General features: G+C 36.0%; 4 protein-coding genes across 4 annotated transcripts; 3 read left to right on the forward strand and 1 right to left on the reverse strand.

Annotated features, from left to right (window-relative positions):
• Positions 1-33,695: 33,695 nt before the first annotated feature.
• LOC100372263 (ATPase family AAA domain-containing protein 3-like) lies at positions 33,696-51,303 on the forward strand. Its single transcript, XM_085490806.1, has 13 exons — positions 33,696-34,046; positions 35,561-35,637; positions 35,829-35,990; positions 36,531-36,766; positions 37,160-37,229; positions 37,487-37,699; positions 38,094-38,219; positions 45,105-45,229; positions 46,034-46,085; positions 46,641-46,711; positions 49,290-49,457; positions 49,630-49,738; positions 50,743-51,303. Exons 1-13 carry the CDS (start codon positions 33,827-33,829, stop codon positions 50,920-50,922), a joined length of 1,809 nt encoding a protein of 602 aa, XP_085346932.1. The 5' UTR covers positions 33,696-33,826; the 3' UTR covers positions 50,923-51,303.
• Positions 51,304-54,846: 3,543 nt separating this feature from the next.
• LOC100375167 (condensin complex subunit 1-like) lies at positions 54,847-101,678 on the forward strand. The gene is made up of 33 exons (XM_085490787.1): positions 54,847-54,936; positions 55,266-55,409; positions 57,918-57,993; positions 58,170-58,228; positions 63,493-63,668; positions 64,404-64,549; positions 65,163-65,284; positions 65,571-65,694; positions 67,395-67,542; positions 67,971-68,093; positions 68,286-68,495; positions 69,412-69,502; positions 74,425-74,545; positions 74,824-74,961; positions 77,451-77,618; positions 78,065-78,144; positions 78,376-78,509; positions 79,470-79,723; positions 80,408-80,629; positions 80,823-80,955; positions 82,945-83,029; positions 84,014-84,160; positions 84,479-84,678; positions 86,162-86,270; positions 86,498-86,673; positions 88,724-88,827; positions 89,483-89,660; positions 90,651-90,745; positions 91,131-91,211; positions 94,574-94,757; positions 97,967-98,075; positions 99,284-99,532; positions 100,067-101,678. Exons 2-33 carry the CDS (start codon positions 55,292-55,294, stop codon positions 100,201-100,203), a joined length of 4,497 nt encoding a protein of 1,498 aa, XP_085346913.1. The 5' UTR covers positions 54,847-54,936; positions 55,266-55,291; the 3' UTR covers positions 100,204-101,678.
• Positions 101,679-103,421: 1,743 nt separating this feature from the next.
• Positions 103,422-106,984, forward strand: LOC144349557 (transmembrane protein 74-like). Its single transcript, XM_078008095.2, has 2 exons — positions 103,422-103,546; positions 106,073-106,984. Exon 2 carries the CDS (start codon positions 106,188-106,190, stop codon positions 106,731-106,733), a length of 546 nt encoding a protein of 181 aa, XP_077864221.1. The 5' UTR covers positions 103,422-103,546; positions 106,073-106,187; the 3' UTR covers positions 106,734-106,984.
• Positions 106,985-122,649: 15,665 nt separating this feature from the next.
• Positions 122,650-123,345, reverse strand: LOC100375866 (paired box protein Pax-9-like). Its single transcript, XM_006816200.2, has one exon. The coding sequence runs from the start codon at positions 123,343-123,345 to the stop codon at positions 122,650-122,652; it is 696 nt and encodes a 231-aa protein (XP_006816263.2).
• Between the last annotated feature and the right edge of the window lie 20,834 nt (positions 123,346-144,179).

Below are 144,179 nucleotides of genomic sequence, written 5' to 3' on the forward strand. Positions count from 1 at the left end.
GGGAGGGTGGGAGAGGCTGTACTGAGAGGTCGGGTGTGGCGGTACATAGAGGTCGGGAGTGGCGGTGCAGGGAGTTCGAGAGAGGCGGTGGAGGGAGGTCGGGAGAGGCAGTGTGCACCATGGAGATAAGAGAGTGGGTGTGGTGGTATAGGGAGGTCGGGAGAGATGGTGCACAGTGTTCTGGAGAGACGGTGCAGTGAGGTCGAGAGAGGTGGCGCAGGGAGGTCGGGAGTTGCGGTGCACGGAGGTTAGGAGAGGCGGTGCAGGGAGGTCAGGAGAGGTGGTGCAGGTAGGTCGGGAGAGGTCGTGCAGGGAGGTCAGGAGAGGCCATGCAGAAAGTTCTGGTGTGGCGGTACAGGGAGGTCTGGAGATGCGGTACAAAGAAGTCGGGAGGGGAGGTACTAAGAGGTCTGTGTGGCGGTGCAGGGAGATCGAGAGAGGTGGTACTGAGAGGTCTGGCGGTGCTGGGAGGGCAGGAGAGGTGGTACCGAGAGGTCGGGTGTGGAGGTGCAGGAAGGGCGGGAGAAGCTGCACTGAGAGGTCGGGTGTGGCGGTACATAGAGGTCGGGAGCAGCGGTGCAGGGAGATCGAGAGAGGCGGTGGAGGGAGATTGGGAGAGGCGGTGTGCACCATGGAGATACAGAGAGTGGGTGTGGTGGTGGAGGGAGGTCGGGAGAGATGGTGCATGGTGATCTGGAGAGACGGTGCAGAGAGGTTGGGAGAGGTGATGCAGGGAGGTCGGGAGAAGCGATGCAGGGAGGTCGGGTGTGGCGGTACAGGAAGGTCGAGAGAGGTGGTACATAGAGGTCGGGAGAGGCGTTGGAGGGAGGTCGGGGGAGGCCGTGCAGGAGGGTCTGGTGTGGCGGTACAGGATGGTTGGGAGATGCGGTACAAAGAAGTCGGGAGAGGAAGTTCTGAGAGGTCGTGTGTGGCTATGCAGGGAGATGGAGAGAGGTGGTACTGAGAGGTCTGGTGGTGCTGGGAGGGCAGGAGAGACGGTGCAGGGAGGTTGGGTGTGGCGGTGCTGGGAAGTCGGGAGAGGCGATGCATGGAGGTCAGGTGTGGCGGTGCAGTGAGGTCGAGAGAGGTGGTGCAGGGAGGTCAGGAGTTGCGGTGCTGGGAGGTTAAGAGAGGCGGTGCAGGGAGGTCGGGAGAGGTGGTGCAGGGAGGTCAGGAGTTGCGGTGCTGGGAGGTTAAGAGAGGCGGTGCAGGGAGGTCGGGAGAGGTGGTGCAGGGAGGTTGGATCAGGCCGTGCAGGAAGGTCTGGTGTGGCGGTACAGGGAGGTCGCGAGATGTGAAACAAAGAAGTCGGTAGAGGAGGTACCAAGAGGTCGTGTGTGGCGGTGCAGGGAGATTGAGAGAGGTGGTACTGAGAGGTCTGGCGGTGCTGGGAGGGCAGGAGAGGTGGTACCGAGAGGTGGGGTGTGGAGGTGCAGGGAGGGTGGGAGAGGCTGTACTGAGAGGTCGGGTGTGGCGGTACATAGAGGTTGGGAGCAGCGATGCAGGGAGGTCGAGAGAGGCAGTGGAGGGAGATCAGGAGAGGCGGTGTGCACCATGGAGATACAGAGAGTGGGTGTGGTGGTGCAGGGAGGTCGGGAGAGATGGTGCACAGTGTTCTGGAGAGACGGTGCAGTGAGGTCAGGAGAGGTGGTGCAGGGAGGTCGGGAGAGGTCGTGCAGGGAGGTCGGGAGAGGCCATGCAGAAAGGTCTGGTGTGGCGGTACAGGGAGGTCTGGAGATGCGGTACAAAGAAGTCGGGAGGGGAGGTACCAAGAGTTCGTGTGTGGCGGTGCAGGGAGATCGAGAGAGGTGGTACTGAGAGGTCTGGCGGTGCTGGGAGGGCAGGAGAGGTGGTACCGAGAGGTCGGGTGTGGAGGTGCAGGAAGGGCGGGAGAAGCTGCACTGAGAGGTCGGGTGTGGCGGTACATAGAGGTCGGGAGCAGCGGTGCAGGGAGATCGAGAGAGGTGGTACACTGAGGTCGGGAAAGGCGTTGGAGGGAGGTCGGGAGAGGCCGTGCAGGAGGGTCTGGTGTGGCGGTACAGGGAGGTTGGGAGATGAGGTACAAAGAAGTCGGGAGAGGAGGTACCGAGAGGTCGGGTGTGGCGATGCAGGGAGATGGAGAGAGGTGTACTGAGAGGTCTGGCGGTGCTGGGAGGGCAGGAGAGGCAGTGCAGGGAGGTCCGGTGTGGCGGTGCCGGGAGGTCGGGTGTGGCGAAGCAAAGAGGTCGTGGGAGGTGGTGCAGGGAGGTCGGGAGAGACGGTGCAAGGTGTTCTTGAGAGACGGTGCAGAGAGGTTGGGAGAGGTGGTGCAGGGAGGTCGGGAGAGGTGGTGCAGAGAGGTCGGGAGAGGTCGTGCAGGGAGGTCGGGAGAGGCCGTGCAGAAAGGTCTGGTTTGGCGGTACAGGGAGGTCGGGAGATGCGGTACAAAGAAGTCGGGATGGGAGGTACCGAGAGGTTAGTGTGGCATTGCAGGGAAATCGAGAGAGGTGGTATTGAGAGGTCTGGCGGTGCTGGGAGGGCAAGAGATGCGGTAAAGGGAGGCCGGGAGAGGCGGTGCACGGATGTCGGGAGAGGCGATGCACGGAGGTCAGGTGTGGCGGTGCAGTGAGGTCGAGAGAGGCAACGCAGGGAGGTCGGGTGTTGCGGTGCACGGAGGTTAGGAGAGGCGGTGCAGGGAGGTCGGGAGAGGTGGTGCTGGGAGGTCGGGAGAGGTCGTGCAGGGAGGTCGGGAGAGGCCATGCAGAAAGGTCTTGTGTGGTGGTACAGGGAAGTCGGGAGATGCGGTACAAAGAAGTCGGGAGGGGAGGTACCGAGAGGTCGTGTGTGGCGGTGCAAGGAGATCGAGATAGGTGGTACTGAGAGGTCTGGCGGTGCTGGGAGGGCAGGAGTGGTGGTACCGAGAGGTTGGGTGTGGAGGTGCAGGGAGGGCGGGAGAGGCTGTACTGAGAGGTCGGGTGTGGCGGTACAGAGAGGTCGGGAGCGGTGGTGCAGGGAGGTCGAGAGAGGCGGTGGAGGAAGGTCGGAAGAGGCAGTGTGCACCATGGAGATACAGAGAGTGGGTGTGGTGGTGCAGGGAGAATGGAAGAGACGGTGCACGGACATCTGGAGAGACGGTGCAGAGAGGTTGGGAGAGGGAGGTGCACAGAGGTCGGGAGTGGCGGTGCAGGAAGGTCGAAAGTGGCGGTGCAGTGAGGTCGGGAGAGGCATTGGAGGGAGGTTGGGGAGGCGGTACAGGGAGGTCTTGTGTGGCGGTACAGGGAGGTTGGGAGATGCCATAAAGGGAGGTCGGGAGAGGTGGTGCACGGAGCTCTGGAGAGGCGATGCACGGAGGTCAGGTGTGGCGGTGCAGTGAGGTCGAGAGAGGAGGTGCAGGGAGGTCGGGAGTTGCGGTGCTGAGGGGTTAAGAGAGGCGGTGCAGGGAGGTCGGGAGAGGTGGTGCGAAGGTCGGGAGAGGCCGTGCAGGGAGGTCGGGTCAGGCCGTGCAGGAAGGTCTGGTGTGGCGGTACAGGGAGGTCGCGAGATGCGGTACAAAGAAGTCGGGAGGGGAGGTACCAAGAGGTCGTGTGTGGCAGTGCAGGGAGATCGAGAGAGGTGGTACTGAGAGGTCTGGCGGTGCTGGGAGGGCAGGAGAGGTGGTACCGAGAGGTCGGGTGTGGAGGTGCAGGGAGGGCGGGAGAGGCTGTACTGAGAGGTCGGGTGTGGCAGTACATAGAGGTCGGGAGCGTTGGTGCAGGGAGTTCGAGAGAGGCGGTGGAGGGAGGTCGGGAGAGGCGGTGTGCACCATGGAGATACAGAGAGTGGGTGTGGTGGTGCAGGGAGGTCGGGAGTGACGGTGCACGGTGTTCTGGAGAGACGGTGCAGAGAGGTTGGGAGAGGTGTTGCAGGGAGGTCGGGAGAAGCGATGCAGGGAGGTCGGGTGTGGCGGTACAGGAAGGTCGAGAGAGGTGGTACACTGAGGTCGGGAGAGGCGTTGGAGGGAGGTCGGGAGAGGCCGTGCAGGAGGGTCTGGTGTGGCGGTACAGGGAGGTTGGGCGATGAGGTACAAAGAAGTCGGGAGAGGAAGTACCGAGAGGTCGGGTGTGGCGATGCAGGGAGATGAACAGAGGTGGTACTGAGAGGTCTGGCGGTGCTGGGATGGCAGGAGAGGCAGTGCAGGGAGGTCGGGTGTGGCGGTGCCGGGAAGTCAGGTGTGGCGGAGCAAAGAGGTCGTGGGAGGTGGTGCAGGGAGGTCGGGAGAGACGGTGCATGGTGTTCTGGAGAGACGGTGCAGAGAGGTTGGGAGAGGTGGTGCAGGGAGGTCAGGAGAGGTGGTGCAGGGAGGTCGGGAGAGGTCGTGCAGGTAGGTCGGGAGAGGCCGTGCTGAAAGGTCTGGTTTGGCGGTACAGGGAGGTCGGGAGATGCAGTACAAAGAAGTCGGGATGGGAGGTACCGAGAGGTCGGGTGTGGCGGTGCAGGGAGATCGAGGGAGGTGGTATTGAGAGGTCTGGCAGTGCTGGGAGGGCAGGAGATGCGGTAAAGGGAGGCCGGGAGAGGCGGTGCACGGATGTCGGGAGAGGCGATGCACGGAGGTCAGGTGTGGCGGTGCAGTGAGGTCGAGAGAGGCGACGCAGGGAGGTCGGGTGTTGCGGTGCACGGAGGTAAGGAGAGGTGGTGCAGGGAGGTCGGGAGAGGTGGTGCAGGGAGGTCGGGAGAGGTCGTGCTGGGTGGTCGGGAGAGGCCATGCAGAAAGGTCTTGTGTGGTGGTACAGGGAAGTCGGGAGATATGCGGTACAAAGAAGTCGGGAGGGGAGGTACCGAGAGGTCATGTGTGGCGGTGCAGGGAGATCGAGAGAGGTGATACTGAGAGGTCTGGCGGTGCTGGGAGGGCAGGAGAGGTGGTACCGAGAGGTCGGGTGTGGAGGTGCAGGGAGGGCGGGAGAGACTGTACTGAGAGGTCCGGTGTGGCGGTACATAGAGGTCGGGAGAGGCGGTGCAGGGAGGTTGGGAGAGGCTGTACAGGGAGGTCTGGTGTGGCGGTACAGGTAGGTCGGGATATGCGGTACAGGAAAGTCGGGAGAGGCGGTACCGAGAGGTCGGGTGTGGCGGTGCAGGGAGGTCGGGTGTGGCGATGCAGGGAGGTCGAGAGAGGCGGTGCAGGGTGGTCGGAAATTTACAAAATATTCATTCACATTTTCGAACTTTTAACTATGGGACTAGTTAATATGATATCACAGGTCACAATCCCGAATGAAAATACCAACTTTGCAATCGCTTTTCACAACTCTGTAAGCAGTGTGTTGTCGATTTTGTGATTGGCTGTTGTCATAGTCGGGACATTTTCTCAATGTTTCCGAAATTTAACAGTGGGATTGTCATGACAATGATTTAGGTTAAATATACAAGCAAGTCCGCCAAAATTTCGTTCGCTTTTTCCAACTTTGCACGCTGTTTTCTAACATTTTACAGTCAGCTCCTATGAATATCTATAGGCTGCTTTCAACTGGCTTTTATAAAATTGTTCGACTTTACAACTGCCGTTTCTATATGCCAACAACATAGGTCATATATGCAAATACATCTATCAACTTTGCAATAACTTTGCATAACTTTGCAATCACTTTGAACAACTTTTCACGGTGTGTTAACAGCTTGAAATCAACTACCTTTCGACAGAATCATCAACTTGTTCTTAAAATTAGATGGAATGTGAGAACTTTTTATTAATTAAAAAAGTTACAAAAATTACACGATTTTCAACTATAAATGATTGACACAGAGTCAGAAAGAATGCAGGAACGTTGCCTTATATCTTTTCCATGTGTGTGATGAAACAAAAAAATAAAATCTACACCTCGTTTTCTCAGGGAATCTCCCATGCAAGTACAAACCACGACAGATTGTGCTTTACTTCAAACTTTTGACGGTCACCTATCCACACAGATGCATGGATTATATAAAATTAAACCGAATAGGCGGCTATTTCATGATTTTGCATGTTTTAAAATCAGTATCGCTTGCCCAAGTACGTTCTAAAATCGACCTATGACTCCACATACTTTGAGAAACACTACGCTGATTTAAAGGCAATTTACGAAATATTTATTCACATTTTCGAACTTTTAACTATGGGACTAGTTAATATGATATCACAGGTAACAATCCCGAATGAAAATACCACCTTTGCAATCGCTTTTCACAACTTTGTAACCAGTGTGTTGTCGATTTTGTGATTGGCTGTTGTCATAGTCGGGACATTTTCTCAATGTTTCCGAAATTTAACAGTGGGATTGTCATGACAATGATTTAGGTTAAATATACAAGCAAGTCCGCCAAAATTTCCTTCGCTTTTTCCAACTTTGCACGCTGTTTTCTAACATTTTACATTCAGCTCATATAAATATCTATAGGCTGCTTTCAACTGGATTTATTAAATTTGTCGACATTACAACTGCGCGTTTCTATATGCCAACAACATAGGTCACATATACAAATACATCTACTAACTTTGCAATCACTTTGAACAACTTTGCACGGTGTGTTAACCGCTTAAAACTCACTACGTGCCGACAGCATCAACAACTTGTTCTTGAAATTAGACGGAATGTGAAAACTTTTTATTAATTAAAAAGTTACAAAAATTACTCGATTTTCCACTATAAATGATTGACATCACAGTAAGAAAGAATGTAGGAACGTTGCCTTATATCTTTTCCATGTGTGTGATGAAACAAAAAAATAATTTTACACCTCGTTTTCTAAGGGAGTCTCCCATGCAAGTACTAACCACGACAGATTGTGCTTTACTTCAAACTTTTGACGGTCATCTAACCACACAGATGCAAGGATTATATAAAATTAAAGCGAATTGGCGGCTATTTCATCATTTTGTATGTTTTAAAATCGATATCGCTTGCACAAGTACGTTCTAAAATTGACTTATGACCTCTACATACTTTGAGTTACACTACGCTGATTTAACGGCATTTACGAAATATTCATTAACATTTTTGAACTTTTAACTACGGGACTTGTTAATATGATATCACAGATAACAATCCTGAAAGAAAATACCAATATCCATGTGTGTGATGAAACAAAAAAATAAAATCTACACCTCGTTTTCTCAGGGAGTCTCCCATGCAAGTACAAACAACGACCAATTGTGCTATACTTCAAACTTTTGTCGGTCATCTAACCACACAGATGCAAGGATTATATAAAATTAAAGCAAATTGGCGGCTATTTCATGATTTTGTATGTTTTAAAATCGATATCGCTTGCACAAGTACGTTCTAAAATTGACCTATGACCTCTACATACTTTGAGTTACACTACGCTGATTTAACGGCATTTACGAAATATTCATTCACATTTTCGAACTTTTAACTATGGGACTAGTTAATATGATATCACAGGTCACAATCCCGAATGAAAATACCAACTTTGCAATCGCTTTTCACAACTCTGTAAGCAGTGTGTTGTCGATTTTGTGATTGGCTGTTGTCATAGTCGGGACATTTTCTCAATGTTTCCGAAATTTAACAGTGGGATTGTCATGACAATGATTTAGGTTAAATATACAAGCAAGTCCGCCAAAATTTCGTTCGCTTTTTCCAACTTTGCACGCTGTTTTCTAACATTTTACAGTCAGCTCCTATGAATATCTATAGGCTGCTTTCAACTGGCTTTTATAAAATTGTTCGACTTTACAACTGCCGTTTCTATATGCCAACAACATAGGTCATATATGCAAATACATCTATCAACTTTGCAATAACTTTGCATAACTTTGCAATCACTTTGAACAACTTTTCACGGTGTGTTAACAGCTTGAAATCAACTACCTTTCGACAGAATCATCAACTTGTTCTTAAAATTAGATGGAATGTGAGAACTTTTTATTAATTAAAAAAGTTACAAAAATTACACGATTTTCAACTATAAATGATTGACACAGAGTCAGAAAGAATGCAGGAACGTTGCCTTATATCTTTTCCATGTGTGTGATGAAACAAAAAAATATATTCTACACCTCGTTTTCGCAGGGAGTCTCCCATGCAAGTACTAATCACGACCGATTGTGCTTTACTTCAAACTTTTGACGGTCATCTAACCACACAGATGCAAGGATTATAAATTAAAGCGAATTGGCGGCTATTTCATCATTTTATATGTTTTAAAATCGATATCGCTTGCACAAGTACGTTCTAAAATTGACCTATGACCTCTACATACTTTGAGTAACACTACGCTGATGTAACGGCAATTTACGAAATTTTCATTCACATTTTCGAACTTTTAACTATGGGACTAGTTAATATGATATCACAGGTAACAATCCCGAATGAAAATACCAACTTTGCAATCGCCTTTCACAACTTTGTAAGCAGTTTGTTGTCGATTTTGTGGTTGGCTGTTGTCATACTCGGAACGTTAAGTCAATGTTTTAGAAATATAATTGCGGGGTTGTCATAACAATGTCTAAGGTTAAATATACAAGCAAGTCCGCCAAAATTTCTTTCGCTTTTTCCAACTTTGCACGCTGTTTTCTAACATTTTACAGTTAGCTCATATAAATATCTATAGGCTGCTTTCAACTGGCTTCTATTAAATTTGTCGACTTTACAACTGCGCGTTTCTATATGCCAACAACATAGGTCATATATACAAATACATCTACTAACTTTGCAATAACTTTGCACAATTTTGCAATCACTTTGAACACGGTGTGTTAACAGCTTAAAACCCACTACGTTCCGGCAGCATCAATAACTTGTTCTTGAAATTAGACGGAATGTGAAAACTTTTTATTAATTAAAAAAGTTACAACAATTACACAATTTTCAACTATAAATGATTGACACAGAGTCAGAAAGTATGCAGGAACGTTGCCTTATATCTTTTCCATGTGTGTGATGAAACAAAAAAATAAAATCTACACCTCGTTTTCTCAGGGAATCTCCCATGCAAGTACAAACCACGACAGATTGTGCTTTACTTCAAACTTTTGACGGTCACCTATCCACACAGATGCATGGATTATATAAAATTAAACCGAATAGGCGGCTATTTCATGATTTTGCATGTTTTAAAATCAGTATCGCTTGCCCAAGTACGTTCTAAAATCGACCTATGACTCCACATACTTTGAGAAACACTACGCTGATTTAAAGGCAATTTACGAAATATTTATTCACATTTTCGAACTTTTAACTATGGGACTAGTTAATATGATATCACAGGTAACAATCCCGAATGAAAATACCACCTTTGCAATCGCTTTTCACAACTTTGTAAGCAGTTTGTTGTCGATTTTGTGGTTGGCTGTTGTCATACTCGGGACGTTTAGTCAATGTTTTCGAAATTTAACTGCGGGGTTGTCATGACAATGACTAAGGTTAAATATACAAGCAAGTCCGCCAAAATTTCCTTCGCTTTTTCCAACTTTGCACGCTGTTTTCTAACATTTTACATTCAGCTCATATAAATATCTATAGGCTGCTTTCAACTGGATTTATTAAATTTGTCGACATTACAACTGCGCGTTTCTATATGCCAACAACATAGGTCATATATACAAATACATCTACTAACTTTGCAATCACTTTGAACAACTTTGCACGGTGTGTTAACCGCTTAAAACTCACTACGTGCCGACAGCATCAACAACTTGTTCTTGAAATTAGACGGAATGTGAAAACTTTTTATTAATTAAAAAGTTACAAAAATTACTCGATTTTCCACTATAAATGATTGACATCACAGTAAGAAAGAATGTAGGAACGTTGCCTTATATCTTTTCCATGTGTGTGATGAAACAAAAAAAATAAATTCTACACCTCGTTTTCTCAGACAGTCTCCCATGCAAGTACTAACCACGGCTGATTGTGCTTTACATTACACATTTGACGGTCACCTAACCACACAGATGCATGGATTATATAAAATTAAACTGAATTGGTGGCTATTTCATGATTTTGTATGTTTTAAAATCGATATCGCTTGCACAAGTACGTTCTAAAATTGACCTATGACCTCTACATACCTTGAGTAACACAACGCTGATTTAAAGGCAATTTACGAAATATTCATTCACATTTTCGAACTTTTAACTATGGGACCTGTTAATATGATATCACAGATAACAATCCGGAATGAAAATACCACCTTTGCAATCGCTTTCACTACTTTGTAAGCAGTTTGTTGTCGATTTTGTGGTTGGCTGTTGTCATACTCGGGACATTTTCTCAATGTTTCCGAAATTTAACAGTGGAATTGTCATGACAATGATTTAGGTTAAATACACAAGCAAGTCCGCCAAAATTTCCTTCGCTTTTTCCAACTTGCACACTGTTTTCTAACATTTTACAGTCAGCTTATATGAATATCTATAGGCTGCTTTCAACTGGCTTTTATTAAATTTGTGGACATTACAACTGCGAGTTTCTATATGCCAACATAGGTCATATATACAAATACATCTACTAACTTTGCAATCACTTTGAACAACTTTATACGGTGTGTTAACAGTTTAAAACCCACTACGTGCCGACAGCATCAACAACTTGTTATTGAAATTAGACGGAATGTGAAAACTTTCCATTAATTAAAAAAAGTTACAAACATTTCACGATTTTCCACTATAAATGATTGACATTACATTAAGAAAGGTAGCACAGAAACTTCCACATATCTTTTTCATGTGTGTGATGAAACGAAAAAAAATCCCCAAGCTGTTTTACTCTGACAGTATCCCATGCCAGTACTAACCATGACAGATTTAGCTTAACTTTAGCCATCGGTCGTTCACCTTACCAAACTGCTTACCGAATTGGCGGCTATTTGATATTTAGAAATGTTTTAAAATCGATATGATATAATTTGTTTATAAATGGGCATTTTCTATACATTCAGATAGTGTTTTCGCATATTAACTGCGGGGTTGGCTTGACAATGACTTAGGTCATACATACAAGCAACTTCGCCAACTTTGCAATCGCATTTTCCAACTTTTCTCACTGTATTATAACATGTTACACACAGCTCATGTGACAACGTGCTAATATATGCTGCTTTCATCTGTTTTGTATTCATTTTTTCGACTTTATAACTTTTCATAACTTTGCAAACTTTTCATAACTTTGCGGAACTTTGCACCATGTGTTAACGGCCAAAAGCCACGATGTACCGACAACATCAACAACTTTTTCATTTAAAATTAGAGTGAATTTGAAAATTGTCTATGAATTTAAATAATACAAAAATGTCCAAGACTAATTATTATAAATGATTGACATCATGGTAAGAAAGAATGCACGGACATTTCCACATATCTTTTCCATGTGTGTGATGAAACGAAAACAAAATCCACAAGCTGATTTACACAGGCAGTATCCCATGCAAGTACTAACCACAACCGATTTAGCCTTACTTTAGCCATCGGTCGTTCACCTTACCACACTCCTGTATGAATAATTTTATTTTATTTTTCGAATTGGCGGCTATTTCGTGTTTAGAAATGTTTTAAAATTGATATGGTGTAATTTGCTTACAAAAGGGCATTTTCTGTACATTCACGTAATGTTTTCGCATATTAACTGCGGGGTTGGCTTGACAATGACTTATGTCAAACATACAAGAAACTTTGCCATCTTTACAATCGCTTTTGCCAACTTTGCACACTGTATTTTTACATTTTACAGACAGCTCATGTGACAACGTGCTAATATAGCCTACTTTCATCTGGTTTTTATTCGTTTTTTATTTCGACTTTGTAACTGTGGGGTTCTGTATGCCAACAACTTAGGACAAATATACAAATACATCTACCAACTTTGCAATCACTTTGTACAAACTTTGCGCAACTTTGCACCGTGTGTTAACGGCCTAAAGCCACGATGTGCCGACAGCATCACCACCTTTTTAATTGAGAATAAGAGGGAATTTAAAAATTGTATATGAATTTAAATAATACAAAAAATCTCCACGACTAATTACTATAAATGATAGACATCGTGGTACGAAAGAATGCACGGACATTTCCACATATCTTTTCCATGTGTGTGATGAAAGGAAACAAAAAATCAACCAGGTGGTTTACTCAGACAGTATCCTATGCAAGTACTAACAATGACCGATTTAGCTTTACTTTAGCCATCTGTCGGTCAACTTACCACACTCCTGTATGAATAATTTTAATTTTTTTCCGAATTGGCTCTTTCATGTTTAGAATTCTTTTAAAATCTATATGGTATAATTTGCTTATATATGGGCATTTTCTATACATTCACGTAATGTTTTCGCATATTAACTGCGGGGTTGGAATGACAATGGCTTAGGTTAAACATACAAGCAACTTCGCCAACTTTACAATCGCTTTTCCAACTTTGCACACTGTATTTTAACATTTTACAGACAGCGTGTGACAACGTGCAAATATAGGCTACTTTCATCTGGTTTTTATTCGTTTTTTCAACTTTGTAACTCCGGGGTTCTGTATGCCAACAACTTAGGACAAATATACAAATACATCTACCAACTTTGCAATCACTTTGCACAACTTTGCACCGTCTGTTAACGGCCGAAAGCCACGACATGACGACAGCATCGACAACTTTTTCATTTGAAATTAGAGGGAATTTGAAAATTGACTATAAATTTAAATAATACGGAAATCTCTACGACTAATTACTATAAATGATTGACATCATGGTACGAAAGAATGCACGTACATTTCCACATATCTTTTTCATGTGTGTGATGAATCCACCACGTGGTACTAGTACTAACCACGACCGATTCAGCTTAACTTTAGCCATGGGTAGGTCACTTTACTACGGTGCTGTATGAATAATTTGAATTTTATCCGAATTGGCGGCTATTTCATGTTTAGAACTGTTTTAAAATCGATATGTAAATCGATAATGTAAAGGTACTACGTCCACGGCTGGATACCAGGATGTTTTCTTGAAATATTGGAATCGATTGTTGTCACACAAAAGCATCATTTGCTTGCATGGTCTTGTTTGACGAGAATTTTTATGAGCTGGTTTCACGGTGTCTACACGTGTTGAGCTCGGTTGAGTATATTGTTGGGATATGGCCGGGGGCTGATGGGAATACGTGACGTCACGCGATGTGTTGTATTGCGATTTAGTGTCGTACACGTCTGTTTAAGCCAGGTAATTATTTGGAACATTACAAATTTAAATTCAAAACAGAAAATGATTTAGAAGATGGAAACAGAAACATTTTTAACAACAATCATGTATCATATCAACAAAATAGTTATACTGCGTAATTTGAAAAAAAAATAGTACAAGTGTTAAAAACTAAAAAATTAAAAACAACACCTGAAAATCTGATAATTCATAAATAATAAAACAAACTTATTTCAATGAAAAATTTTAATCATAAAATAACAGCATTTGAAATTAGTACAATAAATATAGTAACAGAAAGTGAAAACAATAACAATATATCAATTTAAAAACTATTACTGGTTATGAATTAAAGTAATACATAAGGTAAAATAAAACAAATCAATACAAAAATTTGTAAATAAAAAATCCAATTGCGAATGCCTAATGTCGATTTAAATGAATACATAATTGAAGATAGAAATAAAATAAAATTCATGATATTGAAGTCACGTCAAATTAAATGAATAAAACCAGAAACTAATTCCAAATCAAACCAACGTTAATTAATGTCTTTAATATTATATCAAATCAGAGTTAGTTAATGTATTATTATTATCATCACACCGGTTTTAATTCACGCATTTATTATTATCATGAAATCAACGTTAGTTCAATATTGTTATATCGAATCAGCGTTAATTTGTTAGCGTATTAATTGTTTTATAAAATTAGCGTCAGTTCGTGAAGTTAACGTATTGGTTATTATATCAAATCAGCGTTAGTTAACGTATTTATTGTTATATCAAATCAGCGTTTGTTAACGTATTTAGTATTATATCAAATCAGCGTTGTTTCGCATATTATTATAATATCAAATCAGTGTTATTTCACGTATTCATTTATTATTATCAAATAAACATTGATTAACGTATTGACTATTATATTATATCGGTGTTAATACACGTATTTATTATTATATCAAATCAGCGTTGGTTCGCATATTATTATAATATCAATTCAGCGTTAGCTCACGTATTCATTATTATATCAAATCAGCGTTACTTAATGTATTTATTATTATATCAATTCAGCGTTAGTTAACATATGTATTATTACATCATATCAGCGTTAGTTTACGTAAACCTTGTTATATAAAATCAGCGTTAGTTCACGTATTTAAAATTATTATTATCAAATCAGAGTCAGTTAACGTATTTATTATTATATCAAATCAGCGTTAGTTAACGTATTGACTTTTATATCAAATCACCGTCAATACACGTATTTATTATTATCAAATCAGCTTAAGTTTACGTATTATTATATCAATTCAGTGTTAATATACGTATTATTTTTTATATCAAATCAGCGTTAGTTTACGTATTTATTATTATATCAAATCAGTGATAGTTAACGTATTTATTATCATATCAATTCAGCGTTAGTATACATATTTATTATTTTATCAAATCACTGTGAGTTCTCGTATTATTATTATATCAATTCAGTGTTAATACAAATATTTATTTTCATATCAAATCAGCGCGAGTTAACGTATTTATTATTATATCAAATCAGCGTTAGTTAACGTATTGACTATTATATCAAATCAGCGTTAGTTTACGTATTTATTATTATATAAAATCAGCGCGAGTTAACGTATTTATTATTATATCAAATCAGCGTTAGTTAATGTATTTATTATTATACCAAATCAGCGTTGGTTTACGTATTTATTATTATATCAAATCAGCGATTGTTAACGTATTTATTATCATATCAATTCAGCGTTAGTATACATATTTATTATTTTATCAAATCACCGTTAATTCTCGTATTATTATATCAATTCAGTGTTAATACAAATATTTATTTTCATATCAAATCAGCGCGAGTTAACGTATTTATTATTATATCAAATCAGCGTTAGTTAACGTATTGACTAATATATCAAATCAGCGTTAGTTTACGTATTTATTATTATATAAAATCAGCACGAGTTAACGTATTTATTATTATATCAAATCAGCGTTAGTTAATGTATTTATTATTATATCAAATCAGCGTTAATTTACGTATTTATTATTATATCAAATCAGCGATAGTTAACGTATTTATTATCATATCAAATCAGCGTTAGTTAATGTATTTATTATTATATCAAATCAGCGTTAATTTACGTATTTATTATTACATCAAATCAGCGTTAGTTCAAGTATTTATTATTATATCAAATCAGCGTTAGTTAACGTATTATTATTATATCAAATCAGCGATAGTTAACGTATTTATTATCATATCAATTCAGCGTTAGGATACATATTTATTATTTTATCAAATCACCGTTAGTTCTTGTATTATTATTATATCAATTCAGTGTTAATACAAATATTTATTTTCATATCAAATCAGCGCGAGTTCACGCATTTATTATTATATCAAATCAGCGTTAGTTAGCGTATTTATTATTACATCAAATAAACGTTAGTTCACGTATTTATTATTATGTCAAATCAGCGTTAGTTCACGTATTTTTTAGTATGTCAAATCAGCGTTAGTTCACGTATTTATTATTATACCAAATCAGCTTTAGTTAACGTATTTATTGTTATACCAAATCAGCGTTAGTTAACGTATTTATTGTTATATCAAATCAGCGTTAGTTAACGTATTTATTGTTATATCAAATCAGTGTTATTTCACGTGTTCATTTATTATTATCAAATAAGCATTAATTAACGTATTGACTATTATATCAAATCAGCGTTAGTTCGCATATTATTATAATATCAATTCAATTATTATATCAAATCAGCTTTAATTAACGTGTTTATTATTATATCAAATCAGCTTTAATTAAAGTATTTATTATTATATCAAATCAGCGTTAGTTCAAGTATTTATTATTATGTCAAATCAGCGTTAGTTCACGTACTTTTTATTATGTCAAATCAGCGTTAGTTCACGTATTTATTATTATACCAAATCAGCTTTAGTTAACGTATTTATTGTTATACCAAATCAGCGTTAGTTGACGTATTTATTGTTATATCAAATCAGCGTTAGTTAACGTATTTATTGTTATATCAAATCAGTGTTATTTCACGTATTCATTTATTATTATTAAATAAGCATTAATTACCGTATTGACTATTATATCAAATCAGCGTATTTATTAAGTCAAATCAGCGTTAGTTCACGTATTTGTTATTATGTCAAATCAGCGTTAGTTCACGTATTTATTATTATACCAAATCAGTGTTAGTTAACGTATTTATTGTTATATCAAATCAGCGTTAGTTAACGTATTGACTATTATATCAAATCAGCGTTAGTTTACGTATTTATTATTATATAAAATCAGCGCGAGTTAACGTATTCATTATTATATCAAATCAGCGTTCTTAAACTGATTTATTATGATGTTAAATCGTACATAACAAAGGACAGCCAAAAAAAACTTTAAAACTTCTATTTCATCAATTCTATCAATTATATTAATTTCTGTGACGCTTTTATGAACGAAAAATATGTCGGGTAATACCGCATCCCCGTAGTGTGTTATATCAAATCAGCGTTAGTGGTTGTGGGTGTCCCACTCGCACGCCCCACCTCAACACGTACGTCACATTTCAACCAAACGAAAATAGTTCCGACCACTTGTGGTTTAAATAAATATCCGAAATCAATAAAATAATACATAAGTATCAAGATTATGCTGCTCTTAGACTCAATTGACCCACCAACTAATTTTCCTATATTTTTTATTAACTTAACGTGGACAATGAATGGTAAGTTAAAGATACAAGATGGGCCTATTTGCAACTATTTGCATTCATGAAATGTTAATTTATGTTAAAGTATTTTTTCATAAAATTATTTGTCACAATTTCCAAATAAGTCGGAACAACCACAATCATCCATCATATAAATACATACACATTTACCGGAAAGACATTTTAAAACATGACGAATTGATTTATAATTAGGACCCGGGCACGATTAAGTATATTACAATTTAGCAATTTTGAAGATCAAAATAGCCTCCACGTCAGACTGTTATATTTCAGCAAGCATGTCTGTGAAATGACTAAGGGTGTATACACGGATGTACGCAAATCGAAAATTACATATTTCGAATGGTTTTTCATATTTCTGTTAACTTAAATGCAACATAATTATTAAAATTTGAGTTTCCAGAATTAATTATTTAAATTGTCCATATAATGATCATAATGGATATTTTAATTTTGTTCTTCTTTTTCAATTTCAGGAATTGTCGAAAAAGAATAGTTTACGTATGCAATTTGTTTGTTGTATTGATGTCTATTGTTCTTATACTCGTCTGATTTGCGATAAATTTCCAGAGCACGTGCGAATTCGGCTCCTGCGTCGAAACTCATATCCATTGATCTACATTCCCATGGTGGATCGCGGCTTTCGGTTACGAGGATTCCTGACTTTGAAGGAGAGGGAATTTGATGTACGATTTCATCTTCGACATCTTCTAATACGAGTTCTGTACTACAATCCGGTACATTGGTTATCGTAGGGTTTATCTGTTCTATATCGTCACTCGGTCCGTTCAATGAATGGTCACTTGGTGTTTTGATGACCATTCCTTGCGGTGATAACGACATTTCTGACTGCACCTTGCTACTACTTGTCGATCTACCGATACTTACCTCCGGACTTTGACTACCAATACTTCCGTTATCATCTTCTGTAAACGGATGTACATCCGTAGTGCTGGTTCTGATTTTCCTGGATTTTCTTCTAAAACTCTTCCCAAAAGTGGGGAGAGAGAATTTAACTTTACTGTTGCACATTCCCATATTGAAGTGTGGTGAAACCGATTATCAACAGGCAGCAGAGATAGATATTATCGGCACGAATTGAGAGCTCGTAAAATAACGATGTGTATAGCTTTGTTGCTCAGAGCGAAAAGCACTGGAGAGAACGTGTACGTTTGGAACTTCTAGCAGCTATGACACAAACGTTCCATTTCGGTTGTTGTGATCGATTGAGGGCGCACTGTCGGAATTTTCATTCGTCTGTGACTGGGGATATTTTGAAACAGGAAAAAGTGGAAATCTACACATATTGAGTTGAGTATATTTTTGGGGTATGGCCGGGGGGTGATGGGAAGACATGACGTCACGCGATATGTAGTATAGCGATTAAGTGTCGTACACGTCTGTTTAAGCCAGGTAATTATCTGGAACATTACACCTTGAATATTCAAAACAGAAAATGATTTAGAAGCTGGAAACAGAAACATTTTTTTATTCAACGAAAAACAACAATCATATATCATATCAACAAAATAGTGATACTGCGTGATTTGAAACAAATAGTACCAGTCTTAAAAACTAAAAAAAAATTAAAACAACACCAGAATATCTGAAATTCCAATTATGTGATGGAAAATAAAACAAACTTATTTCAATGAAAAACGGTAATCATATCGAATTAAATAACAGCATTGAAATTAGTACAATATATTATAGTATCAAAAAGTGAAAGTAATAACAATATATCAATTTAAAAACTATCACTGGTTAATAAATTAAATTAATACATAAGGTAAAATAAAAAAAATCAATACAATAAGAATATAAATAAAAATCCAATTGCGAATGTCAAATGTCGATTTAAATTAATACATAATTGAAGATAGAAATAAAATGAAATCAAAGATATTAAAGTCATGTTAAATTAAATGAATACAACCAGAAACTAATTCCAAATCAAACCACCGTTAATTCATTTTTGTAATAATATATCAAACCAGAGTTAGTTAATGTATTATTATTATCATCACATTGACTTTAGTTCACACATTTATTATTATCATGATATCAGCGTTTGTTCAAATATTGTTATATCGAATCAGCGTTAATTTGCGAATTAACGAATCGGAGTTAGTTCACGCATTTATTTTTAACGTATTAATTGTTTTATAAAATTAGCGTTAGTTCGTGAATTTATTATTATATCAAATCAGCGTTAGTTAACGAATTTATTGTTATATCAAATCAGTACTATTTCACGTATATATTTATTAATATCAAATAAGCATTAATTAACGCATTGATTATTATATTAGTTAGTTCACGTATTTATTGTTATATTAAATCAGTGCTAGATCACGTATTTATTATTATATCAAATCAGTGGTAGTTTACGTATGCATTTCTTAGTGTCAAATAAGCGTCGATTAACGGAATTATTGTTATATTAAATCAGCGTTAGTTCGCGTATTTATAATTACTCGAATCAGTGTTAGTTCACCTATGCATTTATTAATATCAAATGAGCGTAGGTTAACGTATTTATTGGTATATCAATTCAGCGTTAGTTAACGTATTTATTATTATATTATTATTATTATTATTATAATGTAATTTTTAGTAGCCGGTGATTTGCCCAACCTAATTTGAGATTACCTCCCACAGTGCAGCAAAATGTAATTGAGTGATCACTGGTTCATTGCCCAAGTTGCAGAAATATGCAGTCTTGAACATGTGGGGTCTGGCAGCACCCCTGGGTCAGGGATATCATATATCCTGCAGCCAACCATGTTAGCATATAGAGGTGACTCAAGGGAATATTTTTCACTAATCCTGTTTATTTGGTGCATTCCTGAGGATAAAACAGGACGTGTTTTTGTCAGCTCTCCCGTTGAATTTCGTCTACATTGAATTGCAAGAAACCCGTACACAGCTCATGCTGAGAACTGGTAAGTACAGTTCAGCCAAGGCTAACTACATAAAATACTGTAATGGATACACGAGCCTACAGTTTCATACCACAGAGCATAGCCTAAGTGCTGATCGGTCAAGGCTAACTCCATAAAATACCGTAATGGATACAGGAGGCTACTGTTTCATACCGCTGAGCATAGCCTGAGTGCTGATCAGTCAAGGCTAACTACATAAAATACCGTAATGGATATATGAGGCTACTGTTTCATACCGCTGAGCACAGCCTGAGTGCTGATCAGTCAAAGCTAACTACATAAAATACCGTAATGGATACACGAGGCTACTGTTTCATACCGCTGAGCATAGCCTGAGTGCTGATCAGTCAAAGCTAACTACATAAAATACCGTAATGGATACACGAGGCTACTGTTTCATACCACTGAGCATGGCCTGAGTGCATGCCAGTTCAACTCTGCTGGTAGCAAGTACACATATAAAAGCCTTGGTTCATCCACACTATAAAATATCCATACTGGGGCGGTATGAAAAATTGATAACTACATGTTGGCTCTGCTAGAATGCAAATATTTTTGATATGCACTACTGTCATTTCTGTGTGATTCCTTTGCATGGCGTTTATTTTATGGTGTCCAGGAGAGTTGCAGGAGGACACGCTGATTTCTCTATCCAAGTGCCCTTCCTTCTGCACCCTCCCTTATATGCATGGAAACCTGTTTCCTGTCAGTAACAGTGGGTTCTCATTCATTGTTATTACAGGAATTGGTCCAACTGTGAGCCACTTGCATGAAGCATGTCCTCCTTGCAGCTTACTGATGCAGAAAAGCTTCTCCTTACAGAGCCTTCAACAACCAGGTCTGGGAAAGTGCGACAAAAACAGCAGAAAAAAGGGGATAATGAAAAAGATGCAATTGTTAGTGACATTGAAAATGAGGAAAAGATGGATACAAGCAATGACACATCTGCAGAAAGTGTAGACCCACCGCCACCAGAAAATATAGACCCACCACCATCAGAAAGTAGGGAGCAACCACTACCAGAAATGCAGGGGATAATTGTAAGCCATGCCCTGGTACATGGCAGTACTTCTGACGATGATGATGGTTCATACATGTCCTCACCATCCCCACCACCTCCAGTAGATTCCTCATCAGGGAGTGAAATAGGTGGTTTTTCATCTGAAGATGAAGAGATGGCACGGTTAAGATTACGTAACCACAATGCCAAATTTATAGAAAACACCTGGAAAACAGTATATACTGAACCAGCACACTACTCTGAGTCTGAAGACGACAGTAGTAGGATAGATGATGATGGGTGGAGTACAATGCTAAAAAAACGCCATACACAGCCCTTCACTGGTAACACACCTGGACCAAGCATTGATTTGGGTGAGGGTGCAAAACCCATTGATGCTTTCTATTCCATTTTTCCAAGATCCCTGGTGAAAAGATTATGGAAAGAAACCAACAGTTATGCAACCTGGTGCATCACTAAGAATGGAGGGAATAGATTCTGGTCTCCAGCTAGCAGTGAAGAAATAAGTGCACTGATTGGAATAATTGCCATCATGGGTGTTGATTCAAAACCAGAGATAGCAGACTACTGGTCCACCTACCAAGCTATAAGAAATGACTACATTGCCAATGTTATGAGCCGCAACAGGTACCAAAAACTGATGCAGTATTTTCACTGTAACAACCCAGAAACTGATCCAATGAATATAGTCAATGATGAAGAACGCAGAGAAAGGAGAAAAGAAGCGCCTCTGTATAAAGTACAGCCAGTACTGGATGCTGTCTTCACCAATTCCCGGGAATGTTACAACATGCATCGCCAGGTTAGCATAGATGAATCTATTGTTGGCTACAAGGGTCGTTATGGAGGAGTACCTACAGTTTTTATCCAGGGAAAACCCCATGCTAAGGGATTCAAAATATATGCCTTGGCTGATAGCAAATCAGGCTACAACTACAGGATTGAGATCATGTCAATTACTGGTAGTCATGAGAAGTATAGAAGGGATGTGTCCAGAACAAGAGATCTGTGTGAAAGGCTTATCGTTGACATTAGGGGATGCCATCATGTCCTGTACACAGACAGTTATTATACCAGTGTAGACATGGTGAGTTACCTGCTAGAAAATCATGAAATATATGTGGTTGGCAGCGTTAGGCAAGATAGAGTGGGATTTCCAAATGCCCTCCGTACCAACCCCAAGAAAAATTCAAATCACAAGGCAATAACAAATTTAGAGAGGGGACAGTTTGTATCCAGACAAAAGGATACAGTGGTGGCTATATCATGGAAGGACTCCAACCTCCTGAATATACTGACAACATACTATGAGGGCTATAGAACCGAGAATCAAAGAGTTACCCGTTTTGTGCGCTCACCAGATACTGGCAGGAAAGTAGCATACTCTTTACCTTCCCCAGAAGCAATTTATGACTACAATCTGTACATGGGTGGAGTTGACAAGTCAAACCAACTCAGGTCCTATTATACAGCCCAGCGTCAGTCAAAGAAATGGTGGAAGTATATTTTTTTCTACCTTCTGGATACTGCTATATGCAACAGCTGGATCCTGTACAAAGAATCAGTGGATCCAAAGAAAATGCACAAAGCCTTCCAAATTGAAGTTGGCATGGCACTGGTTGGTGGTTTTTCATCCCGAAAACAGCATACCAGAAATTCTGAACCTGTGATCAGCTCATTCAAAAACCACCATTTAGTACATAGTCAGCGCTCCCGTGGCTCATCCTGCAGATGGTGCATTCAGTTAGGGAGAAAAACAAGGAAAGGTTGCCCTGTATCGACTGTGTTCAGATGTCAGGAGTGTAGCATCAACCTATGCAAGGGCTGTTTTCTGCCCTACCACCATGTGGCCACAGGTTGCCCAGACAGACCCAAGACAACACAGACCAGTGAAAATGATCTTCAAGAGTCCAGAAAAAGATGGGATCATGGCAGGAGTGATGGTACAGCAGTCAGAGGTGGCAGAGGAGGCGGCAGAGTTGGAACAAGGGGAAGAAGAAGAGGAGGAATCAGAAAAGTCTGAAGAACAGATTATTGGGCCCCAGGGTGGAGGGTCTTGATAGGAGACTGAGAAGACATGTACATGACATGTAAGCTTACCATGTTTTTTTTTATTATTGCAGCATAGAAGATAAAGCCTCAGAATACAAGATATATATCACTACTATACACAATTATACGTTTGTAGAGCCCCTGCAGTACTGTGTTTTGCAGGTAATTAGATGTCATAATGTAGAGCCTAACCAAAAATATATGCATTCTGTCAGAGCCATTGCGAAGCTACTTGAACATGGGGCAGGCAAATATGATATATTTGTAGTATCAGTTATCTGAAAGTTGTCCCATGGTAGTTACTGCCAGCCAAACAGCATATTTTAGTAGTTGGTGAAAACCCCTCATGCATCCTATGGTATTCACGGTCAGCCAAGTAGTTTATTTAAGTAGTTGTCAAACACTCACAGCTATCCAAGCTGTAATTTATGGTAGTACAGGCTATCCAGATGGAGCACTACAGTAGTTAGGGCCAACCAAGTGTAATGTTCCTGCAGTATCAGTTTACCACAGGTCATTAAAAAGCAATTGACCTTGTAACCCAATACGCATTTTTTATGTCGGGCAGGAGCCTCAAAACCACTCGGGCATATCACGGATTACATAAAATTACGCTTTGGGAGACCTACGGAGATACCCCTTGGGAGAAAGAGGATTATTATACCAAATCAGCGTTAGTTAATGTATTTATTATTATATCAATTCAGCGTCAGTTATCGTACTAATTATTATATCAAATCAGCGTCAGTTAACGTATTTATTATTATATCAAATCAGCGTTAGATAGCATATTTATTATTATATCAAATCAGCGTTAGTTAACGTATTATTATCATATCAATTCAGCGTTAGGATACATATTTATTATTTTATCAAATCACCGTTAGTTCTTGTATTATTATTATATCAATTCAGTGTTAATACAAATATTTATTTTCATATCAAATCAGCGCGAGTTCACGCATTTATTATTATATCAAATCAGTACTATTTCACGGATATATTTATTAATATCAAATAAGCATTAATTAACGCATTGATTATTATATTAGTTAGTTCACGTATTTATTGTTATATTAAATCAGTGCTAGATCACGTATTTATTATTATATCAAATCAGTGGTAGTTTACGTATGCATTTCTTAGTGTCAAATACGCGTCGATTAACGGAATTATTGTTATATTAAATCAGCGTTAGTTCGCGTATTTATAATTACTCGAATCAGTGTTAGTTCACCTATGCATTTATTAATATCAAATGAGCGTAGGTTAACGTATTTATTGGTATACCAATTCAGCGTTAGTTAACGTATTTATTATTATATCAAATCAGCGTTAGTTAATGTATTTATTATTATATCAATTCAGCGTCAGTTATCGTACTAATTATTATATCAAATCAGCGTCAGTTAACGTATTTATTATTATATCAAATCAGCGTTAGATAGCATATTTATTATTATATCAAATCAGCGTTAGTTAACGTATTATTATTATATCAAATCAGCGATAGTTAACGTATTTATTATCATATCAATTCAGCGTTAGGATACATATTTATTATTTTATCAAATCACCGTTAGTTAGCGTATTTATTATTACATCAAATCAGCGTTAGTTCAAGTATTTATTATTATGTCAAATCAGCGTTAGTGAGCGTATTTATTATTACATCAAATAAGCGTTAGTTCACGTATTTATTATTATACCAAATCAGCTTTAGTTAATGTATTTATTGTTATACCAAATCAGCGTTAGTTAACGTATTCATTGGTATATCAAATCAGCGTTAGTTAACGTATTTATTGTTATATCAAATCAGTGTTATTTCACGTATTCATTTATTATTATCAAATAAGCATTAATTAACGTATTGACTATTATATCAAATCAGCGTTAGTTCGCATATTATTATAATATCAATTCAATTATTATATCAAATCAGCTTTAATTAACGTGTTTATTATTATATCAAATCAGCGTTAGTTCACGTATTTATTATTAAGTCAAATCAGCGTTAGTTCACGTATTTATTATTATACCAAATCAGTGTTAGTTAACGTATTTATTGTTATATCAAATCAGCGTTAGTTAACGTATTCATTATTATATCAAATCAGCGTTAGTTAACGTATTCATTATTATATCAAATCAGCGTTCTTAAACTGATTTATTATGATGTTAAATTGTACATAACAAAGGACAGCCAAAAAAAACTTTAAAACTTCTATTTCATCAATTCTATCAATTATATTAATTTCTGTGACGCTTTTATGAACGAAAAATATGTCGGGTAATACCGCATCCCTGTAGTGTGTTATATCAAATCAGCGTTAGTGGTTGTGCGTGTCCCACTCGCACGCCCCACCTCAACACGTACGTCACATTTCAACCAAACGAAAATAGTTCCGACCACTTGTGGTTTAAATAAATATCCGAAATCAATAAAATAATACATAAGTATCAAGATTATGCTGCTCTTAGACTCAATTGACCCACCAACTAATTTTCCTATATTTTTTATTAACTTAACGTGGACAATGAATGGTAAGTTAAAGATACAAGATGGGCCTATTTGCAACTATTTGCATTCATGAAATGTTAATTTATGTTAAAGTATTTTTTCATAAAATTATTTGTCACAATTTCCAAATAAGTCGGAACAACCACAATCATCCATCATATAAATACATACACATTTACCGGAAAGACATTTTAAAACATGACGAATTGATTTATAATTAGGACCCGGGCACGATTAAGTATATTACAATTTAGCAATTTTGAAGATCAAAATAGCCTCCACGTCAGACTGTTATATTTCAGCAAGCATGTCTATGAAATGACTAAGGGTGTATACACGGATGTACGCAAATCGAAAATTACATATTTCGAATGGTTTTTCATATTTCTGTTAACTTAAATACAACATAATTATTAAAATTTGAGTTTCCAGAATTAATTATTTAAATTGTCCATATAATGATCATAATGGATATTTTAATTTTGTTCTTCTTTTTCAATTTCAGGAATTGTCGAAAAAGAATAGTTTACGTATGCAATTTGTTTGTTGTATTGCTGTCTATTGTTCTTATACTCGTCTGATTTGCGATAAATTTCCAGAGCACGTGCGAATTCGGCTCCTGCGTCGAAACTCATATCCATTGATCTACATTCCCATGGTGGATCGCGGCTTTCGGTTCCGAGGATTCCTGACTTTGAAGGAGAAGGAATTTGATGTACGATTTCATCTTCGACATCTTCTAATACGAGTTCTGTACTACAACCCGGTACGTTGGTTATCGTAGGGTTTATCTGTTCTATATCGTCACTCGGTCCGTTCAATGAATGGTCACTTGGTGTTTTGATGACCATTCCTTGCGGTGATAACGACATTTCTGACTGCACCTTGCTACTACTTGTCGATCTACCGATACTTACCTCCGGACTTTGACTACCAATACTTCCGTTATCATCTTCTGTAAACGGATGTACATCCGTAGTGCTGGTTCCGATTTTCCTGGATTTTCTTCTAAAACTCTTCCCAAAAGTGGGGAGAGAGAATTTAACTTTACTGTTGCACATTCCCATATTGAAGTGTGGTGAAACCGATTATCAACAGGCAGCAGAGATAGATATTATCGGCACGAATTGAGAGCTCGTAAAATAACGATGTGTATAGCTTTGTTGCTCAGAGCGAAAAGCACTGGAGAGAACGTGTACGTTTGGAACTTCTAGCAGCTATGACACAAACGTTCCATTTCGGTTGTTGTGATCGATTGAGGGCGCACTGTCGGAATTTTCATTCGTCTGTGACTGGGGATATTTTGAAACAGGAAAAAGTGGAAATCTACACATATTGAGTTGAGTATATTTTTGGGGTATGGCCGGGGGATGATGGGAAGACATGACGTCACGCGATATGTAGTATAGCGATTAAGTGTCGTACACGTCTGTTTAAGCCAGGTAATTATCTGGAACATTACACCTTGAATATTCAAAACAGAAAATGATTTAGAAGCTGGAAACAGAAACATTTTTTTATTCAACGAAAAACAACAATCATATATCATATCAACAAAATAGTGATACTGCGTGATTTGAAACAAATAGTACCAGTCTTAAAAACTAAAAAAAAATTAAAACAACACCAGAATATCTGAAATTCCAATTATGTGATGGAAAATAAAACAAACTTATTTCAATGAAAAACGGTAATCATATCGAATTAAATAACAGCATTGAAATTAGTACAATATATTATAGTATCAAAAAGTGAAAGTAATAACAATATATCAATTTAAAAACTATCACTGGTTAATAAATTAAATTAATACATAAGGTAAAATAAAAAAAATCAATACAATAAGAATATAAATAAAAATCCAATTGCGAATGTCAAATGTCGATTTAAATTAATACATAATTGAAGATAGAAATAAAATGAAATCAAAGATATTAAAGTCATGTTAAATTAAATGAATACAACCAGAAACTAATTCCAAATCAAACCACCGTTAATTCATTTTTGTAATAATATATCAAACCAGAGTTAGTTAATGTATTATTATTATCATCACATTGACTTTAGTTCACACATTTATTATTATCATGATATCAGCGTTTGTTCAAATATTGTTATATCGAATCAGCGTTAATTTGCGAATTAACGAATCGGAGTTAGTTCACGCATTTATTTTTAACGTATTAATTGTTTTATAAAATTAGCGTTAGTTCGTGAATTTATTATTATATCAAATCAGCGTTAGTTAACGAATTTATTGTTATATCAAATCAGTACTATTTCACGTATATATTTATTAATATCAAATAAGCATTAATTAACGCATTGATTATTATATTAGTTAGTTCACGTATTTATTGTTATATTAAATCAGTGCTAGATCACGTATTTATTATTATATCAAATCAGTGGTAGTTTACGTATGCATTTCTTAGTGTCAAATAAGCGTCGATTAACGGAATTATTGTTATATTAAATCAGCGTTAGTTCGCGTATTTATAATTACTCGAATCAGTGTTAGTTCACCTATGCATTTATTAATATCAAATGAGCGTAGGTTAACGTATTTATTGGTATATCAATTCAGCGTTAGTTAACGTATTTATTATTATACCAAATCAGCGTTAGTTAATGTATTTATTATTATATCAATTCAGCGTCAGTTATCGTACTAATTATTATATCAAATCAGCGTCAGTTAACGTATTTATTATTATATCAAATCAGCGTTAGATAGCATATTTATTATTATATCAAATCAGCGTTAGTTAACGTATTATTATTATATCAAATCAGCGATAGTTAACGTATTTATTATCATATCAATTCAGCGTTAGGATACATATTTATTATTTTATCAAATCACCGTTAGTTCTTGTATTATTATTATATCAATTCAGTGTTAATACAAATATTTATTTTCATATCAAATCAGCGCGAGTTCACGCATTTATTATTATATCAAATCAGTACTATTTCACGGATATATTTATTAATATCAAATAAGCATTAATTAACGCATTGATTATTATATTAGTTAGTTTACGTATTTATTGTTATATTAAATCAGTGCTAGATCACGTATTTATTATTATATCAAATCAGTGGTAGTTTACGTATGCATTTCTTAGTGTCAAATAAGCGTCGATTAACGGAATTATTGTTATATTAAATCAGCGTTAGTTCGCGTATTTATAATTACTCGAATCAGTGTTAGTTCACCTATGCATTTATTAATATCAAATGAGCGTAGGTTAACGTATTTATTGGTATATCAATTCAGCGTTAGTTAACGTATTTATTATTATATCAAATCAGCGTTAGTTAATGTATTTATTATTATATCAATTCAGCGTCAGTTATCGTACTAATTATTATATCAAATCAGCGTCAGTTAACGTATTTATTATTATATCAAATCAGCGTTAGATAGCATATTTATTATTATATCAAATCAGCGTTAGTTAACGTATTATTATTATATCAAATCAGCGATAGTTAACGTATTTATTATCATATCAATTCAGCGTTAGGATACATATTTATTATTTTATCAAATCACCGTTAGTTAGCGTATTTATTATTACATCAAATCAGCGTTAGTTCAAGTATTTATTATTATGTCAAATCAGCGTTAGTGAGCGTATTTATTATTACATCAAATAAGCGTTAGTTCACGTATTTATTATTATACCAAATCAGCTTTAGTTAATGTATTTATTGTTATACCAAATCAGCGTTAGTTAACGTATTTATTGTTACATCAAATCAACGTTAGTTAACGTATTTATTGTTATATCAAATCAGTGTTATTTCACGTATTCATTTATTATTATCAAATAAGCATTAATTAACGTATTGACTATTATATCAAATCAGCGTTAGTTCGCATATTATTATAATATCAATTCAATTATTATATCAAATCAGCTTTAATTAACGTGTTTATTATTATATCAAATCAGCGTTAGTTCACGTATTTATTATTAAGTCAAATCAGCGTTAGTTCACGTATTTATTATTATACTAAATCAGTGTTAGTTAACGTATTTATTGTTATATCAAATCAGCGTTAGTTAACGTATTCATTATTATATCAAATCAGCGTTAGTTAACGTATTCATTATTATATCAAATCAGCGTTCTTAAACTGATTTATTATGATGTTAAATTGTACATAACAAAGGACAGCCAAAAAAAACTTTAAAACTTCTATTTCATCAATTCTATCAATTATATTAATTTCTGTGACGCTTTTATGAACGAAAAATATGTCGGGTAATACCGCATCCCTGTAGTGTGTTATATCAAATCAGCGTTAGTGGTTGTGCGTGTCCCACTCGCACGCCCCACCTCAACACGTACGTCACATTTCAACCAAACGAAAATAGTTCCGACCACTTGTGGTTTAAATAAATATCCGAAATCAATAAAATAATACATAAGTATCAAGATTATGCTGCTCTTAGACTCAATTGACCCACCAACTAATTTTCCTATATTTTTTATTAACTTAACGTGGACAATGAATGGTAAGTTAAAGATACAAGATGGGCCTATTTGCAACTATTTGCATTCATGAAATGTTAATTTATGTTAAAGTATTTTTTCATAAAATTATTTGTCACAATTTCCAAATAAGTCGGAACAACCACAATCATCCATCATATAAATACATACACATTTACCGGAAAGACATTTTAAAACATGACGAATTGATTTATAATTAGGACCCGGGCACGATTAAGTATATTACAATTTAGCAATTTTGAAGATCAAAATAGCCTCCACGTCAGACTGTTATATTTCAGCAAGCATGTCTATGAAATGACTAAGGGTGTATACACGGATGTACGCAAATCGAAAATTACATATTTCGAATGGTTTTTCATATTTCTGTTAACTTAAATACAACATAATTATTAAAATTTGAGTTTCCAGAATTAATTATTTAAATTGTCCATATAATGATCATAATGGATATTTTAATTTTGTTCTTCTTTTTCAATTTCAGGAATTGTCGAAAAAGAATAGTTTACGTATGCAATTTGTTTGTTGTATTGCTGTCTATTGTTCTTATACTCGTCTGATTTGCGATAAATTTCCAGAGCACGTGCGAATTCGGCTCCTGCGTCGAAACTCATATCCATTGATCTACATTCCCATGGTGGATCGCGGCTTTCGGTTCCGAGGATTCCTGACTTTGAAGGAGAGGGAATTTGATGTACGATTTCATCTTCGACATCTTCTAATACGAGTTCTGTACTACAATCCGGTACATTGGTTATCGTAGGGTTTATCTGTTCTATATCGTCACTCGGTCCGTTCAATGAATGGTCACTTGGTGTTTTGATGACCATTCCTTGCGGTGATAACGACATTTCTGACTGCACCTTGCTACTACTTGTCGATCTACCGATACTTACCTCCGGACTTTGACGACCAATACTTCCGTTATCATCTTCTGTAAACGGATGTACATCCGTAGTGCTGGTTCTGATTTTCCTGGATTTTCTTCTAAAACTCTTCCCAAAAGTGGGGAGAGAGAATTTAACTTTACTGTTGCACATTCCCATATTGAAGTGTGGTGAAACCGATTATCAACAGGCAGCAGAGATAGATATTATCGGCACGAATTGAGAGCTCGTAAAATAACGATGTGTATAGCTTTGTTGCTCAGAGCGAAAAGCACTGGAGAGAACGTGTACGTTTGGAACTTCTAGCAGCTATGACACAAACGTTCCATTTCGGTTGTTGTGATCGATTGAGGGCGCACTGCCAAAATTTTCATTCGTCTGTGACTGTGGGGATATTTTGAAACAGGAAAAGGTGGAAATCTACACATTAAGTTCACCATTAAGTTCACACATTAAGTTCACCATTGCCATATTCATAAAGAAATATCATTTCTCAAATTTGCAGATGTATTATATATGTTATAAACTGATAATTGTACTCACTGATTCGTTGTAGTGTACTCACTGTCAGTTTACGCACGGACATTTATTAATAAAGTTCACAAACGATCATGATAACTTGAAACATAGCAGGGATGAATCTGATACATCTTTTGCAACTCGCCGGTTTAATCATCGTGCAATACTATTTATTTAGTACCTACTCAAATGTAAAGTTCTTTGTTTCATGTAATTGATAGTTCATAATACAGAAATGAAATCGTGGGAAGAAGGGGTTATCGAACTCAGTTGGGAGAACATTGATGAATGGAGTGGAAATATTATGTATAGTCAGTTTTAGCACAGTTTAGCATTGTTCCTAATTGCATTGCAAAGATACATCTCAATGTCAAGACAATATTCTAAACTCAAATCTTAGATGGTTTCAGTCACGGTAGTGTACTAATTTATTATTATTATTTAGATGGATGGTAACGCATGACATTGATCTGCTGAAAGAGGTTTCGGCAAACAGGCCTGGGACCTCAGCAAAATAGATGGATATAGCGAGAGCTCTGTCAAATGTGTGGGAAATTTAGATTCCGGATGTGAAATGACATAACAAATTTCATGGGATAGTTATATTATGGTTGCCCAATGAGAGACGAGTTTACATGGTTCTGATTCAGTTACGTTCCCGTTGTGGCTGGTTGTACTTAATCGTTTTCTGACACCCGAGAACGTAACGCAAACGAAATTAGAACAACACGTTACGTTCCCGCTACGTACGCAAATCTTAAACTCTCTTATTTGAGATATGGTACATTATCTCTGCCATATAGTAGTAATGTATGCACTATAGTATTGCCAAAATGTACACTATCCGTCAAGTTAAAATACAACCATTATGTTTTTGAAAAGTGGTGACCCCCAGTCAATATCCTTGTATTGCCCAGAAGTACAATTTATTGGAAAATGAATAAATTCTGGGTATTTGAAATCATGAGTAGGCTTCTACCTTAATTACTTTGTTTTTGTAAACAGTTTTATAGTGCCTAAACGCTGTTTATAATTTTTTGAAGGCATCCTGTTTTGAAATACATGTAGTAATATATCTGATATATTTATCACGGTTTCCAAAAATGTTATGAATGAAAAAATTTACCAACATAGACTTTAAGTTGTTTCGAAAGCATTTTCTAAATGGCCTATAAAATCCCTAAGATAGCCAACATAACTATTTAACCTAATTTACGTTTTTTTATATAAAAATCAAGTTTAGCAACATTATATATGATCAAGTATAATTTTAACGCAATTTCACAGATTCCGGAACTCTGCCGTTTAGGGTTTGACGCCATTTCATCAGCACGGCAGAATATGTGATACGATAGAATACAAAACTACCCATATGCAGCATGATAACAACAGAATATAGAACGATTTAGCGATCGATCCACGCCGATGAGATCAAACCGACGTTTTGTTTCAGTGGTCTAAAGTTTTACGTTTGTTCACACGGGTCTTCAGATAGCATTCTAGAAATTATCCTGGTTATACATGATCATATATAAAAGATGTTTGATCAAAAATTATTTTGGCCAAATAAAATACTTTTATTTCCGGGTAGTACAAAGGTAAAGTTTAAACCCATGTAAAGATGCTGCGTCGGTTAAAATCACGAAAACCTAAAAATACAGAAAATGCAATTATATTGTTATTAAGGTTAATTTGCATATCATTATCATGAAATGATTATTATTATTATTATATCAAATCAGCGTTAGTTCACGTATTATTATTATTAAATTGCATATCATTATGACATGTTCATCTTTTAAACACATTCATTGGCTGCAACCTCAATGATAGGAGTGATGGTCACGTGCATGAACAATCCATCTTCATTCAATCTATATCTGAATCTGTATCTTCTTTTAGCAAGATATCTATAGAATAATTTATGTGGGTTATTTTTTTGTTTCACTATTTGTGTCTGTGCTATGTTTTTGTAATTTTCTAAACTAAAATCTTATATGGTTTCAGTAGCGTACTAAAGTTATTATTATTATTAATTAGGTGTGTTTTCTGTTGTTTGAATTATATTATCATGTAGACTTGCTTACCAGTCTTATTCTTTTCGAAGGAAATACAAATATTAAATATTGTATTGTTCACGAAATGGAGGAGTGATCAGGATTTTTTTTTTTATTTTCATTACCATTTTATGATAAAAATAAAAAAAATAACCACTTTAAATTTCACCCGTATTCAGAATGTTCTCGTAGTGATACGTGCAATGCGGAGCGGGACAAGGTGGGAGGAATGAGTCTAAACTAATGTGCGCATGCGTGACAGCCTATAACCTTTGACGCTGAGAGAAACTCACGTGTAGCGTTTCGTCAGTTTGTACACCGAGTACAGTGATACTGTGATTGAAAATTCCAACGAAACCCAAATCAGACCATCATGTCGTGGTTATTTGGTGTTAACAAGGAACCATCGTGGTCCAATATTGCCCAGTTACCGATGGATCCTTCGCAGAGTGGAGCTGCTGCCGGGGGAGCGGGCGGTGGAGGCGGCGACAAGGGTACCGGCGACTCTGGTGGCAAGAAACAAGTATGGCAAGGGTTTGACCCCACCGGTCTAGAACGTGCAGCTACTGCAGCAAGAGATCTTGATAAATCACGTAAGTCTTAACGAGTTGACAATTATTAGCGTAGGAAAATCATGCACAAGGCCTTGACCTCTGATTCATTGAAAAGGATATTTAAATTATTCGCCATGGCTATTGATGCGGGTCGCTATAGAAATTAACCCTCACCCTATCCCATCCCATATACTTTTACATTGACTAGATAAGGGTTAAATAGAATGATAACTAGATTAGTCAATGTGTGCGATTATTTATTATACTTATCTGCATATAGATTATTTTCTGTCATTTATAATTATTATAAAATATATGCATATTAATTTCATAATCTATGGGTGGTAGAATGCTCCTATATAAAAAAAAAAAAAGTATGTAACTTCTGGGAGAATATGAAACACAGATTGTAGTAAAAGAAAATACTAAAATTAATCCTCATAACTGTTATTTTGAAATGGTTAGGTGTGAGTAATTATCCTTTGCATGCCCTTCCCTCCCTCCCAAGCCAAGATATTTGAGATATTATACAAAATTAACAGAATATCTCTGTTCTCCAGGGCTTTAAAACGTGTACAGAGATGTAACAGTTATAGTGGTCTTGTTGTACATGTGCATTGTAGCAAGATGATGGCCATCACTTTTACTTTCGTGTTAGTGATTTACCCCCATGCCTAGCCTCTTCCCATTCTGTTCTATGTAGGATCTAACTAAATTATAATATCCCCACTATCCTCAGAACAGCTGAACACTCACACTTGCCAGGTGACACTAAACCTAAAAACAAATAAAAAAAACACAATTATGTTATGTGGTTATTTCCTCAATAAATATTGTAAAAAATTGAATATATTTGAAACTCAAATTGCTGTTCAGAGTCATTCCAAAGATAAACACAGTTATGAAAAATTGTCAAAAAATACTAAGAACCTCTCCGAGAAGTATATTTGTTTTCTATAAAATTACATACATTGTAGCAATATATTTCAGGAGAATGTACATCATATCAAATGTGATCTGATTTTAAATTTGTTGTTTCTTATTAAAAAATATTGTAGTGTAAAAATATTGTAGATATCAGTGAGTAAAAAAAAGTTAATGTTTACATTTTTGTGGCTGTGTTACAGTGTGTTGTCATGTTGATTTGCATGATACAAAGTCACTAGTGAAATTCTGTTGGCTTATCATATGATAAAAAATCCATTAGTTCTTAGAAATTATCTTTTTATAAGTAATAGTATTACTATTAGCACATTTAGAATTTTTCTGAGAAATTCCTAATACTATTTCAAATAATAATATTTGATTATTTTTCCATTAAAATAATAACCCTTTGAGTCCCCCCCCCCAAAAAAAAAAAATTGCGTATTTTCATGTGTTTGATAACTTTGGACCAAAATCATTTTATATTGGCTACATTTTGTGAAATGTGTCACAAGTTGACTTTAGTACTCATTTTGAATTTCTCTCCTATAATGCATCTGATACTTTGCAATTGAGTTAAATATGTGTGTATGGTGAGGATTGTAATGTACGTTGTCGTCTTTTCTCAGCCAATGCAAAAGAAGCACTAGCGCTTGCTATGAAACAGGAAGAATCCAAACAATTGGAAGAGAAGAAACAAATTCGAGTAAGTATTATACTGTTTATTGGTAATGCACATTGTTTTATTTAGGATAAAATAATGTACAAGTGTTAAACTCAGATACATTCCATCTAGCACTAAAGGCAATCTGGAAATTTATTTTCTCTCAAATCTGTCAAGCCTTTCCCCATCATTTAAAATGGTTCATCCCTTAATTGATAACGCTGTATCTGTAGGAATTTGAAGCGCATGTGGAACAAATGAAAGTAGAACAGATACGTACTCAGGGTGATGAGAAAAGAAAAACATTGAGTCAAGAAACAAGACAACACCAAGACAGAGCGCAGTATCAGGATCAGTTGGCACGGAAACGATACGAGGATCAGCTGATTCAACAGGTATGCTTTATTGCACAATACTATAGCAATCGGCCAAATTTTGTCTATATTTATGTGTTTTTTATAATTTTTTGAATAACTTAATTTCATATTACCGGTAGCTACAAGTCTTGATCAAAATCTGAAAACAAATTTTGTAGTTTTTATTTTCTGAAAGATGAAAAAAGTTGATTTCTCTATTTGTTATATGATTGTATTAACTAAGTTTTAAATTCTCAGATTTTTAATGAAATATGAGTTTTATGTAAATTTACATATTCACATAAATTCAATTTAGCAGATTACGTTTTATTTATCAGTGAAAATAGCAAAATTAAAATACAGTGAATAACTAATGCATTTATAGTAATTAATTTTGCATGACTACATACTTATGAAATCCATATCAGTACAAGTTGACAATTCAGAGGTTTTTGGTATGTGTGTTATTGTTGTTTATTGCGTCAGTGATATGTATGTCTATTTGAAGTCAACCATACTGCCAGATGAATACTTTACAATATTCATGAAATAATCTTGTAATATTACTCTACATTGCAGCAACGTATGAATGAAGAGAATTTGAGACGCCAGGAAGAGTCTGTTGAGAAACAAGAATCAATGAGACGAAGCACAATTGAATACGAAGCACAACTCAGACATGACAATGAAATGAAGAAGTTGGAAGCCGAACTTCGAGGCAAAGCCAGCATCGAAAGAGAAAATCGGGACATACGAGCAGATCAATTACGATTACAAGCAAAAGAATACAGAGAAACTGTATTGCAATCAATTACGTATGCAAATTAGCTTTTTAGTGACACTTTCTTTATTATCAATAATTAAGAGGGTACACTTTTAATGATTTTCTCCAAGTTTAAATAACTAATGCACCATAATCATTTAATATCACAATATATAAATGCATACTGATGCTTTAATGTCTAAAACTTCTCAATCTTCATATTTAAAATATAAACATCCAGTGTTAAAATAGTGCAAAAAAACATCATTTTTCACTATATTAAATTTGTGGACACTGTGATTTACAACAGATTCACATAATGTATATTCAATAATCCTCACAATGGAATCGAGAAACAATGATTTTCTTGGCACTGAGGATGCAAGTACATTAATGATAATTCAAATCAGAAACAAACTAACTTTCAGATTTGTTTTTTCTACAGAGCTGCCGGAACTGTCATTGGGGAGGGATTCAAAGCATTCATCAGTGACTGGGACAAAGTATCCGCTACAGTAAGTAATATGTGTTCACATGTAGAACCACTAAGAGTCACATAAATATAGTTATAGTTTCAATTGTAAGAATCCACAATATATTGGGGAATATATAACTGTGGTTTCCATAGAAACATACTTTGTTGTCTCATCTACATATAAGTGTGGCACATTGATGGCTATTTTATTTTCTGCCACCTCTCACAAAATCATTTGCAACATTGTCCATAATTCTTGATAATAACGATATTACTAATATTCTATAATCTTTTTAGGCAGCAGGGCTAACACTACTAGCAGTAGGTGTCTATTCAGCCAAGATGGCTACTGGAGTAGGCGCTAGGTATATCGAAGCAAGGCTTGGTAAACCATCGCTGGTTAGAGAAACATCCAGACTTAATCTACTTGAAGGTTTGAGGCATCCAATCAAGACAACTAAAAGGTTGTTTGTGAAACCGGAAGACGCATTAAAAGGAATCATTCTACAGGTATGTAGATGTAGTGAAGTAAAGTAGTCGGGGTGTCATTCAGATCCACAACTCTTTTCAGATAGTCAACATGATAAAATGTATACCTCTTGTATAAATTTGTATCAACAATTTGCTGTGTTAGATTTATCAAAAATTGTGCGCTTAAAAAATATTATTTGGTGAAATTAATTGACTAGTAATTAAGCAATACGATGACTGTAGCAAAGAGTTTGGCAAGGATTTGGTTTAACATGGAATAATATGTACAATTGTTTATTAAATATGAGTAGGAGGGTGGGGGGGACGGTTCAGAGTGCATTTGGATTTTCTGTTGTATCCTCAAAAGTTATCTTCTAAAATATTCTCTAGAGCGTCAGTAAAAATTGATTACATGATTGTTTTTTTCTATCAGCCATCTTTAGAAGAGCGACTACGAGAAGTTGCTATAGCAACCAGGAACACAAAGAGAAACAAAGGTTTATATAGAAATTTATTATTCCACGGACCACCTGGTACTGGAAAAACACTTTTTGCTAAGGTAAATTTAACATTTGTATTTTTTTAGTTTCATTTCACTTTTACTCCTAGTTATATCATAATTCTCAGCCTTCTGTGTGAGGCACACTTATGTTGTTATTGTCTGTGTGTCATACCGTTAAAGTCCTATTATAAACCGCGGTTTATATTACAATGTATCAATTTACAAATTGGGATCGAAAGCTCAAGTTCGGGGTGCGGTTTCTATTACGTACATATTGCAATCACTAAATGGGAGTGGTCATGTTTTGTCCACAACACATGCACAAAACAAACAATACACCGTACAATCTCTTGAATAGGCGTCGGGGAAGAGTGAAAGGCCTTATTTTAGTTCTAAAATAGGCGTTACGAAATGTTGAAAAATTACTGTCAATCAAAAAAAAATTCAACATGATACAAAAAATACTCAGTATTTTTAATGTAATATGCATTTATTTTTTTTAATTTTCTTGGTAACGAAAAGTATATTCTAACAGAAGTTTCAAATAAAAACACGAATGCACTGCTTAGTAGCAAATGATCACAGAACGGTAGCTCGATCCGGCCATGCTGCTGGTCACAAGTGAATAACTTACTTGTTTTCGAAGTGTTGATATTGGTGATTATTATTATCTAGTAGTGATTACAATAACGCACAAAAAATAAATCCGTTGAATTGTTATAAAATGCAAGTAAAATTCAACTTAGTTTCCCCGTAAGCGAATGATTTCAGTCACATGTAAACAGCCAATACGATATCCGCCATGTTTTTGAATGCTCAAGTGACGTATTATTGACCGGATAGGTCAAGTCACTAATTAACCAATCAAAATGCTGGATGCTGCCCAAATGTCTAAATTACATAGCTCATTTAAATATGTTAATGACAGTTCAGTGACCTCATGGTGAACGCAACACGGAAGAGATTTTAATACCAATAATGTAATGCGATCTTTTGTCTTTGATTTCCATGGGAAAACGGCAGGATTTTTTTTTTAAATCAAGAAATTATTTGTTTTCGAAAGATAAATTATTCTTCAATGCTCAGTTTAACACTTTTACGGTGATAAAAGCTCATTGTCTAAAACTTACGAAACACAGACGTATTCAGAAAAAGTATTGACAGAGGTCGCCGCCAGAACAAAAGCAGTTTCATTGCCTGTCTGACATCTTATCACCGCTGAACAATAAATAGGTGTGAATATTTTTAGGCATGTTGTCGAAACAAATGAATAGGATTAGGAACAATGCCGTTTTGGAACAGCTGGTTGAAACAATGAAGTCAGTCACGGTCTTGTTGAATTGGGGGTGCGGTTAGTAATAGGTACTTTTCAAGTTTTCAATTTTTGTTAAAAACTCTTTAACCCCGAAGCTGGAATTGGGGGTGCGGTTACTATTACGTATGCGGTTTATATTAGAATTTTAATGGTATATAGTATGCACATTTTTATAATCCATGTTGGTATTATGAATCTCTACAACAATTTATTGATTGTATTGTTAATCATTTAAAATTGTATGATTTTATACTTACTGGAATATTAATGTGTTGACACCATACTGTTACATGTAGGAAGAAATGTCAAGTTATGTCATTTTACCATATTTTACTATATTTCTATTTTTCCACAAATATTAGTTTTGTGCAAAACTAATGCCAAATGAAAAGTTTTTAAGGTAGCGAGAAGGGTTTTGTGACATTTTTGAATAAAACATTCTCTGTCTGTTGTGTTGTTCAGAAGAGTAATTTAGCTTATATATTTCAAAAGACTAAGTATAGAGGTACAAGTTCGCACAAACTGGACAGTCATTGTTTACATAATTATCACGTGATATCAAAAATGGCGAATCTTGCAAAAATGACTAAGTCCTCGATTGCGAGAGCACACTGCGGAATTTCCTGGTGAAATTTACGTCATGCATTGTCCGTAATCAAGTCCATTGAAATGCGTCTCGGATAATCAAAAGACCTATTATTCCGATTTCTATGCAGGTTTGTTTTTTTGTCCTCAAATTATTTCATACTTGACACCTTTAACAGACTATTATTCTGTGACAAAGCATTTTCTTTAAAAACCCAGACATATTTTGCACCATCATTATCTATTGAAAGATAACTGCGAGTTTGAATGTCCTAGTCCGAACGCACTTGATTTGGCGGCGGTCCCAATGAGTCGTACTTAATCGAAACTTCAATTCGAGAAAAACGCGAAAAACAGTTTTGGTTAATAAAACACTGTAGATTTGCAGCATTATTATAAATATTCACTAAAAATGGCCAAACATATTAACCACTGATATCATAGAGCTCATAAAGAGTGTCTGATAATGAATAATTTCATGCTCGAGCGTGAAAAAAGAAGAAAACTGCTGGCATTTGAGTCCCCAATCCAGGAACGTTCGGGTTTCCATTGTTATGCAAACGAATAACGAGGGATAATCCTCTGACAAACATTACTGTCCCACTGTACATGCTGACAGTTTACAAACAAGCTAATCCTTCAAGTGTCTCTGATAAGTGATCTAATAAAACGGTTTTCATGGTGAAACAAAATGGCCGATGTTTGAAAACAAAATTGCTGTGTCAGAGTGTGACACTGAGTGGCAGATTTTTCTTTGCCTCATCTGTCAATGCTTTTTTTCTTTTTTTTCGCCACTGCGTTAGAAAACATGGTATTAGTAAAATAGATTTAAAGGAAAGTTGCGCAAATTTACAGTACTCATTTTGCACTACCTCCCGCCCGCTCCCGCTTTCCAAACACCTTTTTTCTCGCTTTTTTGACCGCTTGTTGATTGGACAATTATTTAGTTTTATTTTCGACCGCGCAAACCCCGAAATATCACCGCTCGCTCGCACGCATTTAAAATTCGGACTAACAGAAAAATTTCCGAGGTTCACATTGTCTTATAATTGTCTTTATGGTTTTTATAGATGTTGAACAGCTGACAAAAGTTATAAGCACGCAACCTGATCCTTTGGCCTCGATTTGGCTTGGACTGAATATTTTATTTTAAACAATATTCTGACGTGAAATACAAAATGTATTTCAACACAAGTACGACATGGTTGTCTGGGTTTTCTTTCCTGATTATTGAGTCTTCGCAATGTGTTTTGTATAATTATTGTTGTTTTCCTCCGAGGCGAAGACAAGCTGAAGGACCATGAAGCTAAATGGCAGTTCCATGCATGGGCTGACTGAAAGAATATATTTCTAAGCCTAAAATAAACCTAGTCTTTCGTTGATAATTTTGATTGTTTGGAATGTCTGTCGACCGTGTAATAAAGACATTATTCTCTATCAATAATCCGCCCAAAATAGAAAGATTTCTACTAATTCTTGTGTTTTTTCGACGTTTTTCGAAAAATCTGCGATTAGGCTGCGAAAGTAGAACATTCCAGGGGGGGGGGTGAAGAGCATCGCCAGGCGATGGACGCGGAGTTCTTTGGCAACGACCGCAAACGTAATTGTGATCAGCCATTGGTTGGCCACAGAGGTCAAAATGCGCGTTCTATTTTTATGCGTTAAGTTTGGCTCTTCCGTTTCACCGCCTCCGGAATGTTCTACTTTCGTAGCCGTGTGAATCTTGAGTTTCGAAATTGTTCATCGACTGGCCACCAAATATCTATGGCTATAACTAAATTTTTAAGCCCAATAAATTATTCATACATGTCAAGCTCTGTTCGATTTTATAAGGGCCTGTGGCCGTTTTTAGTCGAAAATATTTTTTGTGGGAACAATTTTACGTATACGTATACGGTTTAGACCGAAGTCATTCAATGAACGTGACCTAATTTTAAAAATTGAATGTCAAATTTTACCAGACATGGACCGACATGGATTCGGTATCGTTATTTTTGGAATTAATCATTAACATTTCCTCGTTTCTCTGCTCTGTCAAAATGAGTTACCTATGTTTTTTTTCACGTGATTGTCTCATTAAAATAAAATGACATATTACATTTAGAACAAGCACCCAAAACACGTAACAAGAGGTCCCAGTTCAGTTGCTTTCACGATACAAGTGTCATACAACTATTAGATTTGAAGTGCCGTTCAGAATTTAATAATAGTTAATACTAGTTGTATGTTCACACTTTACTATCAAAACCACCATTTCGACCACCCATGTGCCAGTTTTCAGTGTTTGGGCGAGCGGTCAGATTTTTCTTTGCCTCGTCTGTCAACGCTTTCTTTCTTTTCTTCGCCATTGCGTTAGAAAAAAAATGTATTAATAAAATAGAATATTGACTTGGAAAATAAAACGATTTAAAAGAAAGTTGTGCAAAGTTACAGTACTCCTTTCGCACAACCTCCCGCCCGCTTCCGCTTTCCAATCACCTTTTTCTCTCGCTTTTGCGACCGCTTGTTGAATTCGACCGGACAATTTCCGTTTTATTTTCGACCGCGCACACCCAGAAATATCACCGCCCACCTGCTCGCTCGCGCGCATTTAAAATTCGGACTAACAGAATAATTTCCGAGGTTCACATTGTCTTATAATTGTCTTTCTGGTTTTTATAGATGTTGAACAGCTGACAAAAGTTCAAATACTTTTTGTTTTAACTATATATAATTATATGCACGCAACCTGACCCTTTGACCTCGATTTGGCTTGGACTGAATATTTTATTTTAAACAATATTCTGACGTGAAATACAAAATGTATTTCAACACAAGTACGACAGGGTTGTCTGGGGTTTCTTTCCTGATTGTTGAGTCTTCGCAATGTGTTTTGTATAATTATTGTTGTTTTCCCCCGATGCTGAAGGACCGTAAAGCTAAATGGCAGTTACATGCATGGGCTGAGTGAAAGAAAATATTTCTAAGCCTAAAATAAAACCTAATATTACACCTCTTTGTGTATTTGTTAATTTTACATATGTTTGTCATGACAGTATGTTTGTAAATATCTAGAAAAATCTCGTCTTTCGTTGATAATTTCGATTGTTTGGAATGTCGATCCCCGTTGGTTTCTCCATACTGAGTTTAGGAAGGGCGTCGATCAACACCGTTGACAATCAGCCGAGAGAAGACAAACATTGACCCTAATTCATGGAGATCATGTCCGTAATTTGTGGGCTGAAACCCCAAATAATTAATCAACTTCAGCTAGCCATTTCTTACCTTGAAATAAAAAAATAAAAATTCGAAGAGCATCGGGGAAAATATTAATAATCATCCTTATCAATCGCTTGCTTTATTTTATTCGAATCCATGAAGTTCACGATTTTTTTTACATTTGTTGGCAACTTCCGCGCTAAAAATGATTGAAAATGTGGATGTGGTTATTTTGCAAAGTCCTGTTGATAATACGGACAAATATGGTTCTGTGACCCAGTTCGTGCTCCGATCAGGTGATTCTCAGCCAATCAATGATGTTGTAACAAAGCATATTTGACGCTAATTGAAGGGACGTCGTACAATCCAATCACCGGCGTCGATTTACATAGTTGTTTGTGCTGTGACAGGCTTCAAAATTATTCGCTGAAAAACATATATTTTGACGAACTGATGGAATTTGACCTTAGTTCAAAAAGAAAATACTAGGCTAAGATACATTAGAGCTCACGCGAATCAGTTTTCTCTGCAAGTTGTGAAATAAAGTAAACCAGAGTAGCGTCGATGATTTTCAGCCCTGAAGGACTTTGAATTGTTCATCGACTGGCCATCAAATAGTTATGGCTATAACTAAATTTGACACGTTTTTCATATAAGCCCAATAAATTATTCATACATGTCAAGCTCTGTTCGATTTTTTCAGGGCATGTGGCCGTTTTTAGTCGAAAATATTTTTTGTGGGAACACTTTTGCCGTACGTATACGGTATAGACCGAGCTCATTCAATGATTGTGACTTAATTTTAAAAATTGAATGTCAAATTTTACCAGACGTGGACCCATGTGGATTCGATATAGTTATTTTTGGAATTAATCACTAACATTTCCTCGTTTCTCTGCTCTGTCAAAAGGAGTTACCTAGGCTTTTTTTCACGTAACTGTCTCATTAAAATAAAAATAAAAATATTACATCTAGAACAAGCACCCAAAACACGTAACAAGAAGTTCCAGTTCAGTTGCTTTCACGATACAAGTGTAATACAGCTATTAGATTTGAAGTGTCGTTCAGAATGTAATAATAGTTAATACTAGTTGTATGTTCACACTTTACTATCAAAACCACCATTTCGACCACCCATGTGCCAGTTTTCAGTGTTTGGGCGAGCGGTCAATGTTTTCAATGAGCGAGCGAGCGAAAAAAAAAACGGGATTAAAATGCGGTCGGTTTCCGGTCGGACAAGACCGCGTGGTCGAAAATTAAGCGATAAGCGGTCGATGTAAAAGCGGAAGGTTGGACGAAATGAGTACTGTATGACCATGTTTCTCCGACGAAGTCTCGACTGACAATAATGCTGACAATGGACGTTAGATAAACACGCATTGTTTGCAACTGGAAGCTTATCACCCGTTATATCAGAATCGTCAACAACGGAGTATACAGATAAGATGTTATCATTTAAACCCTTTCAAAGATAAACAATATGCAAACGGCAGTTGTAGTCTTTTCTGCTAGCGTTTTAAAACACTGATTTGAGCGACGTTATTTCGCAATTTCGATCTTTTGTAAACCTGGGATGATGTATCAAGGTCTAAAGTGAACGTTTTATCAATTTTTGAAAAATCAAGAAAAAAGTGAAAATTTACCTTCTCGCTACCTTAAGCAAGAAAATTGCAATTTTAATTCTCGTCTATCAATGTGTAGCCAAGACATTTGATTTGTCACACTATTATACACAAACTCCAAACTCCGATATCTGTCTGTGATCTATGGTTTTTAACTTCATGTGAATGTATGGCACATTAGCAGAACTCGGAAAGCACTACAGTAATTCTCTTTCTTTGCAGAGTTTAGCAATGCATTCTGGGATGGACTATGCCATTATGACTGGAGGTGATGTAGCGCCTATGGGGAAGGAGGGTGTCACAGCTATGCATAAAGTTTTTGATTGGGCTTCGTCAAGCCGGAGGGGGTAAGATTACGTACTTGACTTGAAATTGATATGTGATAAAGATCTAATTACGAGTTTTCATAATGTTCCATGGACCTGACAAAGATTACATGTTCTGAATTGAGTGATATAATCACTATTTTCAAAAAGACAAAGCACATGTGATACACACTTTGCGAATAAGCAAGGAGACTGGTTTTACTGAGTCACTCATTTGCATGAGTAATTCTAGAAATATACGTTACGATTTTGTGATCATCTTTCAGGTCGTATGACTTTTTATTGAAATCTACATTGCATATCACACTACTTACTTCCACTTATTGAATAGATCTGTGCTTTTATCTAATATTTATTTTTTTAATGTGTTAAGCAAATTATTAATACTTTTACTGTATTTTTTTTGTACTACATCAGAATATTTTTTATGTTTTTTAAAGTAGACTTATTACTGAGAAAAAAATGTTTTGCTTTTCTTGTTAAGAAAATTTAAAAATTATGTTGTGATTTGGTTTCAGTTTTTTTGACCTAATCCTAGCATTCAGTGGCAGTAACATTAGATACTTGTCACATGATTACTGCTTGCTGTGATATCGTTTGTTACAATCATGTGAATTAATTATTTTAGAAATAAGATAATAGAATGTTGAACAATGTGTCAACTGGATTGTAAACCATATTCAGACATGCACATTTTTTGTTATCTCACAGTGCAACTATGAGTTCACATTATGACTAAATCTACACTATATGTAAATGTTGTGTGCTCAGTCCTTGAACAGTTATAATGTACTTTTTTTATCTTTTTTATTTTATTTTCTACAGTGTTCTTTTATTTGTTGATGAGGCTGATGCATTTCTCAGAAGACGGAGTTCAGTAAGTCCCTCATTAATTATTCATAATTACAGACATCATTAAGATATCACTCCCATTGTGATATAGAAATAAAATCACATGTACATGTATTTGCAAAATAAGGATTTATCACATACCTAATTATGCATGGTGGTATGGAATGAATATTGTAATTACTAATATCGTTTGAATTGTTGGCACGTTTACTACTAACTGTTTCCATCAGTGTGTTGGACGTACAACATTACCTGTACTGTTACTGTAGACACTCTAAGATTAAACAAGAACTCTGCTGACACTATGTAGCGCTATCATTATAGATGTGTATATTTATTGGTACTTTAACTATATTCAAGAAAAAAGAAAGAGGTTTTTGGTCAATTTGTTTTGTTTGTTTTTTTGTTTTGAAAAAAATCCTAAACAACATGTGTGACTCGCATGTTTTCAACCAAAATCACATCCACAAAAATTCCCTTAAATAATGAACATTTATAGTTTTAAAATTAACGATATTTGCATCACTAATAATCTGATATGCAATATTATTGATAAAAGCTGAATTTATTTTCTCAACAGGAAGTGATTAGTGAAGACATGAGAGCGACGCTAAATGCTTTCTTGTACAGAACAGGAGAACAATCCAAAAAGTAAGATTTGTTAATTATTCAAGACGTTCATTTCAGTACTAATCATAACAAATTATCGACTGCATGTTAATAGGTATAGTCTGCATAAAAATGTGTGTTTGTGAGAGGGGGAGGGGGAAGGGAGGGGTTCTCCAGATAAAATATAGGGATTATTTGAATTTTGTTTTTATTCCTTGCAAATGTCATCTTTGTTGACCTTCGATGTATGAAACATATCAAAGTATATCAGAGCATATCAAAGTCACACATGTTCGTATTTGAGTTAACGTAAACTAAATCTTGCTATTCACAACGAGTAAACCTGTATATTACAGTACAGATCTGACATCTACCGGTAATAAAGCTGGATAAACCCAGTCCCTAAAATTACATGTTAACACATATTTTTATTTTTGACTCCCATGTGCGAAGCACATAATGGGAGTCTTTGCAGTTAGTGTGTCTGTGTGAGTGTATGTGTGTATGTGTGTCCGACTGTTCCACTGCTATCTCAAGAACCATACATCGGTTTTTGATGAAACTTGGTGTATAGATGCTCTGGGCCAATGCGCAGATTTGATTAGGTTTTGGTAAAAATCCATGCTCGTTAATTACCTAATTTGCATGATAATTAGCTAATTTTTAGCTGTTCTATGACTGTTCCACTGATATCTAAAGAACCACTCATTGGATTTTGATGAAACTTGGTACATAGATGCTCTGAACATATGCGCAGATTTGATTAGTTTTTGGTAAAAATCCGTGCATATTAATTACCTAATTTGCATGTTAATTAGCTGATTTTTAGCTGTTCCATGATTGTTCCACTGATATCTAAACAACCACTCATTGGATTTTGATGAAACTTGGTACATAGATGCTCTGAACATATGCGCAGATTTGATTAGTTTTTGGTAAAAATCCGTGCATATTAATTACCTAATTTGCATGATAATTAGCTGATTTTTAGCTGTTCCATGATTGTTCCACTGATATCTAAACAACCACTCATTGGATTTTGATGAAACTTTTTACATACATGCTCTGAACTAATGCTAGGTTTTGATTAGTTTTTGGTAATAATCCGTGTATACTAATTACCTAATTTGCATAATGATTAGTCAATTTTCGTTTTTTCCACTGATATCTCAAGTACTAATTATCACATTTCAATGAAACTTGGTACATAGATGTCATATGACACTGCACAGACCTGATAGTTTTTATGGTAATATCAGTTCATATTAATTACCTAATTTGCATAATTAATTAATTTTCAGCATTTGATATAAGTACTAATCATCACATTTCAATGAAACTTGGTACATAAATGTCATATGACACTGCACAGACCTGATAGTTTTTATGGTAATATCAGTTCATATTAATTACCTAATTTGCATAATTAATTTTCAGCATTTGATATAAGTACTAATCATCACATTTCAATGAAACTTGGTACATAGATGTCATATGACACTGCACAGACCTGATAGTTTTTATGGTAATATCAGTACATATTAATTACCTAATTTGCATATTTAATTAATTTTCAGCATTTGATATAAGTACTGATCATGACATTTCAATGAAACTTAATACATAGATGTCATATGACACTGCACAGACCTGATAGTTTTTATGGTAATATCAGTACATATTAATTACCTAATTTGCATAATTAATTAATTTTCAGCATTTGATATAAGTAGTGAGCATTACATTTCAATGAAACTTGGTACTTACATACTCAAGGACTATGCAGAGATTGATTGTTTTCGATAAATATTTGTGCATATTAATCACCTAATTTGCATAATTAGTTAATTTACAGCTATTCCACGGGTATCTCAAGTACTAATCATCGCATTTCAATGAAACTTGGTACATAGATCCTTTAGGACTATGCAGAGACCTGATTAGTTTTAGGGTAAATAATTGTGCATATTAATTACCTAATTTGCATAATTATTTTTTAGCTTTTCTACTGATATCTAAAGTACTAATCATCACATTTCAATGAATCTAGAATTATGCAGACCCAATTAGTTTCCGGTAAATATTTGTGCATATTAATCACCTAATTTGCATAATTAATCAACTTTCACACTGATATCTCAGGTACTATACATCACATATCAATGAATGTACATGGATGCTGTAGGACAATAGACAGACCTGAATAATTGTGGGTTAAAATCTGTACATAATAATTACCTAATTTGCATAATTAATCAATCTTAAGCTTTCACACCGATATCTCAAGTACTAATTATTCCATTTCAATGAAACTTAGTACAAAGATGCTCTAGGACAATGTACAAACCTAATTAGTTTGGGGTAAAAATCAGTTCATATTAATTTCCTAATAAGCATAATAATTCATAATTTTTTGGTTCTAATCACATTTCAATTAAACTTGGAAACATAGATTTTCTGTTACATTGCGCAGACCTCATTAGTTTTACACTCAAATCTGGTCATATTAATTTTTTGATTTGCATAATTAGTTTTCAGCTAAGTAATTTCGAATTATATTTAATGTGTCTCCAATACACTCAGCACATGGGAGTTCTTTCTAAGCTTTCTTTGATTTCAGGTTTATGTTAGTTTTAGCAAGTAATCAACCGGAGCAGTTTGATTGGGCAATAAATGATAGAATAGATGAAATGGTGGATTTCCAGTCACCAGGATTAGAAGAACGAGAACGAATGGTTTATTATTATTTTGATAAATATATCCTACAACTAGCATTATCTGGAAAAAGGTATGTATTTCTGAGTTGTCAAGTTAAACTAACAAATAGATTTACTTCTGGTCATCACACATGTCAGTTTGAAAATGGGCCTCACACTGTATTTGGTGCGGGTGAGGGGGTGCTTGCACATTATTTGCCTAATAATTAATGGGAAAATTCAAATTTTTTGTTTTTATTACAGTCGATTTCAAGTTGCTAAGATGGATTATGGTGAGAAATGCAAAGAAATAGCGCAAAAGACGGATGGTTTATCTGGACGAGAAATCGCTAAGATTGGTGTAGCATGGCAGGTATGTATTTTACTGTCACTGTCGTATTGTTTTATATTCTACAACAGCAACATTACCAGCTTACTCAATGACTTTTGTGTTTCAAGAATGTTTTATTAGAGCTGGTTAGGTCAAACCGACATAAAAAGGAAATAAAACTAAAAAGATACAATTCCCTCTCATTTTATATCATCCATTCATAATAAATGTTCACATGACAAATTTTCAAGAAAATTAAATAATATGCATGTACTCACTGCTCAAGTATGCAGGTGCATGGTGGGATCTTGATGCATGTTTATCTTCCATATTGGTTTCAAAGTGGCTCTGGCAACCATCAAGTGCTATTCCAGGCTATATCTGTGATATGCCTTGTTCGATTACATCCAACACAAATACACAAACAAAATGGCTTAAGTTCGTATTATGTCTATCATGTGAGTGTCAGCCATATTAGATAATAAAGACATGAATGTTTTGTACTATGTGGGATAACACCAACAAAAACTATAACACCTGTCTACTATAATCTACCATCATACTACTAACCCCACCAATTGCTACATTTATATAACTACCAACAGGGACTGTCATTTTCAATGACTTGTTCTGTTTCATATCCAATATGTTCACCCTGTTCTAATGCAGCCAGTAATGTTAGAGTTTTACTGAAGTGTTGTTCTTGCTCAATTAGAATTTAGCAGAACTGTCCACCCTTGTAAAATGGTTTGATCTAACGTTCCAATAACAGTATCTTGAAACATGTACAGCAAACATTAATTGAATTTGTTGCTGTTTTGGTGTACAAATAATATCATAGTAACTTGTCTTCGTTCTTTGAGCAAACATTTTTGTGCACCAGTGTGTCAATACAATAGTGTTTTCTACAAGTGGTCTGTTGAGTTATCTATTAACTTTTTATGCAAATTAGACTGGCGATATTCGATTGTTTTTTTATTGGCAGAATGGTTTTTGAGTTAAAGTTCCAACTGCCAAGAAGCCTAACTTTGTTATGTTTATTTTAGGCCAGTGGTTACGCATCGGAGGAGGGTCTTCTAACTGAAGAAATGATAGACGCCAGAGTCAATGAAGCTGTCACACAACATAAACAGAAAGTGGACTGGAAAGAATCTGAAGATGCCAGAAATAAACAATCACAAACGCATGCAATTAGTTTTGGATCTGGAAGTAAAAGTTCAAAGTGATTGCAAAAATGAATGTGGTAGTTAGTGCAGAAACATTGTGTGCGTTATTCCAGGAAGTATGTGTGACTGGTTAGTAGGTGTGATGTGCTTAGACTTGACTGTGACAACAATCCATCTGATGACTCGCTTGAAGAATTGGTATCAACATCACCAGAAATACCAACTAAATGAATCATCCTTTCCTGGTGTTTGTCCAAATAAAGTATTTGGAATCGAGATGTGATGCAATACTCACAAAATGATCAAACTCTTCCAGTGTTGCCTTTTGTCATCTTCTATAAAGATCTTGGGTTACAACGTTTTAATCAAATAAATTCTGTGAAACTATTAAATGATATCTGTTTGGACCAAAGTTTTCAATCACAAGAGTTAGAAAAATGTGTATGAAATCATGGTGGTTTGAATATAATGAAAGGTCAATGTTAAATTTGGGGGTATTTTCCATGAATAACCATAGAGTTAAGAAAGAAATGCTGCTTCATATTGTAGCTGTATACTTTCATGGATTGGGTTTATTTGTTTGTCTGTGCAGATTACTCTAGGTTGTCTGCAGATTCCTGTAGGTTGTCTGTGCAGATTTATGTAGGTTGTCTGTGCAGATTACTCTAGGTTGTCTGTGCAGATTCCTGTAGGTTGTCTGTGAAGATACCTGTATGTTGTCTGTGCAGATTCCTGTAGGTTGTCTGTGCAGATTACTCTAGGTTGTCTGTGCAGATTACTCTAGGTTGTCTGTGCAGATTACTCTAGGTTGTCTGTGCAGATTCCTGTAGGTTGTCTGTGCAGATTCCTGTAGGTTGTCTGTGCAGATTCCTGTAGGTTGTCTGTGCAGATTCCTGTAGGTTGTCTGTGCAGATTCCTGTAGGTTGTCTGTGCAGATTCCTGTAGGTTGTCTGTGAAGATTCCTGTAGGTTGTCTGTGCAGATTCCTGTATGTTGTCTGTGCAGATTCCTGTAGGTTGTCTGTGCAGATTCCTCTAGGTTGTCTGTGCAGATTCCTGTAGGTTGTCTGTGCAGATTCCTGTAGGTTGTCTGTGCAGATTCCTGTAGGTTGTCTGTGCAGATTCCTGTAGGTTGTCTGTGCAGATTCCTGTAGGTTGTCTGTGCAGATTCCTGTAGGTTGTCTGTGCAGATTCCTGTAGGTTGTCTGTGCAGATTCCTGTAGGTTGTCTGTGCAGATTTCTGTAGGTTGTCTGTTCAGATTCCTGTAGTTTGTCTGTGCAGATTACTCTAGGTTGTCTGTGCAGATTCCTGTAGGTTGTCTGTGCAGATTCCTGTAGGTTGTCTGTGCAGATTCCTGTAGGTTGTCTGTGCAGATTACTGTAAGTTGTCTGTGCAGATTCCTGTAGGTTGTCTGTGCAGACTCCTGTAGGTTGTCTGTGCAGATTCCTGTAAGTTGTCTGTGCAGATTCCTGTAGGTTGTCTGTGCAGATTTCTGTAGGTTGTCTGTGCAGATTCCTGTAGGTTGTCTGTGCAGATTACTGTAGGTTGTCTGTTCAGATTCCTGTAGGTTGTCTGTGCAGATTCCTGTAGGTTGTCTGTGCAGATTCCTGTAAGTTGTCTGTGAAAATTCCTGTAAGTTGTCTGTGCAGATTCCTGTAGGTTGTCTGTGCAGATTCCTGTAGGTTGTCTGTGCAGACTCCTGTAGGTTGTCTGTGCAGATTCCTGTAGGTTGTCTGTGCAGATTCATGTAGGTTGTCTGTGCAGATTCCTGTAGGTTGTCTGTGCAGATTCCTGTAGGTTGTCTGTGCAGATTCCTGTAGGTTGTCTGTGCAGATTCCTGTAGGTTGTCTGTGCAGATTCCTGTAGTTTGTATGTGCAGATTCCTGTAGTTTGTATGTGCAGATTCCCTTAGGTTGTCTGTGCAGATTCCCGTAGGTTGTCTGTGCAGATTCCCGTAGGTTGTCTGTGCAGATTCCCGTAGGTTGTCTGTGCAGATTCCTGTAGGTTGTCTGTGCAGATTCCTGTAGGTTGTCTGTGCAGATTCCTGTATGTTGTCTGTGCAGATTCCCGTAGGTTGTCTGTGCAGATTCCCGTAGGTTGTATGTGCAGATTCCCGTAGGTTGTCTGTGCAGATTCCTGTCAGTTGTCTGTGCAGATTCCTGTAGGTTGTCTGTGCAGATTCCCGTAGGTTGTCTGTGCAGATTCCCGTAGGTTGTATGTGCAGATTCCCGTAGGTTGTCTGTGCAGATTCCCGTAGGTTGTCTGTGCAGATTCCTGTAGGTTGTCTGTTCAGATTCCTGTAGGTTGTCTGTGCAGATTCCTGTAGGTTGTCTGTGCAGATTCCTGTAAGTTGTCTGTGAAAATTCCTGTAAGTTGTCTGTGCAGATTCCTGTAGGTTGTCTGTGCAGATTCCTGTAGGTTGTCTGTGCAGACTCCTGTAGGTTGTCTGTGCAGATTCCTGTAGGTTGTCTGTGCAGATTCATGTAGGTTGTCTGTGCAGATTCCTGTAGGTTGTCTGTGCAGATTCCTGTAGGTTGTCTGTGCAGATTCCTGTAGGTTGTCTGTGCAGATTCCTGTAGGTTGTCTGTGCAGATTCCTGTAGTTTGTATGTGCAGATTCCCATAGGTTGTCTGTGCAGATTCCCGTAGGTTGTCTGTGCAGATTCCCGTAGGTTGTATGTGCAGATTCCCGTAGGTTGTCTGTGCAGATTCCCGTAGGTTGTCTGTGCAGATTCCTGTAGGTTGTCTGTGCAGATTCCTGTAGGTTGTCTGTGCAGATTCCTGTATGTTGTCTGTGCAGATTCCCGTAGGTTGTCTGTGCAGATTCCCGTAGGTTGTATGTGCAGATTCCCGTAGGTTGTCTGTGCAGATTCCTGTCAGTTGTCTGTGCAGATTCCTGTAGGTTGTCTGTGCAGATTCCTGTAGGTTATCTGTGCAGATTCCTGTAGGTTGTCTGTGCAGATTTCTTTAGGTTGTCCTCAGATACTGAATGGTTACTGACAATCTATCCAGACCAACAAACACACAGGATGTGTGTGATAAAAACATGTACTGTTCCCGTCTACAAAATCAGACATTCTTTTCGCAACAAGTAGCAGATTTCTCTAGCATGAGTGGCTCTTTCTCTCAGGTCGACTTTCCGCCTTTTGAATCTTGAATTGGACTCATATGTTGCTTGTCTGTTGAATTATTATTACTTATGAGAGTATGTTCAACTAACGCCAGTTAATTGTGTAAATATTGTATTTAACAACAAATAATGTAATCCTATTATCTGGTGTTTTCTTAGCTGTATGGTTTGTTTTAGTATACGTAGTGTATTACAATAAAATAAAATAAAGTTAAAAAAATGAGTAAACCACTAGGTTTCCAGTAACCAATACTTTGTCTGTGTTGAAATTATTAATATTATCAAATGTAGATCAAGAGATATTGATGTTACTATGGTAACATACAATGCCTGTTAAAGTCCATCCCTGTGAAGATTTTTTAACCATTCTTGTGGAACATGTTGAGTCAGCGATTAACTCGCTATGATTATCTGAGCAGAGAAACTCCCTTGAGTGAATTGGTCAGCAATTCAGAAAGGGATGAATTGTGGATTACCAATAAACTTCTAGTAATTCTTTGCAAACTGCGGAAATGCTTCAGTATATCACGTTATGATGCGTATTTTTGGAATTCATTGGGTTTGAATTATGTATAAATGCTTGAAAAGTCTAACTTATAAATATGTTTTCACTGAAGTACCAGGTTGTGCAATACTGTCCTTATGATAAATAAAATGTGTTTCTGGAGTTATTAAAACAAAATTTGGTGTATGATATCAAAGCTCTGCATAGTGCTGTGTAATAGTGGGAGAAAATGTTCAGATTTTATTGCATAAATAAATAATCCGAAGGTAAATTCATAAACATAGCGCCCTCTGTCGATTTACTTGGAATGCATTGAAATGATTGGCGGTGCGAAAGTGACGTCACATTATAGGTTTGAATTTAGCCGCCATTTTGTTAGTGTTTTTGTTGACATCGATTGCTTTCACGTCGCGTGTTAACTCGTTTATCTGACTTTTAAAGGCAAGTGCACGAACTTATTATCAGACTTTATTCTAATAATGGAGTTGAGTTTCCGTGATATACAAATACAGTGTGTTTGTGCAACGACACTTTGGAAAATCGTATTTGTCCATGATTATTGGACACTTTCACCGATCCACAGTCCTTCTATCACAGGACTAACACCGATCACTAAACTCACTTTCCCCGATCACGCTATTTTTGTTATTCTAAAACCCGGTCCTCATACATGTAATATTGTTGACTGTTCCCTGTTTTTGCCAAGGACTAAATTTTTTATCGTAGTTTTATTCGACGTGTCAGGATGTAAATATATTTCTCTGATTCAGGAAATCGGTGAACGCGAAGCGAGAAAATGCATCTGGAATTTGTGATTCCGCTGAATAAAGAAGATCTACAATCACGTACAAGTACAAGTCAGTATGTTGTGGATGAACTTGTTTCCCCGCGGCAGCTAAAGGATCAGTTGTATGGTAAATGTCAGCTTTTACAGTGATGTATTCATAACGCAATTAGTGACATGTATATATTTAAATGTTTAGTACCATAGGTCGTTATCTTGAATTTTCGCCATAAGATATGGATGCAGCGTAGCCGTATGTCCCGACACTACCGTGTATACAGACGAATCCTAGCACTCATGAATTTCAGTCCGTGAAAGCATGCAGCTTAGCTCCATGGTGAAAGTCACAACATTTTGTAGCAGTGACAATTTCTCTAGGATTTGTACAACAGTGAAAATTACAGGGTTTACACTCCGCCACTAGGTCGTCATGACCTCAGAAATAACTATACTGTTTTTGCTTTATTAGTAGCGTATATGCCTACATAGAACAGTTGTGTTTTCTGTGATCTGATTTTAAAAATTTAGTATACAATAAATGTGATTTGGGGTTTATATACGCTTCTAATGGAGCAAATATATAGTGTGCATACATATCATGTTGTTAGTGGTTTTAAGGTAGAAGCCTACTCATAAATTGAAAAACCCTGAATTTATTCATTTTGCAATAAGTTGTACTCAAAAAAGTTGGGGGTCACCAGCCTTTTTTCGAGAAATTAATGTTTGTATTTTAGTGGAAAGTCGCCATTTTGACACTATTATAACACTTTTACCACAGGTTCTTATGGCAGAGATATTATGCAATATCTCAAAATCTAGCCTGGTGACATAGGTGGAAAAAATCATATATTGTTAATGATGGAGTACTTTTTGTTGTTAAAAAGTGTCAAAAAATGCAATTGTGTTCTATGGAAATATTAGGACACGTCTCTCAAAAAGCATAACTGTAACACACAAAATAATGCTATTCCATTGTACCGTAGGACATTAACTTCATGATTGTACATAATAAACTAATGAACATTGTCATGCGATTTATGACCAATTTTGTCCAAAATTATGACTAGGCTTCTACCTTAAGTTTTATTGATCAAACAAAACAATTCATATCAGGAAAAATAACAACCTAAAAAATTAATTTTACAAGTTTGACACTGTTCTACTCTATTTGAGAATATTTATGACTGTACATGTATATTCAAATTCATATGATAGTGTTTTGCTATTTGGGCACTTTCTCATAACTACTGCAAAATACTTTATTTTCAATTGGATTTCAGTGAAAATAAAATCCAGCGAATATTCTCGGGCGGAGCTACGTCACAAGATGTTCCACGTTGCTAAGACGCGCACCACTGTACCACTTATTTCTATGGGCTCTTCGCGTGTTGCTGAGGAACGCGAAACACCGAGCGAAGAGCCGGTGAAAATTTGAGAAAACAACAAGAACTCAGCTTTGAAGTAATCCTGAACAATCAAATTTATATGCGCTACACTACACTGTTCGGGGAGTCTCAACAACCATCCCAAAGTACCGTTTTCTGAGAGTTGTCGGCCTTTGTTTTCACCGTGATAGTTGCCATGCGATGAAAATGTCCGGATGTCCGCGCCCAAGAATACCTTTTTTTCTATATTTTACATTCAACTTGTCAAAAATCAGTGAAAATAATTCCATACAAAACACCCAACAAATCTTTTCAGCGAAAATTAATGCAGTTAAAATAAAGTATTTTACCACAGGGAGTTGGACAAACTTGTGTATTTTAATAAATTATTAAATAATAAAATGTTGTATTTCTTTTCTTTTAGCCCCCCCCCCCCTTCCTGGTATCGATTTCAAGTAATCACTGATCTTTGTTTATACCACTCTTTCCTTTATCACAATCTTTGTTACGCGCTAATGTTATATGCAAATTTTATCGCACGATGTAGATATGCCCTATTATAGTAAAATATCTCAAGGGTTGAAACGCGCCAGGACTGTGGTATGAGCACAACCGTAAAGCGGGTGGGCATTTAATTTATTCATGAACACTATTTGGTCCGAGTTATAGAAATATACAAACCAATAAATATAAATGTTAAATCATACAATTATGACAGAAGGGGTTAAATACCAAGTGATGAGCCACAGTTTCCCAGCATTCAAATGGTTACATAGTTATCCTAAAGCGATGATAAAATTCTGCAGAAATATCTGTAGGAAATGCTAATGTGTGTATTTTCTGAGAACCTCCATCGAAATCTACAATAGCTGTTAGAGGTTCTTTTTTGTGTTGTGGGTTCAAATCCCACCCTAGGCAAACCTTTACAATAGTTGAGAAAGAATTCTGTCTCCTTGTCAACTCCAGATGTTGCACCTGATTTTCTGCCAAAAATATTCCTAAATAAACAATAATAACAATACCTAGCTACAAAATGCCTATACATACATCAGATTTAAATCAAGTTGGGTCACATGACCAAGAATGGCATAAATATCTGAAAAACTGTTGATACTGTTCAAAATGTTTTTCTGGTTCTTTTATAATTTTTTTTTATGTCAAGCCCTGTATTTATTGTCAGTATGATGTATTTGTTTAAACGTTAAAAACTTATTATCGATAGTATAATGCAATTTTCTTAAATTGTAAAACAGATTGCAAGGCAGTGCTCAGAAATCAAGGTGGTGTTGGTATAATAGAGAAGTTTGATCTACTTTATAGTATTCTCATGTAAGTATTGGAGTTAAATGTTATGGTTGTACTCTCAGTATGTGAATTTGGGTGTATTCTGCTAACTAGTGTTCATTTTCAATGATTGATTAGCAGGAGTGCAGCAATATGCTGTGTAGTGATTGTGTGTGTTTTCTGTACAGTCATAGTAATAATTAATTTGTATTCTTTTCTAGTAATTTCAACACGCTGAATGATGATATGAAAGAAGATACCTGGGAACTATTGCTAAAGTGTAAGTGGTTGACATGGTAACTTACCATACTTCCCCAAGCATAAGCCCCTCCCAGAGTATAAGCCCACCCCTCCTTTTTAGACATTTAACGAGTTGAAGCATCTCCGAATATAGGCCCATGGTGTTTTTTTACCAAACATCAATGACATTTATTAAAATGTGCATGTAAAAAGTGTATTTCAGTAACTGGTACGGTAGTTTGGTTCCTGCTTTTACAAGAAAACTCGCATTAATTTCGGAGTGCATGGCAGGCAAACGTACGGAGCATGGTTCACACCTTTTTAGTCCCCGTTCGGACGTAGTCCGAAAACGGGGACTTATGGTTTGCCCTGTGTGCGTCCGTCCGTACGTGATCACCTGTATCTCGAACATGCATGGACCGATTAAGTTCAAACTTCACTCATACATCACACATTATATGGGACATATGCACATGCATTATTTTTATGATCCGATTAACGATTGCCGAATAGCGGCCATTTTAAGGCCGAAAATGCATCAAAATGGCACATTTTCACCATTCCGGACCCGGATCTCAGTTATGCATGGACGGATTTTGTTCAAATTTGGTACATACATTAAACATAATAGGACCTTGATGCACGTCATTTTTTTGGGGGGGGATCGGGTTTGAAATGGCCGACTGGCGGCCATTTTGTTTTAAAGAATTCAGTTCTGGATTCGTATCTGAGACATGCTTGGATTGATCAAGTTCAAACTTCACACACACAAGGTACATCATGTTACAAATATGTATGTACATTTGTTTCATGATCTCATTAACGATAGCCAAATGGCGGCCGCTTTAAGGCCGAAAATGCATTGAAATCACATATTTTCACCATTCCGGACCCGGATCTCAGTTATGCATGGACGGATTTCGTTCAAATTTGGTACATACATTAAACATAATAGGACCTTGATGCACGTCATTTTTTTTTTCGGATCAAGTTTGAAATGGCCGACTCGCGGCCATTTTGTTTTAAAGAATTCAGTTCTGTATGTGCATTTGTTTCATGATCCGCTTAACAATAGCTGAATGATGGCCATTTTAAGGCCGAAAATGCATCAAAATCACATATTTTCACAATTCCGGAACCGGATCTCAGTCATGCATGGATGGATTTTGTTAGTCTTCGCAGACGAAGTCTGCCGAAGGCTTATAGATTGGGGTCCGTGCGTCTGTCTTTTACCTCTTATAACTTTGATATGCTCTGTCCAATTTTTTTCCAAGTTGGTGCAAATGTAATTCTCAATGCCATACATATGCACGCCAAGTATTTTTTTGATTCGCCAAAGTTTCATTGTGTTTTTCTGTGATTTTCAACATTTTACTAGTACAAGTGCCGAAATTTGCCGGAAAAATCCGAGTTTTAACGACATCTCGCAAGAGAACTGGCATACCGTATTGCGCATGCGCCAGTCTAACCGCTGAGGAAATCGCCGTCGATTTCGTCTGAGGATATTGTATTCCGGGACTGTATCTTTCTTTGCACAAGGCTTACATAGATTAAATTCATTCTCAAAGGTAAGAAAGAAACTGTGCTTATGGTATTTATTATGAACTTTGATTTATCCTTTTGTGTCCTGACTTTAGTGAGAAACTAGCGATCGCACAGTGTCACACTTTGCCAGAAAAACAGTCCTGCTATTAGTTCAAGAACTGGTTATGAAACGTGTAAATCGAAAGTTTATCTCGTCATTTAGGAGGCTTGGGAATAACGTTTGGCATATAAAATGCTAGAATAATGAAAACGTAAAAGTTTAGAACACGCTGATCGTGATTCTGTTACGTACGATTGCTATTTCCGGTGTTCATTGGCAACTGCTAGCAGATTGAAACTTGGTTTCGTGACGACATATTAGACGACATATTATCGAGAAAACACAAGTCAAGTTCGAAGTAAATATGATACCCGAGTGCGTTACTACACTCGTGACCGGGACCTCCATGCTCCATGCGGTGTTGAAGTTTATCGGTAAATCGAACCTCTGTCAACAGAGACACATTTTCCCAATCAGCTATTTATTTCGGTACTGAAGTCAGGGTGGCAATTTCAATGTTTAGCTACCATAATTTATCTCCATTATGAGCAGGAAAATAAATTACGGACCTCGATTGATATGAATTTAACGGCGGCCATGTGTGAAACAATTTTAGGGAGGGGGTCAAATTCACGTAATCCTCAATTTTAATGATGTTGACTTAATAGTCATAATTTTTTTTTCAAAACTCCGGATATTATTTTGTATATTATTTTAATACAACTACAATATGTTAATTAGTATGCAAATTAATATGCAAATTAGCAGCCAATCTGAGACAATGCAATCCAGTTCAAAGGAAATTTGATATACACTTAGGTTACCTACATGATCACTACCTCTGCTGATTAGTTTTTTATGCACTTCTATCTGCTTTTATATTAAATGTATTTTTTTGTATTTTTCTCAATAGTTTTTTTTTATTTCTTTTGATAGCTTGGCATCCATTTGGTTCAGCTCAAGTGAAATTTTCGACAAATCCCTGATCAGATTTTAATGACATTGAAAACATAAGTACTCTGGCTTTTTGCACATTCTTAAAGGGAACCTCAATCCAAACAACATAATGACCCCTAAAGAAAAAGCTCCACAAATGTAGGAGAATGCAATTTACAGTTTTGTTGTATCACTTTTCGTTCTCTAGATATTCCACTTTTCAGTATTACGTAGTCAGCCATCTTGATTTTCAAGCAAAGGATTATGGGTAAAGTATGACATCATAGAATCTGTTGTCAGAAATTGAGAAAATGATTTCATCTATAACTTCAAAAGTTGAACTTCAAATTGGCTGAAAGTTTAGAAATTGGTAGCATACATGTACTGGTGCCATCCATGCTTATAAAATAGTTGTCATGGAAACAGAACTGAAAATATTTATTTTTATGTTTTTCTACCAAATGCTAAAATTTCCTTATCTTGTATACAATTTACCAACGTGAGTAGGTTATATAGGTGATATATCACATGTTGAGTGCAAAAAGGGGACAAAAAAGTGACATTCTATATTTCAAAACTAAAATATTGATTTTTATTTTTTTAACGTTTTCAACAATATCTTCACTTTATGTGTATTTGTAAAATTTCCATTACTATAATTATATACATGAGTAATATGTACAACGAAAATTTGAACTAATTCGCATCAGTATTTCTCATGTTATAGATGAAATAATTTTCTCAATTTCTGACAACAGATTCTATGATGTCATACTTTACCCATAATCCTTTGCTTGAGAATCAAGATGGCTGACTACTTATTAACGATGAAAAGTTGAATATCTAGAGAATGAAAACTGTTATAAAAAAAGTGTAAATTGCATTCTCCTACATTTGTGGAGCTTTTTCTTTAGGGGTCATTATGTTGTTTGGATTGAGGTTCCCTTTAATATTTTATTTTTGCAGAATCCCGTGAATATTAATTTGACAACTTTGTAGAGTGGAAACAGACTGTTGAATTAGTTCATCCTAGACTTTGGTAGAACATGTTTAAAATAGTACAGTGTGAACTGCAATTTCTTTCTGGCTGGTATAAATTTATTAAGTAATATTTTTTCGTACTAAAAAGACTCAAATATCTTTTTTAATTAAATCTAACAGCCAATGGGAGCACATATGCTACAACCTCTGCTTACTTTGGACTAAATGTTCTTTTCTTTTTCTTTTTTCATGTGCAGAGCCAGATTTTTTTTCTCAGAAAGCAAAGCCACTGGAACTGCATGTATTACAAAAACATACCGGTACTATTCACTGCGTGTCTGACAATTGTATAAAGTTTTGCAGGTCCTCTTTTTTTTTACTTTGAGAAGTTCTGTCAACCAAAGCATAAATATGTGTTTCTCTGTACATAAAATTTCACACGATTTGTTAATATTAATGTATGATAATAAAAACTTGATAATATTTTTCTGGATTTTTGCACTTTATTTGTATCATTGTCGTATGAGAAGTAATCTTGTCCTTATTAGAGATATTGAAACTAATCCAGGGCTACAAACTAGTTTATCCAAACAGACACAACACTGACTCTACATATTTGCAGATCTGATTTGTATACTTCCTTGTCATTTTACCTGTTGTACTGGTTTGGTGCTATCTGGTTTCCTTGCTGAGAATAATGCTGACCTGGATGGAGAGTGCTATAAACTTGAAAATGCCATAGAAATCACGTTTGCCAATTTATGTCCATGCAACTTTAGAATGACAACTAGCGAAGGCAGTGTCATTCATGACTTGTTCAGATTTAGTACAATGTGTTGTACATATGCAGGTGCATTTTGGTCATGATCTGCTTTGAATGTATATGTCACTCAAATATGAACGGAACGGGGACGTGTCATTGACAATGACTTGTCTATTCTGTTATTTATGCAGGATGAACCCTGATGTTGCAATACTGAAGTAATCCATATTTCTTTTGAGCAGTAGTTTTCTAAACACCAAAAATATGATCGTCAAGTCGTAAAACCTGGTCATTGAACATCGTTTTACTTTTCTCGAATAATCGTGTCCATTGAGACTATCGAGAATGGGGTGTGAACAAGTAAACTATTTTTCGGCATGACTTGTTGGCGACCATGAAAGGTTTAAATACTTCATCCACCCTCAGTTTACCTTTCGAAAATTGCATTGCACACAGCATTTTGATTGGTTTACGAAAGACATGACCTGTTAAGTCAAAGAAAGTTGTTCAGGTCAAATCATGATGAAACACATCATGGCGAAAATTGCTTTGTATTGAGAGTTTGCGCACAAACGAAAACATTCCACAATGAAGAAAAGGATAAAGATCTTGCCTTTGACTGTTTTCCCACAGCCCATACCCATTTCATTTTTGCACCGTAAATTCAGACGGTATGTGAACCGTATTGTAATAAAATGTGTGATTTTACATGTTCAGGCCCCTGGGCTTATGATCGGGGAAGTACGGTAATAATTGTACATAAAATATCTAGTTTCCACTGCTACTATAATCGCCTTGGTTGCGAAAATCAAAACACTGCTACTATATTTACTATATGGGTTATTGTTCATGGTCCAACTAAGTTAGTGTCAATAAATGTAATCTTCAGTTTTATCATTTATTACTAGGCTAACTGAAAGATTCTCTTTATGAAGGTTCTAGTCTAATAGTTCATGGGACTTGTAGTAATGTCCTCTTTTAACAAACAAAATATGCATGCAAGTCTTAATAACTACATCATTATGCCAATCATTTTCAGTTCATAAGAACCATTGTACTGTATTAGAAGCTACACTGGATACTGCATTAGATACTGCGACGAAACATAAACACCGCACTGCTGTCAAGATGAACACGTACTTGCTGTGTCAGTTTATGGAAGCTTTTGAAGCCGAAGCCACCAAACCGTCTGTAACTTTGGCACCTTCTGGCAAGGTTAGTTTTGCAAGATCTATATTCAGCAACTCAACATTTACAATGTTGTTGCTCTCCAATGAAAATAATTAATTCCATTAGTATGGATGATTAAAACAAAACATTCCACTCCTCGTGTCCAATCTCTAAACACCATTTTGTAGGTGCAAAATAATTGGAATAAACATTCAAATCAACATTTAATTGAAATAAACTTTGACTTTCTCTCTTCCAAACAAAAAGATTATGTTTGCTGTGCACTCGTCTCAATTTTCCATGGATCCTTGAAACATTCTCAGTTTCTTCAATAATAGTGATAAAATCTGTATGCAATAGGTGTGATACATGTCCTGGTACTTTTTCCTAACAGCAATTATATTTTTGTGATAAACTTCAATTTTAATGATTTACATTAGAGGGGAAATTATTGTGATTCTCATTCATAGTGAATCTGTAACCCCAAGAAAGTGCCAGGTAGTGTGACCTGCATATCAATTAGAATATGAATACTTAATCCTCATAAACTTGATCACCATCCAAATTATAACCTCTATTGTTTTGTACATCAAGACTGGCGATACTGTAATAGATAATTTGTTTGATTCCTTGTTGTCTACATTGAATAGATTTCTTCACTGATGTACTATGAAAAGTGTGATCATTTTGTGGAATTTAATTTCAGTGATTTCTAACTGAGAACAAAACACCCAATACTATTACCGGTAACTTTATGTGTGAATGTTTGTACTTTTACAGGGCCGCAAGAAGGTATCAAGGAGAAAATTAAGTGGTATAGATTGGGATGTAGAACGAGGGCATTATGTAGACGCCATGTCTCATATATTACAGCTCCAAATCTGTCGGTTATGGGAGCCACCAGTGGTGGAAGAAGACTACGTCAAGTAAGTAAAGCATTATAAATAGACCCCCTAATCCTTCACCAATATGAGCAGATTAGTCAAATCGGTGGGTTTGGAAACTTTCAGACTTTTATGTAAAACAAGCGGTCTTATACGTTGTAATAATGATGCAAATCTGCTGAATTAGTACATATTACTGTACACTGCTTTAATTTTGCGGGAGCCAGTGATTTAGCTGGAATTAATTTTCGCTGAAAAGACCTTTTGGGTGATTTGTATGGAATTATTTTCACTGATTTTTGACGAATTTAATGTAAAATATAGGAAGAAAGGTATATTCGCTGGATTTTATTTTCACTGAATCATTCCTTCAGCGAAAACATCAAAAATTAATTTCAAACTAAAATAAAGTATTTTACAGTATTCAATGAATGCCATTTTTGGTGTATGTATGCACGTATTATTGTAGGTGTGCAAATACGTTAAAGTACAGTATTATATTGTAGGTTTCTATGTGAAACTTTAAAAAAAATTGTAGAATTCTAGCTGCTATGTTTCACAATTGATGAATGGCTGCACACGTCTGTAATTGGTTAAAAAACGATGGATAAAACTATAGACCTTCCTTTCATTGGAATTTTATTTTGTTTTTCAGTTTAGTCGCTAATTGTTGCTATAAACTGCTGGAGAATCCTGAAGTTCCTAAAGAAAAGATAACCAAGGAAGCTTTATTCCGTGTTATTGCTGTGTTGATAAAGAGATATAATCACTCTCTCAGTAAGTTTATAGAAATCACAACAGTACCAATATTACTGCCCCTTTTTATTTACAAATCTGTCTAAAAAATACTAGCAAAACTACTTAATTTGCTTAATTCTTAGCTAGTTTTTCAGCCTTTTCACTGTTATACTATCTAGTTTTCTATCAATATTATCGACTTTGACTTTACGTTCATGGTGTGCAAACCAATCCTAAACCACAGCTATATCAGCTGAAGAACTTTGTTTAATATGATAATATTAACCTTTACACAAGTTTTTTTTTTTATTTCTTTTTTGTGTAGGTGCCAGTTTGAAGATGATTCAGTTACTGCAGCATTTTGAACACTTATCCATTCCTATGGCACAAGCTGTTGAAGTGTTTGTCAATGAATATGGAATCAAGGGTGTTGTCAGTGAAATCATGAGGTGAGTGGTCAGGAAATCTTTTCTTTGAGCTTTGTGGCCAATTTAAAATGATCAAATAGTGGAGTTTCTGGTGCCCTGGCTACTTAGCTACGACACATGCGACGAGGGGGTGGAGTGACTGTGATTTACATATGTGGGAGGAGGTGGTGGAGTGACTGTGATTTACATATGTGGGAGGAGGGGTGGAGTGACTGTGATTTACATATGTGCGAGGAGGGGATGGAGTGACTGTGATTTACGTGTGTGGGAGGAGGGGTGGAGTGACTGTGATTTACATATGTGCGAGGAGGGGTGGAGTGACTGTGATTTACATATGTGGGAGGAGGGGGTGGAGTGACTGTGATTTACATATGTGGGAGGAGGGGTGGAGTGACTGATTTACATATTTGGGAGGAGGGGTGGAGTGACTGTGATTTACATATGTGGGAGGAGGGGTGGAATGACTGTGATTTACATATGTGGGAGGAGGGGGTGGAGTGACTGATTTACATATGTGCGAGGAGGGGGTGGAGTGACTGATTTACATATGTGGGAGGAGGGGTTGGAGTGACTGTGATTTACATATGTGGGAGGAGGGGTGGAGTGACTGATTCACATATGTGTGAGGATGGGGTGGAGTGACTGTGATTTACATATGTGGAAGGAGGGGGTGGAGTGACTGATTTACATATGTGGGAGGAGGGGTGGAGTGACTGATTTACATGTGTGGGAGGAGGGGTGGAGTGACTGATTTACATATGTGGGAGGAGGGGGTGGAGTGACTGATTTATATATGTGGGAGGAGGGGTGGAGTGACTGATTTACATATGTGGGAGGAGGGGGTGGAGTGACTGATTCACATATGTGCGAGGATGGGATGGAGTGACTGTGATTTACATATGTTGAAGGAGGGGATGGAGTGACTGTGATTTACATGTGGGAGGAGGGGGTGGAGTGACTGATTTACATATGTGGGAGGAGGGGGTGGAGTGACTGTGATTCACATATGTGGAAGGAGGGGGTGGAGCGACTGTGATTTACTTCACATTAGCTGTAATGTGCAGTGTTATATTGACTTCACTGAAACCCAAAATTAAGAAAAAAAGTCATGAGGCTAAGGTTATCCACAGACTCATAGTGAAGAGACAAAAGTGTTTTTCTTTTTAGCTCTGCTGTTGACTTAATTGACAGATTAAAGCTGTTCATATTACTGAGTGTCTGGCTACTTCAACTTTGCATTTTTGCCTTCTTCTTGATACTTTGTGAGTGGCCCTCTCCCAGATTTGTTTATTTCATAAAGATATCTTCAAAGCTCTGAATATTTTTGTAATTTTTTGTAAAAAGTGCTGTTTTGAACTTCTTGAAAATGGCCAAAAAAAAATTTCATTTTGTGATAAGTTCAATTTTAATTATATGTATTGTACTTTATTACTATCATTTTATTGCTGTCAATCAATGGGAATTATTTCTAAGAAAACAATAAATTTATTATTATTATTGGGATGTTAGTTTGTAGTTTTCATAAAATAATAAAGATTTGATGCCATGACAACAAATTTTTATGATAAATGCCGATCACTAATTTAGATAGAACAATGTAAACTCAGATTTAATAATGTCCAAAACCAGAGTTTGCTACAGTGTGCATGAGTTGTATTGTTGATGTCTTGGTTCATACAAACATCGTTTGTTCTTTTTACCTTTATTTGTTTTTATTACAGAGAGATTGGACGTATGGATGCCAAAGATCTAGCCCGTGATAACACTGGAACCAAAGCATACACCCTGTTCTTAGTAGATGTAGCAGCCAGAGTACCAATGACAATACTACCAAATATCAGTGTTATACTGTGTCATTTGGATGAAGAGGTCAGTCACTCTTAGACTTTTCCTACATACCAGTTTTACCAACATTTTGATGACTTGATGATGATGGAAACTTTACAGATCGTAACCATTCTTCAGTCACAACTATGTACCATATTGCCACCATCAATTATGTTGCATAATGCTCCAAAAACTAATTTTTTTTATTTATATATTAACTTTGACAACAAGGTCAGTAAAAAATCACATAAAATATAATATATCAATCACAAAACTCTTAACTTAAAAAATATAGCAAAACTTCAGACAACGTGGTATTGTATTGTGTACAGTGATTAAGTAACCCAGAAATTAAAAAGCTATTTTCTAGAAGATTAATAATAAATATTACATTCAATAAATTTTATTTTAATTTCATCAGAGTTGAACATTAATATTTGTATAATATAATATTGTACATATGTTTTCAGTCATACATGATGCGTATGGGAGTCTTAGGACTTATTGCTGAGATCCTGATACATGGATTGAGTAAAGAACAACTGGATGTTAAAGAAAAGAAAGCAAGAGATCAATTCATGGATATCCTTGAGGTAGATTAAATAATATATTTTATAGTTAACTACGGGCAACCCCACTTTTTTCTGGCGCTTGATGTGAGTGTTCTTGTTGTTTTACTCTCTGTATTATTGTTCATATAATTATTACCCGATTTGAGAAATCTTATGTGTGTCTTATTTTAATTATTAATAAAAAAAATGGAACTTAAATATTTTTTAATGCAGGACCACATCCATGATGTGAATGCCTTTGTACGTAGCCGAGTTCTCCAAATATGGTTACGTATTTGTAACGCACGCGCCATTCCACTCTCTCGTCATAAAGACGTCATGAACCTGACTATCGGTAGACTAGAGGATAAATCCAGTCTGGTTAGAAAACAAGCCATTCAACTTATCAGTGTATTCTTGTCATCAAATCCGTTTGCTGCTAAGGTCAGTAGTGAAGTTTATGTTACCTGTTAGTGTCAACTTGTTCATTATTTTATGATGTATTCATTTAAGAACTAAAAAAGATGGGAACAATTACTGTCTTATCGTTATGAACATCTTTTCAAAACATGTCCACCATCTTGAAATAGAACAAAATCTTAATTTTCTAATAGAGTATTGTGTAGATATCCTGTGTAATATGACACACTGTAGCTTTGTAACTTTCTCACTGTAACAGAGATACAGTTAGAGAAATATAATAATTTCCATCATGACTGGGCTGTTTCCACCAATCAGATCGCAGTATGCCCAACATATATATTGGAATGAAAAAGTTGTCATTTGGAGTGACGTTGGAATGCATGGAACTTCACTCTATTGTTTGATTTGAATCAAAAGTCATGTTGAAATCGGAATCCACACTGAAACTAAAAATAACAGTACAAGTGGCATGATTGATAGTGAAATATACGTATGATTGTCACAAATGCACTTGACTTAATAATAGAATGACAAGTACCCTCTACAGGGTTGTGACATGACTCAGCTTACCCCTTACAACCTCAACACCATATACAGATCACTTCTTGTCATTCTATAAACTATAAGTACAGTACAGTACAAGCAAAGGTTTAGCTGGTTTAAAGCCATCTTAGCTTGCTTTCAAAGTCACCACATATCTAATGTTTGTGGACTAATCTGCCTAAATATGTCTTAAATTAGTTTAGTTTTATACAACAAATATGCTACTGATACTACTGTCACTGCCATATTCTTTTGAATACCAAAATAGCAATCTTTAGACTCGCACATTGCACCAGTCAGAAAGTTATCTGGCAGTGTTATTGTGTATGAAACACTATGGTGATGTCAGTAAGACAGTACTGCAGGTGATATATTTATTCTTACTTATTCACAGCTTCCTGTTCAAGACTTGAGAACTAAACTAGAAGAAGAGAAGAATAAGTTGAAAGAAATGATTGATGCTCAACCTGAAAATGCAATTAATTGTGAGTGTTCTTGTGTACTACTGTAGAGTATGGTTTTCATTGAGTAACCGTGTGTAGGGTGACGGTTGTCATGCACGCATGGTTTGGGTTTAACACGGGTCAAGTTGTAGATATGTAAATCTATGGCACCTATAACAATTGAAGAATATCTGCAGGAATAGTAAGACTGTGAAAAAAACCGACCAATCGATTGTTATAGAATGACAGCAGTGTACAATTTGTCAAACAAATACAATACTTGCAAATGTAATGTCGGCCAGCGCCCATCTTACTTGTCCGAAGTTATCGAAGCCGACATCAATGGAGATCGCGTTTTTTAACTAGGTGGCTGGCAAGCGGACTAACACGTTACATAAACTTGTTGAATTACAATTATGGTTTTTATTTTTGCGCCCAATGTCTCGTTATAAAATAAAGGATTCAAAGTTTGCAGGGTATTCCGTTTTTTTGCGAACTCTGGGCGAAATACTTTCATGAGCTGTACGTAGTTCACTTACAACCAAAACAAAGTCAGCTTGGACATTAAGTTGTGAGACGCGACAAAACAAACGCTGCCAGTGATAGATTACGTGAATACAAAAAAAAAATAAACGCAATCAAAGGCGCCGACCACACGCTTTGGAAATAAATAGAACGCGTTGCTAAGAGGAGTCGCACCTGCATCTCGACGACGTCTCCGGTCATGAGCAGGGTTTGCCGCGTCTTAGACAAATTGAAAGTTAAAAAGGAATCAGTGTCGGGGAACCATTCACAATGTTTGCATGAAAAATCCCCCGCGAAAACCTTTTTTTTTCTGTTACAAACACTATGGTACCTGAATCCCGATTAATTCATAAATATGAATCGTTAAGGGTCAATTTCCTGCAATCCTTCAAGATTAAATTTGCCTCCGAAAATCTTTCTAACTATGACCTGGAAGATTGCCATGATTGAGTGCCACCATTTCTGTTCTAAGATTTATTCAGTATAATAATACAAATGTTCACCCCAACAGAGGTGCACATACAGTTTTAGCGACCCGAAGAGCTCATTGTCAACCGAGGCGAAGCACTACGATAAAGACTTTCCGTTCCCAATAAATAATAATAATAACAAAAAAAAACTTCTCGTTCCCGACATGAAATTCTTTCGTTTTGGGGGAAAAACTCTGAAAAAAAAAACTGATTTTGACAAGATAATTTAGAAATTGATATTAAGAATAATTCATAACGAAATGTATTCCAAATGTACCCATACTTTTTTTTCATAATTACTGATTACACACGAATATTACAGAAAAAAATAATTTGCTATATTATCTATATTTGTGCCTTTTATTTGTCTTGAATCGTGACTGAAAGAAGCTGGATGAAATTACAAACTATGTAGTGTGTTCGACAACTCATGTATGAACAATAATTTTAATAAATATGATTTTACTTGGTAAAATTACTGTATTTTTCTACATAAAAACAAAATAATTTCACAATGTCTTTATTATCATAGCGTTGTTGATAAAAGTTGAAAATGATACATCCACGTGAACCTGCTTATATGAGATCGAAGGAGTCTCTGTTTTCAACAGCCGTATACATCTAAAACTGCGTCATCGCTAAGTTTCCTTGGTGGACCACGAGCTCTGTTCCTTGTTTGCACGTTATCATGTTCACACAATCGCAGACATTATTTGTAAGGGTGCTCTTTGAAATGGCACATTTTCTCGATGTTTTAGCGAGTACTCCGCGGGTATATGGCTTGTTCTCACATCAGCATAATTTTTCTCGAATTCACTCACCGCTTTCCCACATGCACTTCTCGTTCTTTGCTGCTAGCTTTTTTGCACTCTAATATGTTGTTGTTTTTGTCTTTCTAAACATCGAGTTTATTTTTGACATTCAACGAGATCGCTTGAATTTTGAATTTGATGACGGTTCGAATTTATCCACTTTTACAGTGATCAACATTGCGTTCGAGTAGAGTTACTAGTAATTATAAGCCTGATTTACATTTTTCTTGCGGTGTTTTTCGTCAATGTATTAAATATAAGTGCTTTGGGAAATAACATAATTATATTGCGCGAGTAAAAGAGTTTGGTGAGACTGTCACAACATACTAAAACAGATGTTTTATTTATTTCCAACGCGCGTGGTCGTCGCCTCTGATTGCGTTTATTTTGTATTTTTGTTTTCAAAATGTATCACTAGCTGCGTTTGTTTTGTTTTTCTCAACAAATTAACTGTTCCGAGATCTCTTTCATTTTTCGTCCGGCTGCTGCCAATCCAATAATTCGTCGTCGCATGTAATCAGACAAGCGATTAATCGTCACAGTCATTATACTAGTAGTTTAAGTCCAATTGATTTGTAGAAATTCAGCTATGCGATAATTATATGTGCAGTTTTGTTTTGCGCACCCAGACACGATCAAAAGTTAACCAATAGATTTTCTGAACTACAGCATTCGTATTACTTGTGCAAATTGAGTAAGAGTCATAGTGTGAGTTGCGTTCGAAAATAACAAAGTGTCAAATTATTTTGATCGCCGTTCGGAATAAATTTAGTCAAAATCACACAGAAACACACAACACACACAAATACTAGTACTCAATAATATCGCGATTGACCAGTCATATAGCTGCTTGAACTACACACACAAGGACGTAAATATGTAAATACAGGTCACAGTTCGACTTGCGTAGCAAACGTTACAATGTGTCAAGTGATTTGAAGGCGTCTTTTTTCCAAAACAGAGAAGCAATAGATGTATTTTGTTGTATTTTGAATCGTCATTAAAACCTAAATTTATTACGAATAAAAACTTAAGTTTATACATACAATGTACGATCATTGTTACTCCAGCGGTTGGTTGGCAAGCGGACGGTGTTTCTGAAGCTAGTCATAGCAGGAGCGAGCGAGCGAACAAAAGCGAGCGAGCGAACGAACAAAAGCGAGCGAACAAAAGCGAACGCGAGCGAGCGGAAAAAAAGCGGTCGGTTTCCGGTCGGAAAGCAGCGAGCGGTCGGAAATTAAGCGATAAGCGGTCGGAAAAAAAGCGATAAAAGCGGGAGGTTGGGCGGAATGAGTACTGTACCTAGCATGGAATCTGTGAATCGCCCATAGACACCTAGCATAGAATCTGTGAATCGCCCATAGACACCTAGCATGGAATCTGTGAATCGCCCATAGACACCTAGCATGGAATCTGTGAATCACCCATAGATACCTAGCATGGAATCTGTGAATCGCCCATAGACACCTAGCATGGAATCTGTGAATCACCCATAGATACCTAGCATGGAATCTGTGAATCACCCATAGATACCTAGCATGGAATCTGTGAATCACCCATAGATACCTAGCATGGAATTTGTGAATCACCCATAGATACCTAGCATGGAATCTGTGAATCACCCATAGATACCTAGCATGGAATCTGTGAATCACCCATAGACACCTAGCATGGAATCTGTGAATCGCCCATAGACACCTAGCATGGAATCTGTGAATCACCCATAGACACCTAGCATGGAACCTGTGAATCACCCATAGATACCTAGCATGGAATCTGTGAATCACCCATATATACCTAGCATGGAATCTGTGAATCGCCCATAGACACCTAGCATGGAATCTGTGAATCACCCATAGACAACCTAGCATGGAACCTGTGAATCACCCATATATACCTAGCATGGAATCTGTGAATCACCCATATATACCTAGCATGAAATCTGTGAATCACCCATAGACACCTAGTATGGAATCTGTGAATCACCCATAGACACCTAGCATGGAATCTGTGAATCACCCATAGATACCTAGCATGGAATCTGTGAATCACCCATATATACCTAGCATGGAATCTGTGAATCACCCATAGACACCTAGTATGGAATCTGTGAATCACCCATAGATACCTAGCATGGAATCTGTGAATCACCCATTGATACCTAGCATGGAATCTGTGAATCACCCATATATACCTAGCATGGAATCTGTGAATCACCCATAGACACCTAGTATGGAATCTGTGAATCACCCATAGATACCTAGCATGGAATCTGTGAATCACACATAGATACCTAGCATGGAATCTGTGAATCACCCATAGATACCTAGCATGGAATCTGTGAATCACCCATAGATACCTAGCATGGAATCTGTGAATCACCCATAGATACCTAGCATGGAATCTGTGAATCACCCATAGATACCTAGCATGGAATCTGTGAATCGCCCATAGATACCTAGCATGGAATCTGTGAATCACCCATAGATACCTAGCATGGAATCTGTGAATCACCCATAGATACCTAGCATGGAATCTGTGAATCACCCATAGATACCTGACTAATGCCTAGCTACAATGCTAGTAATATCTAATTATGTCAACGTTACACACTATGGGATGACATCATAATAATTATGTGATCTCTAGTGATTAATCAGCATTAAATGAACAACAGTTAATAATTACCGGCATTGTAGCTAGGTCTAACACTGGTTTTAAATATCATGTTTTGATTCCAGGATGTAAAGTAAGTTACCATGTAAGCTCATTTGTGAGACTGATACTGTTATAATGTATCCGAGTATAAAACGGTTTTATACATAGTAGTAGTTGTTACATTGTAATTGTATTGTGGGCATTTTGCAGCAGCCATCCAAACACAATATTTAAATGAAGTGCAGCAGAGTTCACAATGCTGACATTTCCAAGGCATAATTGCCTTGGCATAAAGAAATAGTATCCAAAAAATCTGTAATTTTCAAAAAGTACCAAGGGGAACTTCTAGGGCATCGAAGCAATTGCCTTTGATGCCTCCATGAAGTTCAAGCTTTTGTGGAGTGGGGTATAGTAAGTTGAACACCATCTCGATACTAGGCTAACTATAACTGTATGCTTTCATTGGACACTGCTCCATCTTGCTATTTTTTTGTTTCAGTAATTGGATCCAAAGTAGACACCTGGAATAAAATTGAGAAAGATGTAACTGTTGCAGTGCAGGAAGTATGTAAATCTGAAACTGAGAAACAAGAATTCAGTGGAGATGTTGATGTTGATAGGCGAGTTAAAAAAGTTTTATTAAAATTTGCTGTATTGTGAGCACACATAAATTGCATTTATTGGTATTGCATACTTGTTAAATAATATGAGGTTATTACGAGAATACCTCAAAGTGTGCACAAAGACAGTACAGCTGGAATATCGACCAGCACACAGCGGAGGTCTATGCACAGCGTACTGTCTGAGTAGTGTATCGGAAAGTTTCTGCGCCGTTTTAACGCTGTATCTATCGCCATTGAAATATTTTTGGAGTAATTTTATTGTATTTGGTGTCCAGACACATTGTCAGCTGGTGTTGCTGGGAAGTATTCACAGAGAAAAATACATTTGAGAAAGATTTCATGTTGTACGGCAGTGCGGAAGTGCGCAGCTCAAAAAAATATATTTATGACTTGAAAGTTCAATCGGCAATTCGGTAAGAGGGCACCAGCCAAGAGTATCAGGGCGCTGCACCCTTGTTCCGCAGTTTAGAGAAAAGCCTGATAAAAGGTATGCTTTCAAGGAAGTTGAGTTGAGGGCTTCAAGTTTAATATTCAGATGACGTGTTGGGGTAGATTACCTTAAAATGAATGATCTTGTTTCAATAATAGCTGACTATTTTGAAATCAGCTTAATGGCATTCAGATGGGGCTTCATGGCGATAACTTTTATGGCCCTCAGTGAATTTTGTGTTTGTTAAAAAATCTATTCATATGGTTTGAACCTGAATAATAGACGTAAAATGAATACTTTTCTGGATTTACATGATAGCACTATATAAACCTTTTCACCACCACACTTTCTCACCCAAATTTTTCTGTTTTTTTTTTTTTTTCTTGTATTCTTCAATATTTCTGGAAATGAACCCTATCGATAATTTTGGAGCCAACAGACAAAATTTATGTCAATTTACTCAAAAAAGTTATTTTTGTCCCAGGCTTCTGAAGGAAATTGTAGATTTTAAACGGGACTATTTTGTGAAAAGGTTGCAGATTCTGTCGTAAATTCGCCCTGGGCTGTTGAACGGCAGTTTGGGTTTTTCTAAAAATAAAATGGGACAATTTTTCGGCAGTTTTTTAAGGTGTTATTTTAATCTTTTCTGATGCCTAAAAGTTTCACCGTAGCCTATTCAAGAGTATGATGTTTATTGCGACTAGCGTGAATGGGTAAGCTTTGTTTCGACAATGAGCTGTTACCCCTGAAAACAATGTTTATAAATGTTTAAATTAATCTTCAAATGCTCAGTTTATCTTTTTTATTTAAAAACAAATCATGCCGCTTTCCCATCAAAATCCAAGCCAAAAGATCGTACAACAACATCAGCAAATCTCTTTCGCGCTGCATTCAATAACATTAACATATTTAAATGAGCTATTGTAATTTGAACACGTTAGCATCATCCATCATTTTCATTGGTTAATTAGCGATTTGACCTGTCAGGTCAAAGAACACAGGCCCAGGTCAAAACCTGGCGGATATTCATTTTGATTACAATGAAATAAGTTGAAATTTATTTTTTGCACGTTATTATAATCATTACCAGGTAATAATCAACAATTGTGAAACGCAGCATGACCGGATTGCGCTGCCGCGATCATTTGCTAATAAAATGGATAAAAAATAATTGCATTTGGCGCACAAGGTTCATTAAGGTGATTTTTTTGGAGAAAGATGCGCGGTCTACTTTTTAGTCCAGCAAGAAAAAATTGTATAAAATTTTAGATTAGCTTCTGCAATAGTTTAGTTTTGGATGGTCCAATTGCCGGTGTTGAATGTTGGCATAGGTGCATTTTCAATGAAAATATAAGCCCCCCCCCCCCCAAATATTTGATGATCATTTTTAGTCCCTGTTCGGACACAGTCCGAAAACGGGGACTTATGTTTTGACCTCTGTGTGTGCGCGAGTCCAGACCTGTATCTTAGACATGCCTAGACCAATCACAATCAAACTTCACACATACATCATACATGACAATATTAATGTATATTGTCATGTATGATGTATGTGTGAAGTCAATCAATTTGTTTCATGATCTGATTCAAGATGGCCGAATGGTAGCCATTTTTGTACTGAAAATTCATCAAAATTAAGCATTTCTCATCTGTTTACAGATGGATTTTGTTCAAACTTGGACATTATAGGACCTTGATGCACATCATTTTGTTTTTCAGATAAGATTAAAAATGGCCGACTGGTGGCCATTTTGTTTAATGAATGTGGTTCTAGTACCATATTTTTTTACTTTGACTGATTATGTTCAAATTTTAAGTATTTATTATACATCATGTCATAGATATACAGATATATTGGTTTGACGATCCTATTAAAAATGGCCAAATGGTTGCCATTTTTGTGCTAAAAAATCATCAAATATCAAGCATTTCTGACATTTATGGATGGATTTCGTTAGAACTTGGTACATACGTTGGACATTACGGGTTCCTGATGCACATCATTTTATTTTTCAGATTGGATTCAAAATGGCTGACTGGTAGCCATTTTGCTTTAATGAATTGGATTCTAGAGCCATATCTCTGACATGCTTTGACTTATTATGTGCAAATTTTATATATTCATTATACATCATATTATAGATATATATATGTATTAAAAATGGCTGATTTTGTTTTAATTAATGCTGTTCCAGAGCAATATCTCTCAATGTGGACAAGTACTCGTTTGTTCAGATACAAATGTCAATCATTTTAATCATATTCCTGACATGGTTATATTCCAGCTATATTACTATAAACAAAACTATATATCTTAAATTCAATAACTAGCGGGGACTGTGCCATGCATGGCTTGTTGAAATTTTGAACCCCAAATAAGGGCCCATCATATTTTTCGAATGGGCAAATTTACGACAGAATCCGGTAGTATGTAAGCATTTCATCATATTTAGTTCTCTTACTTTCTTTCAGTGTATTGGATGATATTTATAAGCTGCTTGAACAGGAGCATTTCAACCAAGCCACATTACTGCTGTTGTCCGCCATGGAAGAGTTTCCTGGAAATGAGTTATTCCGAACCACACCACTGGGAAGTCAAGATGACAGTTTTCTGCAGACGCAAGAATCAACAGAAGAAAAGTAAGAGTTATTCATGTGAAAGTGATTTATTTCTGCGGTTTGGAAAAGCCACTTATTTCCGTGGTTTGGGCCACCGTTGTTTGTTTGACGTACTTTACCAAATATCAAATTTCAACATTAGCACTGACTTATTATCCCAAGGCTTTATTTTTATAAGAGCCAGTGGAAATGTTGTAAAAGCTTAGATGTATTTTTTTTTCTCCTAAGAAATTTACTTGCTTAACCCCAAATATTAGACATTGTCATGATGGATGTCTCATTTGACAGACTTATTTTAATCTACACGCCAATTTATGCCACTTAGATCTCCATGGATACCACTATCACTAGTGACAAAATCATGTGCCATGGAGAGATATATTTTAAATGGTATTCATACACAATATTTCTGGATGAGAATTGGAATAATTGAATAATGCTATTATGTGTCATTTACTTGTTCACAGTTCAGAGTCTCTGGAACCAAGTTCTGAACTGAATAAAGAAGAGATCCGTGTGTTGAACACATTAAAGGCTGTGTTTCTTAGTAAGTAAATTCCAGGCTTTGGTATGACTTTTTAAATCCTAACATTTTCCACTTTAAATTTCTGTGAATTATTTTTACATCGAACTCTGTAAAAATACTAGCTGCTCCAAGCAATGTTAAATCAACGACAGTTTAGACAGATACTTTAACATCTTCAAAATGAATGCTTTAATACCTATTTACTTAGTGCTATATACAGTAAATCTCATAATTTTCTTTTAAATATTACAGGTTGGCATGACGACGATGAAGGTCCCATCCCTGCACCAATAGAGCTATCACCAAGTACTATGAAATCAACTAACCAAGAAGATGACATTGTTAATGATGTTTCAAAACAACAAATCTTAGTCCAATATCTCAAGGTATTGTTTTTTCTATAATACTGGTAATAGATTTTTTTCCTTATTCTCTTCACCTCACTTGTCTTCAGCCTCAATCTCGGACACTGTAACACAATATTTTCTAGATTTCTGAAAGCAAATAAACAAGTATGCCATAATTTCTAAGATAGTATACAGTAATTAATTCAAAAGCTAACTTTGAATTCTACTCTATTATGATAAATTACTAGTGACAAATATAGCTCCATTTAATTGAACACGCAACCTATGAAAATGAGATTGAAATTAATAAAAAAGGGGTGCTGATATAAAATAGAATTTTAGCATTTTAGCATTACCCTGTACAGTATTTACAACAAACTGTTTGAGGACATATAAATAGTTTGTTATAGTGAAGTGTTCACTATAATGAATTACATGATACATTGGATTTGTTATGAGTGAGAGACGTGCAATATCTCCTGCTTGCTTCGCATTGAATTTTGAAAAAGAAAAACATTTGAAATGTCAGTTTCGTTTGCAGTTCGACAAATTTAGTGACACTCTAAGATACCGAAAACTCGATCATAACTGAATTTGCATAAATGCTTGGCAATGTTCAACTGCAAACAATTCCACATAACCAGATATATTGCGAATACTGTTACATTTTACATATGACACATACTTCTCATACATTGTTCAACATAAGCTATTAATAATATACAGATCCAATACTGTAATGCCATTTATTTTCACTGACATTTAATTCACCTTGTTTTTTAATTTCATGAATTTGTCAAGGAAAATGAGTTATTTTACATGTTCATGTAGATTTAATTTAGCGACTTTTTCCTATCAGACAAAATGAATAGCAAAATTAGAATCCAGTGAATGATTAATGCATTTACAGTAGTGAATTCATACATGCATGTGTTTCTAATAGAGCAATTATTTGTGAAACACTGGTAGTATTCTCATATATGCCTCCTCTGATTTCAGGATTGTGTCTCCTTTGCAAGTCAAATACAGACAGCAGTACCATTGATTTGTAAATTATTGAGTTCTAAAACTCCGTCTGATGTTATGGAAGCCATTGATTTTTTTGTCACTGCTTTTGAATTTGGTGTGAGTAATTCCCTGGAAGGAGTAAGGCAGATGTTAGCGTTAATCTGGTCTAAGGAACCCAGTGTAAAGGAAGCTATTGTTGCAGCTTACAAGAGACTCTACTTGAATACTACTGCTAACAATAATAGGTTGGTAATAAATACAAGAGACATAATATTACTAATTAAGAATGTATGGTTGATATGAATTAAGCCAATGAAAAAAATCATGCACTTCTGATTTCAACTTTTTAAGATAGTTTAAAAAGTGTATAATTGTTGATTTAGACAAAAGTAATGAACTTTTGTAGGATGCCATACTTCTCAAGAAATAGATGAAGGGAAGATAAAGTCGTAGTGGTGAAGTGTCTAGTGTTGGGCATCATGAACTAATCTTATAGAGATTTTTTGCCTTCTTTCAGCATTTTCTTTGATTTCCTTATTACATGTACAATGTATGTCAATTTGTTATCAATGGAGAGCGCCCTTCAACCTTTTGTTCAATAACTTCAATGTTATTATCAACAAATATCTACTAAAATTGTTCCGTTCATATGCTGTGATCTTCCCTATTCTTTTGTAGTACATCTTATGCTGTGATCTGTCCCACCAATGTAATGATCTGTCCACCCTTACATATACAGGGCAAACCATGTGATAGTATTTTTATTAAACCAATCAAATCTACAGACAACAGCTGGCCCTAATGAGATATTACTATTACTGTAGCTAGGTATTAGTGAATTGGTGTATTGCGAGTGATATGCCACATTCATGTTATTATAAGAAACCTGAAAACTCACAGACTGCACTGTTTAATTTCCTTTTTTACAGAGCTCAATCAGTGGCTGTTGTTAAAAACCTGACTGCACTGATTCACGGAGCCACAGTTGGAGAGTTGAAATCACTGGAAGCTTTGGTAATGGAGTTTGTAGAGAATCAGGAAATCAACAACAATGTAATACAAGTATTATGGGAAAGATTTACTCTAAAGATTCCTGGTACCTCAACAGATGAGAGTAAAGCTGCATTGCTTTTGTTAGCAATGGCTGCCAAGTAAGTAGTATTTTATCAAAGGCCCAGTTAGTTATTCCAGCAGTTGATCAGTGCAATGTAATGATCCTTGCTATAGCAAATTGTCTGAAAAATGAATTCAAGAAATAAAACCAGTTCAAGCAGTTCATTCATTAATTCTTTGAAACAAGGTACACTAATTAATGCAATTGTTTTTTGTTTTTGTTTTTTACAGAAGCGATGTTAACGTAGTACGTAGTAACATTGATGTTCTTGTTAGCACTGGTTTATCAGAGAGAGCCCATGATGACTTTATGCTTGCCAGAGATTCATGTATTGCCTTGCTTAAACTCATACAGAAAAAAAAGGTATTTTTTTGTCATACTGAACATTCCTTGAAAATTTACTTTAAATGAAAATGGCTTTGAAGATCTCTGAGACTATTCTCAATGCTCCATTCTCTATGTCCAATGTTTACCTCATGAAGGATGGAATGCTATTTGAGGTCTGAGATACATTCTATTTAACATTTCCTTTCTGTAAATTGGTCTGTGACTTACATTTTTTTTTAATTATTTCAGTTCTTTTGTAAGCAAGATGGGGTTTTCTGAATTGTGGTGCACCTTTAATTAGTGCCTCTTGCAGTTCTGTACTGATTATGGTTTAATGGTGACAGCAATTAATTTATATCATTCAAATTGTGGGCTTATAGTTTTTGAATGAGCTACTACTTCATACTAGTTATTGGTTAGAATGTTGCTGCAGTTTAGCAGCTCTTATTGGCTGCTTAAGCTATTTTGATATTACGTCGCGGCCATAGAGCTGCAGATCGCGTCCATTGAGAACCGCACAGTTCGCCATCCCGGGGCGCACGCTATTTTTGATGTTATCGAACGATTTCAATGAAGTTTAAGACGAATAAAAGTTATCCTTGCAAACACAAACATCTTAGGTATCTACTGACCGAAAATGAAGGACTATTTCTTCTTGAAAAGTATATATTTCTGTGTATAATTAGACCGAACGTAATTTAATCGATTGAACGACAGGATTTCAAGATGACCTCTGTCATGTGACCTGAGCACATGACAATGACGAAGCATGCGCAGTTTACATTTTAACTGAAAATTGAGAATGGCAGGTTCTTGTATTCATTGTGGAGATGAGTTCCAGAAGAAAGTTAAAGGGTATCGCAGGCAATCCATTGCATCTAGACTTAAAACCTCAGAAACTGTTGACAATGCATTAGTGAATGTTCTAAAGCTGAAACCCATTACCCCGTTGGCTTGCTGTCTCTTTCCGCATAATATTGAGGAGCATTGGTGGTAAAATATACATCATGCTTTTGCCATACCCTGTTGGTAATGTGGCCAATGTGTGTATATTATTTAAAATACAAGTAGTACCTTCTACTTGTTGAGCTTTTAAGTCAAATTTAAAAATATGGTCAAAAGACTCAACAATTTTGTCCTTTGTCAATTCCATGCTGTCTGCTCCTGTCACTTGTTACACCCGTTGGCAAGTTACAAGATTATTTTTAGATTTTTCACACTATATAAATAAAACTGCTTAAAACAATATTTTTAATAATACATGTACTTTATTTGAGTCACTTAATGGTGAAATGAAATTAAAATTATAAAAAGCCATCTGTCGTTGTTTCGTCACATAAAGCGCTGTCCCAGACAGGCGCCGTCTGCTTTAGTCACGCGATTACACTCGTCACTAAAAGAGCCAAGTCACGTGATAGAGGTCAGCTTCAAAATGGCGGCGTTCAATCGGAGGTTTCACTTCGGCACAGTTTTAACGTGAAATAGTCTCATTTACACGGGCAAATTTGCTTAAAGCTTGCTGTAATCAGTAACAGATATATTTGTGAGAACATATTTGTCTATTTTTTCCTGCAAGTCGAGGTAATTTTATTACAATCACAATTTTAACGATACATAACTGGCATATTTAAAAATCTGTGCATTTCTTTAGGGAAGGGAACTGCAGCTCTCTGGTCGTCCCGCAACGTATACCACGACCAAGAGAGCTGCATAAACTGCAGCAAGTTAGAATGCTGTTCACCCTCTCACCACCAGTTTCCTTTTTTCATCACAAAATAGTCCTGTTTATACATGTAGTCTGTACTTTCTTCCTTCAGAAGATTGGGACAAAAATAGCCAAATTTTGAATAAAAATTGAAAATTTTGTCTGATGGCTCCAAAATTAAGGTTCATTTCCAGAATTATTGAAGAATATAAGAAAATAGTGCAGAAAAATCTTGACAAGAAAGTCTAGTGGTGAAAGGTTAAAATGATATACGTAGAAGACTGGAAAGATGAATTGACATGTGTATTATTTGTTCACAGGTCAAAGGTGGAGAAGCGGAAGAACCATTTCGTTTCCCAAAAGATCATGAGATGTTTGATAAATTAACAGAATTAATTGTCAAGGGTAAGAAACATGTCTCAGTCTTTCAAATATTTGTATAGACACGGGATAGAATAGGGAAGCATATGTTGGTTCATGGAAATATGTTATGTTTAATAATTGTAATGTGAACCCCTCCCTGATTCAACAAATTTGGATAATTTGTGCTTAAATTGATTATCAACAAAATTTAGTTGAAAGCACTTACAATACTGAAAAAATTAAACTGTAAAGTTGTCATCGTCCTTGAATACACCGGTACAGTGATTGAAACTGGATATATTGAGCTATTTATAATTATATACCGGTATTGTCTTCACTACATTAAATCCTGTCATGCACAGCTACTAATGTAGATCACTAAATTGTTTAAGAATTAATTACGTCACTCCTTCACAGTCCAAACTGAGAAAGCCTCATAAATGGCTGCATGCTAAGACTTATAGTTTTGCCTGCTCAGTTTTAACCCAATAATATTTACAAATCAAATTCTTCAAGTTACTGTCTCAGGATACATATATAATGCTGTACAAGCAGGAACATCCCTGTATTTTCTTCCCTTTTAATGTTCTCTTAAATGCAGTGGCAAAATAGCCTAATAATATAATAAACTCAAAAGTCTGGTGCGCATTTCAAATTAATCTTAATGAAAGAAGTTTTGCATTAAATATTTTGTGGTTCTGATCTTCAATTCAATGACATACTAAGATGCTGAAAACTCAATTATAACAAAGTTTACAGAACTGCTTGATTTTCAGCTATTAACATGGTTATCTTGCAAATACTTGCATTTATTATATTATGTCTATTGCTTGATATGTCAGAGCCTTCAAACAAAGTTTTATACAACAATATAACTACAACTTTAATATTTTTTACAGCAAAAAAGATAATTTTATACTGGATTTAGAACTTAGTGGTTTGAATTCCCTTCAATATATTGTGTAAACATATACTCCATAGACATATACTCCATATTTTGTTATCCACTATGTTTTGTTGTTGTAGGTATTAGTAAATTAGATGATCCATTCTGGGTGCCCATGACAGAACAAGCCATCAATGTTATTTATAGACTTGGTGAGCAGCCTGACATTCGATGTGCAAGTATAATAAAACAGCTTATAGAAGTTGTTCTTGGAGACAGTGAACAAGGTAACAGACAATTTGACATGTTGTAGTAGTTCTATCCCCCTTTACATGCTACCTAGTTTATGGTGCTATACACCAAATAGGAGTGACTTGTATTACGGCCAAGTATTATTTTCCCTTCAGTTCCACAGTCCACTTCCAGCAAAACAAGGAACATTTCATATTGTAAAACACAAAAAAAAAACTATGTCAACAGAGAATTTTAAAAGTCAATAATCACTGACACAAAAAAAGAGTCTGTGTAACCTGTAATACTGAGACTTGCTTACTTTAATTCCAAATAAAATAAAGTAATCAACACTAACTTGAATTTCAAAGCAGATGATCTCAAGAATGTGGAACCGAAATGTCATCCTCGCGTATTAGCACGATTCCTGGCCTTTGCTGGACACGTGGCTTTCCAACAACTCTACTACTTGGATGTGAGCATGCTTGGAGAACTGAAGCGACGCCGTAATATCCAAGACAATAGAAGAGAGGCTGAGAAAAACAAGGCAGCCAAAAATAAGCGTAAATCCAAGGTAAGTAATTGCTGGATTGCGAGTGTAAGATGCAGTGGATAACATAAATGTTGTCAAACACATCAATAGGTCTTATGCATGACCCCTGAAGGTCACACATCCTGGTACTTTCTGACCCCTAAAGGTCACACATCCTGGTACTTTCTGACCCCTAAAGGTAGTAGTTCCAGTATGGGGGGAAAAAAATCTTGGAAATCCAGGCAGTTATGGCTACTAAATGAAATATGGCCTAATTTATCTTGCCACATACCGGTTGTTGAGGTTGGATTTCCAACAGTATGACTAAAAAAACTTGGAATTCTGGCTGTATATGGTAAAAATATTGGGCCAGTATGAAATAGTTATTACTGAAATTAGATAAGGATGGTGGCACGAATGAGCTCATCAATACCGTGAATCAGGACTAGTTTGGATTTCCATTGTCAAATATAAAATTTTGAACTTAGTAAATTAGCATATAAGAGTTATATTTGGAAATCCTACTCTGTATGGTGTCACAAAGAAACTCATCAACACCATAAGTAAGAAACTATAGTTTTGGATTTCCATTACTGTATGGTGAATGGTGATTTGGAAATAAAACTTTGTATGACTTATACACCCATGGAAATTATACCCTGTATGAAGTAAACACACAAGCTCATCAACAGGGGGGGGGGTGCAGATATAAACTGGAATGGCCCAATGTTGTACCTAATTTTTTGCCATATAGTTTTTCAATTTTAATGCTTACATTGTGTCTGTAATAGATGTGAATGCCCGCCAAGCAGCAAATTGTCCACCTAATAGTTTTCCACTCTCTCCTGTTGTCAAGTCTACTGTTCCTGTGATCTATGTAACCATGGCATTTAGAACAGTGGTTGTGATGACAGGAGAAATCAAACATTTGAGACAAACAAATTTTTGTGGTTTTCTCACTCTCAATATGATCTAAATAGCCAGTGTTTGGGCTTAATGATTAATAATGTGAATTTGTCTCCTCACAAAGTCCTAGGATGTGTGACTGTTATTGGTGATGCATTGGACTTATTATATCAAGCAATCTGTTTGGAGCACTAATGTAATTCAATAAAATGTAATGGAAATATTTCTACAAATTGGTATTCATTTCTATATAATTATCACAATAATCATTGTTTAAATCAATAAGATATACATAGATTTATTTGATAATCATACATATGCCAAAATATATCCATGTCTGTTTTGGTTTGCCTATTTGTGAGAAGGATTTTCCCCTTGTGACCAATTGATTTGATTTGGGTAGAGGTCAAGATACAGTTTCCATGGATATGGGGTCCTTTGGAAGGATTTTTCAATTTTCACCATTGCCAGCTAGGGTAAAAGTATATATAAAACTATATATTATAATATCTAATGCCATACCTTGTACAAATTAAGTTTCAGATACAATAAGGTACATAGCTTTCTAGATATTAAAAATGATTTTTAACAATGTAGAATATTTCTATCTATACTGTAGGATGGCAATGAACCAAGCATGGAGGAGGATATGGGTCTGACTGGGGCTGTAGCTGATGATGCTGAAGCCGAATATATGAAAAAAGTCCTTGATACTGAAATAGTGACTGGTAAACAGACTTTTTGAAAAATATTTACTAATTTTTGTGAGAGTTGGATAATTTTTTTTAAATTTATCACTAATGTTGAACGAGACCTATAGCAAATATGAAAATATGTTCATTTCATACAAAACTAATAAAGGAATTACAGAAAAATGCATAAACATGTTGTAAAAAGTTACTGGCAAAAAACGCTATACATAATTTAAACTTTTTTTAATATTCCTTTGATGCAGGTAATAGTTTACTAGCAATGCTGTCACCACTAATCACTGCTGTGTGTAGCAACCATACTAAGTATTCAGACTCTGTATTGAAAACTGCTGCTGCCATGGCATTAGCAAAATTTATGTTGGTTAGCTCGGAATTCTGTGAAGCTCATCTACAATTGTTATTTACTGTCTTGGAGAAGGTAAGATTTACAGTCTGCTTAATTTAGAACCCAGGCAATATTTTGTGTATAACTGCACTCTGAATTATATAACAAATAATGACATCACTTGCACTGAACCACAAAGAATGATGACATCACTTGCACTGAACCACAAAGAATGGTGACATCACTTGCACTGAACCGCAAAGAATGGTGACATCACTTGCACTGAACCACAAAGAAAGATGACATCACTTGCCCTGAACCACAATGAAAGATGACATCACTAACACTTACAGCCGTTCTGAGAATTATTCGGACAGTCAGTTAGCAAAATGACTTGCAACTTTGCAAAACACTTTGGTCTTTGCCCAATCTAGACTTGTCGGCGCCACTTGAGTGACGGGCGCGTGGTTTGGGATTACTATTTCATAGGGGTTGTCGGCTTGGTGAATTGCAAGTATTATCTAGTGTGCGTTTACAGCAACCATTCTTTATTTTTTTATAATTATATTGTAATTATTTTCAGTAATTTTGAAAATCACAAGTTGGGTGTTGCTTAAATCTCTCGAAAAATGTTAACCCCTCGCTCATTTTAGTCAGTTGTACCTGTTACAAAAATGGACTAGACATAATAACGGTCGTTATACCCTGTCATTTTCAAACTGCAGTTGAAAAAGTGATTCGATCAAGGAAGGCACTTTTGATTTGACAAAGTCCATCAAACTGTTATAATCAAGTTTTCCGTCCGTGTATCCCTGATGTACTCTCTCACCTCGGTATAAAATCTGAATTTGATACATAATGCACCAGTAATGTGAAAACAACTTTTAGTTTGGCTCCAAACTGTTACGAAACTGCAGCGTGTCCCGCTAAGAATCTTTACTTTGAGCCTTCCCGCCAACGACAAGTTCATTAATACCTGGGGTTACTCAACACTCGGCAGTTATTTTGTAAATTGCGCTATGTCAGGTGGACTCAGATGGTTATAACAATTTAACACTTTGAATGCATATACAACATATAACCTGTTAATATATGGTAACCAACGCGTGCCGATTTGAAAATAGCGTTTTACCAGCATCTTGCAAGACAATGGAATGATTCTAATTGTGGGCGTGCCAATACAACGGCGCCATCAAGTCTAGATTGGAAAGTGTTTTGCATAGTTCCAAGATATATTGCTAACTGACTGTCCGAATAATTCTCAGATCGACTGTAAAAGAAAAATGACATCACTTGCACTGAACCACAATAAAAGATGACATCACTTGCCCTGAACCACAATAAAAGATGCCATCACTTACACTTAACCACAAGAAAGATAACATCACTTGCACTGAACCACAATAAAAGATGACATCACTTACACTTAACCACACAGAAAGATGACATCACTTGCCATGAACCACAATGAACGATGACATCACTTGCACTGAACCACAATGAACGATGACATCACTTGCACTGAACCACCAAGAAAGATGACATCACTTGCACTGAACCACAAGGAAAAATGACATCACTTACACTTAACCACAAAGAATGCTGACATCATTTACACTGACCCCACAAAGAAAGATGACATCACTTGCCCTGAACCACAAAAATGATGACATTACTTGCACTGAACCACATAGAATGGTGACATCACTTGCACTGAAAGACACTTTACTAATTTGTACGACTTTCTCCATTTATGTCCTTGGAATTGTTGGTATTTTTATTCTTATAGATCTGTAAAAACAAAAAAATCATGCTATCATAAAAATAAATAAATTTTTTTGTGTCAGTGCAACATTTAATATTGCTCAACGTAATGCCAAACATAAAAAGAAGATTCTATTTTTGCTTTGTCTGTAATGCTAAAATGGAAAGTGAAATATATTGTGGGACTTTGTCTGTTGTGGCTATTGTCATCATATCATTGTTATTGTGGTCCAAGCTGTACATGTATGCTTGACTGGTCAAGAGTAAAGATATATTACTGTCTTGTGTTCAAAATTGTGTGTTGAGTCTCTTGCCTGTCACTGAAATAACCGATTTAGCATTTTATGTAAATTATTTTTTTGTTTTTGATTTATTCCAGTCAAGTGAAGCTACAATTCGTGCCAACACTATCATTGCATTGGGTGACTTGACGTTTAGATTTCCTAACCTCATTGAGCCATGGACACCAAATCTCTATGCAAGGTAAAACCAGGATTAAAGTGGTTCGAAATCTGAGACAGCTTTAACAGAAACAATATGTGAAATTAAGTCCTTAACAATTGTTTTAACAAAGATTTCACAGTGACAATCTGAAATTAAGCAAATCTTAAATCCAAGTAGTAGATTACATCATCAGAGAGATTGTAGGTTTGACTCCCATGGTCGGCTACACACTTAAAAGTTAGAAAAGAAAGTACATCATGCTAATGTGCTAGGTTCACGGCATTCGTAACGGTATTTGAGAGAATGACGTCCTTTCAGATGGGGGCGTGTCACTGCACGTAAAAGATTCAGTTGTACTTGTCGCAAAGTATGGCAGGACACCTGATGTGTACCTCTCAATACATTTGTATGCATGACCTGAGCTGTCCCTCATTTATGAGTTTGTAAATGTGCTCAGAACCTGTTTACAGAAAATAATTGTACAATATATGAGTGGTTAGTATGCTTCTTCAATCACATAAACACTAAATAAGTAATCAAAACCAGGATGTGCTGATATTTCGAGATAACATTTGAATGTTCTGAAGTGGAAAGTATTCCAAGTCTTTGGCATGCATATGATTGGTAGATTGAACAAATGATTTGTTAATCTTACAAAGTATGGTAGTAATATTTATTACTTTTTCATTTTTAGACTACGTGATGATTCACCAATGGTTCGCAAAAACACGCTTACTATCCTGACTCACCTGATATTGAATGACATGGTTAAGGTCAAAGGTCAAATAAGTGAAATGGCTATTTGCATTGTAGACGAAGACGATAGGATTTCTAATATGTCAAAAATGTTCTTCCATGAACTTGCTAAGAAGGTAAAATATGTAGCCTTGTATGATTAGAATTTCAGCTACTGTAAATTAATTATTCACTGCGTTTTAATTTCGCTATTTTCGCTGATAAGTAAAATGCATTAAATTAAATTCATGTGAAAAATAGAACTTATTGTTTGCCTGTCAGATTCTAACCCAGTGAAAATGATCAAAACTTTAAAATAGTAAAAATAAAAGGTTTTACAGTATTCAGACTTCTGCATGACTCTGATGAATAAATTACCAGTACTGAAAGTAGTTCAGATAATTGTTATCAGTTATTGAGTTCCATTAATTCATGCTAAAGTACATTTGTACATTCTGATCCGCTTTACGTATCAGATACTGGTCCAAGCATAACTTAATGTTTAGGCTAGCCTTAAACTGGCTTAAACCTAGCTCTCCTTGCTTTAAAAAAAACACATATTAAATTATACACAGTAATCTCTGCCTAGTAACATTAGTAAATTCTACAATGTTACTCACTTAAAAATTTATTATTTTTATTAAAATGCTGATAGCCGGCTTGAAAGTTAAGTTACTCACGGACTGACCTATATAACTTCTAGCTGACCAAGTTTTGCTTATTTTAAAAATGTTTCATATTTGTTATTGTTATCAATATATAAAACTCATTCTTAGTACCAGTATGTACCTAAGATTACTACATATTAAGATTAAGACATATTTACACAAATTACTCAATTACACAATGTAGATATACGATGAAAGCAAAGCTAAGCTAGCTCTAAGTCAGCTTAATGTTAACTTACGCTTGGACTGTATTCATATGCATCTTAGTTTGCCTAAAATGTTTTTGTGCATATCTTAAAAATTTGTACACCGTTTGTATAAATGGGATTACATAACAATTTTGTGGTGTACCCCTAAAATCAATTGAGGAGAAAACATGTTTAACTTGCAAGTTAAGAATGCACTTTCGTATTTTTGTCACTACATATTGAACTAAATATGGTTTGTTTTATTCTTCAGGGTAACGCTGTATATAATATCATGCCAGACGTAATAAGCCGGTTATCTGATCCTGAGGTGGGTGTCAAAGAAGAAAACTTCAAGATAATAATGAGGTGAGAACGGATTATAAATTTCAGTTTGTTTTTCTCTGAAAGCTCAACATTTGACATTGAACTTATAAAAAAAAATTATAGTTCAAAATAAAATCATTCAATTTTTGCAATAGTTTGATATGCACCTTCCACGCATTATGTGAGATCTCGAGTGAATGTAAAAGCATTTGTTACTAATACATGTCTATAAATATAGACAAGACTTAATGGTGCAATTGTTATGTTTGAAAACTTTCACTTGATAAATTGTATTGTATTATGTCCCAGTTTTCATGTTTGGCAATACAGCAATGCATTCTTAAATGTGACAATAATGACAACATCAATCAATGTGCTGCACAACCAAATAAACTATACTTTCTGTCAATTTCTGTTATTTTTTCAGATACTTGTTTTCCTTCATTCAGAAAGACAAACAATGTGAGAGTCTAGTTGAAAAATTATGCCATAGATTCAGAACAACAAGGTGAGTTTCTCTTCTCTTGCCTCATGCATAACCTCTACACACCATTACTAATTTTACAGTATGCATAATCATTTGCCATCTGCTTAGTCAAAGTCAAAGCTGTCATCAATGTTTTAAGCAAGTACAGTTACTGTATTATCTGAGCAGTTAGCTAGCTTTTAGCTGTATGGATTAACGCTAGCTTTTAGCTGTATGGATTAACGCTAGCTTTTAGCTGTATGGATTAACGCTAGCTTTTAGCTGTATGGATTAACGCTAGCTTTTAGCTGTATGGATTAACGCTAGCTTTTAGCTGTATGGATTAATGCTAGCTTTTAGCTGTATGGATTAATTCTAGCTTTTAGCTGTATGGATTAATGCTAGCTTTTAGCTGTATGGATTAAATGCTAGCTTTTAGCTGTATGGATTAATGCTAGCTTTTAGCTGTATGGATTAATGCTAGCTTTTAGCTGTATGGATTAATGCTAGCTTTTAGCTGTATGAATTAAATGCTAGCTTTTAGCTGTATGGATTAATGCTAGCTTTTAGCTGTATGGATTAATGCTAGCTTTTAGCTGTATTGATTAATGCTAGCTTTTAGCTGTATGGATTTAGGTATTTGGCTCCCTTTATAAATTTTCGCCAGATTTTCATAAAACTTTCCATGTAGTTTGCAATCACTATATTATTGCTAAATTCAAAATAAAAATGTATGGTTACCGAGTTACTTTTTGTCAAAAAAGTGACACAAAATCTGCATACACTGTGATTTTTAAGTTTCATTAATATCTATAAAAGTTTTATAAAAGTGACCATCAACACAGTTTATCGTAATTTTTATTGTCTCAATTTGACAATTGGCCATTGAAATACTAATTTGTGAAGTATTTTTCACATCATTGGGCAAAATTGCAATTTTAAAAACATACCAAGGTTAATTTTTCGTTAATATATGTTACTCTCCTTACTAAATCTAGAAAAGTTTTCGTCAGATTTCTTTTAAAATTTAATAAAATACTCAGCGAATTTAGCTCTTTTAATTCAATTAATAAAAATTTGGGGTATCCAATCCAGTATTTCTGGTAGAAGCAAAAATTAGGCCTAAAAACAGAATTTCCAGGCCTCCATCATGACTGCAAAATATTTGACCCCCTAAGTTGTTTAATATTATATGGCCATACATAAGCCATAGCTGAATATAGGATTGTAATAATAAATTGTAATTCAAGAATGAGAAGTAGTACCTTAAATGTAAAATTCTTGAAACAAGAATATTTTATTTATGCTTTTAAATAAATAAATAAATAAATGTCTTAAATCCAGACACAATATCATTTAATTATTACATACAGGTAGTACATTTCAAAGATTCAATGTTGCAGATAAAATATTAGAGATAAAAAAAATTGAATAGACATTTCAGTACAAAAATAAATTTACCTCTAAATCTAACAAAACAATTTTCAATATTCCAGTAACTTACATTCACAATAATGAAAGTATGAACAAATTACATGAAAATCATAAATTATTGTTATAAATCTCCATAATTAAATAGTGTTTAAATAGTCATTAATATTTTTTATGATTCGACTATCACGAGTAATCCTTGGTTTACTCCAGAATATCTCTGTTAGTTGGTTGATATTTTGACAATGGTGACACTCAACATGTAAAATACCTCCTAGACCATATCTGGTTTCTTTTTTACAAAACATGAGTGACAATGGTCCAAATGAGCAGTAACGGCATTTTTCCAGCCCCTCAGCTAAAACAGCCAATTCCACAACTCTCCGGCCGTCCTGCCAACTTCGACTCGCTGGTATCGGAATGCTGTTTGTCCCTGGCGTGCTGTTATTTTTCGTAGGAGAAGCCGTATGATGATCATTACTTGCTAGGTTTACGTCGGCATCAATATTTTCATTACCTACATTGCATAAAATGCGATTCATGGCATAAACATCATTTTTATCCGGATCTACGTAACCACCAGCGCTCGGGACAGTGTCACTGTCATTGTTGTTGTTACCGTTAGACTCGGACTCGGTGATACTAACCCTGGTACTCACCACATCAGGGCTTACAAAAGTAACTCTCGCGTCGCTAATTTCATCGGTAATCAATTGTTTACAAGGAGAAGCCACAAATAGCCTTCTTTTCCCAACTTTTTTCAGTTGGTGCGGTTTTTTCCGAGAAGAAAACTTCCCTTTAGCGCATCGAGAGGCCGAAAAAACTTCACGCGACGCCATATTGGAACAGCATAACTGCTTAAGCTTAGGGTGTCCGACTTTCAAGTGTATTCAATATCGTTGACTTTTACGCGCACTTTTACGGCGAATGCCCGCGAACGACCTTAACGCTAGCTTTTAGCTGTATGGATTAATGCTAGCTTACAATTGTGCAGAATAATTCTGCCTAAATACTACAAAGAATATGTTGAAACTATTGGTCACAATGATACTCACTTTAAAAATGATAAGTTTTGATGATAGTTTTCGAAAGTTGAATTACACTGTACTGTATGCTAATATGCCCAAATATTTCTTAGAGTAAATGTAAATCCCTTTTTAGCCCTGACTGAACAGTCTTGGAGCTTATGGATTAGGTTCTGTCCATCTGTTCAGAAGTTCTCTCAGAAGTTCATGGACCAATATTCCCCAAACATGGTACATGGTTAATGCATGATGGTATACATATGTTTTTTTTCTGTTCAGATACAAACAGGGCTGACTGTCGGCCATATTGGATTCAAAAATAACCTAAAAACCTACGTATTATATATGTAGAGCGTAATCTCTAAGTTGTGCTTGCCCATTCTGTTCAATATCGGTGGCAGACTTTTCAGATTTTTCAAAATTGGACGACTGGTGGCCAACTATCGCACAATGCACTATAACTTGGAATTGCGATATATGTTTTGTATTTTGTCAACATAGACATCAGAGATTCACACATGTTAAATTGTCTGGCAGTCAAATTCATTAGTTCACTGTAGAACTGGTACATGGACTTGATCAAAATGGAGCATAGAAATGTTATATATGGAGGAACAAGGGGTTGTGGCATTTTTAGTGCTTGTATCCAATTCATTGGCAACTGCTTGTTTTGTTTTATTTTGAAAAATAATAGAAAGTAATTTAATTTGTATATGACCTTCAGATGGTACAAAGCTTATTCCGATAGAAAAATGTTCTTTTACATAACAATCCAATTAGACGTTAGAAAAAGTCATAAATTCTACTGAATTTAGTATGAAATGTCAGTTGTCATGGATGTTTGCATTTTGTGTAAACAAGTAATTTTCATATGTTGTATGGGGCCCACGTCGAACAAGACATGGTGTGACAACTGTCACTTTAATGATTGCTTAATGTTTATTATAGAACTGATCGTCAAGTACGAGACCTGGCATTTTGTTTAGCCATGTTAAACTACAGTGAGAAGGGCATACGAAAGTTACAAGAAAACTTTGTATGTTTCGGTGATAAACTGGCTGATGAAGAGGTTTATAACTGTTTCCAAAATGTCATTACAAAATCTAAGAAGTTTGCTAAACCTGAAGTAAAGGTAGGTTTATCAGTACATCATTATAAAACTACTGTATTTATTCTATTAGTAGCAAATAAGATTATATAAACAATAAATGTGACTATTGTCTTAATAAGTTACCGTACTTATCCGGGTAAGAGCCCATGCCTGGGCAAACGCCCACCCCCCACTTTTGACACAATAAAGGAGTTGAGGTCATATCTGGGCACACGCCCAGGGGGTCTTTTTCTACACAAAAAAAAAATATTTTCTATTCGTTGACTGTGGTTGTATTAACAGTTGACTTTCTTGAAGTCTGTCGTGATACTTATAAAAATTGTTAATTGCGTAAAACAAGGGGTGAACGCAAAATAGCTGTGACAGCCTTCTGCCTTCAGGGCAGCGCGTTCTGAATCATAACAGTCAGCAAGTCTATAAAAATATATATTAAGCAGAAACGGTAGTTCTCTTTTTGAAATATGTCATGGCCCTAAAAATGGCCGGCCGTTTGGTTTGTGCTTCCTTAGAAACGATTCAGGCAAATCGTATAAGAGAGCCGCAAGTGTCGCACTCGTTCAGCTTTAGCGCCGCCGACAATAAAACCAATGTTGCAATATTGTAGCAACCCGTACCTGGGAGAGTGGTTGAAATCACGTTATCTTGGCTTTATAAAATATTTTGTAGCAGCTTGCGAATCCATAACTGGGTCAGCAATTTTGCAATGTCACGCCGAAGACTGCCAACTTTTTTACCATCTTTCATCACCGTCATGAAAACATTCTTTTGTCGTTGGATAAAAAAAAAACTTCCTATTTCAAGTCCACCGCGATATCCATATAGTGAGACATTCCTACCGCCGGAACTTGCTGAATGATAACTTTCACCGTGATTAATAAGCGTCGAGTCTGATAAAAAAGCAATGTCACGATTTGACCTTTGTGATGAAATACTAGTAGTGATGTCATTCTTAGCCAATCAGTAAAGCAGATGCATAAAGGTCAAAGATGATTGCTAGACTGTAAACAAAAGCATTGTGTGCCATCGCAGCAGAGCGACCCCATTTTTCTTGTCTCTTTATTATGATTAGACATGAATGAAAAGTGCCAAGCTGACGGACTGCGAAATCCGTGGATTAAAAGTGCTAAGTCCAAATTGTGTGGGACGATATCGACGAACTTCAGGAATAAGTTGTAGGGATTTTGTTCGACGGCTACAGTGACGCCGACTTTGACTTTGAGGGTTTTGAGTTTGACGAAGATGGAAATGAACGTACAAATAAAGATCTGAGAAGTTTCTTTTCAAACAGCTATGAATTTTTATAATTTTTAGTCCCCGTTCGGACGTAGTCCGAAAACGGGGACTTATGGTTTGCCCTGTGTGCGTCTGTCCGTCCGTGATCACCTGTATCTCAGACATGCATGGACCGATTAAGTTCAAACTTCACTCATACATCACACATTATATGGGACATATGCACATGCATTTTTTTCATGATCCGATTAACGATAGCCGAATAGCGGCCATTTTAAGGCCGAAAATGCATCAAAATCGCACATTTTCACCATTCCGGACCCGGATCTCAGTTATGCATGGACGGATTTTGTTCAAACTTGGTACATACATTAAACATAATAGGACCTTGATGCACGTCATTTTTTTGGGGGGATCGGGTTTGAAATGGCCGACTTGCGGCCATTTTGTTTTAAAGAATTCAGTTCTGGATTCGTATCTGAGACATGCCTGGATTGATCGAGTTCAAACTTCACACACACAAGGTACATCATGTCACAAATATGTATGTGCATTTGTTTCATGATCTCATTAACGATAACCAAATGGCGGCCACTTTAAGGCCGAAAATGCATTGAAATCGCACATTTTCACCATTCCGGACCTGGATCTCAGTTATGCATGGACGGATTTTGTTCAAATTTGGTACATACATTAAACATAATAGGACCTTCATGCACCTCATTTTTTTTTTCGGATCAAGTTCGAAATGGCCGACTGGTGGCCATTTTGTTTTTAAAAAATCAGTTCTTGATCCATATCTAAGACATGCCTGGATTGATCGAGTTCAAACTTCACACACACATGGTACATCATGTCACAAATAGATATGTGCATTTGTTTCATGATCCGCTTAACAATAGCTGAATGATGGCCATTTTAAGGCCGAAAATGCATCAAAATCACGTATTTTCACAATTCCGGAACCGGATCTCAGTCATGCATGGATGGATTTTGTTCAGATTTAGTACAATCTGTTGTACATATGCAGGTGCATTTCGGATCAGACCACGGAAAGTGGTCTGCAATTTCGGTCATGATCTGCTTTGAATGTATATGTCACTCAAATATGAACGAAACGGGGACGTGTCATTGACAATGACTTGTTACTGTGTAAATTTGTAAATTATTATTGTTCTTGTATGACGGTTGATGCATAATTTGTCGAGACCGGAAATCATTTCACGCAGTTTAACCCCTGACATTTTAATTCATTTTTAGTTCACGCGTATTGGGCGTGTTTGTCGGCGGGAAAATCCTAATTCAAATGATTCCTCACTGTCGATTTTTATTATTTCTGGTTCATTTGTCACATTATAAGCAATACATTATTTTTGTTCTACTTCTAGTGTTGCATATTGTTCATTTATTTCCGGTGCATGTTTTCATTTGCCGTTCTATTCCCTGCGGCAGTTCGATCGAACTGCGTGTTGTCAATTTTCACGAATTTTCGTTTTTTTTGCCGGGGATCTCCTGGCAAACGCCCACCCCTTCTTTTTGGCAATTTTCCATGTTCAAGACCCTGGGCTTATACCCGGATAAATACGGTATAATGATCTAACATATACAATAAATTCATTTTTTGGTATATGTGTGGTTCTAATGGAACAAATACAGTAACATATTTATAAACATAGCAAGTAGTCCCAGTGTGAAAGTGTACAAATGTTTATCCTAATCATAAATATGACTACTTTTTACTTCAAAATGAAACATTCTTGGATACTGTGTTGTTGTCATGACTACTATTTTGCTGCATTTCCCAGTGCATGTATTGTACTTTCATAAAATATAAAACACCATTATTATTTCCATATTTCTAATTAAATTTCAATTATTGTAGCTTATATACATTTATCAGATAAAAAGTAAAATATTATAGGAATAATAATAGTAATAACACATCAATCAATCCATGCATCTACTCCAACCATGCATTAACCAATCCTTTTTTATAGGTCATAGTGGATGAACTTGAAGCTAAATTATTGGAATGCCACACCAAAGGAATGAGTGATGACCAGACAACACAAAAAGCACTTCAAGTTAGAAATAAAAAAACTCCAGGTAAGATTTATTACGTGATATACATAAAGATATTGTGTGTCATCAAACATTTCACTGGGTGCTTAAGACAGGTAGTCACAGAGACTCTCAAGAAATTCCTTCCTTTCCAATGCCATCAATTAATTAAATAAAATGCTAATGGCTGTGATTTTTAATTTTTTTTTTAATATAACCATGTAAAAATGACCACATATTGTTTTAGACACAATTGCATGGACTACACACAAGATCAATATCACATAAAATGTGATGTAAAAACTAACATTCTAGTACCGGTAGTCGCCATTGTTGAAATTGGTCACATGATGGAAACAGTAGAAAATGTTAACACACATCTCAAACACATCTCTGAATTATGCTTGTGACATATTTTTGATATAAATCATGTTAAAAAAATTGATATTTAATTTAGCTAGCTGCCAATATAAGTGTTCCATTATATACAATGAGAAGTTCTCTCCCATAATGCATTGCACATATGTGCAGTAACATGCTCAGTAGTAGAGCATTTAAATAGTACTCGAATTGCCTTAAGGTGGTCAGTGTTGAGAGAGAACTGTGTAAAAATGTTCTTTCTGTTTGGTATTCAAACCGATGCAAAGCTGATATGAAGTGACACAGGCACACAGTGATTTAACACAATAACAAATTGTACATTAATCTTGAAAAATTGTAGTTATAAAATATATGATTTGAAAAATTAAAATAATTATGAAATTCAAATTCAAACAAAATAAGTGTAAAAACAAAAGAAATCAGATGCCACAAATAGAATAATTTTATTTTGTTCTTGAAAACAATAGTCTGCAAGATAACTTGATTTGGGGGGAAAACCATTTTGACTTTTGATCCCTACAAAATCAGTTCTGTTAGAGGACACACTGATTGAAAACCCAGGAAGAATTTGAACTTGTGACTTATCACTCATAGAAAGACTTAACAATGTACTCTCACCCCTCACCCTAACTAACTGTAACCCTCCAGCCCCAGCCCCCCAATTCAGCTGTATATGGGCCTCTAGATAACTATAAATGTTCTCAAGAATGGGCATATACAATTAATTTGAGGAGGCAATAGAGGGTAAAGGTCAGGTTAAAGTCAGGATTAGAGGTAGGGATACATTGGAAAGTCTTCCTTAATCCTGAGTGTATCATAGCAACCACTGTTACCACTACCACTGACTAGTATACCCATATTATTGTTTTCAGGCAAAAGTCTAAAAGGAAAAACTCCAGCTAGACGACGAGTGCGATCAGGGAAAGATGTTGACAGTGATGACGAGTACAACCCGGGTACGAAAGGAATGAGAAGAAGTACTCGAAAACCATCTGGAGATAAAACAAAGAAAAAAATATTGTCATTTTCAGATGAAGATGATAGCGATCTTGATTTATTCGATGTACAGGAAGTGGAGGAGGAGGGAAAAAAGTCAAATGAAATAGATAAAAAATTAAAAGGTAAACGATCATGAAAGATGTACAATAACAATCACAACACATGCAATGTTTTTGATTTTTCATCTAATAAATAATGTTGTGTTTCCTGCAAACAAAACATTTTTCGTGCATGATAAATCTTGATAAAGCCTGATTTGGTCAAGAATTGGAGTATCTTTAGTCAACTTTCACAAAATAAATCTCCATTTTTTTCAATTTTTTTTTAAACATTTTGATCATGATAAAAATAAGAATATTTCTATTTGCAAAAATCTTTCAAAGTGTAAGTGATACTTATTTTAACCGACATATTTATATCAAACAAAATAACTTTTCTGAAGACGACAAAAATGATTGACCTTTTAAAAAATTAACACTCTCTAGCAATGAAGTACATGGTGCAGATGTCACAAATCTTTCACAAACATGACAACTATATATAAAACATTGCTCACACTGAACGGCCTTCCTTACACACATGTGTGTAATTAAAGCACATTGTTGTTAGAGGAATGATTTAATTTTACTTTGTTATATATTTCCTCTGTATTTCAGCTCTGAATGATAGTTTGAACAGTGCTGAAGAAAATAACGATCCTAACCTGGAACCTTCACCGTCATCAAGGCGTACAAGCAAGAGGAGGTTGTTACCGACAGGGAGATCACGTACAAGATCGGGTGTCAACAGCTAGTTGTTACTTTAATACACAGTAAATTTCAATATGCCACTATATCACAAGCTTAAAGGTTCATGTATGCTGGCTGCAATGCAATCCTAACTGTATTGTGTGCTCTCCATTGAAATCCTAAATGTATATGTCTTCAATTTTTAATCTTGAAAAAGACAATATCACAAATAAACCCAAAATTCAAATTGTTATTCTGAATCATAAAACATACCTTACTTTGATTCTTATACATATTTATGTAAGTGTATGCACTACTAACAGAGCAAATACGATAATATAACAAAAAACAATTACAAAACAATGAATGTTGTAAAAATCCAGATATGCCAGCACTGGCATTCAGTGTGTTCAATTCATTAATCAAATTTTACTAAATAATATAATCAACTTTGTACTTGTGTTACTTTCATTGTGTGGAATATTGTGTTTTTTTAAATGAAATTTGGTATTGTGTTTTTTACTCTATTGCCTATCTGCCATTAAAGTATCACTGTGAGCTCTCACATGTAGCTTTATTGGGATTATTATTTGAATAGTTGATAATCTGATGTTGTGGGATTCTGTCTTGTTTGCAATTACTGTGGGCAGCAGTAATTAGAAACAAATTTGTTGTAAATTCATGAGTTTTGCAAGAAAAAGTGTCAGCAAAATAAATTTAAAACAAAGAACCAAATTAGAAACCAAAACAATCCCTGACATTCAGTTTTACGATTTTGTCAAATTCAGATCATCAAATATACCTAACTCCCAATAAAGCTTGGTGATTGCTCCCAGAGTGCAACTTTAGACACAAGGCTATTTTTGACACGAACCATATTAATAATTTAAACAGTTTAGATTGCAATCCATAGGTTTTAAATCAATCATGTTTTTTTGAGATTTTGATAAAACTGCCATTGTTATTTTAAACTCACTGTATATATAAAATGGATGACCATAGTTGGTCACACAAATGAAAACTATCAAATATTTCTCACGAGCACTGTAAACTATTGAATTTCAGACTCCAGTGATTTTACGTTTTTGAATATCTTCACTGGACAAAATTTGTGAAAGTTACTGTGATTTCATTGTTCAAACGGCTGTGCTGCCATATTCACCAGATTTGTGGGGACATTACACATTTCATAATACTGCCAATACTGTGACAGAATTTTTCTTGGGGGAGGGGGGGCACCTTTCCTGTAAGTTGTGCTTTCCAACTTAAACAAACAAATGTGACAGATTTTATTGTTTGTATGACTGTAGTTAGTAACTAAATCTTCATTACAGACAGCTACAGACACTGATGCTGCGAATGACCCTCTTGCCCATCTACATTACCGAATTGCTAGATTTACAGTAAAGTTGTACACATTATCGTCATGGAATTCTGAGGATATATAATTTAGATACTATGGGGGCAGCATATTAGTTTTTAATAATGTGAATTAGAATATTACCAACTTACTCAATAAACTCAGTAAATATTGAAAAGATTTAAATTGTCTGTATTTTTCTGGTTGAATTGACATGATCAGAAATCATCAGGGTATAATAACTCCCACAACTGAAGCAGACATGGGTTGCTGGACGATTGTTGACAATTTAAAAAAATATTTAGAAATACCTGAAGCTTATTGGAAAGTTACATAGAAAGTACCAGTGATTGGTTTGACAGTCAAAAAACTTGGTTGGAAATTTGTAACGGTTGCCTGGAAAGTTGTAAAATTTAATAAGTCTGTTAGAAAGTCATAAAAGTTTCATTGCAAAAATGTTGGTTGTAAAGTCGTAGGAGTTGAATGTTGAAAAATCTGTTGTAAATATTGTAAAGTTGGTTGGAAGTCTGAAAAAGTGAATGGAAGCTTTAAATAGTCGTCGCACCACTTGTGCGATATATTGGTCTCGTATAAACAAAAACAAAGATGTTGATTTTGACTGAGACGTTACGTTTGATTATGTAATTTTTAGGTGGTTGGAAGGTATTTAGGAGTAATTCGTGCCCAGGTCAAATCTCATACTTGTGCTTTCCATTCAAAGAGCGCATTGGATTGTGGGAAAAACCAACACAAATGTCGCACATGCGCATCGACCACCGCCCTTTAATATTTAGGTAGAAATGTAGTCATAAAACTGGAATGGTAAGCTGTGTATGTTGTTTTAATAGTCTTATACGTCAGTTGGAAAACAGAAAATATTGATTGAAAAGTCCTAATTATTGCCTGGAAATTAAAAGAAAGAATTGAAGGAAAGTTTAGAAAGTACCATAGTGGAGAAATTTGGGTGGAATGTGGGAAAAAGGTTGGTAGGAAAGACGGTTAGAAAAACGGAAAGGTTTTTAGAAAGTCGTAAAAGTTGGTTTGAAAGTGCTAAAATGTGCCTGAAACGGAAACGGTTATGTCTGAAAATAGACTACAGAATAAGTGACACGTGATGACAAATGTATGTATCACAAACGTGTCCTGCCATGCATATCTGAGTCAGGTTTGTTTCCACTCGTAACTCTGTCGTTCATCTACACATATAAATGTTACATAACATTCTTGTACAGTAATGTGTATGCCAGGTAACACCTGCACTGAAATGGTTCAGGGATTTCTAGAAAACTCGTATTGTGCCATAATTCAGTACGTGTTACAATTTTATAAATAAATGCTAATAAGAAGGAATGCATTTCAATTAGCCAAGGGTTCCTTATCCATAACTCTAATCCTAAACTTGCCCCTTGCCCCCCATTTTAATAATTTTAATTGTATATACCCTTTCAGGTAACTATAGAGAGAGGTTGAAATGTTAGGGGTGATGTAGGGGCTCAATAAACTTTATTTTATTGCCCACGATGATTATACGAATCTGACAATGGCGCCTCTAATATACATTTCAATAAAATACCATTCTACGATTGCCAGGTGAAAACAAGCAGTGACTGACCGAGGCCATTGTTATTTGTTTTTGATCTATTTAAATTCCAAACATAACAGTATATGAATATATATTAAGTATGAAATATAATATATATATATATATATATATATATATATATATATATATATATATATATATATATATATATATATATATATATATAGCGGTGATGGTGTGTATGTGTTTACACAATCTCATAAAATACGAACAAACACGAATATTTATTGTGAATATGACGCACTCGATAAACATACGGTACAGTTTACATGGCCACATAAACCGATGTGCAACAGCTGGTTCTAGTAGTCTCGCATGCAGTGTGGCTCAGTGACAACGCCCACAGTCAACGTACTCACTGGATGACGTAATTATCAGCGCGTGACACAGCTACTGTAGACGATGGGTGAAAGACACATCCACCTTTGAACACAGACATTAACAGGTACGTAATGGGCATACTACATTGCAACCCAGTACACACCTCTCCGGACAATAGCGGTTGTTGGCATACTTCGCTGTGTATGCACACATACTTATAACTCTTTCTGTGCGTACGTGGCAGTTCATTGTCACAGACCGCATTCTCACATCCATTCTCTTATAACATGCCATTTTCACGTGTTTTGATAATTATAATTTTGGCAATTATTTTGTCCTGTTGTGACTAATTTCCCCCATTCTGTCGTGTATTATGGGCTTAATCACAGCCCCTCTATAGAGGAACTGTGGCTTAATGTTGTTACTGGGGAAGGAGTGTTACCATAGAAACGAGATGGCTAGACTATTACATAATAGAATCAGCTCTTACTACCAATAATTACATCGTATCGGCAACAAAGTTACAGCCTGCAAACGTTTTATTTTAGCGGTCATACATTCTAACTTTCAACTGTTTCCCACATGTTATGTTTTTCAAATTGCAGTGCATCGTTTTCACACAATAATTTTAAATTGCATGGTCAACTATCGACATCAAAAACCTATCAACGAGCGCAGTGAGTAATGACGTCATTTGAAAACTGTTCCAATGGTATTCCATCGGCCAATAGAAACCAATGAAGGGAATGTGATTGCTGTATCAGACATCGACTGCTTGGTGTAGTGTTTGGCATATTGGTTTAGGATTTTGGAGGTCCGACACATAATTGGACTATTTGCCTTGTGTCGTTCATTATTCGTGTATGCTTTCCATTCGCCCAAATCAAAACAAACGTACTATGGGTATTATTTTATAGAATACGGTAGTCCAACAGTCATGAAAGTGAATAAATGCATTCCCCATACATTATCGCAGTTTCGCGTGATAACAAGTTTTACGGTTCTGATACTTTCATACAAATCTCAGTAGTCTGATTGGTCCATGCAAGCTGAACTTTTGACATCATGACTGATAATTGGAAAATTGTTTCACTTACAACCTTAAATATATCGACGACTCAAAAATCGTACTTAATCGCATGAGAATAAATTAACTGTAAGTAATGTTCATAGAACAGCAATAGTGTATGCAAATAAAATTAAACGAGAGTAGCTCACTAGCTGAATAAATTTCTGTTTTTACATTTTTTAAATACGTTTTTTAAATCAAATATTGTTAGGTCACTCACGGAATTTTCACTTTTTTTCGTCCATCAGCGTAGACAAGAAGAAGTGGGTACTGAATCCGAATACTAAACTGAAAATCAAGCTTTATAGTATCCAAGATGGCCATTGTATTATTACGTCTCCCAAAATTCTATTTGTTTGTTAAAATTTATCTCGAGTATTACTGCGAACATTAAAATGTGCAAACACGTCATTATCGACAAATATTTTTATGACAGATCAGAATGTTCAACATAAATGTCACCATACATCAAGGAAAGTTTCACTTGAACAAATAAGTTAAGCAATAACTGGTAAATTTATTTTGAACCCTTAATCACAAAATGCAGGGATAATATAACAGATCGGTGAGGCAGCACATCGATTAGAACTACGTGAATGTATGCTACTATTTAATAAGTGTGGCGTAAACAATTAATTCAATGGCGACATGATGTAAATTCCGACAGATTTGTCTGATCCAAATAATCCCGTAATTCCATTCATTTTTAACTAGTATATTTTATTCGAGATTTTGATTTTCCAGCAAGAAATTATTGGTAAAATATGACATCACCTCTGTCGCAGAAAGGAAAGAATTTCACCAATAACTTGGGAAATACTAATGCGAATTAGTTAACATTTTCTGTTTGCATATTACTCGTGTAATTTAATAATTATGGAAATGAAAATTGTTTTGGTTGTTAAAAATCGAATGACACTTTTTCGGTCAACAGGTTATATATAACCTGATCTACTCTCATCGTTAAATTGTATCAAATATACGAAAATTGAGCATTGGTAGAAAAATGTTAAAATTAATATTTTAGTTATATTTTGTTATGACAACCATATATGGTTGGAACTGGTATGCTAACATGTTCTAAATTTTCAATCAATCTGTTATTCTTTAGAAGTTATAGATGAAATTATTTTCTCGATTTTTCACAACTTTACCAATCAACTCTTTAGATTAGATAATCAAGGTAATGGACTACATATACTGATAAAAAGGTTTAATATGTAAGTAATGAAAAGTAACGGTTATATAAAAAAAAAATGTAAATTGTCTCTCCTGCATTAATGGAACTGATTCATCTGGGAGCGTTGTGTTGCCACCCTGGACTTGCCCTTTACTACTTCCACTTAGCGCGCCAGGATAGGTAAATTGCGCCCTCTATCGTATATAATGGATATTAATGCATTCATTGAAAATAATAAGCATTGAACTACATTTGTATTGTTAAACATAAAGAACGAATCTGCAATCTGGAATTTATGTATGAACAAAAAAATAAAACTGGCTTATTAAGTAAAACAGTACTTTTCTTTATCCAGCTTTTGAACGCAAAACTAATTTCTAATATTTAACGATTCACTCTAGGTAAACGTCTTGGTGACGTGACCGTTTCATTGTTCTAAGAAGACGCACTGACGACCATAGCTGTTATCTGTACCTGTTGAAAACATGTACAAAATACATACATGCATATACGACGATGATTGATGAAAGCGAATTTGTGTACGAATCATTGGATGACAATCTACGTAGCCATGGTAACATCCAATCAATGACAACCCGAGAGTTCCCGCGCATGAGAATGAACATGACAGACGACGAGTCGTGCCGAAAGAAAACGGACTGCTTAGGAACTGTTGCTATGGCATGCATCGTTATTGGTGTACTGGGGGTTCTCGTTGGTTATTTAGTTCCTCGTCATACAAGTGCTAATCCAAACACAACGCCAGCTAGAGTTTATGAAAAATTAGATAACTATTACGCCAATTTAGGAAAAGGGGCAAACATTAGTATAATGGTTGGATTGTGTTTTTTGACAACTGGGGGCGTTCTTATGTCTGGGCTTCTTTTCTGGTCAACGTGGCAAGTACATCGACAAAGAAGCGATAGTAGGCACGGTAGTAGGCACGGTAGTAGGCACGGTGGTGGGCATGTATCACAGGAAACGCAAGCCGATAGGACGAGACTAATGGAAGCTGATGACAGCGAAATGCATTATGGGAGTACACAGAATGATGCACCATAAAATACGATGTACGATTACAATGAGCGTGTTCAATACACAAATATGTAGAATACAATTCTCGCGTAGTAATACATGTACATGTATTGTATGTGAAAGGGAATATTTTTAGTTAAGTTTATACATTTCCAATTTATCTTAAAATTACTTTATAATATACTATTTATTTCACGTTTTTGCAGGTTCCTGCAACTCATTATCAACCTGTTATATAAAGATATTATTTATAGAAAGAGTAAAGCAAAACTACCCCAGCTGTCTCTGTCTGTTTTCTCCGCTTCGCTACCGAAATAGGCTCCAGAACATTTGCTATACGATTCATGTTCCACCAACTGTAATTTTGAAAAACACCCAATCATGTAAGACGTGTCAGTACTAAAGGATACCAATTGAACATTTCACAACTTGCGAGTCATTTAAACGCCAAAATTATCCAAAATCATGTAGTTGTTTGCAATTGTTGTAATCCCGATCGCTATTCATGTTACATTTCCGAAGTCTCAGCAAATCAATGTACAATTAATGTAGCTGTGTTGAGATTATGTCAGTGGACAGACGAAACAAGTTTGAAACCGGAGTCTCTTTCGTTGTTTGAATGGAATAAAATGCCATTCACTAGCACCTTTATGAGAAAGTTTTCAGACGCTTTCTACGTACGTTTGTCGATTTAGTATACTAACAAATTAGGCTTGATGACTGTCGACAGTCTATTTTATAGGCGATAGGATTATTTCTGGTCGGGAAATGAATGGATTTAGAATTGTGCCAAATCAATTTTAAATAGTTGAATAATGTCGAAATCTTATAAATTTGAACGGGGAATAAAGTTTCACTACACACTGCCCTACTGGACATGCCCTGATCTAATTCAACCCATCCTCAGCATTTGAGATCGATTCAATTCGATTTGAAAAAGTGCGCGTGGCTCAAAGTCTACAAGTGAATAGCTTTTTTTATCAAGACGATTTAAAGGTTCAAAATGTTCAAAAGTCTGTGCAATAGTTGCCGTCTCCGTCCAGTTAGTCCCGACACTTTTATCAAGTGAGGTAAAGGTAGTAAATATGGCGGAATTCTGGATGGACGTAGGCCGGTTCGTCGAAATGGTAAGGATTGTAGCGTTAATGCTTACTCTAACAGATACTGAAATAATCACACTGTGGACACTGTAGATGGCTGATAAATTAACCGCTCTACCCATGGTCTCGTCCTGTACTGCAATGTTTTGTTAAAATTACGCGTTTTGTGATAATTTCGGAACAGTTTGAAAAATGTATGCTGTAAAGTACTTTGTACTTTGTTGTACAGACTAGTGTGACGATATAGTATTTTCCCTGGAACTAGTCCACAGACTCAGGAACTTGTGGAACAATTAATCCGTAGACTCGAGAATACGTAAGATAAATTTAATCAACACATCCAAATATCAGATCACATGATCTATACTAGAATGATTTGTTTGTTCAAACAGTAATTAATTTTCAGCTGTCTAGGCGATGTACACATGTTGTGTTCAGCTGTCTAGGCGATATACACATGTTGTGTTCAGCTGTCTAGGCGATGTACACATGTTGTGTTCAGCTGTCTAGGCGATATACACATGTTGTTTTCAGCTGTCTAGGCGATATGCACATGTTGTGTTCAGCTGTCTAGGCGATGTACACATGTTGTGTTCAGCTGTCTAGGCGATATACACATGTTGTTTTCAGCTGTCTAGGCGATAGACACATGTTGTGTTCAGCTGTCTAGGCAATGTGCACATGTTGTTTTCAGCTGTCTAGGCGATGTACACATGTTGTTTTCAGCTGTCTTGGCGATGCACAAATGTTGTTTTCAGCTGTCTAGGCGATGTGCACATGTTGTTTACAGCTGTCTAGGCGATGTGCACATGTTGTTTTCAGCTGTCTGGGCGATATGCACATGTTGTTTTCAGCTGTCTAGGCGATGCACACATGTGTTCAGCTGTCTAGGCGATGTACACATATTGTTTTCAGCTGTCGAGGCGATGTGCATATGTTGTTCTCAGCTGTCTAGGCGATGCACACATGTTGTGTTCAGCTGTCCAGGCGATGTACACATGTTGCTTTCAGCTGTCTAGGCGATGTGCACATGTTGTTTTCAGCTGTCTGGGCGATGTGCACAAGTTGTTTTCAGCTTTCTAGGCGATATGCACATGTTGTTTTCAGCTGTCTAGGCGATGCACACATGTTGTGTTAAGCTGTCTAGGCGATGTACACATGTTGTTTTCAGCTGTCTAGGCGATGTGCACATGTTGTTTTCAGCTGTCTAGGCGATGTGCACATGTTGTTTTCAGCTGTCTAGGCGATGTACACATGTTGTTTTCAGCTGTCTTGGCGATGCACACATGTTGTGTTCAGCTGTCTAGGCGATGTACACATGTTGTGTTCAGCTGTCTAGGCGATGTACACATGTTGTTTTCAGCTGTCTGGGCGATGTACACATGTTGTTTTCTGCCGTCTAGGCGATGTGCACATGTTGTTTTCAGCTGTCTAGGCGATGTACACAAATGTTGTGTTCAGTTGTCTAGGCGAAGTATATATCACACGCCAGTACACTAATTCAATAATGACTTGTTGGCTAATTATTTATATTAACCCCGCGGAAGGATACAGTTCACGCCATTTAATAAATCAACATGTCTAAACTGAATACAATAGTTACTGTGTATTTATGAGACTTACTGTCCACACAAGGGGGGGCAAGGGTTATTTTCGTTCAACGTAATTGCAATATTTTTTTGTTCGTACAACGTAAATTGAAAAAATAAATTTCGTAATTCTGTAATCACAGGATAGACGTACAACGTAATCAGTCAAATATTGTTTTCGTACACTGTAAAATGTGTCATTTTCTCGGTACGTACAAGAATTTACATCCAAATAAAAAAATCGTAAAGAATAATCCAAGGAAATTACATTTCAGAAACTGTAAAACGACTAGATGACACAATTCACTGCAAAATTGAATGTCAATACGTAAAAGGCCCTCTAACCGAATGAAGAGCATTACGAGGGTAATATTGCGCATGCGTCTCTACACGCGGCGCAGCAATGGCGGAGAATTTGAGTCGGAGAGCTCTTCGGACCATTCAGTGTTCCATTTTTTATCACTGTAAACTGTAAAAACGTCTTTTTTTCTTTGTAAATTGTAAAAAGCCTATTTTATTTCCCGTAAAACTGTACCAGCTACCCCCCTTGCCCACCCTCACACAACATACATGTGCGATGTACAGTTTCTGTTTGTCGTTTTGTTTACAATCGTTTTCACTAAACATTGGACGATCAGATTGTGGTAAATGTTGATACATCAGAGCAAGTACCTAATAAAATTGCCACTGATTTTATCCCTACTAATCAAAACATTATAACTGTAGCCTAAAAATTTTTGATACAAACAGCGTCCGGAATACTTTCGGAAATTCCGTCGCGTTTCGGAAAGTTTTAATTTTCAAAACTTTTGAATATTTATTTGTGCTTTTAGGTTAGTGAGGAGGTTATAATAATTTTTCATTTCACTTTAACTCTGTTTTTTTCACCCCTCAGACCCCTTTAAAAAGTCACTTCTGGCCATTATAATGGCCAATATTTTCTTAATGGCCAGAATATTGACCAGAATTTTTTAAGTGGCCAAAATATTTACCAATGTTTTTAAAATTGTGGTTTTAATGACCCATGTTTTTTATACTGGTCAGAATAATTACAATTGCTTTTTAAATGATGGAGTTGATGACATTTTTTTTTTGATGGGCAGTATAATGGTCATTTTATTTTTCATTACATACATAACATGACCAGTATTTTTGGTCATGTCACTAATATAATGGCCCAGAAAAAAACCTTCTACCTCGTGTGAGTCAATATACATGTGGGAATTTATTTTTTCAAGTTTCACTGGCGCTTGCAAGTACACTTAAATGAAATTTCGCGAATAATGCCTCGATCCCCAGTGAAATTTTATAGTAACGCTGATGCCAGTGACTGCTAGTGGACTACATAACCTGCAGAGTATTTAGATGGTGTTGAATCATAGGACGATTGCAGTACTGCAACTGGCAAATCAAGGTATGAATTTGTAATTATTTTACCATTTTACAATGATTTCAATACAATATTAGATACTTTTGTTGTTGATGTAGCAGGATAGTCTTTTGGGGCTTTCGTTTTTTTTCTTCAAAAATTATATAAATTAAAAAACACTGTGCATTTGCTTTATGTACTATCATACCTATTTTTTTGGAAAAAAATAAATTTGCAAGTTTTTGTTCAGTTGTGGCTCACTGTGTAAGTACTGTTTCATTAGTTGCGTTCACGCACAGCTCCTTAGCACGGGCTAAGAGGTCAAATTCCTTAGCCCGTGCTAAGAAAACGTGCGTGAACGCTTAGCACGGGCTAAGGAATGCTAAGTACCGGTTAAATCTGATCCGAATTTAAGACGCGGTCTAGACCTTAGCACGGGCTAACGAAGTATGCGCGAACGCTTAGCCCAGGGCTAAGCGCCCTCTGCGGCGACCTTTGGGTGTGAAAATTGTCCCATGTTCGTATAACGACACTATTCCACCAGTCATTACTCCGCGCTCACTTACACACTAATCGGGTCACTGTAGTAGAGCGTACAGCAGCTCCAATCGTAGACAAAATAAATTTGGTTCGCTGTCTACGACATGCATTAATAAAACGCTGTATTTTGTTACGCCCGCTGTATACTGTTTATGTGCATCCAAATAAGTGGTCCGTCTTCTCTCGCGTTCCTGTGCATGTCGCTTCAAAATTAGAACGAAACATGCCAGCAGCAGAAATAGAACCTCGCGCGTGTCATTCATTTTTCGTTCGTAAATAGCGGCTTACCAAAAGTCACCGACTAATGGCAGCCCTTAGCCCGTGCTAACGACTGGCCCTCCTTGTGCGTGGACGCAATTGGGTCTAGCTGAAATGCAAATATGCTAGATAAGCTTAAATCTTAGCCCGTACTTCGTGTAATGTGAACACAACTATTATCATTCATAATTGTCAAACAACAAGCTCAAGTAGGTGTTAATGAGGATTAGCTCCTATGTTTGTTAATACAAGAAAAGTATAAACAAAGGTTATTTCCAGCTCCTGAAATCTGAAACTTGTTTCCATTCATGGCAATGTTTTCAAATTATTAATATAATTTAACTGACTGCAAAATGTTTTTTTTTTTCAAATTTTCAAAGATTATGTATATTGTTTTGTTTTTCTCTTCAGACAATACCAGCAATAGTGTACTGTACATTGGGAAATCTCATTTAGTAACCATGTATGCACTATATATATTATTCCCATAACGTCAAATACCATACAGAATCCCTTTTTCCTGTAAACTAGTATACATGTAGATGATATATGCCCACAGTGTGCAACAGTTCATTTTCTTTGCGCACAAAAAAAACTCCCATACACAAAATAACTTTTAATTTAGCATGGATTTAAACTAAATTTCAATTAAATCTAATATTCTTTGCCCATCTTTGAGCCTAATTTGATTTGAATGAGTTGTAGAGATCAATATAAAAGGGAAGTGAACCTAAATGTATGCGCCTAAGGAAGGAATAAACAGAAGACACTTATTAGTAGTATTCACGCAGAGCTCTTTAGCAAAGGCTAAGAGGTCCAATACCTTAGCCTGTGCTAGAAAAAAATTGCATAAACACAGGCTAAGAAATACTAAGTACAGAGTAAATGTTCAATTAGGAGATTTACTATTATATTCATAACTTTTTATTTCGGTGTGCCATTTCCTGCATGACAATCAACGTTAACACATATAGAGAGATTTACTCAAGAAAAAAATGACCTGATGATGAGACTCTGTGCTACTTCCTGTTATTCTGCAATTTGCACTTTCTGAATTTGCTTTGGTATTGTTTTATAACTGTAGAACTAACCTTCCTAGTTCCTCTAACTGAGCAATCATAGTTAAAATTCCTGAAGATTTTGCCTATTCTTAATAAGTTTGGGCGTTCCTTACCCTGTGCTAACCATCGTTTCCTTCTGTGCATGAACTCAAACATTAGCTTACGAGATTAGCTTAAATCTTAGCCCGTACATTGTGTAGCATGTACACTACTATTGAAGATCCAGGGGGCAAATGGGTGAAAATTAAACAAATTATGATGAAGGTGTAATATGCAGTCAGTAAAAGTCCTGACCTGGGTCAGTCAAATTGATCATGGGTACTCTGGCTCAACATGGACAAAAAATATTTAGTCTACTGTGGAATACTTTATTTTCGCTGGAATTAATTTTCGCTGAAAGGGCTTTTTGGGTGTTTTGTATGGAATTTATTTTCACTGATTTTTGTTGAGTTTAATATGAAATATAGGAAAAAAAGTGTATTCGCTGGATTTTATTTTCACAAAATCATCCCTTTAGCGAAAATAAATTCCAAGCCAAAATAAAGTATTCTACAGTGTATAACGGGAACAGGGGCATGCTACTGTGGGTATCTCTTTCAAGTAACCTTAGTTATAATCCTCTACCAAATTAACACCTTAGAGAAACTGAAATTAAATCTATGTCAACACCACTGTTACATCCTCTCCTGTTTCATAAGCCAAACATGGCTGCCAGGGTGTAGCTACACAAAATGAGACAATTTTGTGGTTGGAATATAATCAGAAAAATTAAATTTGATCAAAACAGAATAGCCAAGTCCATTCTATTGATGCGAGTGAAACTAAAAATTAATAGTTTTTATTCCACTATGAAATCAGGAAAGGGAAACAAAAATGGTAAGTTTTCTCTGCAAGGAAAAACAAACTGCCTAAAAGTAAACAATGACCTGTGAAAATTTGTGTCATTATAACAAGTGGATTTTTCATCATATTTAGAACAGATATAGCATAGTGCACTCGTTATACACTGACCAATGGGAATACTAGTAAAAACTGTTTCAGATGTATAAATCTGCTAGGGAGGTTATAACCCACATTGTACATAGGAAACTTGGATTTTCTTTTGTCTCAGACAGAAGTTGCATGTCCCTGTTTTCTAAGGTCCATGCTTAAATCATAACCATTTGAATATCATTATATCATTTTTCAAACTAAACTGTTTTTATATTTTTAATATCATTTTCTTGATTTTGAAAAAAAATATAGAAACAATATTACACTTACCATAATTACTCTATTAGTATTAGCAGCACATGCGCTTAGGTAAATTACAGGGATCTTCAATGGTCGAAATAAGTAATATTTTCATGATTTAGTATCCACAAATGTAATTTTAGAGCAAATATGGTATTGTATTGGATCATAATTATAATACAATTATTTAGTTTGTGAAAGTACCAGGGGATCGATGAAGTTGTACATTCATGGTGGCATTCCCATTGTGGAGGGACTCTATAATTTTGTATGTACACAGCTTCCTACTTTGAGAGACAAAATCATGCAGCTGCATTGTTACATAACATTCTTTTGTCTCATGTCTTGTAGGAAGTTAAATCCCCCTATTGTTCTCAGAAATTAGGTTCCTAAGTACAACAATGTACTGTCCTAGTCTCTCAAGAGACAAACTGTGTGTATATATGGCACAACCCCTTAATATATTCGGTTAGGAAACAATTTTATTTTATTTCATTCTGTTGTCTAGATGCATTTTTCGATATTTATATTTTTTCAATCAGAATGTACAGGGTATCATTTTTTTTGGAAGTATATCTGAGTTGCATAGGGGAGAAGATGTCATTTTATCGACATTGCTATTTGTGAGGACAGAAATATGCCAGCATACACAGACACCACAAATTTTTGTTTCCAAAATTGGTTACAAAGTGTATTAATTAAAAACTGGTCATTGTAAGCTAATAGCAAACTGAATTATTTTTTGCAGATAATGACAATTTAAAAAAAGGAAAAAACTATATACCGGTATATGGGACGTTAGAAGTTGAAGAACCAGAATTTATGGACGTTAAGGGAAGACAAAAGTTTAACCAGTATTGATGGATGTTTATCAGTTTTACGCTTGCACTGTACATTGCTTTTCCATGTTTTCCCTCAAATAAAAGTGACATCATCTTTCAACTGGTATTTCATGATTTTCAGCTATCTTATATAGTTCTTCTTGCTGACCCTTTTGTACACACCCACACTCACTCCACAATCTTTCATCTTCTTAATAATAATTAACAGGAAAATATTATTGAAAAAATCCAGCAGAGATCAATAATAGGAAAAAAATTGACACGCCTACATCTTGGAGAAAAAATATTTTACACTAGAAAAAGAATAGCACAAAAACAAAAAGGAGAAAAAACATTTTGCACAGCCCCCTCCTTAAGCTAATCGCCTCTCAAGAAAACTTGATAAATATCTGGAGGAGTATGACATTGCAAACCTAAAATACTATTATCCACTAAAACAGTCTCTATGGCTGTGTACTACATCAAAAACAAAACATGGCATACTTTTAATATTGCTTACATATACTTGTTTTGTCTAATGTTTTCATTAATTATTCAATTTCTGTACTTCATGTGTTTGTACACTGAGCTGAATAATTAAGATGATGTTTTGAAGCAATGTTTTAACCCCCTCCCTCCCCCATAATAATAATAATAATAATAATAATAATAATAATAATAATAACTTTATTGCATCCTTAGAAATACAATGTTTCTATCAGTTAATAGCAATAAAGATTAGATATGACTTTTTTACTTTGCAAAGCTGTACCTCCCAGATCTTTAGTTGTTTATGCATAGATGGTCTTTGGTTATAAATTATTTACTTTCCAGTCATTTTTTGAAGCATAAGCCTTTGTCATACTTTCGGCTGTGGTGACTGTCACTATGCTTTTGTTTCCCTTTGGTTAGCTCATGATGGTTAGCTAAACATATGAACGCTTGTTAAAAATCACACTTGGAAGTAAGAGTTTCTAATGGAATAGCAAGCAATCTAATCTATTCCTGAAATTGTTAAATTATATATAGTGTTATCTGGAAATGTAAAAATAAACTTCTAGAAATGTGTTATTCAGTTCAAAAAATAAACTGGCTGCATGCAGAATCTCAGAGAAACAATTGCATGTACATGCAGGAATAGACGGATGTTGCAGCAGCAGAAGTTTGGGCCTGGACATTCCAGTCGCATTTTTAAAATGATTTTAAATAATGTATGTATTCTTAACAAACTGTTACATGAGAGGGGGCAGAGCATGAAATAATATTTTAGTTTTGAAAACTATACAAAGATGTGTGTTTCAGTTCAGTAATTCAATACCTTTGATGAGCCATTATTAATAGCACACTAAGGGTTAGATTTGAATAGATTCCTAGTGAGATTGGTGCATTCTTAATTCAAAAAAACTTAAAGTTTTACTTCTACTAAATTATACATATGTTTGGTATAATTTATTGTAAAACATTAATGTTATTGTGAAAATAGTTTTATACAAAACAGTAAAAATTTGCCAAAATCCTTGTACACTGTATGTGTTGCCAGTGATATGCTAGTTTCCATTGTTATTTAAATGTACTCATCAGGGAGGTAATCCATTACAAAACATCGCTGATACACAGTAGTCTGGTTTCAGGCTACACCAAAAATTAAGTCACAGTCCTTAGAGGGACTTTGACCAAGTACAGGCTAAGATTTAAGCTAATCCCAAATGTTTGCATATCAGCTATACCCAATTGTGTTCCCTCACAGGAGGGTCCAACAGTTATAGCACAGGCCACAGTGTTGAGGGTCTGTGTACTGGCTAAGAACACCCAAACTTGTTTCCCAAGGGAGGCAGCAATTATGAACAAACAATTAAACAGCAATTGTACAGTGCCATAACTAAACCAACCACAAATTATCGAACCAACCACCATATATTTTTCTCCTTTAATATTTTTTTTTCATTCCTTTTCCATGTTTTATTGATTTATAATGCTTATTTTTTATAATGCTTATAATGTTTTTTTTAAACCATTGTGGTGCTTCCGATACGAGTTTGCTGATAGTTGATAGAATGGAATTTTTGTGACGTTGATTGGTACACTCAGAAGCACAATATCACATGTGCAAATTTACATTACACCCCAAAACGGCATGTGCGCCCATGCGAAACACCATATCTTCGACTTCTGGAGAAGTTGTCTACGAGTATCCCACCAGTCATTACTCCGTACACGCTTCCACACTGATTGGGTCGCTGTAGTAGAGCATACAACAACTCCAATTTGGTTCGCTGTCTACGACATGCACTAATAAAACTCTGCATTCTGTAACGCCGTTATATACTGTTCCTGTGCATCCAAATAAATCGGTCCATCTTCGCTCGTGTTCCAGTGCACGTCGCTTCATAAATTTTAACGAAAAATGTCAGCAGCAGAAATGTTGCGTTCGTAAACAGCTGCTTAAAAAAGGTCACCGACTGATGGCGCCCCTTAGCCCGTGCTAAGGACTGGTCCTCCCAATGTGTGGATGCAATTGGGTCTAGTCAAAATGCAAACATCAGCTTAAAGCTTAGCCAGTACTTCATGTAGCATGAACACTACTATTGTCCAGCATTATAATACCGTGAACAAACAAACGTACATGCCATTCACTGCTAAGTCAGCTAGCTAGCTACACACATGGAGCTCTATGCTAGACCCCCCCCCCCCATATAACTTACTGAACCACCCAACACCGTTTTGTACACATGCAGTAGTCGTGGAATATTTTCACAGATATTTTTCATATCGCATTAAACCATTCATAATAGAGAAAATAGCAGAATATAAAAATAAAGCAGAGCATCATGGGTATTTTTAGTTGATTGTGTCTAAGCCACTTTAAAATCACCTTCCATGGACCCTTCAACATAAACTTCTACAGTTTATAAGACACATTATGAAAAGTTAGGGACGACGTCAAAAGATCGATGTCGGATAAAAAAACTTATTTCCTTTAGTTTGGGAGTGGGGGGCTTTGACCTCAAAAAGTTTCCATCCTACAAAAACGATTTTATTTTTTAATGAAGTCAAAAAAATCTTGGAGTATTTGTAGTTGTTTTTTTCTATCCAATCATGGACAGAAATAACCGAAAAGGGAAAAAAACAGAAAAATGGTTTGGTTTGAGTGTCAATATGTGCGTCAAATGAGGTGCATTTGTAAAATCTTTTTACACCCACCCGACAACCAACTGCTATGCAATACTACTGTCTGATTATCAATTTGTATTTAATGGTGAATGTAGTCTGACGCCATGACCAATATTTATCAATTAAGTTTCAGTGGGGGTAGGGGGGTTTGGAAAAAACTAAAGGAATTAAGTTTTTTATCCGACATCAATCTTTTGACGTCGTCCCTTACTGGTTAAGTATTTCAATGTAAAATGTTATAGTTTGGGTGTATTTGAAGACTGAACTTTAGTTTTTTGTCATTATTAAAATGGGAATTTTGTTTATGTTTGAGCTTAACCCCACTCATAAAGACACTCTTTTTTCGGATTAATAACTCACTGTTTATGTGACTTTTTTTGATGGAAAGTCAGTTGCTGAGTATTTTGGGGGTTGCACACTGTTCGAATGTTCAGTAGTGAATGTCTTGCTTGTTTGTTCAAGGTATTATAATGATAGACATTGCCTTTATAAGAACAGGAAGTAGTACAGAGTCTCATTGTCAGTCCATTTTTATCTCAAGAATAATGTCACAGAATGTGCTTGTATTGATTGTCAAGTTTAGTATAGTTATGAATAAGAATAGTTATGAATATAATAGTTAAATTTACGAATGGACATCAAGTACGATGGTATTTTGGGTGATTAGCCTGGGCTCATGTTTGCACAAACTTCGTTAGCGTCTGTGATAAGGGTCAAGACCGTATTTTGAAAACAGGTCATCTTCTATGTTTAATAACCTATTGCATTACACTATATATTATTAAGTCAACAGTATCAAGTGCATGATCTGTTGTGATTTTAAAAAATTAACCCAAAACTTCATATTTTTTCAAGATATATAATTCCATATTTCAAATTTTTCAAAATCTTGTATTTTACGTTTACCTACAATTGTACTGGCTTAAAATTGAAGCAAACTGAAGCGAGGGAGGAAAAAGAGGAGAGCTGTCAATCCCCATGTGCCATTACCGGGTATATCTGTGACATGAAAAAAAAAATGACCATTTTATTCATGTAATGAAAAATTAAATGATCATTATAATACCCATTAAAAAAATAGATTGTCACCTACTCCATCATTAAATAAAAAAATACTATTATTCTGACCAGTGTAAAAATAGTGGTCATTATAACTACCAGTTTGAAAATACTGGTCAATATTTTGACCATTAAAAAAGTTCTGGTTGATAATCTGGCCATTAAAAAAATAGTGGCCATTACAATGGCCAGAAGTGACTTTTTAAAGTGCTCTGAGGGGTGAAAAAACAGAGTTAAAGTGAAATGAAAAATTATTATAACCTCCTCACTAACCTAAAAGCACAAATAAATATTCAAAAGTTGTGAAAATTAAAACTTTCCGAAACGCGACGGAATTTCCGAAAGTAATCCGGACGCTGTTTACAATGTATACATGTCTGAGTCTCCGAGGCGCCACTCTGTCTTTTATTGTTTGCGCAAGACATTTCCGAGTCGTTTTTTTTAGAGTGAACAGTGTGAATCCTGACCAGCATTGCTGATTTATTACAACGCTCTTTGGACAATGGCTGAATATCTTTTCAAGCTACATTTTACTTATTACATGGAGGACAGAATTGTTCCCATCTATGTTAAAGAAGGCGAGTTTATGTGCATGTCATATCAAAATTTTGTTGACTATCTATGTGAACAGATTGCTTTTTTAAGGCGAATGCAGGCTATTCGTCTGCAAATCATGGACGAAGATGGACAGCGAGTTGATTTACCACCAACCGAACGATACCGTGATGTGATAGTGGACACAATTCGCTTAAAAGGTGGTACAATGCGTGAACAATTGTACGTTGTTGACGGCACTTCCCCGGCGGTTAAGTCATCTTCGGCCATGACTCACAGTAATTTAGGGGCTTCTAATTCAAGTACTGGCAAGAGACGTCGATTGGACTACAAAAGAGACGAAACATCTACCAATGTTGAAAGTGAAACGCCACGCCAAAAACCGTCACAGGCTCCTACTATGTCTGACAGTCAAAAAGAATTGGAGGACCAGTTAGAAATATTATCACAAAGCAAGTTTGTACTTGAACCTGAGTGGACAGATTTGAAGACTCCGCCACCACCTTTAGCCACACTTGCACTACCAGGAATCCGAGCTATTGACGCTACATGCAATTTATGTCACCATAAAGGACACAAGGAAAGTGGGAACAGAAACCGTCGTGAGTGTTGTTATGAACCATGTGCTGGTTATATGTATTGTGGTCGATTAGATAAACACCGGGAACATTCTTGCTGCAGTTCTGTAGCTCGCTCGGTTTCGCTGTCGGTTATTTTGTTCGTCGTGGTGTTAACGCGAAACCATGGAGCTACAGTTCCATCCTATGCGAGTTACCATATTTTACCGACCTGAAATCAGGTCGGGCCGTAACAGCCGGGTTTGTTTTCATTATTTTCGCCTCAAGTTTCTACTTTTCTACTGTCGATGGGTCCCGAAACTATTTCATCAATTATTTTGAGGGCGATGGTCCGAAATTGGTCGATTTCACGACGAAAACCGCGGAAAACTTCAGCGAAATCCCCTCGTTTGTCGCCATCTTGAATAAGTTATCGTGACGTCACAAGGCGTCACAGTTTTCCCATTTCACGCAGTTTTCGTCGTGAAAACGACCAATTTCGGACAATCGCCCGCAAAATAATTGATGAAATGGTTTCGGGACCCATCGACAGTAGAAAAGTAGAAACTTGAGGCGAAAATAATGAAAAAAAACGGCTGTTACGGCCCGACCTGATTTCAGTTCGGTAAAATATGGTAACTCGCATGGGATGGAACTGTAGCTCCCTGGTTTCGCGTTAACACCACGACCAACAAAATATCCGACAGCGAAACCAAGCGAGCTACAGAACTGCAGCTAGGAACATTCAGAAGCATTACGTCAAGTAAGCTACGAAATATTTATCGAATGATTTAATTCGTATTTTTCACGCCTACTTTATGTACAGTGGTGATGGCTAATAATAAAACACCACCACAAAATAATTTTAATTCGTAGCAAACATTTCTTTTGTTCGCACTTCAAATGGGGTTAGTAAATTTTAGTAGTTTATTTTCTCCATTTTCTTATTTTATTTCTTCTCAATTTCACAGAAAGACAAAGAAATAAAGAACGTGAAAGACAAGATGAAAGCATTAGAAGGGGAATTACAGTCTGTGAAGTCTTTCATAGCTAAAAATACAACCCAGTTTGCCAGTGTTCTAAAACCACGCTTGCAACGACTCTTCCCACAAAAGTACGTTGGGTTAGAGGGACGCAGCAAGTTATTAAAAGATGTTCGTCTCCTTAAAGTCGCCTTGGATGGTAAATTGCCACCAGGAAATCTCCAAGATGCAGTTGATCTACCTAAATTATTGGAAATGGGAAAACGAAAGGTTTCTGAATTTAAACCCGATGACGACGACGTGAAAGACGAGCATGAAATAACAACACGCACAATAAAACAATCCAAGGAAACCTCGCCATTGAAACATGCTATTTCATCTCCGTCGCCGACAGCCGTAGTTACAATTCCACACCAGGCAAATCAAGTTTATACTCCGTATGTTCCAGCACAGCCCAACCCAGGAATGGTTATTCCGCAAAATATGATGCCATGGTATGGAAATCCTACTCCATTTATCAACCCTTGGGCGTTTATGCGACCACCTACTAGCAATGTGATGACAATGCCAGCACCTATATTTAGTGAATGCCTGCCAACAACGCAAGTTCCCGTTACACCAGTTAGTACAGTAATGGCAAGACCCGCGGAAACAAGTCCAAGTTTACCATTACCCATACCAGCAGCAGCATTGACTACGCCTCAACCCAAAATTGAAATGGAAAACCAAGTGGAATTTCCAGAATTGGCACCTACAGCCAAGGAAAAGGAGAACCCAGAGGGTGTGATTGTCGGCGAAACAAACCAGTCTTGCCTAACTTTACTAGATTTGGCGAATATCGCATCTAAATCTGTGGATTTGTAAAAATGTTGTTTGTGTTTTTTACCAGAATACTAGTTACCATGACTGATTTTATTTTCCACATGGTTATGACATTACGAACATTACAAGATACTTCTCAAATTTAAAGTGTTTTCATTGTATGGTTTTCCATGTACCATGAAGTGGTTATAATCTAGCTATACTTCAGTACAATCAAAGCAAAGGATTTTCCAAATTTAGGTCAAATATTTAAATATTTGTAAACGAAACTTAAATTGTTAAAACTGCTTTATCGGCCGTTCAGTTTCCCATGTTAATGTTAACTTTTCAAAATAAATACTACATGTTGTTCAGCATTATTGTAGTTTTTATTGTCATCTTATTTTATTTATTAATAAAGATGATTATAAAACAAAATAAAAAAATAACAAGTGAATATATATTGTCTTAATACTGGTACAAGTTGACTTCTATTTCAGTTCGTATTGACCAGTTTTTGGCGGGAAGCAAATCACACGTAACCACTTTCTCTAGCAAAAATTTGACATGCCCCAGGGGTGATGTGACCAATGGCGTCTGCTATAGCAAACTCAGTAAATCTATACGAAAATTCCTGGTTTCCCCGCAAATACTATTTTATAGACCGAAAACATTGTTCACAGATATTATACTCGGGATTGTATGGTGGTTGAAAAATTAGGCGCACTCCTTGCTGTTGTAATAAATGTTCCAAATTAGGTTCGACAATCCTGGCGTGATGAAAACCACAATTATCCATGATTACACAATCTCCTGGTGCCAAACAACGATTTCCAACGTGGTCTTCTACATTGACTGCTTCAAAAAAAAAATCATCATTTCCATAGCATTGGAAGGTCCAACAATGATATCAGAATATTCGACACCAAATATACTTGTAAGCAGGTTTATTGTGTAATTAACATTAGACGCAAACCGCTGTATTTCTATCGCCGGTTTACCAATTTCTGCATGCCCGTAACGCCGGTTTCCAGTAGTACGAATGACAGACGCCTCGTCAAACCAGTGCAGCTGTTCTGGTCTAAAATCAGAAATGGTGTCGATAAAATCAAGCATTCGTTGTTCGTTAATGTCAGTCGTTGACTCTGCAGCAACAGATTTTAACTTTTTCCTCGTCATGTTTAGGTGGTGAACAAGTCCCCGGTAAACCGTGGATGAACTGGGGACATCGAGGCACACATTATCTTGGCGTAACTTTGACTGAATTTCACGCAGATAAATACTAGGCTGTCGACGTTTATAAAATTCAATATGCTGTACAATATTATCAGTCAAGCATGTTCTGTTACCGTGTTTTCGTCCGTGCTTCCCAGCTGAAACATCACCGCTAGTAATAAGTTTAGTACATATATTATTCGCAGTACTTTTTGACACGCCAGTTTGTTGTGCAATTTGTCTACATGACAGCCCATTTAAGTAAAGTTCAACAATTTTCTGTCGTACACTAAATTGTGTGTCGAATCCTCGTTTATGAGACTGCATTTTGTTACCAAATTACATGTACTCCCGACTTTCCCGCGTTAGATGCTCTGGGTGTCTGGACACACTACCGGGACACACACACACACAAACGTAACATTATAATTGAGTAGAAAAAGACAGAATGGCGCCTCGAAGACTCAGTCAGGTATACATTGTATCAAAAATGTTTAGGCTACAGTTATAATGTTTTGATTAGTAGGGATAAAATCAGTGGCAATTTCATTAGGTACTTGCTCTGATGTATCAACATTTACCACAATCTGATCGTCCAATGTTTAGTGAAAACGATTGTAACATGCCGGTCATTTGTTTCCGTAATTCTTTCTGTAGAACAAAAGATGACACTGAACACTATAACTGTACACGACGTGTATGTCTGCATTAAAGTAATATGAGGTTATTACTAGGATACTGTAAAGTATGCACGAAGACAGCTCAGCGGGAGTATCGACCGACGCGCATTGTCTGAGTGCATACTGTCACCAAGTTGCATTGGTTAAACGACAGTGTTAATCGTTCAACCAATAGTCTAAATACTTTGCATGCGTTGTCATGACGGCATGTGGACTCCGCCAGTGAGGGCGTCGCCCCATAGCATCGTCATGACAACATCAATGCAACTTGGTGACAATACTTTGCAGTACCCTCGTAATAACATTATTATACATCTTTTCCTCCCAGGAATACATCATGGGAATGGCGAAATCCGAAACTTTAAGAACAGATTTAACGAACTTCTTAGTGTTGGGTCCGGTCAAACCCTGGGACAGCCATGTTTATTTTTTAATATTAGAGGACGTGTACGCACTTAATCGTTCCATATTTGGAATTCGCGTTCCCTAAAATTACGGCACGCTGAAACGTATGGCGTTACGGTGACAGATGTATCTATATTATGTTGTCTATATTATGTATTTCCCATTTTATGGAAATACTATTAATAAGAGGTCATTATTTTAATATAGTCCTTTATATGACAGTATGAACATTTTGTTCTTAAAACACTGGTAATCAGAGAACAGTTGCCGAAGCGGTGTTATGCTTTCTTTTTGTCCACCTTCAACAAAAAAGATCGAAGATACGATGTATTTAGGTTGGGATATGATTGGTGAATGAAAACAAAATTAAATAGAGATTGCTAGCCTCCGTCAATCCTCCACAGTGGCGAGACGCATTGCAAATTTGAATCTAGTGGTTCACGTTTGTACTTTCGTGAAATGTGCCTGCAATTTCAGCTTTACCCTATTGTAGTTATGACAAAAAACAAATATTATGATATTGTAATAGAAATGTCAATTTTTGTCGGGGCACAGGTCAACATGTGTGTTTGTTTGTTAATTAATTAAATGCATAAGAATATGTATCAATACATTTCTACTTTTAGATAGATTTATTCATCTAGTGTTATCTTTATAAACAGTTTAGATTATTCTAGTTTATTCATATTTCCCTATTAACTGAGGAAATTATCCTATTATTTCACTGTTAGATCGTTTACATGTGTTCGTACATTAAGAGTTACCCCCTATGAGCAATGGAATCGACCTCAAACATGCTAATTATTATGCAGTGTTACCCATGATTCCTTCTCTCGATGGATATGGCGGTCATCAATGGAGTCCACATTTGAATTTAGTTCATAGTTTTTCAAGTTATTCACCTATTTGCCCCTCATCAAGGGCACTCACAGTTTTAATACAGAAGTTTGTACTACTGATGTAATTACTGGTTGAAATGTTCAGCGTTCTACCCATGAATAAAGAAGTCATTACGACTTTCTTTTGAACTCGATCATTTGAGTCTGCTGTATGTTCTGTGGAGATTTATTAAACGTGGCGATTTATTCGAACCGAATTCCCACAGCCACAATTTTAGAATAGTTTAGGGACGACGTCAAAAGATCGATGTCCGATAAAAAACTTAATTCCTTTAGTTTTTTTCCAAACCCCCTACCCCCCACTGAAACTTAATTGATAAATATTGGTCATGGCGTCAGACTACATACACCATTAAATACAAATTGATAATCGGACAGTAGTATTGCATAGCAGTTGGTTGTCGGGTGGGTGTAAAAAGATTTTACAAATGCACCTCATTTGACGCACAGATTTACACTCGAACCAAACCATTTTTTCTGTTTTTTTTTCCTTTTTCGGTTATTTCTGTCCATGATTGGATATAAAAAAAAAAACTACAAATACTCCGAGATTGTTTTGACTTCATTAAAAAATAAAATCGTTTTTGTAGGATGGAAACTTTTTGAGGTCAAAACCCCCCACCCCCAAACTAAAGGAAATAAGTTATTTATCCGACATCGATCTTTTGACGTCGTCCCTTAGTTTATCTCATTTATATATTAGTTGTAGACAATACATGGGTAATAATGTAAATTATAACATGGTTTACGTCAAGACTCAACACATTATTCATAATTATTACGATATCCCACTGTCAGCATCCTTTATTGGCGATCCGCTCAGCTAGGATTGCCCTTATAATCACTTTTGTGGGTTTGTATGTCTGTGTGTGATTTCCAGTGTTTTCACGTATTAATTCTTCTCTGATTTTTTTTTTAGCTTGGCCGCTTTCGCTCAAACTTGACAGGTAGGTATCACCTTTACCCTAGTTATTAGGAAAAATCTGAAAAAAACAAACAGCCAACAGCCAACAAATTTAGAATAAACACCTCAGACATAGCTCATTCTACTCAGCTTGAGTGTGGGCACAAAGTTACTATTTGAATTTTTTATATCTTTTTTCATTACCAAGAAATTTGACCCCTAAGTTAACTGTTCACCAGGAATGGCTTTTTAACTTTTCTGTGATTTTTTTGGCTGAGCAGATTTGGTTCAAACTTGGCAGGCAAATCACACCTTCACTCTAGTTAGGCTGTAAAATCTGAAAACAAATTCTGGCCACGGTTTCTATGGCAACAGCCAAAAAACTGAATTGTTTAATACCTTCGCGCCAAATGTATCTCACCCTACAATTCTAGGATTAAAATGCGCGGACGTAGCTCATTCTACTCAGTTTGAGTGTTGGCAAACATTTACTGTTTCTTTATGTATATTTTCATTACCGAGAAAATTGATTTCAAAGTTGGGGCAACTTTTCACCAGCAACGGCTTTTAACTCCTCTGTGATTTTTTTGGATTGGATGATTTTTTTCATACTCACCTCTGCCATGGCAGAAGCCAACTTAAGTTGGGACAACATCTCTAATCGAAATACTAATTCTAAATAAATGTATATATTTGTATTGCTAAACGCAAAATATGCAGGTAGGATTGGAAAAAAACATTGCATGGCTTTTTATACTGTAAATATGTCCTTCAGCCGTTGGGAAGGTCATTCGATAAGGCGTATACCATGTAGGGAAATAATTAATTGTAAAGTTAATGCTATGTATAGAGAAAGTACCACATGTGTGATTCGAACTGGCAACCATGACACCAAATCGCCTAGATGTACACTTCATCGTGGCTTTCTCTGTCTCCGTGCATTCCCAATTTTATAACCAACCACTATCCGCTATGCTGCGTACATTGTAATGTTGCACATTCTCAGTATGAAAATATGCACGGGTATCAACCATTACTTTATATTTGTCTCAACTTTATTTTTAACCGATATGATAAGCACACTTGAGAATTATAAGGTCATATAAGTATTAACAGGAAAACATCCCACCGATGTATCCGTAAAAATGACAGTGTGCATATTTGTTTGATAATCATAAATATATAATATATAGAAAAGGCAGCACGCAATCGTAGTCCTTAGCAATAATTCAGTATATGCAGACATTTCGGGTGTACTTAGATATAAGGTATGGTTATGATGAGTTATTACCGAGGACTACAATTACCTACTACCACCTTTTAGATATTACATTACCTTTTTTATATATTAGTATTATGTTTATTCATTAATCGGCCCCAACAATTTTCAATGAACATTATCACAAATTTATAAACAGTTTGCTGTTTTATGCAATATTCATGAATTTGGCAATGATTATTTTGGTAATTCAACAAAATATTTTTATTTTTACTTCGACAGCCACATATAGCGCCGAATATCCGTGTGTCTGATATACAAGAACCATGCTTTTAACAAACCGTCAACTCTAGCATACGTGTCGGATAACCATTCCATCGCTGACTATTACATGCAGCCGTTTTGGGACTGGCAATGTTCCAAGATTTCGTACTCTGTGGCCCCGACCACGTTAAGTACATTTGGTCTTATTATCAACATATTCACCACGGTTGTTGTACTCTACTTTTGTCCGTTGGCTGTAGAGCAGGTGAGTTAATGTGTGTCTATCTATATAATTTATAATAGTAATTTATAATTTATTCATTATGTGATATTGTTTTGAATAAGCAATATTCTCTGGGTGAATGTTAGCCCTGCTGTGATCATTTGTTGGTACTAGGCATTAATTCTTAACAGCCCAATAGTGTAACCTTACCCTAAAATAACGCCATGAATTGTCTTTATGGAGACAAATTACTGTCAAATTAAATTTTTCTAATTAAAAGTGAAAGTTATATAGACATAATTATATCAAAATTTAAGTATTGCAAAACAAAGATTATATTTCAAAAATATGATGCCATCAATAGTATCGTTAGTTCTCATTGAAGCTCAAGCAATGCCATGACATTAACTATGCAAATTATTTTTATTTGCATATGTTTAATTATTATATTATTAATTATGTCGCCCAACATTCCATGTACGTGACATATTACATTAGTCGAGTTCTTGACCATCACACATCTTTATCTTCAAATGGAATATTCCTAATTGTTACTCCTGAGCCATATAATAGTTATAATGATAGTTTCCATGGTAACTCCGATTTAAAGGCCATTTCAGGAAAAAAATTATGTTGCATTGGCCAGAATAAATAAACGTTGCTTAGTCTGGATCATCACTGCTGTGTAAACTCTGCATTGCTAGTATTCCAATCACATAGAACCAGCTTTGAACATTACAGCTGAACTATGTTACTGTGAATCTGGTAACAGCAATATTTGTATTGTATTAGCTATGTACATAATTAATGCGGCCACGTGGTCAGTCAAAGGTTCATAAAAATCCTTGAATCCATGTGTATCTGTAATATATCTAAGAAGTTGATATGTGCATAAAAACCACGTGACGAACTAAAACTTTATCCAAATATCCTTGTCCATGTACACAATATCCAGATACATGCATATTTATAATATATTTATGGTGATTAGTTATGTACATAATTAATGAGGCCATGTGATCAGCTAATCAAATTTGAAATATATTTGCCCATGCACACAATATCCTATCCAAACTGATGGCAAATATATATCTAAAAATACAAATAATAAAATACAGCCGAGAGCAGCAATAAAAGGGTTACAACAGATATGTCACTATTCCATGGCTGTGGTTACATATGCAATTCACAGACATCTACTATGAATATGCATTACTAGTAACTGAATATTATGCACATTGGTAACAAGATTTGGAACAAATATGAGGTACTCAATAATTATTCACATAGCTATATTCCTGAAATCACACTGCTCATAATTTCAATTGGATTAGATGTTTAATCCAGGTATAGAAAAACACTCAAATATTGACATGCATTTTACAAAAAACAAGCAAAGATAAAACTTTTAGAAAAACATCAATACCGCAAACACCAAATTTCAAACTGAACAATTGCAATCACAACAGGAGCTGCAAGTATCTGTTTGGCAAACAGCGCCCTTGTTAGGGGAAACTTTATTATCCATTCAATTTCCACGAGTTTTAGTGCAGACAGGCATATATATGCCATGCCTCTCTTTTTGTCCTTCACACAGCAGTTAAAAATAATGCCGCCATTTTTTACCAGGCTCCTCGTTGGGTTTACATCCAATGTGCCGTGGGTTCGTTCATTTATCAAACAATCGATAATGTAGAAGGAAGACAAGAAGGGAAAATGGGATTTCTGCCTTCTTTGGCTGATATGTTCGATCATGGGTTTGATTCTGTTTCTGGCAGTAAGTAATTTTTTTTTAATATTTATAGATGATCACGATATGACCAATAAAGTCATTTGTTTACATATTTGCCAACCACAGCATGCAAACGTCTAATAATACAAATCATATGTAGTAAATTATTCTTTATTGATTGTGAATGAATACATTAACTCTACACATCCTTCCCATGAAAAACACATGTCAGTAATGAGTATGCAATGTCAACTTTCAGTGTCGAGTATGTGATATCGCAGTTGATTATATAGAGTTGAGTGGGCTGTGCCACGATTCTGTGATAAGCGTGTGATGACAGATTTATGTGTTTTCATATTTATGTCAGTGTTTAGTGGGCAGTATCAGATGTCAGTGTTTAGTGGGCAGTATCAAATGTCAGTGTTTAGTGGGCAGTATCATATGTCAATGTTTAGTGGGCAGTATCAGATGTCCGTGTTTAGTGGGCAGTATCAGATGTCAGTGTTTAGTGGGCAGTACCAGATGTCAGTGTTTAGTGTGTAGTATCAGATGCCAGTGTTTAGTGTGTAGTATCAGATGTCAGTGTTTAGTGGGCAGTATCAGATGTCAGTGTTTAGTGTATAGTATCAGATGTCAGTGTTAAGTGGGCAGTATCAGATGTCAGTATTCAGTGGGCAGTACCATATGTCAGTGTTTAGTGTATAGTATCAGATGTCAGTGTTGAGTGGGCAGTGTCAGATGTCAGTGTTTAGTGGGCAGTATCAGATGTCAGTGTTTAGTGTGTAGTATCAGATGCCAGTGTTTAGTGGGCAGTGTCAGATGTCAGTGTTTAGTGGGCAGTATCAGATGTCAGTGTTTAGTGTATAGTATCAGATATCAGTGTTGAGTGGGCAGTATCAGATGTCAGTGTTTAGTGTGTAGTATCAGATGCCAGTGTTTAGTGGGCAGTGTCAGATGTCAGTGTTTAGTGGGCAGTATCAGATGTCAGTGTTTAGTGTATAGTATCAGATATCAGTGTTGAGTGGGCAGTGTCAGATGTCAGTATTTAGTGGACAGTATCAGATGTCAGTGTTTAGTGTATAGTATCAGATGTCAGTGTTAAGTGGGCAGTATCAGATGTCAGTATTCAGTGGGCAGTACCATATGTCAGTGTTTAGTGTATAGTATCAGATGTCAGTGTTGAGTGGGCAGTGTCAGATGTCAGTGTCACATCCTTCCCATGAAAAACACATGTCAGTAATGAGTATGCAATGTCAACTTTTAGTGTCGAGTATGTGATATCGCAGTTGATTATATAGAGTTGAGTGGGCTGTGCCACGATTCTGTGATAAGCGTGTGATGACAGATTTATGTGTTTTCATATTTATGTCAGTGTTTAGTGGGCAGTATCAGATGTCAGTGTTTAGTGGGCAGTATCAAATGTCAGTGTTTAGTGGGCAGTATCATATGTCAATGTTTAGTGGGCAGTATCAGATGTCCGTGTTTAGTGGGCAGTATCAGATGTCAGTGTTTAGTGGGCAGTACCAGATGTCAGTGTTTAGTGTGTAGTATCAGATGCCAGTGTTTAGTGTGTAGTATCAGATGTCAGTGTTTAGTGGGCAGTATCAGATGTCAGTGTTTAGTGTATAGTATCAGATGTCAGTGTTAAGTGGGCAGTATCAGATGTCAGTATTCAGTGGGCAGTACCATATGTCAGTGTTTAGTGTATAGTATCAGATGTCAGTGTTGAGTGGGCAGTGTCAGATGTCAGTGTTTAGTGGGCAGTATCAGATGTCAGTGTTTAGTGTGTAGTATCAGATGCCAGTGTTTAGTGGGCAGTGTCAGATGTCAGTGTTTAGTGGGCAGTATCAGATGTCAGTGTTTAGTGTATAGTATCAGATATCAGTGTTGAGTGGGCAGTATCAGATGTCAGTGTTTAGTGTGTAGTATCAGATGCCAGTGTTTAGTGGGCAGTGTCAGATGTCAGTGTTTAGTGGGCAGTATCAGATGTCAGTGTTTAGTGTATAGTATCAGATATCAGTGTTGAGTGGGCAGTGTCAGATGTCAGTATTTAGTGGACAGTACCAGATGTCAGTGTTGAGTGGGCAGTATCAGATGCCAGTGTTTATTGGGCAGTATCAGATGTCAGTGTTTATTGGGCAGTATCAGATGTCAATGTTTAGTGGGTAGTATCAGATGTCAGTGTTTAGTGGGCAGTATCAGATGCCAGTGTTTAGTGGGCAGTATCAGATGTCAATGTTTAGTGGGTAGTATCAGATGTCAGTGTTTAGTGGGCAGTATCAGATGCCAGTGTTTAGTGGGCAGTATCAGATGTCAGTGTTTATTGGGCAGTATCTGATGTCAGTATTTAGTGTGTAGTATAATATGTCAGTGTTGAGTGGGCAGTGTCAGATGTCAGTGTTTAGTGGGCAGTATCAGATGTCAGTGTTTAGTGTGTAGTATCAGATGCCAGTGTTTAGTGGGCAGTGTCAGATGTCAGTGTTTAGTGGGCAGTATCAGATGTCAGTGTTTAGTGTTTAGTATCAGATATCAGTGTTGAGTGGGCAGTGTCAGATGTCAGTATTTAGTGGACAGTACCATATGTCAGTGTTTAGTGGGCAGTATCAGATGTCAGTGTTTAGTGTGTAGTAGTAGATATCAGTGTTCAGTGTGTAGTATCAGATGTCAGTGTTTATTGGGCAGTATCAGATGTCAGTGTTTAGTGTGTAGTATCAGATGTCAGTGTTTAGTGTGTAGTATCATATGTCAGTGTTTAGTGTGTAGTATCAGATGTCAGTGTTTAGTGGGCAGTATCAGATGTCAGTGTTTATTGGGCAGTATCTGATGTCAGTGTTTAGTGTGTAGTATCATATGTCAGTGTTTAGTGGGCAGTATTAGATGTCAGTGTTGAGTGGGCAGTATCAGATGCCAGTGTTTAGTGGGCAGTATCAGATGTCAGTGTTTATTGGGCAGTATCAGATGTCAATGTTTAGTGGGTAGTATCAGATGTCAGTGTTTAGTGGGCAGTATCAGATGCCAGTGTTTAGTGGGCAGTATCAGATGTCAGTGTTTATTGGGCAGTATCTGATGTCAGTGTTTAGTGTGTAGTATCATATGTCAGTGTTTAGTGTGTAGTATCAGATGTCAGTGTTTAGTGGGCAGTATGAGATGTCAGTTTTTATTGGGCAGTATCACATGTCAGTGTTTAGTGTGTAGTATCATATGTCAGTGTTTAGTGGGCAGTATTAGATGTCAGTGTTGAGTGGGCAGTATCAGATGCCAGTGTTTAGTGTGTAGTATCAGATGTCAGTGTTTAGTGGGCAGTATCAGATGTCAGTGTTTATTGGGCAGTATCTGATGTCAGTGTTTAGTGTGTAGTATCATATGTCAGTGTTTAGTGTGTAGTATCAGATGTCAGTGTTTAGTGGGCAGTATCAGATGTCAGTTTTTATTGGGCAGTATCAGATGTCAGTGTTTAGTGTGTAGTATCATATGTCAGTGTTTAGTGGGCAGTATTTGATGTCATTGTTGAGTGGGCAGTATCAGATGCCAGTGTTTAGTGGGCAGTATCAGATGTCAGTGTTTATTGGGCAGTATCAGATGTCAATGTTTAGTGGGTAGTATCAGATGTCAGTGTTTAGTGGGCAGTATCAGATGTCAGTGTTTAGTGGGCAGTATCAGATGTCAGTGTTGAGTGGACAGTATCAGATGTCAGTGTTTAGTGGGCAGTGTCAAATGTCAGTATTTAGTGGGTAGTATCAGATGCCAATGTTTAGTGGGCAGTATCAGATGTCCGTGTTTAGTGGGCAGTATCAGATGTCAATGTTTAGGGGGCAGTATCAGATGTCAGTGTTTAGTGGGCAGTATAAGATATCAGTGTTGAGTGGGCAGTATTAGATGTCAATGTTTAGTGGGCAGTATCAGATGTCAGTGTTGAGTGGGCAGTATCAGATGTCAGTGTTGAGTGGGCAGTATCAGATATTGCTGTTAATTATATAGTATTGAGTGGGTAGTAAGAGACTTCATTGTTGAGTGTATAGGGTCAGATTTGTGTGTGTATTGTTTGATTAGTTTGAGGGTGTACTAATACAGTTATGTGATTCAAATAGTTCTGTAGTAACATATTTAATGTAATTATTTCTGTCAGTAATGTTGCTATTATCCTGTGGGTGTGCGACACAGCTCAGTCAGCATCCAATGTTGTTATTTTATATGTGGGCTTGTGGCTCCTTCATGTTCTATTTGGTACATTGGCAGACATATGTGACAGGAATCGTCACTTTTTGTAGGTATTTGCAATTTAATAACATTTATTATTCTATCTATCTGTCAGATAGATGTGTCTTTTGTGTTCAGACTACCCTGGCAAAGAACTCACAGTAGAGATGCTTTTTCATCTAAGCGTGATATTTTAATTCATTACATCATGACAACAGCCATATGTCCTGACGATCAGTGAATTCAACAGACACATTTCCTGACGATCAGTGAATTCAACAGTAAAATGTCCTGACGATCAGTGAATTCAACAGTAACATGTCCTGACGATCAGTGAATTCAGCAGTGACATGTCCTGACGATCAGTGAATTCAACAGTAACATGTCCTGACGATCAGTGAATTCAACAGTAACATGTCCTGACGATCAGTGAATTCAACAGTAACATGTCCTGACGATTGGTGAATTCAGCAGTAACATGTCCTGACGATCAGGGAATTCAACAGTAACATGTCCTGACGATCGGTGAATTCAGCAGTAACATGTCCTGACGATCAGTGAATTCAACAGACACATGTCCTGACGATCAGTGAATTCAACAGTAACATGTCCTGACGATCAGTGAATTCAGCAGTAACATGTCCTGACGATCAGTGAATTCAACAGTAACATGTCCTGACGATCAGTGAATTCAACAGACACATTTCTTGACGATCAGTGAATTCAACAGTAACATGCCCTGACGATCAGTGAATTCAACAGTAACATGTCCTGACGATCAGTGAATTCAGCAGTGACATGTCCTGACAATCAGTGAATTCAACACTAACATGTCCTGACGATCAGTGAATTCGGCAGTAACATTTCCTGACGATCAGTGAATTCAACAGTAACATTTCCTGACGATCAGTGAATTCAACAGACACATGCCCTGTCCCCGCCTTCACCTCCACAATTATTTTGGTCTACATAACATGAGGAATAGTTGATACAATGAAGAGAGGAAATGACACTCCCTCTCAACAAGATCTTGGCCATTCACATCTAAGGCCAAATCGATAGTGTTGTACAGGGTACGTATTTATTGTCTTCTAACACAAGGTATATTAACATTGAACTAGGATTGACGTCACTGATGTACAAATGGTAATGATAATGGTATTGATAATATCAGCTGTTTTTGGACCAGGTATATGGGCGTATCAGGTACTCTCTCTTAAGTTTGTTCATTTCATATTGATATCTTCAATTCTCAAATTTTGGTGAATATTTTTGTAATTTTTGGTAAAAAGTGATATTTTCGACTTCTTGTTAAAAACCGCAAGTGCAATTGCTTTGATATTACATATATAGGTACTACATGTGAACCTCTCTCAGATTTGTTCATTTTGTAATGATATCTTTAATTCTCCAATTTTGGTGAATATTTTTGTCATTTTTGGTAAAAAGTGATATTTACGACTTCTTGTTAAAAACCAAAAATTCAATTGCTTTGATATTACATATATAGATACTACATGTAGACCTTTCTCAGCTTTGTTCATTTTGTGATGATATCTTCAATTCTCTAATTTTGGTGAATATTTTTGTCATTTTTGGTAAAAAGTGATATTTTCGACTTCTTGTTAAAAACTGTAAGTCTGATTGCTTTGATATTACATATATAGATACTACATGTAGACCTTTCACAGATTTGTTCATTTCGTGATCTTCAATTCTCTAATTTTGGTGAATATTTTTGTCATTTTTGGTAGAAAGTGATATTTTCGACTTCTTGTTAAAAACTGTAAGTCCGATTGCTTTGATACTATACATATTGTCCATTTTCTAATGATGTCTTCAGTTCTTTAATTGAAATGTGCATTGCTAACAGCGGAGCTATCTCAGCCGATAGGCTGCTTGTTTTTTTTGATGCAGTACTTTTTACCGCTCTGTACCTCCAAACGAGTGCGTCTTTTGAAACGTTTTCATTGTGTTTTATGCATTAATCTTTTTGTAATTTAGATGGACTTCCACTCAGTTTAGCCGCTGAAAACAACCTCGGCTCATCCGTAATAATAAGTTATAATAAAAGTTGCAATATTTAAGTTAACGTGTTCCAATGGCAGAAAAATAAAAGGGCATGATTTGAACTTGGTCACATATGAATTTACGCGTTATAAAATAGGATGATGAATAACCATAAACAATTTCAGTGGAGTGAGGGCATCGTCCGCCTGCACGGTGTTGTTCCGTTCGGACATTCCAGTGGAGTGCTTCGCCGGAACATTCACCTTGAAAATTCAAGATGAGTGAGGGTAGTACACGGTTTTAAAATGTGTCGACATCCCGGACGTTTAGTCGTCACGTGGTTACTGCCGAGGCGCTGCAATCGAGGTACTGATAAATTCACATAAAATAATTCACATAAATAATTAAATTGTTTTTTTTTAATTTAGTTATTTGTTATTGATTAATTTGTTTACCTTTCAGGTTGAATTTGTTAATCTAGAAGTTAAACAACTGGGACTGTTGATAACATCAATGCTGTTTGTTTATAATTGTTATAGCAATTTCTATATGTTATAGTGATCTCAATTTCTATAGTGATCTCAACTTATAGTCACGTGATTTGTCTTAACCTCAATTATGTATCTTATTCAATACCCAGCTTGCCAAGATGTCAAAAGGTCAAGTGAGTGTTCTCGACGCAATTCTCATTAGTCCATTATCGCTAAAACATCATGTATAATAACATTCTGTGCAAACAACATGTGAAAATGTGATGTCGCTATGGTAACAACACATTGGCTTCAGATGGGTGCAAGTAGCCCTTAACTATAATATTATTTTAGTTCAGATGCATTGTCCACAAACTAACAGTGTTATTTTTGTTTGTTTTCACAATAATAGAATTGAGGTTGTATACATTTATTCATAGTTCTATTTACTACACAGACACCATGAAACCATATACTCGTATACATTGTGTATAAATCGATGGAAGGGATCTGGTTCTGGTTACCATGGGGAACAAATTGTTTGAAACGAATCCTTCGCCATTGCAATGAAACTCAAAAAAGTTGTGGAGGAATTCTCATGGAATGCTTAGTACAGGTTGCATATCAGACAAGGGTCAATCTATTAAATTTTGGGAGAGAACAACATGAACTGGTTTCCATGATTTTGCATTGCTCAAGTTGGTTGTATTGGCCCTGAACATGGATAATTCTATAGACTTCCATACATTACGACAAACGTTCGGCCTGCGCCTTTCACGCAATCAGCGAGATCTCGCAGGATATAACCTCTCAGGATGGAAGAAGGATTGGAGGATACTTTATAAAGCAATCTCAGAGGAAATGCTTAATCGAACTGTAATTACAATATTGTATTACTAAATAAGATAAAAGAAGATAGTAAATACAAATACTTAACAAACAACATTCAAATACCAATTTTTTCAATACAATATTAAGCAAAAAGGCTTTTAAGGATTTCTGGAAAACTGACATTGGCCATGATGTATAATCATGTAAATCAATTATACTTTGTGCATACATACATAAAGTATTTTTTTAACCATTTGCTCTTGATAAGAAAATACCAGTTATAGATCAGTCGCAACTACTGCCATTACTATAAATATGTTAATTACAGCCAAAACAAAGTCAGCTTGGACGTTCAGTTGCGAGACATGACAAAATAAACGCAGCGAGTGCTACATTTCGAAAATAAAAATACAAAATATACGCAATCAAATGCGCCGGCCACGCGCGTTGGAAATAAATAGAACGCGTTGTGACACAATCACGCAATTTAATTATGCTATTTTCAAACGCACTGTGCATGTGAGAAAGCGATGAGTGAACTCGAGCAAAATCATGCTCATGTGAGAATACACTATAAACCACGCGGAGTACTCGCTAAAACATCGAGAAAATTTGCCATTTCAAAGGGCACCCCTTACAAATAATTGTCTGCAAACATGACGTGCAAACAAGGATATAGCAAATTATCTTTTTTTCTGTAATATTCGTGTGTAATCAGTAATTATGAAAATAATTTATGAATTATGAATTATCGTTATTGTTATGAATTATTCTTAATATAAATTTATGAATTATCTTGTCAAAATCACTTTTTTTTCATTTTTTTTCCTTCCAAAAAACGAAATAATTTCACAATGTCAAGAACGAAAGGTAGTGTTCAACCACAGTGGAGGGACTGTGGTTCAACATTGTAAAATGTTGACTTCATGATACAGTAAACTCTGCTCATGACCGGAGCCGTTGTCTTCGTTGAAAATTCGCCAATTCACCATAAACGTGGGTGTGAACTGTTTAGCTGATTTTTCAAACGATCATATGGATGCTAAGTATTCAATTCATATTCACCCCAACCATAGACCTTAAAATACATATTCCAAGGTCTATGCCCCAACTAGTATTCGAATATTCTTTCGGAAATTTGAGACATTGTTCAAAAAATACTGGACAAGGATATGTCTGATGACAACTAATAATACGCAATTATCCATGTAGTACTAGAAATTATTGCTGATACTAATCACGTTTTTATCGGAAAGTTACTCGCACGTGTAGTAGACGAACATAATAATAATAATAATAACTTTATTACACTACTATGCCATCAGAGGGCGCAGTATGGTAAATAAAATACAAATCATAAGAAAAAATACAGTAGCTAGTCTATAAGATAAAATTAAAAATAAAAGATGTTAAAAGCTTAATAGGAAAAACAAATTAAGGATAGTTACAGGATTCTCCCAATGTAGAGGTGATAGCTATCATATACCTGATTTCTGTTTTGCCTTATTTAGAAACTTTGCCAGGGGTATGAAGCACGTCATTATTTTAATGAAATTATCTGTTTTCTTTAGTTTATTTTTAATTCCTATTTCCTGAAACAGCTCCCCTCTTTCTTTATTGAGAAATTCACAATCTAGGATAAAATGTTGTTCGTCCTCAACTGAATTTGTATTACATTTTTTACAAAATCGCTCATCCGCAGGAATTTTTGGTCGTTGTTGTCTGCCTCTTTCAATTTCTAAATCATGATCACTAAGCCTAAATTTACTCACAATTCTCCGAAGGCTGAAGTTTGTTATTTCGGTCAGGTAAGTTTCTATTTTCAAAAACGATTTAAACAATTTATATGTTCTCATTTTATTGCCATGTTTACCATTTTTACTGTGAGGAGAATTTAAGCTTTCTTTCCATAATTTTTCATAATCTTTTGTGAGTTTTATTTTAACAACATTTGAGATTTGATCAATGTTATTTACTTTATGGTTTAATTTTATTGTTTCAAAGTCATTGTGGCCCATTATATTTTCAATATGTTTTATCCAACTAGAATTATTCTTAACTGCTTCATCGAGAGCACATTTAAGTATATGGTTATCAGGTAGGGTATTTAGCCTGAACCAATATTTAGTTGCCAATGTTGACGCCTTTATTCTTATTGGTGTTCTGCCAAGTTCTCCTTTAATACCGATTACTGATGTAGTTTTACTTACACCAAGTATGAAACGATAAAATTGATTACAGGTGTGTTCAAGATCATTGTCATCTTTTAATAAATCACAAGCCCAGATTTCTGCCCCGTACATTAAAATTGGTGAGATTAGTTGGTCAAATAACTTTAAACACAGTGAAGGGGACACCATTTTGTGATTTAATATGGTTTGTCGTATAGAGAATAAAGCTTTCATTGCTTTGTTTTTTAACATTAATAAATTTGATTTAAATTTTCCATTTGGTGTGAATATAGTGCCTAAATAACAGAATTCACCCACTGCTGTAATATTTTGGTTATTAATTGAGAAATTTTGATTTTTAAGAATTCTGTTGCCAGTATTAAAAACCATCACTTTTGTTTTCTTTACGTTTACTACAAGGCTCCATTTTTCACAATAGTTGGCTAGTTTATTTAAACAATTTTGTAGACCTTCGGGAGTCTTAGACACCAATACTAAATCATCTGCATATTGGATACAATTTATATGTTTTTTACCAATCGAGACTGGGTCATCATCCTTTTTACCAAATAAATCGGGTAGGTCATTCAGAAATATATTAAATAGTGTTGGAGAAATATTGCATCCTTGCTTAACACCACAAGTAGACTTAAAATCATTTGATACACCATTAGGTAATTTTACTTTGTAGTTTAAACCTGTATACATTGACTTCACAATATTATACAAATTTCCATTGACCCCTAAGTTATGCAATTTAAGAAATAATGCATCTCTCCAAACATGATCGAATGCCTTTCTGAAATCTATAAAACAACTGTACAAACGTTTTTGTTTACTGACATTTTCTTTAGTGTATAATGTTTTATTTACTATTGTTTTTAGTAGAAAAATTGCGTCAGTTGTTCTTCTCTGTTTTCTAAATCCAAATTGTAGTTCATTTAATAATTTATTGCTTTCTAAATAGGATGTCAGTGTGTTATTCATAATACTAGTAAATAGTTTTGATAAGCAACTTGATAACGCAATCGCTCTATAATTATCTGGGTCGGATTTGTTGCCAGATTTATGCAAAGGGACCAGTATTGTTGATTTCCAGCTTTCTGGGAATTTACCTTGTGTTAAAATGGAATTAAATAACTTCAGTAAACATTGAACTAGCAGTTGATTGTTCACTTTAAGCATTTCATTCGCTATTCCGTCTTCAGCTGTTGATTTGTTAATTTTTAGTTTTTTAATTGCCATTGTTATTTCACTAATTGTTATTTTTGAATTCAATGTAGAGTTATAATGTTTTTCCTTTTCTTTTTCCAGTAATGTTTCCTCAAGATTTATATTTTTGACATTTATGTTATTATAAAGTTTACTGAAGTGATCTGTCAAAACGCTACTTGTTAGAATAGGTTCTGTTGTGTTATTGTTTTGTGGACAACGTAACTTTTTAAGTACTGACCAATATTCATTCTGGTTTGTAACCTCGAGCTGTTCCAGATGATTGATCATGTTTTTTTTTAATTCTTTTTTCTTATCTCTAATTAATTTGATGTAGTGTTTTTTGGTTTTATGATAGTTCTGTCTAGCAAAATGATTGTTTGGATTTTTTGATAAAGATTTAGAAATATTGATTAGATCTCATTTAACTTCACAACACGTCTTATCAAACCACTGCTGTTTAGGTCTTTTTGACTTTCTTGTTTTCTTTGTTATTTTTTTTAAACAATTTTCAGCTGTATTAATTAATATATTTGTTAATTGTTCAGTTGCTGAGTTAATACCTATATTATTCTCACTGTAATTCAAAAAATTCAATAGTTGTGATTTAGTACTTTGGTTTTGTAACTGTTTCTGATATTTATCTTTTGAGTCCTCATTCCAGATGTATTTTGGAGGAAGAGGAGTAAGTTTGTCGTATTTTTGCTTATTTTTTACGTGATTTACTAATAATGAAAAGCTGACAGGGCAATGGTCTGACAAATAACTGACCTCATTTACTTTAAAACATTCTATTTGTTTATGGCATTCTACTGAGCTGATACAATAATCTACCGTACTTGAACCCATTGGGTGATGGTAAGTATAGTTGCCAATTAAATCACCTATTGTTCTACCATTATTAATTATTATATTATTATTTAAGCACATCTCTATTAATTGTTTTCCAAATTTGTTAGAAACTTTATCTTGTGTGTGTCTATTTTTGATCTGATCTGGTGTATAATTATCTGGCAATGGTATATGAGAGTTATCATCGAATGAAACATAATCTACTAGGTTCCCTGTACGGCTATTGAAATCCCCCATAATTATCACCTCCCCCTTTTGGGAGAATCTTGTAATTTGTATACAGAGTTTTCAGGAGGAATATAAATACATCCCAAATAAATATCAAATTGCAGGGAAAAAAACTCTTTGTGTAGCTTACACCATAAGAAATCATTAATTTCAGAATTAATTTTACTTAAACCGGCTTTCAATTCATTTTTAAATATTAAAGCCACACCCCCTGAATCCCTTCTACTTTTTGGTGATTTTCTTTTCCTATTAGATCTAAAATTACTGTATCTATCGATATCTAATACATTACTACTACTACTAACACCTAACCAAGTTTCTTGTAAACAAAAAATGTCAAATCTTTTCAAAATTGATAAAAAATCAACTTCTTCAGTCTTATCACCTAACCCATGAATGTTCCAACTACCAACTGTAAGATTGGAACTGCTAATTGGTAGATTTTTTATTTTCATGCTGATTGAGAATACATAGGGTTGTAGGCCGAAACACAATACAAATAAATTAGCATAACATTTTTTTTTCTTTGTAAATGTATGTCATAGACATAAACACTACTAATACCATACCAGAGTTTTATGTACTTTGAATGTTATTGATACATGTATAAAATAAATTTAGGTTTTTCTGCTACTTTTTTTTTTTTTTTTTTTTTTTTTTAACATTACCATTCCTGTAGATACCGTGGTTGACTATGATATGGTTCGCATTTATACCAGCTATCCTGATGCAGATGAGAATGTTTGTTATATTTATTATCACTGTATCTGTCATCATAATATCTATTTGGATACTGCATGTCGTTGTAATGTTCACTAGGATATCGTCCAGCTTCTTCCTTTTGATTTAACCAATGAGGGTATTGCTTGTATGATTCGTCATAAGGTCCACCTTGGTATTCACGTTGACTGTAGTGATGGTTTTGATTATTTTGATATCGACTATTGACGAAAGATTGGAAAACTTTATTTCCATGTCTGTTTTGCTGTCTTTGTGGTTGTTCAGAATTCTTGGTGAATCTGCTGCTGTGTCTATGACTATCATTGCTGTTTCTGTGTTGTCCTGAGTAGTTACTGAGTTCATGTTGTCTATTAATATTTTGTCCATGTATGGAACTATTTCTTGCTTGATACAAGTGAATATTTCTCACTGTACGTTTGATGTCAACAACAAATAGTCTAGTACCAGTAGTGTTAAGATGAATCCCATCATTTGTGTACATGTCTTTAGTGTGACTTAGTTTTCTATGTTCTACATAGGTACAGTCAGCTGTTTCACATTTATCTTTCATACTTCGGTTAATTTCATTTATCATGGTGTTCACATTTTCTTCACTGCCATGGCGTGGTAATATGCTTGATATTACAATCCTTGCATTGGTAAACTTGTTCTTGGTGTTATCGACTAACCGGATTAACTGCTTACTAACTAGTTCAGCATTGCTCTTTGCGATATCATTGGTGCCAACATGTAATACCAATAAATTCACTTGGCTGTGATTCTTGACTTTACCTATGTATGAAGAGGCTTCGGCAATGGTTGAAGCACGAATCTTTTTTGTTCTCTGGCCTTTGTACATCATTGTTGGAACTATGTGTTTTGTTATAGAGTCTCCTATAACCAATACATCATATTCTGAGAGGTCATAATTAGAACTGTCTGAGTTACTAATATGGCTTACTTTAGTGATTATGTCAGTTTCATCCAATTTATCTTCAATGTCTATGTTGTTTTCATTACTGGAATCATGGCTTTGTAATTCTGCTGTAAATAGTACTGTCGCATGTCCTTCGTCTTAGCCACATAACCGCCGCAGTTCGCTTCATGTATGTAACATCGAATATTTAGTTTGATGATTGATAAACATATATATAATCACCGTTGCTTTCATGTTACGTTAATACAAACATGATTTAAACTTGTCCCTTCCGGTGTTTTTTTTCTTTGCCGAAATATACAGAAATAGCACGTGTGTGTGTGTTTCAGTGTATGAGTGAAAGATGCAGGTGAGACTCCTAGCCGTAACGTGTTCTTTTCATTTCCAGCGCGCGTGGTCGGCGTCTTTGATTGCGTTAATTTTGTTGTTTTATTCCCGAAATGTATCACTGGCTGCGTTTATTTTGTCAAGTCTCACAACTGAACGTCCAAACTGACTTTGTTTTGGCTGTAAGAAATGTGTTTTCACTGACAAATGATTCAACCGGAAGTACAGACCTATTTTGTCCATATCATTATAACTTTACCATGTCGTATATATTGTATTTTCGTACGTATTGTAACTTCGTATGTTAGTAATAATAATAATAATAATAATAATAACTTTATTACACTACTATGCCATCAGAGGGCGCAGTATGGTAAATAAAATACAAATCATAAGAAAAAATACAGTAGCTAGACTATAAGATAAAATTAAAAATAAAAGATGTTAAAAGCTTAATAGGAAAAACAAATTAAGGATAGTTACAGGATTCTCCCAATGTAGAGGTGATAGCTATCATATACCTGATTTCTGTTTTGCCTTATTTAGAAACTTTGCCAGGGGTATGAAGCACGTCATTATTTTAATGAAATTATCTGTTTTCTTTAGTTTATTTTTAATTCCTATTTCCTGAAACAGCTCCCCTCTTTCTTTATTGAGAAATTCACAATCTAGGATAAAATGTTGTTCGTCCTCAACTGAATTTGTATTACATTTTTTACAAAATCGCTCATCCGCAGGAATTTTTGGTCGTTGTTGTCTGCCTCTTTCAATTTCTAAAAATTATGATCACTAAGCCTAAATTTACTCACAATTCTCCGAAGGCTGAAGTTTGTTATTTCGGTCAGGTAAGTTTCTATTTTCAAAAACGATTTAAACAATT

Source organism: Saccoglossus kowalevskii, chromosome 15 (genome assembly GCF_978046115.1).
Source record: "Saccoglossus kowalevskii chromosome 15, keSacKowa6.1, whole genome shotgun sequence".
Lineage (NCBI taxonomy): Eukaryota > Metazoa > Hemichordata > Enteropneusta > Harrimaniidae > Saccoglossus > Saccoglossus kowalevskii.

What these genes read in the sequence shown, in the direction of transcription:
- LOC100375866 (XM_006816200.2), bottom strand. Translation starts at nt 123,345, where the DNA reads ATGCAGTCTCATAAACGAGGATTCGACACACAATTTAGTGTACGACAG.
- LOC100375167 (XM_085490787.1), top strand. Translation starts at nt 55,292, where the DNA reads ATGCATCTGGAATTTGTGATTCCGCTGAATAAAGAAGATCTACAATCA. An exon ending in CTGGGAACTATTGCTAAAGT is followed by an intron (nt 58,229 to 63,492) that starts GTAAGTGGTTGA and finishes AATCATTTTCAG; the next exon opens with TTCATAAGAACCATTGTACT. An exon ending in GGAGATGTTGATGTTGATAG is followed by an intron (nt 74,546 to 74,823) that starts GCGAGTTAAAAA and finishes TTTGGTGTCCAG; the next exon opens with ACACATTGTCAGCTGGTGTT.
- LOC100372263 (XM_085490806.1), top strand. Translation starts at nt 33,827, where the DNA reads ATGTCGTGGTTATTTGGTGTTAACAAGGAACCATCGTGGTCCAATATT. An exon ending in AGGATCAGCTGATTCAACAG is followed by an intron (nt 35,991 to 36,530) that starts GTATGCTTTATT and finishes TCTACATTGCAG; the next exon opens with CAACGTATGAATGAAGAGAA. An exon ending in CTAGCATTATCTGGAAAAAG is followed by an intron (nt 49,458 to 49,629) that starts GTATGTATTTCT and finishes TTTTTATTACAG; the next exon opens with TCGATTTCAAGTTGCTAAGA.
- LOC144349557 (XM_078008095.2), top strand. Translation starts at nt 106,188, where the DNA reads ATGATTGATGAAAGCGAATTTGTGTACGAATCATTGGATGACAATCTA.